Source organism: Nomascus leucogenys, chromosome 17 (genome assembly GCF_006542625.1).
Source record: "Nomascus leucogenys isolate Asia chromosome 17, Asia_NLE_v1, whole genome shotgun sequence".
NCBI lineage: Eukaryota > Metazoa > Chordata > Mammalia > Primates > Hylobatidae > Nomascus > Nomascus leucogenys.
The window spans coordinates 39,659,742-39,781,637 of record NC_044397.1 but is presented as its reverse complement, the minus strand read 5'-3'; the positions used below and the strand labels follow the sequence as shown (position 1 = coordinate 39,781,637).

Below are 121,896 nucleotides of genomic sequence, written 5' to 3'. Positions count from 1 at the left end.
GCCTCCCAAAGTGCTGGGATTACAGTCGTGCACTACTGCGCCTGGCCTCAAAGGGGAAATGCTACTGAGCTGCTCTCACACACTAATGCAGGTATGTGAACTGAATGGTGGCAGATTTTCTTTTTTTTTTTTTTGAGACGGAATTTCACTTTTGTTGCCCAGGCTGGAGTGCAATGGCACTATCTCAGCTCACTGCAACCTCTCCCTCCCGGGTTCAAGTGATTCTCCTGCCTCAGCCTCCTGAGTAGCTGGGATTACAGGCATGCACCACCACATCCGGCTGATTTTTTTGTATTTTTAGCAGAGACGGGGTTTCTCCACGTTGGTCAGGCTAGCCTTGAACTCCCGATCTCAGGTGATCCACCTGCCTCGGTCTCCCAAAGTGCTGGGATTACAGGCGTGAGCCACTGCACCCAGCAGATTTTCTCATTTTTTGAGATTAGAAATCTGTTTTTATCGGGGCGGTGGCTCATGCCTATAATCTCAGCAGTTTTGGAGGCCGAGGAGGGTGGATCACTTGAGGTCAGGAGTTTGAGAACAGCCTGGCCAACACGGCGAAACCCTGTCTCTACTAAAAATTCAAAAATTAACCAGGCGTAGTGGCATGTGCCTGTAATCTCAGCTACTTGGGAGGCTGAGGCAGGAGAATCACTTGAACCTAGGAGGTGGAGGTTGCAGTGAGCTGAGATTGTGCCACTGCACTCCAGCCTGGGGGGACAGAGCGAGACTCCACCTCAGAAAAAAAAAAAAAGAAATCAGTTCTTATGCCCAAATTTTGAATGTTGGATAAAGTTGTTTTAGGACACTGTGCCAGCCAAGACTGTGGCCTGTGAACCCCAAATCCCAGTCTGCTCTTCGTACTCCTCAAACAGGCCTTCCCCGCCATTTTTTTTTCTGAGATGGAGTCTCACTCTGTCACCCAGGCTGGAGTGCAGCGTCATGATCTTGGCTCACTGCAACCTCCGTCTCCTGGGTTCAAGCTATCCTCCCACCTTGGCCTCCTGAGTAGCTAGGATTATAGGTGTGCGCAACCACGCCTGGCTAATTTTTTTTTTTTTTTGAGATGGAGTCTCGCTCTGTCGCCAGACTGGAGTGCGGTGGCGCAATCTCGGCTCACTGCAACCTCCGTCTCCCGGGTTCAAACAATTCTCCTGCCTCAGCCTCCTGAGTAGCTGGGACTACAGGCGCGTGCCACCACGCCCAGCTAATTTTTTGTATTTTTAGTAGAGATGGGGTTTCACCATGTTGGCCAGGATGGTCTTGATCTCTTGACCTCGTGATCTGCCCACCTCGGCCTCCCAAAGTGCTGGGATTACAGGCGTGAGCCACCGCGCCCAGCCAATGTTTTTTTGTTTTGTTTTGTTTTGTTTTTTGAGATGGAGTCTTGCTCTGTCGCCCAGGCTGGAGTGCAGTGGCGCAATCTTGGCTCACTACAACCTCCGCCTCCCAGGTTCAAGCGATTCTCCTGCCTCAGCTCCTGAGTAGCTAGGATTATAGGCACCCACCATCATGCCCGGCTAATTTTTATATTTTTGTAGAGACAGGGTTTCACCATGTTGGCCAGACTGGTCTTGAACTCCTGACCTCAAGTGATCTGCCCACCTCGGCCTCCCAAAGTGCTGAGATTGCAGGCGTGAGCCGGCCATTTTTTGTGTGTTTATAGTAGAGACAGGGTTTCACCATGTTAGCCAAGCTGGTCTTGAACTCCTGACCTCAAGTGATCTGCCCGCCTCGGCCTCCCAAAGTGCTGGGATTATAGGCAAGAGCCACTGTGCCAGGCCCTGAAACATGCCTTCTTTTGTCTAAAGTGGCTGTTCCCTCTCAGGGCTGAGGATGTGAATGTTAAAGGGACAAGGGCAGGATGGGAGAGCCAACCCACCACAAGACGAGTGACAGGACCCTAGCCTTAAGAGACACTGGTGAGGTGGCTAGATCCATAGCAACGCTGTGACTTCAGGACAGATAGTGAGAGACGAGCTCTCTGCATGCATTGAGCATGTTTGGCCTACACAAGGTCTTGAGATCCAGGCTCAGCTCTCACCATGGTTTGCACACATTAACAGAGGGACACTCAGCTGCTTTGCACAAAACCAGGACGGCTGCAAGCTGGACCTCAGAGCTGAGCTGCTGAGGGCAGGCAAGGTAGGTCTTCTCCCATGATGTTGTTTTTCTTTTTTTTTTTGAGACGGAGTTTCGCTCTTGTTGCCCAGGCTGGAGTGCAATGGCGCAATCTCGGCTCGCCACAGTCTCTGCTTCTCAGGTTCAAGTGATTCTCCTGCCTCAGCCTCCTGAGTAGCTGGGATTACAGGCATGCGCCACCATGCCCAGGTAATTTTGTAGTTTTTAAAAGTAGAGACGGGGTTTCTCCATGTTCGTCAGGCTGGTCTCGAACTCCTGACCTCAGGTGATCTGCCCGCCTTGGCCTCCCAAAGTGCTGGGATTACAGAGGTGAGCCACCGCGCCCGGCCTGTTTTTCTTTTTAGAGACGAGGTCTTGCTGTGTTGCCCAGGCTACAGTGCAGTAGCTATTCATAGGCGAGATCTTTGTACACTAGTCTTGGACTCCTGGGCTCAAGCGATCCTCCTGCCTCAGCCTCCCAAGTAACTGGGACCACAGGTGCACGCCATTGTGCCAGGCCTTCCCTCATGATCTTCCCCATGGGCAGGTGGCAGCGTGTGACTTCATCATGGCGCTGAGGAACTGAGAAGAGGCAAAGGCCAGGACAGGGCCCGCTTTTCTAGTGCACTGAATTCCAGAGTGTGGACTGAGGTAGCACCACCGCTTATCAGCCGTCCCTCTCTCAGCCTGTTTGCACGGGGTCTGGCGACCTTCCAGGAAGCCCAACGGTTTAAAACACAGACCTCTTCCATTTCCAGAAAAGGGAGTGTTGGTGGCCACTCCAAGTCAATTGTGACCCAGTAGGACAGCTCTGTGGCCCTAAGGTAAGCTATTCCTAATCAATTTGGCTCATACAGAGGTGCACTCAATGAATGAAATGCCGGAACCTCAGAAGGAAGAGGGAGAAAGCCTACTTCCTCAACGCTGGGTTCTGTAAAGGGTCATCTCACCCAGCAATAAATAAAGGGCAACAGAAGGGAAAAAGCAGTTTGGCTCAGGAGAAATAAAGTCCCATTCAAGCCCAAAGACACCACCACAATTACGTAGACCTGTGAGCCTTTGGTTCCTGTCTTGAGGCCTCTGTCTCCCCATTTAGGAACCACGCCTGCTGCTCACTCGGCCTCATGCTATATACCCCCCTCTCCACCCCACTGGGCACAGCCTGGGCCAGGCTGGGCCTCTTTACCCTACTCTCCCATCCTAGGTCCAAACTTCTAGGGAGTTTTGTTTCAGTTTGTGAAAAAGAAAAAGGATTAAGGCTGGGCATGTCTGAGCCATCCTCCACAACCAGGAATTATGGAATAGCCCTTAGAAGGCAGGGGCTAAGGTCATGGCCGAGTTCAGCTTCCACTTGCCAGGTAGCAGCAGAGAAAGAAAAGACTCAAGCCCAGTGGGTAGGGGAAAAATGTGACCATGGGAACCTTTTGGGGGTCCTTCAAAAAGTCTCCCATTTTCCTTTCCATGAAGAGCACAGGCTCAGTTTCAGGGCAGGCAGGGAGTGGGGCCCCTCAGAGGTTAGCTCTGGCCTACAAAACCCTGAGGCATAAAGGGATGACACTACGGAGTAGGCCTTGTGCTGGGCCAGGGGAGAGGCTTAGGATTGGATGATGGTTAGTAAACCTTATAGAATACTTTGCTTAGAGTTTCATGGAATGTCCCAGAAGTTTACCTTAGTCTGGACCCACTCCCAGTCTGAACCTTCTGGAACTTTCTATGTACCCCAGGTTTGGGGGCTCACGGGGAACGTTCCTGGCTGGGATCTTGACTGAGAAAACAAACTTCAGAGGTCTATCTCAAGGAGCCCATGCTATTAGACCACTAGTGCTTTACAAACCCACACCGAAAGGCGGCCACGTGTTTCGCTAGAACAAAAAGCCCTTGCCTCACTGTTTCTGTCGTGCCTGCTTTATTGGTTGAGAAGCACTAGTTTCAGAACATTTTGCTAAACTTCACTTCGTGCAGTTTGTTTTTCCAGAAAAAAGAAACTCCACTTCCTGCAGTTTTGTTTTTCCAGAAAAAAGTCTCTGTCCTGTTTTCTAAATATGAAACATAGTAACAATAAATGTTCTTTTAAAAAGTACATATCCCCTCCCCCCAAGTCCAGGCTCACTGAGCCAAACAGGTCTGAACCAGATTGGGCTCAAACCTTTTTTTTTTTTTCGAGATAGGGTCTAGCTTTGTAGCCCAGGCTGGAATGCAGTGGCAGGATCGCAGCTCACTGCAACCACGACCTCTCAGGCTCAAGCGATTCTCCCACCTTAGCCTCCTGAGTAGCTGGGACTACAGGCACTTGCCACACCCGGCTAATTTTTGTGATTTTTGTAGAGATGGGGTTTTGCTGTGTTGCCCAGGCTGGTCTCCAACTCCTGAGGTCAAGTGATCCACCCGCCTTGGGTGGATCCCAAAGTGTTGTGCCAGGTCCCAGATCTTCACTACTGCATCATATGGTCACTGCAAAGCCTTGAGTAGGGGCATACCCCCAACCTCCAAGGCAACAGACAATCAATGGTTTTCTTTTTTTTTTATTATTATTTTCAGGCTAGATTGGCACAATGATGGAATGGTTTTCAAGAGGCCAAGTAGGACCAGCTGTGGGTTTATCCTATTTTACCTAAGGATTTTACACAATACATTGAGTGAGGGAATTGCACGCAATGATTGCACTCAGTAATATACCAAACCACTCCTGGCTTTGTTTAGACCCTAGACTTGGGCCCTCATCCTTCTCGTAGACCTCTTTTGAGGATTTTCCCCTTTTACAGATTACACTCAGTCCTGAGCATAAACACTTGAGCACCTACAATCTCACAGCCAACTCACTGCTGAGTCCAGTGACTCACAGTTAAAAGAGCTACGGCAGCAGCTCTGACCAAAGTGATGACCAACTACTTAACATGAATTAGAAACAGAGCAGAAAAAACAGGCGTTTAGCCAGCTCTGCGTAAAGAACCAAGTCTCCACCTTGAACACCAAGCTCCCCCTGTCCCTCAGTAGTCCTGTGTACTCCCAAAGCCCCCAAATTTATCCCAGCCTCAAGCAGCCCTGTTTAAAAAATTAAGGAAGGGCCTGTGATAAGCACTGCAGTGAAACAGGAATAGGGGACTTAAGCACGGAGTTTGTCACTCTATTTCTGGGAGGGGATGGGCTGCACAGTGTGCAATGGGGCTGGCTGGTAAAGGGAGGACCAGGTGACAGCCACACTGTCCCAAGGATGAACCTAGCCCTGCTAGCGTCATGCTGTAATCCCTGTGGATTAGAACTATGCATAATAGGCTGGGCGCGGTGGCTCATGCCTGCAATCCCAGCACTTTGGGAGGCCGGGCGGGCGGACAGCCTGAGGTCGGCAGTTTGAGACCTCAGTCTGGCCAACATGGTGAAACCCTGTATCTACTAAAAATACAAAAAACTAGCCAGGTGTGGTAGCGGGAGCCTGTAATCCCAGTTACACAGTCAGGAGGCTGAGGCAGGAGAATCGCTTGAACCCGGGAGGTGGAGGTTGCAGTGAACTAAGATCGCACCACTGCACTCCAGCCTGGGCAACAGTGCGCAAGACTCCATCTCAAAAACAAAACAAAACAAAAAATCCCCCCAAAACTATGGATAATAAAGCATGACAGACCTCAAGATGCCAAATGATTTTCTCCTCTGCTGTCAGGCCCACCGAGTAACTTCTCCAAGGTCACACATTAAATATGGGCACAGGAACACTCATTCCTATGCTCAATGACTTTTTCTCACTCCCACATGCTATCAACAGAAGGGGGAGTGCCCCAGGGGGCTGACCTTAGCGGGAGGAATGGCAGGCTCTCCACCGATCCCATTCTTACCCTGGACCAGGTCTCACCTTCGGCTTGGGGAAGTCACAGAAAGACAAGTTTCGTACAACCCCGGACCTTTTCTTTTGGCAGCCAACAATTGGTCACATTGCACATTTCAAGGTTACAGAGGAGGCCCACCGTACACGCGCGGGGCAGGAACAGATAAATCTTGCTCGGGGCTTTACAATAAAGCTACAGCGAGTGTTCCAGAAGTTGACCACATCTGGAAGCAGGAAGACAGAGTCTGGAAGAAGCACCCTAGAGACTCCAGAAACTCCTTCACTCCTGGGCTTTCGGGACTCTTCAGCGTGGGGCCTCTTTCTCAGACATCGAAAGGCCTCCTTTTCTGGACCATAGTGGAGCGATGTGCAGGTCATCAGCTAAGCTGGGCGAGTCGGGGAGGGCAGGGGGAGTACAGTTCCTTCGGATTCCAGCAGAGGTAGACTATCAATGGCCAAGGGTTCAGAGGCAGGAAAAAAGGCCGTTTTGGGGGGGTTGGCTGGAGACACTCCCCTTTCCTCCTCTCTCCGATTAAATATAAAAGCCGATGATGATGAAGACTGAGAAGATGAGGAAAATGGCAGCGGTGTCTCGGGTATCCTCCCAGCGGAGGCCTCTCAGGGACCGATACTCCTGCCGTTTGCGAAGGGCCTCCCGCCGGGCCCTCAGGCGCCGTTCCCGCTCCAGTTGTTCCCCGTAGTGGGCCTGGTAGAAGGCGTCAAAGTTGAACATCGTGCGGTTGGCGCCGGGGGCGGCCCGAGAACCGTCGTGGGTCCGAGAGGTGGGCGGCGGGGTACGCGGCGAGCTGGGGTCGGGTGCGGGCGTCCTGGAGGGCCGGACGCCAGGTCCGCGCAGGTCCTCGTCGCTGAGCAGGCCGCGATCATACTTGCGACGGAGGGTGGCACTGCCCAGCACCACGTAGGCCTGGGAGATGCGCGTGAAGCGCTCGGCGGCCTCCGCGCTCCCGGAGTTGCGGTCCGGGTGGTAGAGAAAGCACTGACGGTAGTAAGCCGCCTTGATTTGAGCCTGCGTGGCTGTGGAGGGGACGCCGAGCAGATCATACAGCGCCGTGCGCGAATACGAGCAGTCGCCCTGGGAGTAAGTCCTCACTCCTAGGCTCAGGCTGGGTGCAGAATTTTGTGGAAAGCCACAGGTCTGCAGCAACCTCCACGGTAACAGCCGCGGGCACCATCGCCAGTGCATAGCTGCCATCTTGAATTGATTCGGCGGGCGGTGCAAGAGAAACCGGCCAATGAGAGGCGCCGGTTGGTCGCCCTGTAGCCAGTCAAGTAAAGGGGGGGCGGGGCGGGCGTGGGGGTGGAGCATGCGTATTACTAAGCGGTCGCCTGGCTGATGACATAAAAGCCGAGTTCCGGGAGCCACCAGTCGCAGGCGTGCAGCTGAGGCGTCGAAATGGCGTTCACCGGCCGGCGTCCGGAGCACGGCGGACCCCCGGAGTTGGTAAGTCCCGGGGCCCGCGGACACTCCTCTCCCCACTTCTGCGGCCACCGCGTCTGAATCATTCCTCTACCTGCCATTTATTTTTCTCTTTTTCGCAGTTTTATGACGAGAAAGAAGCCCGGAAATACGTTCGCAAGTGAGGGGAGCCCGAGTACTGCGGGGCGTCCGGGGGTCGGGAAGCAGCAAGTTGCCCCGGTTGCTGGCGTTTCCCGGAAAGCCCGTAGAATTTGGGGGTGCGGGGAGGGAAGGACCCGGGTGGGTGCCATTTCTGTCTCTGGTAAATCAGCTTTAAATTGCCGACCTCTCTGGGCCTCGGTACCTCAGCGTTGAGGTAGGGGTGCTCGCGCTTGCTTTCTGTGGGTGGTTTTCAAAGTCGAATGTGACAACTTGTTCTAAGCATGTGGTAAAAGAGGCGCTGGGCGGTGGGTATGGGCGAGGGGTCAGTCCTGGTGGGGGGAAGGAAGTAATGGCCGTAGGATGCTTATCGTGGCGCCTTGTTGCCAATAAATCTCCAAGACAGCCGTTGGTGTGTTATTGTCTGAATTTCATAGAGGGTAGTTTGTATAACTACTGAATTGTAGCCAGGTGGGGGTGGCTCACGCTTGTAATCTTAGCAATCCCAGCACTTTGGGAGGCTGAGGCGGGAGAATCGCTTGAGCTCAGGGGTTCGAGACCAGCCTGGGCAACGTAGCGAGCCTCCCCCCCCCCCGCCACGTCTCCGTAAAAAATAAAAAAATTAGCCGGGTGTGGTGGCTCCCCTCGGCCTCTCCAGTAGCTGGGGCGCCGCCACCACGCCTGGCTTATTTTTTTTATTTTTTGTAGCGATGGGGTCTCGCTGTGTTGCCCAAGGTGGTCCAAGCCCAGGGCTCAAGCGATCCTCCCGCCTTCGTCTCCCGAACTGTTGGGATTGCAGGCGTGAGCCACTGCACCTAGTGTCTTAAAAGAAAGCGGGAGGGGGCGGGGGGAGGCTGGCGCGGTGTCTCACGCCTGTAATCCCAACACTTTGGGAGGCCGAGGCGGGCGGATCACCTGAGTTCAGGAGTTCGAGACCAGCCTGGCCAACATGGCGAAACCCCGGCTCTACTGAAAATAGAAAAAATGAGCTGGGCGCGATGGTGGGTTTCTGTAATCCCAGCTACTTGGGAGGCTGAGGCAGGAGAATAGCTTGAACCCGGGAGGGGGAGGTTGCAGTGAGCCGACATCACGGCACTGCACTCCACCCTGGGTGACAGAGCAAGACTTTGTTTCAAAAAAAAAAAAAAAAAGATACTTTGTGGTTTTTCCATGCTCTCTCACGGAGAGACTAGCCCTATTTCAGTAAATGGTTACTGGCCGGGCGCGATGGCTCATGCCAGTAATCCCAGCCCTGTGGGAGGCCGATGTGGACGGATCACCTGAGGTCAGGAATTCCGAGACCAATCTGGCCAACATGGTGAAATCCCGTCTCTGCTGAAAATACAAATATTAGCCGGGCCTACGGGAGGCTGAGGCCGGAGAATCGCTTGAACCTGAGAGGCAGAGGTTGCAGTGAGCTGCGATCGCACCACTGCACTCCAGCCTTGGCGACAGAGTGAGACCCTGACTCAATAAATAAATAAATAAATAAATAAATAGCTATTGGATACTGTTTCTTTTTTTTAGGGGCAGGGTCTCTCTGTTGCCCAGGCTGGAGTGCCATGGCATGATCCCTGCCGACTGCAGCCTTAAGCCATCCTCCCCAGTAGCCGGAACTAGAGGCACTCGCCACCACACAGACTGAAATAGCTTGATAATTTTTTGTGCGTGTGAGACAGGGTCTCATTCTATCGCCCAGGCCGAAGTGCTGCAGTGGCTGCAACCTCGCCTCCCGGTTAGTTGGAACTACAGGCGTGCCTTCTCGCGCCCGGCTAGTTTGTGTAATTTTTTTGTAGAGAGGGAGTTTTGCTATGTTGCCCAGGGATCTGGTAAGTTGCTCACGGAATCCACCCGCCTTGGCCTCTCAAAGTACTGGGATTATAGGCGTAAGCCACCAGGCCCGGTCCTTGCTGATGACTTTTTATGTCGATTATATGTTGAAGTGATATTTTGAACATATTAAGTTAAAGGAAATATGTTATTAAATATATGGGGTTAAAAATATGACTCCAGAGGCCGGGCGCGGTGGCTCACGGCTGTAATCCTAGCACTTTGGGAGGCCGAGGCGGGCGGATCGTAAGGTCAGGAGATCGAGAAATCCTGGCTAACATGGTTAAACCCCATCTCTACTAAAAATGCAAAAAAAATTAGCCGGGCGTGCCGGCGGGCGCCCGCAGTCCCAGCTGCTGGGGAAGCTGAGGCAGGAGAATGGCATTAACCCGGGAGGCGGAGCTTGCAGTGAGCCGAGATCATGCCACTGCACTCCAGCCTGGGCGACAACAGAGCAAGACTCCGTCTCAAAAAAAAAAAAAAATGACTCCAGTTTCTTTTACCTGTTTCTTTAAATTTCTTCTTGACTGGCTATTGGGAAGCCATATGTGGCTCATATTCTGTTTCTCATGGACAGTGCTGCTGTAGGTTTTTGTGCATTGTTGATCCTTCTAGATGAGAGAAACTATGGAGAATAATTCTTGCAGAAAATGTTTTCAACAAGTGCTAGAGCAGTCCAGCCTAATAGAGTTGCAGATCCCAGTGGTTGTTTATTACTAGCTAAGTGATTTGCTTTTACACATCCGCTTGGCAGCTGGTGCAGTGATAATTTGTTACCACAAAATAACATGGTCCTGAATTAAATGGAATTTTTGGGGTCACTTTCAAATGGTTGAATTTGTTGATCCCAACTTAGAAGGGGTCAGAAAAGAGTACCTCGGGATGATTGATCCTTTTTTTTTGTTTTTAACTTGGCTTTTTTTTGTTTTTTGTTTTTTGTTTTTTTTTTGGTCTGGGGGAAGTACTCACCCAGAACTCCTTTACCATGTCCACTTGTGTTTCTGCCTTCCCAGCTCACGGATGATTGATATCCAGACCAGGATGGCTGGGCGAGCATTGGAGCTTCTTTATCTGCCAGAGAATAAGCCCTGTTACCTGCTGGATATTGGGTGAGATTCTGGGGCCTGGTTCAGATTGTCTAAGGTGGTGAAGTGTCCTTGCAAACTGACCCTGAGTGTCTGGTCGTGTCTTCCAGCTGTGGCACTGGGCTGAGTGGAGGTTATCTGTCAGATGAAGGGCACTATTGGGTGGGCCTGGATATCAGCCCTGCCATGCTGGGTAAGTATGTCCTGTCTGGCACCAGGGTGGATTACCTTGATGGGTGTGGAGAAGCCACAGGTATTGTCTCTTTCTCTGACTGCCTTTTCTCTAATGTAGATGAGGCCGTGGACCGAGAAATAGAGGGAGACCTGCTGTTGGGGGATATGGGCCAGGGCATCCCATTCAAGCCAGGCACGTTTGATGGTTGCATCAGGTGAGGGTCTTCAATTCCTGCTTCTATTTAGAGACAGGGTCTCACTGTGTCACTTAGGCTCTAGTGCAGTGTCTGTGATTATGGCTCACACTGCAGCCTCCACCTCCTGGGTTCAGGTGATCTGCCCACCTCAGCCTCCTGAGTAGCTGGGACTACAGGCCCACACCACCATACCTAGCTAATTTTTTTTTTTTTTTGAGATGGAGTGTTGCTGTGTCATCAGGCTGGAGTGCAGTGGTGCGATCTTGGCTCACTGCAACCTCCGCCTCCCAGGCTCAAGCGATTCTCCTGCCTCAGCCTCCCAAGTAGCTGAGATTACAGGAGCGCACCACCACACCCAACTAATTTTTGTATTTTTAGTGGAGGTGAGGTTTCACCATGTTGGCTGGGATGGTTTCAATCTCTTGACCTTGTGATCCACCCTCCTCGGCCTCCCAAAGTGCTGGGATTACAGGTGTGAGCCACCGTGCACAGCCTAACTTTTTTTTGTATTTGTCGTAGAGATGGGTTTTTGCCGTGTTGCGCAGGCGAACCACCCACCTGGGCCTCCCAAAATGCTGGGATTACAGGTGTGAGCCACCCTGGCCTTTTTCTTCCTGCTTTTAGTCCTGCAGGCCAGTGCCTCCCAAACCTGGCTGTGCAGCAGAGTCATGCAGATATTTACAAATACACATCCCGTGGGATTTTCAGATTTACAAGGTTAGAGCAAGGCCCAAGAGTGTATTTTTTTGGATTCTAAAACTTTGCAGTCTGGCCAACACGGTGAAACCCAGCCTCTACTAAAAAGCCAGACATGGTTTTTTTTTTTTTTTGAGATGGAGGCTCTCTCTGTTGCCCAGGCTGGAGTGCAGTGGTGCCATCTCGGCTCACTGCAAGCTCCGCCTCCTGGGTTCACGCCATTCTCCTGCCTCAGCCTCCCTAGTAGCTGGGACTACAGGCGCCCACCACTGTGCCCGGCTAATTTTTTTGTATTTTTAGTAGAGACAGAGTTTCACCATGTTAGCTAGGATGGTCTCGATCTCCTGACCTCATGATCCTCCCACTTCGGCCTCCCAAAGTGCTGGGATTACAAGCGTGAGCCACTGCACCCAGCCTAAAAAGCCAGACATGGTGGTGGGCACCTCTAGTCCCAGCTAGCTACTCAGGAAGCTGAGGCAGGAGAATTGCTTGAACTTGGGAGGTGGAGGTTGCAGTGAGCCGAGACCACGCTACTGCACTTCCAGTCTGGGCGACACAGCAAGACTTCATCTCAAAAATAAAACTTGTCTACTATTGTGATTATTTTGCATTGCCGGGTTCAGGCACCACTGGTACAGATTCTGTGTCAGCTTTGTGTGTCTGGTGGGGGAGGGGAGGTGGTCTTTTAGCTTCTAGCAGCCATTTTATGGGCCCCAGCCATCTTGTGGGCCCCAGCAGCCATTTTTTTTTTTTTTTTTTTTTTTTTTTGAGACGGAGTCTCGCTCTGTCGCCCAGGCTAGAGTGCAGTGGCGCAATCTCGGCTCACTGCAAGCTCCGCCTCCCGGGTTCACGCCATTCTCCTGCCTCAGCCTCTCCGAGTAGCTGGGACTACAGGCGCCCGCCACCACGCCCGGCTCATTTTTTTGTATTTTTAGTAGAGACGGGGTTTCACCGTGGTTTCGATTTCCTGATCTCGTGATCCGCCCGCCTCGGCCTCCCAAAGTGCTGGGATTACAGGCGTGAGCCACCGCGCCCGGCCCCCAGCAGCCATCTTAGTTTATTTGCCAACAGATAACTGGTGGAGAGCGTCTGGGCTTGCTCTAATCTCTTCAGTGCTTCACAGTCCTTTCTCTGTAATCAGAGTCGGGTTAAACATTCTCATAGCACTTCGATAACAGATCTTAGAACGTTAAAATTGATTAAGTTTTTCTTAGGCTGCTGTGATCAGTTTTGTTTAGTTTTTGGTGTGGTGTGGTGTGGGAGTAAAGGTGAGAAAATAGAGGAGGAAGTTACAAATCATTACTTGCAGGGGAGACTTCCTTTGGTTACCCTAAGTTGAGTGGTGGGGATGTGAAGTGGGGAGCCAGGTGAGAGGTAAAAATTCGGATTAGAAGATTTTCCTTTTACATCTGGGAACAAGACCCAGGGGTTGGGGAATAATTTCAGGGGTAGCAGATGCTTTTTGGTAGTGGTCAGATGAGGTGTTTTAAGCTGTGAAAAACCGAAGGCCAGCAGTATGGTCTGTATGTTTTGGAAGGGCACGGTCAGTTTTGTCTGTCTTCGGGGAGAGGTGAGGTGGTATAGCAAACATTTTTTTGGAGACGGAGTCTTACTGTATTGCCCAGACTGGATTGCAGTGGCACGATCTTGGCTCACTGCAACCTCCGCCTCCTGGGTTCAAGCGATTCTCCTGCCTTAGCCTCCCGAGTAGCTGGGATTACAGGTGCTCACCACCATGCTTGGCTAATTTTTATATTTTAGTAGAGATCGGATTTCACCATGTTGGCCAGGCTGGTCTTGAACTCCTGACTTCGTGAACTGCCTACCTCAGCCTTCCAAAGTGTTGGGATTACAGGCGTGAGCCACCGCACATGGCCCAGACTTTGTTTTTTTTTTAAACATTTGCTACATGTAAGGCGTACAAGGTGCTGTGGAGTACGGGGAAATGAAACAGTCTCTGCGTGTAAGACTCTCGATGGTTTATTAGGTGCTTTAGGACATGGACCAGGCAACTGAATATAAGGGCATGAGTGGTGTGTGCCCTAGGGAGTCGTGGGGCTGCCAGAGCACAGGAAAGCCTTGGGTGGAGGGGCTGTGCCTTGAAGGCTGGGAGGAATTTGGATAGTCAAGGAGAGGGTTTCTGAGTGAGGGAACAGTGGGCAGAGGCACAGACGACAGTGGGAAAGGGGTCTGAGATGAGAGGGATGAACGAGAGATTCCACAGAAGATGGGGTTGAGTGTGGTTGGTTCCTAGAAGGTGCTTAAATGTGTCCTAAGAAGTTTGGGCTTGATGGAATAGATGATGGGGAGTTGGCAGGTGACGGGATCAGATGTGTGTTTAAGGAAGGTGATTTTCAGGTGGAAGAGGAGAGGGAGTTAGGTGGAAGCATTTGAGTTGGTAGCACTGAGCATTGGGCGGGGAGTGAAAGTTGGGAGAGGCTGTGGGACAAGCCAGTGGGGTGGAGGTAGGGCTCTGTGTGTGTACAGCAGGGCGGAGGGGAAGGACAGGAAGGAAGACATAGTGACTGCTTGAGGTTTTATTTATTTATTTTTTGAGATGGAGTCTTGCTCTGTTGTCCAGGCTGGAGTGCAGTGGCACAAGGCTCACTGCAACCTCTGCCTCCCAGGTTCAAGTGATTCTTCTGCCTCAGCCACCTGAGCAGCTGGTATTAAAGGCACATGCCACCAAGCCCAGCTAATTTTTGTATTTTTAGTAGAGACGAGGTTTCACCGTGTTGGTCAGGATGATCTCGAACTCCTGACCTCCAGTGATCCACCCGTCTCAGCCTCCCAAAATGCTGGGATTACAGGTGTGAGCCACTGCGCCCGGCCGCTTGAGGTTTTAAATCTGGGGGTTGTGAAGACACTTAACAGGTAGAGTGGAAGGGAGTGATTTAGGAGAAGGGTGATGGGATGGCTGTGTGTGTGTGAGTAGTCTAAAGCCTGTTTCCTTGGATTGGAGGAAGGGAACAAGGAGGGGTGTGTGGGCAGACAGCCTTGACACGGAGGAATTTTCAACTCGAGATGCAGATGGAAACAAGGTGGAGGAAAGGTTTCTTGGGACTAAGGGCCATGAATGCTGTCTTTCTGTATGTCCTATTTTTCTAGTGTTGTAGAGTCATGACCTGCAGTGGACCTGCACTTTTTTTGTCTTTAAATTTTTAAATTTAAAAATACTTTAAGTAGAGATGGGGTCTTGCTATGTTATCCAGGCTGGTTTTGAACTCCTGGCCTCAGGCAATTCTGTCTTGGCCTCAGAAAGTGCTGGGATTACAGGGCGTGAACCACTGTAGGTGGCCTCAACCTGCACTTTCTAAGAAGGGAAGCTGTGGGAGGAGGGGTTTCTCTTGGAGATCCAGGACGGATGATGTCAAGAGGCTTGAAGTGGTTGGGGGAGCAATGTGGATTGCTCCGTTACCTGACTAGGTCCCTTCCTTTTTAGCATTTCTGCTGTGCAGTGGCTCTGTAATGCTAACAAGAAGTCTGAAAACCCTGCCAAGCGCCTGTACTGCTTTTTTGCTTCTCTGTTTTCTGTTCTCGTGAGTATAAGATCTTCTCCCCATCTGGGTTAGCTGCCTGTCCCTCCCTAGCCCTGCAGGTAGAGTGAGGAAATTGAGGTGTCCCATGATGGGTAAGCTACTCATATGGGACCGCATGGGGTGGCAGGACCTTACTGTGGTTACTTCTGTCCAGGTCCTCAGCCTAAGTGGAAGTTCAAGCTCAGTGGACTGATACACTCCCATCAAACCCAGAAGTCACTGAGAGCAAAATTGGAGACCAATTTATTAACTTGTAATAGGGCCTACTTCTGTTGATAGGTATTCCTATGTCTATTATGCTGAGTTTTAATCAGAAGTTGGTTTGGGGGCATGGACTGAGCAGAGCGAGGACAGAGATGTTGTGTCCAGACCATCCAGAGGGGTACCTTCCAAAGTGCCCACATCCTTCTGACTCCTCACTTCTCCCTCCTCCTAGTGCTAATCCTTTTCCTCGGATGGGGAACAGGATAGTGATTTACTGCAGAGAGAGCCTTTATTAGCTTTGTCTTCTAATTAGTGATGTTAATTTCAGTTGTTCACTAGGATTAGATGATAGTCTGAGATTTTAAGTCCTAAAAATGAGTTCTTTTTAAATTTTGTTTTTTGAGACAGACTTTTGCTCTGTTGCCTGGGATGGAGTGCGATGGTGTGATTGTAGCTCACTGCGCCCTCGAACTCCTGGGCTCAAGTGATCCTCCTGCCTCAGCTTCTCAAGTAGTTTGGACTACAGGCACACACCACCATGCCAGGCTAATTTTTTACTTCTTTTTTTTTTTTTTAAAGAGATGGGGTCTACCTATGTTGCCCAGGCTGGTGTTAAACTCCTGGCTTCAAGCAGTCGTCCTGCATCAGCCTCCCAAAGTGATGGGATTATAGGCGTAAGCCACTGTGCCCAGCTTAAAAATGAGTCCGTTTTGAAGGATCTGAGTGGTTTTTGCCTCCTTAGCCTGGTCTAGCCCACCCCTAGTTTTCCTGGGGTGGACTGCCCCTGCCGATCTGGCAGCTGGTCTTTCCTGGGGTGGACTGCCCCTGCCGATCTGGCCGCTGGTCTTGTGTGTCACATGAGTTGTCCTCCTGGCACACTGGATTAGTATTTTAGTTCTGAGGGCCTTTGTTTTATCTTCTCCCTGCTGGAAGGCTCTTCCCCTATACGTTTAAATAGCCAGCTCCTCACTCCATTCAAATCTCTGCTCAAGTATCCATCTGAAACAGGCCTTTTTGGAACCAAAAGTAAACTGAACTGAAAGGAAACTCTGTCACTTTGTCTAATTCCTCTTTTTGGAACAAAGAAAAAATTTGCTACTGTGAATTAGTTGCCTCCCCTACTAAAACATGAGCTCCAAAGTTGAGGGTGATCTCTTTTGTTCATGACTATCCCCAGCCCTAACAGTGCCTCACACATAATGGAAATTCAGGAAATACTCGGTGAATGAAGGAAGAGAGGGGTGTCCAGGCCCTAAGCTCATGTGGTCATTTGTAAGACAGTGATGTTCCTGTTTCTTTCAGGTCCGGGGATCCCGAGCTGTCCTGCAGCTGTACCCTGAGAACTCAGAGCAGGTGAGTCCCTCGGCTACTGGGTGTGCAGGGGAGTGGGGGGACTCGACAAGTAAGCTGTCCTGGGGAAGCGACAACCTTTTGCAGATTGGCGGGAAAAGGAGGAAACATGCACCCTAGTGTGGCCCCTGATGGCACATTTGATGACCTGATATCCTAAGGGGGTGGCATCTGCGGAGGTGGGGTGGGATGCCTTCTCTTGGCAGATGACATGGTATTACAGATAAGGTGATGCGACTGATAAATAAGTAAATGCCATTTAGGAAGGGTGAGAGGGCACCGACAGTTGTCTGTTGTGTGATGTATAATTAAGGAATGGCGGAGTAGGATGTAGATGTTGAAAGATAAGTGAAGAGCCGTCCCTGACTAACAACATGAATGAGTCTGGATTCCAATTGGTGGCCATCTCCTTCCTAAACTTGAGTGGGGAGCTGGGTCCCTCACTGGAAAGTGAGAATGAGGGGAGTTGCTTTGTTCTGTAATTCTCCTGAGGGAGGTGTGGGCCATGCCAGATTCTAGCCTGTACTTTTCGCTGTGTGGCTTACAACGACCTTAAGTTCTCCCAGGCAGGATTCGTCCTGGAGCAGACTGGCTTCTGCGGGAGGGGAGGGAGGTGAAGCTGTCTGCTCCTCTCAACCTCCGCTGCCTGACCCACTGCCTTTCTTTCCTCAGTTGGAGCTGATCACAACCCAGGCCACAAAGGCAGGCTTCTCCGGTGGCATGGTGGTAGACTACCCTAACAGTGCCAAAGCAAAGAAGTGAGCGCTGGGGGCCGGTGTGCTGCCTGGGCTGCAGGAGGGCGGGTAGTGGCATAGCCCTTTCAGGCCACTCAGTGGTGCAGAGGAGTGCTGGGGTGTGGGTCACCAGGGTCCAGGCAGGCAAGGGGGAGTGCAGGTGGAGGGGGTGAGGGCTTGTCTCCCTGTGGGGCTTTTTCTACCCAGCCCTCACTTTGCATTTTCTCCTTTCAGATTCTACCTCTGCTTGTTTTCTGGGCCTTCGACCTTTATACCAGAGGTGAGGGACACTGGGTTTGCAGGCAGGCCTGTGTCTTTTGACTTCCAGGCAGTGGGGCTCAGCCTGCAGAGCCTGCTGGGAGAACACTGATGGGGAAGGAGGGCCCAGCCCCAGAGTGCAGAGCCTGGAGTGCTCACATCCTCTGGAATTTGGAGGCAGAGACCTCTGCTCTTCAGGTCCCAGAAAGGCATGTCAGTTCTTCTCGTGGGACTGGACCTTGTCCCGGTCGGAAGGGTCAGGCCTGGGTGCCCTGGCTTCTGGAGTGGGGCAGATGGTTTGAGAACTCTCCAGGGCGACCTAAGTGCACTTTGGGTCTTGCAGGGGCTGAGTGAAAATCAGGATGAAGCAGAACCCAGGGAGTCTGTGTTCACCAATGAGAGGTAAAGCAACTGCTGAACTCTGCCCCAGCTGCAGCCGTGTTTGTTAGACGTGGACTTTCTCTCTGCTCTCACCCAAGCCTCTCAGGTCACATGCAGCAGGGACACCAAGGTGGCGGTAGAAACATCAGGCCCCATTTGGACTGTGCCTGTTTGGGGCTAGGGGTTTGGGGTCTTGGATGTCTGCGTGCAGCCATGCAGCCTGGACTCCCTTTGTGAGCCCACACGTGCCCCTTCCCCTTGCCATGCCTGGCAGGCTGTCTCCTTCCTTCCTGATGCTGCCCTCCACCTGCATCCGGGACCTTCTCCCTTGGGTGCTGTGGCTCTCCCTTACTTCCTGCATCCTCATCTTGACTCTCGTGGGTCACTCCTGCCGGCACACAGACATGCTGCACAATTTCTCCTATTCTAGAAAAGTTCCTCCCTTAATCCCATAACAACAACTAACCACCCGGTTGTTGCTTCCCTTCATAGCAGAACTCAGACCTGCCTCTTCTTCCATTCCTGCCATTCTCTCAATCCACTTCTTAGGCTGACAGTTCTGTCTCATCAAAAATTGTTCTTGTCGGCCGGGCGCGGTGGCTCACGCTTGTAATCCCAGCACTTTGGGAGGCCGAGGTGGGCGGATCACGAGGTCAGGAGATCGAGACCACGGTGAAACCCCGTCTCTACTAAAAAATACAAAAAATTAGCCAGGCGTGGTGGCGGGCGCCTGTAGTCCTAGCTACTCAGAGAGGCTGAAGCAGGAGAATGGCGTGAACCCAGGAGGCGAAGCTTGCAGTGAGCCGAGATTGCGCCACTGCACTCCAGCTTGGGCGACAGAGCGAGACTCCGTCTCAAAAAAAAAAAAAAAAAATTGTTCTTGTCAAGTCCACCACCAATTTCTGTCAAGCTACATCTGGTCACTTCCGACTTTTTCATGTCCTTAACGTGCCTGCTTGGTAGGGTCAAAGACAGCAGTGCGCTCCTTCCTTGACGCTTCCTTCACTTGGCCTTCCACCCACCGTCGTGGTTTCCTCAGCCTTCCTGGCTGCTCCTCACTCCACTGCTGCTTCCTCCTCGAGTGCTGGGCCCAGCCTGGATTGGATCCCTTCTCTATCTGTGGTGCTGTAAATGCCAGCCGGAAGGTCCTAACTCCCAAATGTGTATCTTCAGTCTCTTGCCACCGGGGGTTTCCCAGTGCCTCCTCAGTGTCTATACCTGGAGTTTCTACAGGTAGTCTCGCTCTGTTACCCAGGCTAGAGTGCAGTGGTGGAATCTTAGCTCACTGCAGCCTCGAACTTCTGGGCTCAAACGATCCTGCTGCCTCAGCCTCCCAAGTCCCAAGTAGCTGAGACTACAGGTGCATGCCACCGTGCCTGGTTAATTTTTAAAGTTTTTGGTAGAGATGAGGTCTTGCCATGTTCAGGCTGATCTTGAACTCCAGGCCTCAAGCGATCCCCCTGTCTCAGCCTCCCAAAGTTCTGGGATGACTGATGTGAGCCACCATGCCTGGCTATCTTCCAATCTTTTTTTTTTTTTTGAGATGGAGTCTCACTCTTTCCCCCCGGGCTGGAGTGCGGTGGCTTGATCTCGGCTCACTACAACCTCTGCCTCCCGGGTTCCAGCGATTCTCCTGCGTCAGCCTCCCGAGTAGCTGGGATTGCAGGCGCCCGCCCAACTAATTTTTTGTGTTTTTAGTAGAGACAGGGTTTCACCATGTTGGCCAGGCTGTTCTGAAACTCCTGACCTCGTGAGTCGCCCGCCTCGGCCTCCCAAAGTGCTGGGATTACAGGTATGAGCCACTGCGCCCAGCCTCATCCTCCATTCTTTACCATTCTTGATCATTCCTGTCTTTCCCTACATTTCACATCTTGTCAGCCTGTCATTGAGCCCTGCTGTCCGTCCCTCACTGTGTGTCCCCGTGCTGCCCCTCCCTGCTTCCAACGAGCCTAATCCAGCACTGCCCCTAGCCTGGATTGCTGAACAGCTGCCTGTGTTGTCTCCCTGCCTTTGCAGTCTTTGCCTCTTTCAGATTATTTTCCGCATAGCAGCAAGACTGGTCTTTTTCTTTTTTTCTAAAATGTAAGTTGTATCTTGTCATTGCTCTTTCAGTGTCTTCATTGCAGTTCCGCTCCTCGCTCATGTTGATTTTCCTTAACACCCTTCACTGCTCTTAAGTCATACATACCAGTTGACTTGGTTATTATTTGTATCTCCAGCTAGAGTGAAAACTTGGTGAGGACTGGTATTATATCCCTGACATTAAAAATAGTGTCTTGTTAGTAAAAAGTGCTCAGTATTTTTCTGAATGAATAATTGATTATAAGGTAGTGAAGAGGGAGGTTATTTCTGAGTTCCGGTTGACATGAGGGAAAGGTCTTAAGACCTTTAAGACATTTAGGAGGAAAAATGAGCCCAAAATGCATGTGTTTGGAAGGCTTACAGCTGGGCACAGCCATGCATGTTCCTCGCGTCCACCATAGGTTTATGCTGCCTGACCCTTTGGGTCTTTGCTCATTTCCCTTAGTTTCCCCAGTCCATTCCCCATGGGGAGCTGGGACCCTTCTGGATGACCTCTTCTCTGAGATGCCCATCTCGTGCTCCCAGGGAGCACTCCCATCTCCTCCCTCCCAGGGGAAGTACACATTGCCTTATCTCCATGCGTCTTAGGATCCCTCTTGTCCTTACACTGGTGTCTTCAAACGACATGTTCTAAAAGTAAACATGGGTAAGTTGAATGACCTGAGCATCCATTCCTCAGCTATTTGAAAAGCAGGGGTAGTGCCACCCATCTTGGCAGTGTGTTGAGGGTGCCCAGCACGTACCTTGCCATCCCTTGTTCTGTAGGCTCGCACTTCCAGTTTCTCAGATGAGGTAGAGGGCAGGGAGGAGCTTCTCCCGTTACTGTCACCTCAGTCTAAGCACATTCAGGACACTCGTTTATTTTAAATAACAGGTAAATTAAGAAAAAGTCTTTTAAGCCTTTACCTAATCAGTCTCCAGGCTCTGTTTTTGGCCTGTTCCTCACTTCCTCCTGGCCTCCCCCCTCCCATGCCTCTCATGTGCCTCCTGCAGGGCTGGGCCCCCACTTCTCTTGGGACCTGTGCTTTGGGGCACTCCCTGTCTTCCCCACCTTCCTTTAGCTCTGTTGATGACTTTCCCCCTTGCTGCTTCTCCCATGGCTCACCTCTTGCCCCCTGGTTCGCCAGTCTATCCTCACTTTGTACTCCTTGTAGAATCTTGAGATGACTCCTCCTGTGTCCCCAGCCCCGCTCTGCAGCTGCTCCTGCTTTGTGCTGGCCCATCAGGCTCAGGCATCCGAATGGCAGCTCCTTGGCTTGCCCTGTCTCTGGTTTCTACGGATGGGTCACGGGTCTTCGGGGTTACCCCGCCCTCTTTCCTTCCCTCATACCCCTCAGTCCTTCCTTTTCAGCCCCTCCTTTCCATCCCTGTCTTCCTGCCCCCAAGCTGTGGGATCCTAAGCTCCTGCCGTGAACTGTCGACTGTGCTCTTGAAGTCTAGGTGATGATGTGTCATTGCATTGGTAGAAAGCGGCCTGCTTACTGCTGCTTAGCTGCTTCCCGAAGAGGGAACAGACTGCTCGCTGGCGTTTAGGTCTGCATGCCCGGCCCAGCCCTCTCCTCCTCTGCCCACCCAACAACCTCTGTGGCCCGGGTGGATGTTATCGGGAAGGAGGGTGTCCAGAGTGGGGACTTGTGTTATAGAGAAGGTGGAGCATTTGAGAGAAGGGGCATCTGAGGCCACCAGACTCAGAGGTAAGCTTGCCATGGATTCACGTGGGGGCCAGCCGGGCAGCCCCATCTATCAGCTGTCCATCAGCTCATAGCTGTGTCTCCACCACAGGTTCCCATTCAGGATGTCGAGGCGGGGAATGGTGAGGAAGAGTCGGGCATGGGTGCTGGAGAAGAAGGAGCGGCACAGGCGCCAGGGCAGGTGAGTGCCAGCCTGGGAGCTGGCAGGGTGGGTGGGGGGTGGATGACTATTGCCATGAAGAGCTTGCCTGCATTTGAAGGGTCCAGGGCTGCTTTGATCTTTTTTTCTGAGACTGTCCTATTCCTTTTCTGCACAGGGAAGTCAGACCTGACACCCAGTACACTGGCCGCAAGCGCAAGCCCCGCTTCTAAGTCACGACGTGGTTCTGGAAAGGCACTTGCCTCTGCACTTTCATATATCGTTCAGCTGACAAAGTAGTATTTTAGAAAAGCTCTAAAGTTCTAAAAATGTTTTCTGCAGTAAAAAAAAGTTCTCTGGGCCGGGCGTGGTGGCTCACGCTTGTAATCCCAGCACCTTGGGAGTCTGAGGTGGGAGGATCATTTGAGGCCAGGAGTTTGAGACCTGCCTGGGCAACATAATGAAACTTCCTTTCTAGGGAGAAAAAAAAAAAAAAGCTCTGAGAGCATCTTATTTTGTTTAAAGGCAAGAAATAAAATTTCCTTTTGTGGAGCTCCGGCATCTCCCAGCTCTGTGATTCTCACCAAAGTCCAGTTCCTCCTGGTGGGCTACTGCTCGCCTACCCAGGCAGGAATCAGGTTTGAAAAAATTAGATGAAGGCATTCTTTCCATTTGCAAGGAACACAGAGTCCTTTAATTTGAGGCTTATATATAACTGTATCATAATCACACCAAGCAAAGTTGGGTAGAGGGTCTGCATGAAATGTGTTCGTGGTGCCTGCTGGCCAGTCCGTTTTCCCTTCCTGTGAAGGCCTTGCTAGTCCAGCGGCCTCAGCCTGAACTGTGGCACTGAGCTGCACGGTCAGCTGCCCATCAGCCCAGTGCTTGGATGTCTTGGGCTGATCTCTTGTCCCGTCACTAGTGGTTGGAAAGGGCGGGTCCTGCTCTGGGGTAGTGTGGGACTGTCCAGCAGGCTGTGATAGGAGAGGAGGGGTAATGGTTGCTTGAGCCTTTTGGTCTATGTGGGAAGAGGGGCAAGATCCTGGGCATTGCAGTACAGAGCTGGATTAGGTGTTCAGCAGCTAGGGAATGGGTGCAGGGGCCAGAGGGGCTGGGTGTCTGGGAGTGGGGTGAGGCTTGGGGTCTGAGGATCTAAGCCCTGCAGTGGGGTCTCCTGCAGGTGTCAGATTCCAGGCCTTGAGCATGGCCTCTGGGCCTGTTCTCAGGGAATAAGGTCTGGATGTTCTCCACTGTGTGGCCAGAGACAGGTCTGAGGAAGTTGAAGGCCCAGGGTGGGGTTGAGGCTGAGTTGGGATCCTCGCCTCTGAGCCCTTCCTCTTAGTGCCACATTCATTCATCCTCAGGTTCTAAGACTGCGACACTGCAGATGGCAAGAAGTCTAGAGCAGCCAGGCCAGGCACAACCTGTGGTCCCAGCTCTGTGGGAGGCTGAGGTGGGAGGCCAGCTTGGGCAATAGTGAGAACCTCCTAAGGTTTTCCCCCAGGAGACCTGGGGAAGAAATCTAGAACAGAGGCCTGGTACAGATACAAATGTTTATTCTACATAAAAATTTCACAAAATGGGCAGCTGGTTGTACCAAGACCTTTGGTGAAGGGGTTGGGGGGAATCGCTGTTCAAGAAGGCAACACGGACAGTGGTCACAGTCACTGGGCAGGAGTAAAGCCGAGGGAGGGTGGGGCACACGGACACGGCCCCATCCCCTGCTGCATGCACTCGCATGCATCTCCCTGCCTGTCCACGAGGGAGAGGGTCCTGGGGCAGGGTCACATTTCCCATGAGAAGCCCCAAGGTGTTGAGGAGGAGGTAGCCCTCCCCGGCTGGCTGCCAAATACTGCATCCGGGACACCTGACACCCACATGGCACATCGATGGGGGGATGGCAAGGGCAGGATGAGACTGCAGGCCTGAAATGACATCTGACTTCCCAGAGCGCAAGACAACAGGAGCCACCATCCCAAACATGCAACACTGGCTCGAGGGCCTGACTGCAGCCTGCTTTGCCTCCCTAGCTGCTGAGGTGGCTGGAGATGGGGCACCAGCCAGCCCCTTCCAGAGGGACACCTGGGGTCAGACCTAGCCCAAGGGGTTGCTCCTGGGGCTGGAGGAATGTGGGAAGGGAAGCTGAGGCCCAGGACCCGATGGACTTTGCCCCTAAGCAGGGGAGGGAGCCTGGAGCCATGGCAGCCTGAGCCTCCCTGGCAGTGATCAGTGATTGAGACTCAGCTGGGCTGTCCCTCAGGGCCACCTCTCCCCTAACCTGAAAAGCAGCACCATGTGGCCAGCTGGTCCCCACCCCTCAGGGCTCTGCTTGTGGGGACAGCTGGAGAGGCCAGAGGACGGGGCAGGTCAGTTGGAGGCGAGGTTAGGGTCCCCAGGGAAGAGCAGAACCCAGGCCCACTGAGTTACTGAAGGCAAGGAAGCGTGGCCTGTGTCACCCTGGCGGCCCTGCCTGGGTCTGCCCCTTGCTGCGTACACTGCATCACGCCCCGCTGGCTGCCTCCCTCTGCCTCTTCCGTACAGACGCACACTCACAGAGATCATGCACACGACACGGGGCAGGGACGGAGGGCCCATGGCAGAGGAGGGAGCATGGGAGCCGGGAGGGAGGGTGCTCTGAGCCAGAGGCGGGGGTTGGGAGGGCAGCCCAGCCAGGTGGCAGCAGCCAGGGCCTCCTTGGAGTGGCCCACCTGGAGTGGAGTGGCAGTTTGGGTGGCTTCTAGGCGAAGATGCCCCCAACAGTGGAGGCGATGACGATGCCCAGGATCACACAGCAGATGATGATCATGATTTTCTTCTGCATGGGAAGCGGGCAGGAGAGGCCTCAGACAGTGGTGGCGGCAGGTGGGGTGGGACTATGGCAAAGGCTGAGGGCTGGACAGTCGGGGATCCAAGCAGGGGAAGGTGACGGCCTGGGAGGGGGCTGTCATGGGGAGCTCCTGAGAGCAGGGGGAGAGGTGGGATGGGGAGGGATGTGGGATGGTTGGGGGTCCCTAATGGGTGCTGGGGCATGGGCTTGGGCAGGGCTGGGCTACTGACCCGGCGTGCCTTGCTCTGGTACTTGACAGCCTTCTTGGTGTCAGACACGGCCCTCTCCACATAGTCTACCGCGTGTTCCACATTGTACTCGATCCTGTCAATCATCTCTCCCTGCGGGGCCGGGGGCACCCGAGCTCCAGAGGGCCCTCTCCTCAGGGTTGTGTTGGGGCTCGGGGCAGGACTTCAGGAAAGCACCCTGAGGCTACAGAGAAAAAGGGGGCGTGAGGAGGTTGGGGTACGGCTTCTCACCTGGGCCAGGTACCCTGGGTGGGGTGTAGAGGGCCAGGCAGGCTCCCCAAGGCAGCTCCCACGTTTCCCCGCAGAGCAGCCTGGGGGTGGAGCTGGCCATGCAGTCTCAGCTGAGGGTTGGGGACCATGCAGAGAACACTGTCAGAAAGGTGGGAGTGCCAGGCAGAGGAAGGTGGGAGCAGGAGTGGGTATGCTGGAGTCTGGGCCTGCCCTGGCCATAGCTCCTGAGGTGGCCACGGGTGAGCCTCCCCACACCCCCATCCTCAGGCATGACAGCTCCATCCAGCTCTGTCTGCTGTCTGGAGTCTTCACTCTTTAAAAACTTGAGGTCAGGAGTTTGAGACCATCGTGGCCAACATGGTGAAACCCCATCTCTACTAAAAATACAAAAATTAGCTGGGCGTGGTGGCAAGCACCTGTAGTCTGAGCTACTCGGGAGGCTGAGGCAGGAGAATTGGTTGAACCTGGGAGGCAGAGGTTGCAGTGAGCTGAAATCCTGCCACTGCACTCCAGCCTGGCGACAGAGCGAGACTCCGTCTCAAAGGAAAAAAAAAAAAAAGAACCCCCTGCCCAGCCCACAGCCCTTTTGAGCCCTGTGATCTGGTCCCATGCTGCCCCCAGAGGCCAGTCTGACCATGACACTGCCCCACAAGACTCCTAGGGCGTGTCTCCCTCTCCAAGTCCATCGGTTGCCTTCACTGGCGTCCACGTCACCATGGCCTGTTTCTCACCAGATGGCAGCAGCAACAGCCTCCTGACGGCCTCCGTACTTCCTAACCAAGGTCACATCACTCCCATACTTAAAACATTCCAACCTGGCTGGGTGCTGTGGCTCACATCTATGATCCCAGCACTTTAGGAGGCTGAGGTGGGAGGATCACTTGAGCCCAGGAGTTCTGAGACCAGCCTGGGCAACACAGCAAGATCCCATCTTTTGCTAAAACAAAACAAACAACCCAAACCCCCTCCGATCTAGAAGAGACCGAAAATTCCCCAGCACACTGCCTGCCAAGGCCCCGGCCACCTCGTCTCTCCAGCTTCATCTCAGCTCCGACCACTCCTTGTGCCCCAGCAGCAAGGACCTTTTTCTGTTCCCGAAATAAGTCTGGGTCTTGCTGGGCTTGGGACCTTAGTGTTGCTGGGGCCAGCTCTTCATCTCTGCTGCGAAGTCTTCACAGCTGGCTCCTTTTCACCCTTTTTTGGCATCAGCTCAAATGCCCCCTCCTGAGAGGCCTTCCTTGACCACTCCAACAAAGGCAGCCGCCCCGTCGTGGTCACGGTGTTACTCCGTGTAATTTTGGAACCATAGTTGTGGCAGCACCACTCTTGAGCTTGTCAGAGAGGTACCTTCCTGGACCTTCACCTGCCAGTCTCTGGGACGGGGACCTGGAAACTTATAAGTCCTCCAGGTGACTCATTCAAGTTTGAGCCCCACTGGAGAACCTTCCATTTGTTCTTAGGCAACTCTTTTGCCCAACAGCCATTCACTCCAGGAAGCAGGTCCCTGAGCTGTCCTGGTCAGTGCTATGCCTTCAGTCTCTGGGGAAATGCATGGCCCACAGTGGCCCCATGAGGAAACAGTAGAGGAATGAGAGATGGCGGGGTATAGGGGGTGGGGCCATGCAGGGCCTGGGGTTCTTGAAGCTCAAGCGGAGCCATGCAGAGGACAGGGACCTTCGGGTGGGCAGGGCCCTGGTGGCAGTTTCAACAGCAGGTAATTGGTTACCTGAGAACTTGGTCCCTCCCCGGCAGGGCAGCGTGTCAGGCAGAAAGGGCGAGGTTAGTGCAGCCCTGGGTGCTGGTGTGGGCTGGATTGGAGGGCATGGGGGCCCGGTGCTCACCTGGCTCTCCACGAGCATGGCCATGTCCATGAACATGTCGTGTAGCTCACGAATGCTGTTCTCCAGCTTGATGATCTCACTGTGCCGCGTCTCAATCTCGCTCAGAGCCTGCTTCGAGATGCTGGAGTCCATGATGATCTGGGGGTGGGAGCAGGGGGCTGGGACCCAGAGGCTTGCTGAGGGGCAGGGCAGAGGGCCAAGGGGGAGGGCGTTTGGGGTGGGCAGAGCTGCTCTGGAAGGGGGCCCGAGGCTTCCTCCCAAGCCGCAGCCTTCCCCACCTTGCTACCTGGCTCTGCCACATGCTAGCTGTTACCTAATTTCTCTGCAAGCCAATCTCCTACCTGTAACCTGGGGCTAGTGACACCTTCCACCTGTGCTGGCCACAGAGCGAGTGCTCAGTGACAGTCCTTATCACCAGCATTTTGCAGAGCCGAAGTTGACTGCCCCGTGGACCCAGGCCTGGAACTGCCTTTCTCTCGTCCCTTCCCCCACATTGAATGTGACTGCTCCTCCCCTCTCTCCTGGAACTCACAGCCCCAAGCCTGCCTCAAACACCTGTGTGCCATGTCCTTCAGGGAGCACCCCTGCCCGGCTTCACGTGAACACAGAGATGGCCAAATGTCCTCCACGAGAGGAAAAGGGCCCACGGATAAGAGGAGGAGCCGCTGGCCGCCGGCGAAAGTGGGTCCAATTGGGAGGCATCAGGAGACAGGGGTCTTGAGTCCACCTTTGCCGCCGACATTTATGTGACCTCAGCCTGGTGTTTTCCCCTCTCTGGGACTCTTCCTTCCCTAAAACCTGCCTTACAAGGGGTCTGTGTCCAAATACTGTCCAGACCCAGCACTAGGGGTCATGGACGCGGGGAACATGGTAAGGGGGTCATGGCCGGAGGGATGGGGCCTACACTCACCCCGGAGGCAAAGATGGCGGGGTTCCCACTCTCCAGCATGTCCTCCAGCTCCTCACTGGTCGTGGTCCTGCCGGCTGCAAGCGAGCGGGGTCACACTGAGCCCAGCCCTCTCCGGGGAGTTCAGGAGCAGCATTGGGCCCCGCCCCCTCCAGTCCCAGGCCCGGGCTCCCCCCAGCCCCAAGCTCAGCGGCAGCCTCAGGCCCCGCCCCCGCCGGCCCTTAACACAGCAGCCGCCTCAGGCCCCCGCCCCTCCAGCCCCTAACTCAACGGCTGCCTCGGGCCCCGCCCCTCCGGTCCCTAACTCAGCAGCAGCCTCAGGCCCCGCCCCTCCGGCCCCTAACTCAGCAGCTGCCTCGAGCCACGCCCCTCGGGCCCCTAACTAAGCAGCAGCCTCGGGCCCCGCCCCCCGCCCCAAGCCCCACCCCCAGCTCACTGATCTCCAGCTGCCTCTGGATGCGGCCCTTGCAGCGCTCGCGGTAGTCGGACTGCGTGGCGTTGTACTCCGACATGACCTCCACAAACTTTCTGGACAGCGTGGAGTGCTGGGGGCCCGAGATGGAGGTGCAGGGGTCAGGCCCCGTGGGGACCGACCCAGAGACTCAGGTGCCCGCCCGCCCTAGACTCCGTGGCCACACCTGTGTCTTCCGGATCCTCAGGTCAGCGGAGGAGCGGTTCAGGCCTTCCTCTTGCTCAATGGACTGCTCGATGCCTGGGGGCACAGGTGGCTGCTGAGTCATAACCAGCCCCCTTCAACTCCGTCCCCTACCCGCACACCCGGCATCTATCCACCTCCCCACATCCCCTAGGGTATGTGTGTGGCCTGTGGCTGGTGGGGTCAGTGCCAGGCACCGATGGGGCAGGGGCCTACAGAGGCTCTTCCAGCTGTGACGCTGTGTGGCGTGTGCACGTGTGTAAATGCACACCTACTCCAAGCTCTGCGTGTGTGTGAGGTCTGGTAGCTCTGGCCACCCTATGCCTGGGTACCGCTCCTTTTCTGCTCAGAGAGGCTGTGTACGAGGGACCATGCCCACAGCGGGGACAGCCAGGTGGCCCCTCCTGCAGGGCATGTGGCCCCGAGGCCTTGGCACTCATGGGGTGTACGTGTCTGTTCACCCAGCATACAGGGCTTCTGCACGAGACCAGGAAGTACTGGCCACTTCTTCAACCCTCTTTAGCAGAGATGAGGGGCAGTGCCCATCCAGAGTGGAGCCCGCCCTCAACAAAGCCTCGGGCGGGTGTGTACCTGGGCCCAGCCCAGAGTCTGGCACCAATGGGCCTTGCCAAGTAGCTGTTGAGTGAATGGGCACATGATGCCACCCTCAGAAAGGAAAGCAAGATCCGGCGCACCCCCTCAGGGTGAGCAAAACCCCATGGGCTCCCCAGAGGAAGTAGGCCTAGAATGCCCCCCACCCACCCCCAGACAAGCCTGACTCACTCTTTAACTTGGAACGAACTTTGTTTGCTGTCTTCTTTATGTCGGACATGAGTTCTTCCAGCTCCTCCTTCGTCTCTGGGGAAGTAGAAAGGGTGGGGGGTAGGCCCCCTAGGCTCCGCCGGGACTGACGTGCAGGCTCAGCCTCCAGCACAGGGGGCCAGTGGGAGGCTCTGGGAAGATCCCGGTTCTCCCCTGTTCCCCTGGCTAAGGCTCTGCCTTCCCGCCCCCCTCCCCCAATTCTGGGCCAGGGCTGCACCAGCTGCAGCTTCACCCCCTCTTGTGCTGTCTTCAGAGGAGCCTCCCTTCCTCCTTTGCCGGCACCCCCACCCCCTGGAGATAACAGATGGGTCTAAATTTAAGGCAGAAGTAATTGTGGAGCAGCTGGCGATGCTGGAGTTGGCGCCGGGAACAGTGACTTGATACTTGCTGGAGTTGAAGGTGGTGGGGGGGGGCGGTGCGGGCTCACCTGGTGTTACCTGGTGGCTCAGGAGGGTACGCAGCCAGCCAGGGGGCTGACAGGGGACCACCCCACACTCCCTGAGTCGTATGCTCAAACACTCTGGGTGGGGCAGACTTTGCTGTTCCCACAAAGCTGCGCCTCCCTGGGTGCTAAGTACCTGGCGGGCAGAAGGGGGCAAGAGGTGGATGGCCTGGGTGGGCGCTGATGTGGGCCCTGAGGTCAAAAGAGGTGGGCACAGTTGGCCCTGGCCGTAGCAGGTAGCTGGGGCCCTGGTTAAATTGGATGAAGGTGGTGGCATAGTGTTTTGCGGCCCTTGTTCCAACTAGAACCATCTCCCTAAAGCTGGCAGAGGTCATGGGGGTGCCCAGCTTGCCCCCCTGCCTGAGAGGAGCTGGATGGAAAAGTGGGACAAGACAGCTGCCTCCCCTGGGGGTGCTCCTGGCAACACCCCAGTCTCAGGACACCCCCAGGACTCTGCCCCGGGAGAAGCTGGGACTGAGCTCTGGCTATCACCTTCCCACCCGCCCCTCTGCTTGCCCCTGGGGCTGGGGTTTGTCCTAGAGGGGACAGGGAGGGGTGTTGAGAGTGGGCTATCAGGAAGGCCCCGGATGGGGTCACCTCCCAAGTGGAATGCAGTGAGGTGGAGCGGGGAAGGGGGGGTTCCAAGGCGCGGAGGAGGGCGCCTCATCCGTAGGAACAAAGGAAAAGTCGGTTACCAGCTGCTCTGACGTCTCAGCCTCTTTTGCTCAGACCCAAAATAGCCCAGGCCGGATGGCAGCCCCCAGAGGAGGCAGAGCCTGCCTTGCCCGGGAGAGCCCCCCACTCATTGCCATCTTTCCTTGAGACTTCTCCTTAACTCTGTGCCGCTTGTGCCCTAGAACCCCCAACATGAGCCCCCTCCTCTTAGCGAGAGCCTGGGACTCCGCCAGGTCTCGACTGCTCAGCTCATGGGTGGTGACTCAGAACCGGTCCCTATGACTGTGCATGACACCGCAGCAGGAGATGGTGCCGGAGGTGGCCTGTAGGAGCCCAAGGTGTGGAGCAGACAGCTCTGCTGTCCCATGCCCGCCCCACCTGCCAGCAGTGAGAGACCCACTCCCCTGCTCTTTAGAGCCCTCCGTCCCCACCCCACAATCAGCCACCTCCTGACCCTGAGCAGGAACAGCCCACAGAGGGACACACAGTGACCCAGATACCTCTGGGCACACAGACATCCGTCTCATGCTGCCATCCAACAAATCTCTCAGGCGAGGAGCGCAGCGTGGTGAGCCCTGGGCGTCCCTCTCTCCCTCCTGCCCTTCCTGAGGCAGTCCACCCTGCTCCCACCTGACCCATTTTGCCTTCTGAGGGCTGGGCACTGGCTTAGTTGCTGTGGCACTGACCTGGGTTCATGCACACTTTGGGGCTGTGGAAAGATTTACTCTGGGTTCTTGAAGATGCCAGTGGGCTTGGGGGTGAGGGGTCATAGACCGGGAGGCTGTGCTGGAGGTGAGAAGAAAATCTGACTCCAGGCACCTGGGTGGCCAGGGCTTGCCTCCCTCAAACACCTGACGGCTGCATCCCTGGGGCTCAGGGTGAGCCCCCCTCCAGGGGAGGGCACCTATCCCATCAGCCTGGCATCTCTCAGTGTAGTAACCAACATCTCAACAGGAACGTGAGGACCAGGTCAGGGGGACCTGTCTGGGGACGGAGTGCGAGCCTGACATACACGCTCTCAGTGTGGAGGGAGAGGGGTGACTTCCTGGAGCCCTGAGAATGCCCGCCCCGGGGTGCCACATGGCCAGGTGCCAGGGCTGCCAGCTCCTTCCGGAAGCTCTGCCTGCTTGGCCAGCTTGCCCTCCCACAGCGCTGACGCCTCAGAGCTGCCATCTGCTCCCCTGGGAGGCGAGGGGAGGGGCGGGGCTGGACTAAGGGGCCTTCCTATTGATCACAGACAGCTTCCTCCTTCCCTCCTTCCTTCCCTCGCTCCCAGAAGCCCAGGGCTGCAGCCAGCCCAGTTGCCTTAGAAAAAAGCCAGTTTGAAATGAAAAAAAAGAACACCTTCTTGGAGCTGGGCGCGGGGGCTCACGCCTGTAATCCCAGCACTTTGGGAGGCCGAGGGGGGCGGATCACCTGGGGTTGGGAGTTCGAGACCAGCCTGACCAACATGGAGAAACCCCGTCTCTACTAAAAATACCAAATATTAGCCGGGCGTTGTGGCGCATGCCTGTAATCCCAGCTACTCGGGAGGCTGAGGTAGGTGAAGTGCTTGAACCTGGGAGGCAGAGGTTGCAGTGGGCCAAAATGGCGCCACTGCACTCCAGCCTGGGTAACAGAGCAAGACTCCGTCTCGAAAAAAAAAAAAAAAAGAAAAAAGCCAGTTCGGCCGGGCGCGGTGGCTCATGCCTCTAATCCCAGCACTTTGGGAGGCCAAAGCAGGTGGATCACGAGGTCAGGAGATCAAGACCGTCTTGGCCAACATGGTGAAACCCCATCTCTACTAAAATACAAAAAATTAGCCGGGCATGGTGGCGTGTGCTTGTAATGCCAGCTACTTGGGAGGCTGAGGCAGGGGAATCACTTAAACCTGGAAGGCAGAGGTGGCAGTGAGCTGAGATTGTGCCATTGCACCCCAACCTGGCGACAGAGCAAGACTCTATCTCAAAAAAAAAAAAAAAAGCCAGTTCACCTGGGAAGGGGCTGATCGCCTCTCCCATCACCCAAGTCTTCATGGAGACCTGGTCTGGCCGGCCTGGGATGCTGGGTACTGACCCCCCAATTCCAAGCCGGGGACAGCTGCATTTCCCAAGGCTTCTCGTGAAACCCTCCCGACCCTGGCCCGCCCAGGCACACCTAAGCCCACCAGCCATGAAGGCTGCAGAGGTCCCGTGAGGCCTCCCTGGCAGCAGCCCCTTCCGGAGGCTTGTGGGGCCTGAAACCTGTCCCCCACCCCACACACTCACTCTCATCGGGGTTGGGGGATGCCAGGATGGCACTGTGCTTCCGCTTCACCTCCTCCACGTTCTCTGCAATCTTGTCAATGAAGCCTCGAATCTCCTCCACCTGCGGACCAAGGCCGGGTGGTCAGGAGGAGGAAATCGGGGGAGGAGGCTTCTGGGGCCCAGGGATGGCCCAGAGTAGGGCTGCGGTCAGGGCTCAGGGGGAGGATGGGCCAGGCTTTGGGTGCTGGGGTGCAGTGGGGGTGCATCCTTCCAGACCCAGATGGGGAGGAGTGCGATCCCAGATTTAGCTCCGCTCTGAGCTTCCATCTATTCACCCTCAAAACGGTTCATTCGTTGGCGCCCCGGAGCTGCTGAGCCAGGTGCAGGTGTGAAAGAGCCCTGAACCTGGCTCAGAGGCGAGAGTGGCCCCCCCAAGGTCTGCCAGTGTGTGGGAAGGGTGGGGTGTGCTGGCTCCCACCTGCTCAAAGAACTCATCCATGAAGCGGTCTCGGTCCACGGTGACAGTGACATCATCATCATCATCGCTGTCCTTGGCCTGTGCAGGGTTGTGCACACATGAGCGGATGTATGTACAGGACACACCTGTACACATGCAGGTGCCCAGGGTACAGCACCAGGGCCCTGCCCCTCCCCCTCTCCCTGGGGGCCTCTGGGCAGGCACAAGAATAGGCCTGGCTGTGCCCTCCGCTCCCAGCCACAGTAAGATCTGGAGGACCACTGGGGGCCCGGCACAGAGAGAGGAACCTTGCCTGATACACTGGTGTCAAGGCCAAGTCTCAACCTCTGGGCCAGGGACTTCCTCCCTCGCCTATCTGCCTGCCCCCTCCCTGCAGCTGGGGAGGCAAGCGAGCCTGGGGCCAGCCGCTCTGTCTGGGCCCTCTGGGTCCCCTAGGCCCCTAGGACAGCTGCCTGGAAAGTGCATTTTCTACTGTCCTGGCCCTGTGGTTTACACACACACACGCAAACACATACACACATTTGTAGAGTTGAGGTCTTGCTGTGTCACCCAGGCTGGAGTGCAGGGGTGCAATCACAGCTCACTGCAGCCTTGAACACCTGGGCTCAAGTGATCCTCCTAACTCAGCCTCCCGAGTAGCTGGAATTATAGGTTTCCACAACCATGCCTGGCTCCAGTGGTTTTAATTCAGGTGGAGCCCAGAGGTCCCAAGCTCCCTTTCCAGAGTGGGCCCTGTAAGGGGAGACCTGCCCGCTGTGTCCCAGGCCTGGGCACCACTAAACCCCAGCCCCGAGGTGGCATGGATCAGATCTCTTAGGAATCTCCTGTCAGTCTTTTTTAAAAACAGTTTTTAAATTTAAGTTTTATTTTTGTAGAGACGGGGTCTCACTGTGTTGCCCAGGCTGGTCTTGAACTCCTGGCCTCAAGCGATCCTCCTGCCTCAGCCTTCCAAAGCGCTGGGATTGTAGGTGTGAGCCACTGCACTTGGTCTCCCTGTCGGTCTTGCCAGTGGAACTCGGTCTGCCTCCTGCCAGTCTCCAGACCTGGACCCAGCAGGCACGAGGGGACAGTCATGTTGCCACTTGGCTCGGGTCCTGCCTTAGGCCTCAGCCACAGGTGCAGGCCCCACTCTACTGTCCCAGGAGCAGCTGTACAAAAGCCACCCCCATCGTGGGGCAGGGGTAATTATACTTCTGACTTCCCGGCATGCTGCACACAATCATTACTGTCTGCCTCATACCGTGAGTTGGCCAGGGTCAGCCCACACTGCTGGCAAGGCCAGGTCTCTCTCTGCAGCCAAGGCAAGGATATCCAGGGTGGCCACCCTGGAGCAGGGACTGACGTCTCTGGGGCTCGGAGCTTGTTCCCACCTCTTTTATTTTTTATTTTTAGTTTTATTTTTTGAGAGAGTCTCGCACTTTCACCTAGGCTGGAGTGCAGTGGTGTGATCTTGGCTCACTGCAACCTCCACTTCCTAGGTTCAAGCAATTCTCTTGCCTCAGCCTCCCGAGTAGCTGGGATTACAGGTGCACGCCACTATGCCCAGCTAATTTTTGTATTTTTAGTAGAGACGGGTTTCACTATGTTGGCCAGGCTGGTCTCGAACTCCTAACCTCAGGTGATCCGCCTGCCTCGGCCTCCCAAAGTGCTGAGATTACAGGCATGAATCACTGCATCTAGTCTTGTTCCCACCTCATTTCTGAGTGCCTCACGGGAGCGGCACTGCCTGGCTCAGCACTGACCCCACCTCGGTGCTCTCTCGTTAGGACGGAGGCAGGTGGAGGTTGAGGGGCTGAGAGAACTGATGGGACTAATCAGGCTGGGCCTTGACCCCTCTGGCTCTGTTTACTCTTCTGTGAAATGGGGACAGTGACACCTGGCTGCATGGAGGGAGGGCTGAGAAAAAGTGGGGAAGCAGGGCACGTATGTTTGTTTGATTGATGGATGGACTGATTGAGACTGATTGATTGATTGAGACAGGGTCTTGCTCTGTCACCCAGGCTGGAGTGCAGTGGCACAATCATAACTCACTGTAGCCTCGACCTCCCAGGCTCAAGCCATCCTTTCACTTCAGCCTCCCAAGAAGCTGGGACTACAGATGCATGCCACCACACCTAGCTACTTTTTGACTTTTTTTTTTTGTAGAGACAGGGTCAAACTATGTTGCCCAGTCTGGTCTCAAACTCTTGGGCTCAAGTGATCTTCCCACCTTGGCTTCCCAAAGTGCTGGGAGTACAGGTGTGAGCCACCACGCCCGGCCTGAGCATGTTCTGTGAGGGGCTCACATTACCCCATCAAAGTGGGGACTCATCGGGAGAGGGGGTAGTTAGGAGCTTTGATAGAGGCGGCTCAGAGGGGCCTCCTCTCTTTAAGATATCACACCACCTCCCCAGCAGCTAAAATAAATTCTCTTTCCCACTCCCCACCGAGTGCCTGTGGCTGTCACCAGGTGGTACCCCCTCCCCCACCAAGCTCCCCACAGATACAGAAAATCCAGGAGCTGTTTTCACGCTTTTAGACCGTGACAAGCCTAGGAGTTGAGTCAGAGGAGCCCTCCCTAGGGAAACTGAGGCAGAGCACTGCCAGTAGGAGCCCAGTTCCTCCTCCTGGGCAGGCTGCCAGGTTGGGAAGTGGCCCCAGGAGCTCCTGCCATTCAGTGCCCTGCCCTCTCTGCCCTGGTGCTCAGAGGATCAGGGTAGATGACAAAGGGTGGATGGAGAGTTCTCCAGCTCCTTTCCCGTGGCCAGAGACAAGAGTCACTGCCAGCCCCACCGAACCCCTGTCCTGCCCTCAGAGACCCCTGGCACCTGTCTGTTGCCTCTCTTGACCTCAGCTTGCCCATCTGTGTAATGGGGGCAGATCTTCTCCCGGCATCCGGCCAGCTCTGACCTGCTACCTTCCCAAAAGGCTGAAGGCTGGACCAGGAAGCTTCTCTAACAGAAGGGCTGGGAGGAGAGATGCCCGCATCCTCCTCTGGACCCTCCGTCTATGAGGGTAGGGCTGGGGAAAGGGAGATCAGGGCCAGGGTCTGATGGGGGCACCCAGGTCAAGTCTACCCTGGAGGTGGCATTGAGATTGGCCCCAAAGCCAGTCGGGGGGCTGAGGGCCTGACCTCTGAGGCATGGTGAAACCAGCCACAGCTCCAAGCAAAACCTAGAGGGGATGGGCCAAGGGGGCCTTTCCTCCCACGTCCTCCTACTTCTTCATTCTTGGGAATTTTCACCCCCAGCTCTGCTCTTTATCCTGCTGCCCTCCCCTGGGATCAGACCCCACTCCACCATACCTACAACCCGTTCCTGGCCCTACAATCCACCCTCTGCCCCCACGTTTCCCCCAGACATCCCTCTACCCAGGATGCTGATTCCATGAAGGTGACATTCCCTTCTTCCTCGATGCCACCTCCTTCCAGAAGCCTCCCTTCCCCCCCAGATCAGTATCTTGCACCTCGTTCTTCCACACACCATTCACATTCCTATTGGAGCCATGGCTGAAAACTCTCAGGCCCTAAGGGACCTGAAAAGTCCCCCTGGCTTCAGCTTCCATCCTCAGCTTGCATACCTCCTGTGATGGTGAGCTCACTAGCTTCCCCAAACAGCTCTGCCCATCTCGGGCAGCCCCAACTGTTAGAGTCCTTCTCTTTCCTGTGGTTTGGTTCCAGGCCATAAAGAACCTGTGGGTGCCCTCTCCCTGGGGTACCCCTGCTATAGACCTGAAGGCGGCATCCACATCCTCCCTAGATTTTTCTTCTCAAGTATTCCTTCCCTTTCAGATCCTTCCCAGGGACCCCAAATTACAGCCCCTGCCCAAGAGTTGTTCCACTGTGCCTCTGTCTCCTGTCATACAGCACACAAATTGAATCTGCTGCTGACTGTGGTCTGGGCAATGCCAAAGATCTGGCCCATTCCCTCCCTCTTTCTATATGATCTACCTCTATTAATACAGCCAGGAATCAGATAAGTGATCATGTAGCATTTCCTGTCAAGAAAAGCCCCAAGCCCTTCCCAACCACTGTCTGTGGAGTGGATTTGGGGTTCGAGTGAAGGACCTTTTTCCGTTTCATTTCTTCATTTGTTCCGATGCTTATTTCAGTTTGTGGGATTCTGATGGCTCCTGACTCTGTTGCCCCCTGCACCCTCATCCACATCCAAGCCAGAGCCTGGTGGCAACATTCTAGAGATGTCCTCCAGATTAACTCAGACACGTAATCAGTTCTCATTGGACACGGAATAAACTGATAAGGACGTGGGATGGCAGAGCCCCATTGCCACCCTTACCTCCTCTGTTTCCCAGCCCAGACACGCTCTTGACCAAAATGTAACTAGGTGATGTGGCTACCCTGGCATGCTGTCTTCCTGGTGTCTTGGGCTGGCCAGGGTGGGCACTGTATACATAAAGTGGCCAGGCACGATGGCTCACGCCGGTAATCTCAGCACTTTGGGAGGCTGAGGTGGGAGGATTACTTGAGTCCAGGAGTTTGAGACCAGCCAGGGCAACATAGTAAGACCCCATCTCTACCGAAAACAACAAAAATTAGCTGGGCATGGTGCCATGCATCTGTAATCACAGCTACTCAGGAGGCTGAGATGGGAGGATTGCTTGAGCCCTGGAAGTCGAGGCTGCAGTGAGCTATGATCGTGCCATTGCACTCCTTAGGTGTGCAGAACAAGATCCTGTCTCAAAAAAACAAAAGTGGACACACAGATTTCTGTGGAATAATTAGGGCCCAGCTCCCTTGGGGATCTACCAATGCTTTCTGAGTGGCAGTCACAGCTCTGGAGAGGGGGCTGGATTGGAGTTGGGGACTTGGAACCCTTCGCTGTGCAGGTGGCAGCTGGAACTGTGGGGCACAAACTCAAAGGCCCAAGTGTCTTATGGACGGATGTGCCCAGATATCATACGGGCACCTTGCCTGCCTCCTGGCCAAAACCAGGCTCCACCTGTTTTGCCAGAGCCCCCTCCTCTGAACTGCCTAGCACAGAACCCCAAGCCGGAAACCTAGGACATCTGCCATCTTCCTCCTCTTCTCCCATCCAACCAACATCCAATTTGTCCTGGCACTTTTTTTTTTTTTTGAGGCAGAGTCTCGCTCTGCTGCCCAGGCTGGAGCGCAGTGGCGCAATCTCAGCTCACTGCAAGCTCCACCTCCCAGGTTCAAGCGATTCTCCTGCCTCAGCCTCCCGAGTACCTGGGATTACAGGCACCCGCATCATACTCGGCTAGTTTTTATATTTTTAGTAGAGACGGGGTTTCACCATGTTACAGGCCAGGCTGGTCTTGAATTCCTGACCTCAGGTGATCCGCCTGCCTCAGCCTCCCAAAGTGCTAGGATTACAGGCATGAGCCAGTGCGCCTAGCTCTTATTTATTTTTTTTGAAACAGAATCTCACTTTGTTGTCCAGACTGGAGTGTAGTGGCAAGATCATAGCTCACTGCAGCCTTGATCTCCCAGGCTCATGCAATCCTCCAGCCTCAGCCTCCAGAGTAGCTGGGACTACAGGCGCCTGCCACCACACCTGGCTAATTTTAAATTTTTGTAGAGATGGTGGTCTCACTATGTTGCTCAGGCTGGTCTCAAACTCCTGAGCTCAAGCAGTCTTCCCACCTCAGCCTCCCAAGTAGTTGGTACTGCAGGTGTGAGCCCTCAAGCCTCGCTAACATCCCGGTGTTTTTTTTATTCTGCATTCAGTGGTTCTCAAAGCTGGGCGAGCACCAGAATCCTTTGGGGGGATTAAAAAAAAAAAAAAAACGGCTTCCAGGGATCCACCCCAAAGAGACTGAATCAGAATTTATAGGGGTAGCCGGGTGCAGTGGCTCATGCCTTAATCCCAGCACTTTGGGAGGCCAAGGTGGGTGGATCACCTGAGGTTAGCAGTTCAAGACCAGCCTGGTCAACATGGCAAAACCCCATCTCTACTAAAAATACAAAAATTAGCCGGTGTGGTGGTGCATGCCTGTAATCCCAGCTACTCGGGAGGGTGAGGCAGGAGAATCACTTGAACCTGGGAGGTGGAGGTTGCAGTGAGCCGAGATTGTGCCACTGCACTCCAGCCTGGGTGACAGAACGAGACTCCGTCTAAAAAAAAAAAAATTGGCTGGGTGTGGTGGCTTACACTTGTAATCCCAGCACTTTGGGAGGCTGAGGCAGGCAGATCAGGAGGTCAAGAGATCGAGGCCATCCTGGCCAACATGGTGAAACCCCGTCGCTACTAAAAATACAAAAGTTAGCCAGGCGTGGTGATGCGCACCTGTAGTCTCAGCTACTCAGGAGGCTGAGGAAGGAGAATCACTTGAACCCAGGAGGTGGAGGCTGCAGTGAGCCAAGATGGCACCACTGCACTCCAGCCTGGCGACAGTGCGAGACTCCGTCTAAAAAAAAAAACCAACAAAAAACACCACCTCCAACCAGGAAGGCTGGGAGGGAGTGCTTCCTTACCTCCCTAGCATGGAGACTGCTAGAAAGACCAGACCCTGCTGGAACCATGGGGGGCTAGATGCCCTGAGCTTCCCCTGGCAGAGGTGGGGCAGCCCTGGTGGTCTCTCCTAGCAGAGACTCCAGGATTCCAGGACACCTTCCTGGAGGTAATAGTCTCACTCCTCCAAGAGGCGCAGAGGCCAGGCAGCCTCCAGGCCTGTCCCAGGGGAAGCCATCAGGCCGGCAAGGTTGATTCATCACTGCTGAGCACAGTGGCTGTTGTCTGCCTCGAGGGCTATTTTTTTCCCTTCTTCTTTTAAATGACTAATCAAAGTCAATATCACTAGTGCAGAGAGGCCCGGAGCTGAGTCAGGGGTGTGCGAGAGGCCAAGCTGGGTCTGCAGGAAAGACGGCTGTGCAATCTGAGCCTCCTCACCCTGTCCCCAGCCTCCAGCTCTGTGTATACCAGGTCCCCGCCCTGCAGAGCCTGCCCCTTCACAGGGCCCCAGAGTGGCTCAGGGAGACAGCTTCAGGCCATGGAAGGGGCCAGGCTCTGCCCCCACAGGCTGCGTGACCTCAGACAAACACCCAGCCCTTTCTGGACCTGTTTTCTGATCTGTAAGATAGGAGGTTGAACTAGATGGTCCTGGGAGGCCATTCCATCTGCACCCCAGATGAAAATGTACCCAAATGCATCGTTCATGCTGGGAAACCTCTGGGAGGTGATGGGAGGAAGGATCGGGTGAGCCCTGTCCGGCTCCTGTTCTTACACCCTTTGTGCCTGCCACTCTGCAAGGCAGGTAACACTGGCTCCATTTTGCAGATGAGGAAGTGAGCAGAGGGAGATTAAGGATGAACCTGCCCGGCGTTGCCACCCAACCGCCAGACTCTTCCCAGCAACGAAAGAGAGAAGGGGAAACTGGTGGGCAAAGCAGGGCCCTGGGCCTTCCCATCCAGGCCTGCCTGGACTGCTCTGGTGAGTTGGACCCCAGTCTAGACCTCAAGGCACTTCAGGGGGCCACAGACACCAGCTGTCAGGACCACCTGCTATTCTCTCCTGGTTGAGCATTCCAATCTCTCTGCCTTCACTAAGCTGTCCCCTCCTTTGGATCACCCTCTCTCCTATTCAAATCCAGCTCCTGCTCCTGGGCTATCCCAGGGTCTCTTCTTCCAGGGAGCCTTCCAGGATTGTGCTGCTCCAACTCTCCCTCCTTGCTACGTCTTCAGCCTCCTGCAACAGGTCCCATGTGTCTGTCCCACATGACCTGGCACATAGGCAAACACCGTTCTGGGCCCAGGGAGAAAGGTCAGCTCTGCAAAGTCCCCAGGAAGAAAATCAGGGAGTCTCTGAGTTGAGGGGAGGAGGCAGCTACAGCCCGAGTGGGGCTCCCTGGAGATGCTCTAACCCAAAAGTCTTTCCCTGGCTGTGTGACCCTGGCCCTGTCTTCGGTCTCTCTTTGTTACCTGTAACCTGCAAGTGGCCTTTCTGATCTCTGAGGGCCTGCGACAGTGTTGAGGCCCCCTGGCTAGTCCCCAGTGACCCCCTTCACTCCCCATCTGCAGAGGGAGAGTTGGCAGCTGGAGAAGGCTGGAGGGCTGGGCCGGGCCTGCAGAGTGAGGAAATGCGCCAGCTCCTTCCCCAAGTGTGACTTTTATAAATAAGCTCCCTTCGCCTCCTTCCAAATGTGGTGGCGTTGGGTGGGGGAGAAGGAGAAAGAAGAGGGAGGAGGAGGAGGAAGAGGGAGGGAGGGAGGGCTGGGAGCTGTGCACAGCCGCTGTCCCCAGCACCATCTCTGTTCAGCCCAGCCCAGCCCAGCCCGCTCCAGTCCAGCCCAGTCTAGCCCAGTGCAGCCCAGTCCAGCTCAGCCAATACTGGCCTCTTCCTTCCTGGGGATTCTGGGCTGAAAATTCTGACTCCTGGGGCTTCAGGCCTCCTACAAATGTGGAGCTGGAGTCAGGAGACCTGTGGCCCCGCTTCTCGCCCCAAGAAACTGAATTCTAGGCTTTCTCATCCCCACTTCACAGATGGGAACCCCAGGTCTAGAGGGAAAGCAGCCTGTGGGAATGGCGGCCCCACCAAGACTGTCTCACCCCACCCCGTGTGGGCTCCTGCCTGCCAGCTGTCCTCCTGTCTGCTAGAAAGCCCTCCCTGGGCATGGCCACCCAGCAATGGGTACAGCCTCCCTGGGCTCTGAATGCCTTGTGTGGGGAGGGTGGAGGCGTCTGGAGCGGAAGCCTCAGACCATTCAAAGCAAAGCCTGGCTTCACCATCTAATCAGGGGGCGAGGAGGTAGTAACAGAGACAGACATCACAGCAAAAAGATCTGGGTTCAAACGCTTCACAACCCCAGCTCCACTGGCTGTCCCCCAGTGTCAGCCAAACCTGAGTCTGACTATCTTCAGGGATGAGGCAAAGCCCTTTTCTACCACCCCTCCCTCTAGCAGGCAAGCCGCGTCTCCTTTGTGCCTCAGTTTCCCCTTCAGCCAGGGGGATGAAGGCTGGCATGCCAGAGGCTATTATCCTGTGTAAGGGCCCATGGTTCCCCTGACCACTTGGTTCCCACACATACCCTCAGGTAACCTACCAGGCGCCTAAACATCAGCACATTACACCACACAGCCATCCATCACCAGAAAAACACTCATTCTGACTCAATGGAGCTCAGGAAACTTGAGGGCAACCACAGGGGCCGCGGGGGAAGTGTTTTAGAGCCCATATGCGACTTGAGGGACCATCTTCTTCCTTTGAAACCTCATGGGGTTTACACCAGGGGCCGGGCGCTGGGCCAGGAATAACAGGTCTGGAGGCAAAGTGGAGGCCGTGGTGCCAGAGCAAGTGGGGGAGATGAAGGCAGGGGAGCCCAGGTCCCGATTCCAGGATGCCCAGGAGGCAACCATGACATAATGAGGCAGACAGGCCTCCAACTCAGGGAGCCTCTGGGTCGAGAAGACAAGCCATGGGGTCAAACGCCCAAAGGACACTTGACATTTTCCATAGGAGGGGACCTTAGGGTTCTAGATCCTAGCCGAGGGCGCGGGGTTGGGGTTACTCTCAGGGATCAGCAGGCAGGGCTGCCAGCCAGGTGGCCAGCCAGGGGACCAGATGACCAGATGAGACTCAATCTAGTCTTCAGCCTTGATCCCCACCCCCCCGACACACCCAGGGAGGCTTCATTTCCGTCACTGTCCTCCACTCCCGGTCACCATCCTCCTGGGCTCCTCATCCTTAAGGGCAGAGGCCAGGGGAAGGGGACCCATACAGGCTGCAGGGGTCTCTGGGCTGGGAGAGGGTGGGCTCTGACTCAGAACGTTTGTGCATCCTCCTACTCCCCCCAAACCCCGCCCCAGGAGCCACACCCCAGGGGTTTCCCAGATACAGGTGGAAAAATAGATCCAAGTCGCAAGGAACCCTGAAGGGTCTGGAAACGCCAGCCAGGGCTGCCAGGAAGCCCGAAGGTGGACAGGTGGACCGGGGGCGGGTGTGACGCCCCCCCCCCACCCCAGACCTGGGGCGGGCAGTGGATCCCTACTGCGACCGAGCAGAGGGGGAGCCACAGGTGATGGGAGCCACAGGTGACCAGGGCGGCCCGAGGAGGCCGCCCCCACCCGACGGCCAGTTTTCCGCAGCGCGCCCCGCAGCGGGGCCCCGCGCAGGGGACCGGCACCGGCCCACCGCGGTCCCCTCATCTGTCTACACCAAGGAGGTTCCCACCGCGGTCCCCTCGTCTGTCTACACCGAGGGGGGACGGGAGGTCAGAGATGAGGGACAGTGGGGGGGCCAGAGACAGGGCCTGCTCTGCGGGAGGGGGAAGAGGTCCCGCCACCGAAACCCCATCATACCCTCCGAACCCCCCAAATCAAGGGGGCCCCGAAAAGTTTATCCAGGACCCTGGACTCCAGCCGAGCGTCCACGTATCAGCGCGGCCGAGCTCACGCGAGCCCGTGACCCCGAGTGGGTCCGAGGGGCGGAACCCGGAGGGGGGTCGAGGTCCCTGGCTCGCCCCGCTCCCTTCAGCCACGGCTGGGGGCGCAGGAGCGGCCGCCCTCCTGGCCGCGGGAGCCGGGCGGGAAGTGTCCGGCGCGTTGGCGCGGGCGGCCGGCGGTGGGCGGCCGCGCGCTGGGGCCGGACTCACCGTGCGGAGCTCCTGGGTTCGGTCCTTCATGCTCCCGGGAGTGGCAGCAGCGCCGGCTGCAGCCGTGTGAGCCCCGCATGCGCGACGGCCGCCCCGCGGCTGCGCAGCGCCAGCCCGGCCCCGCCCCGGCCCCCGGGACCCCAGCCCCGCCCCACCCCTCCCGGGCCCCGCCCAGACCCCGCCCAGACCCCGCCCCACCCTGCACGAGCGGCCCCGTGGAGGTCGAAGCCCTGGGGTCTCGTCCTGGACGTTCCGCACGCGTGATCGCTCCCGGGGATGGGTCCCCAGAGATCCTGCTGCCTCCTCTGCCCCAGCCCTGTCTCGTTTTTTATTTATTATTTTTGGAGACAAAGTCTCGCTCTGTCGCCCAGGCTGGAGTGCAGTGGTGCAATCATAGCTCACTGCAGCCTTGAGCTCCTGGGCTCAGGCAATCCTCCCTCCTCAGTCTCCTGGGTGGCTGGGACTACAGTTGCTCACCACTACTCCTGAATACTTTTCAAATATTTCGTAGAGACAGGGTCTTGCTATGTTACTCAGGCTGCTCTCGAACTCCTGGCCTCAAGCGATCCTCCCTCCTCCCAAAGCTCTGCGATTACAGGCGTGAGCCACCGTGCCCGGCTTCCAGCGTCTTCCCGACTTAGCCGCTCAGCATCCCTGTCCCAGAATCTGGTCCTCATCCTCAGATCCCTTCACTTCCCCAGAATTTGCTAGAGTTTGTAACTCCCTCCTTCATTTCATTACTTGGGGACCTCCTGCTCTCCCTTCTGTTCCCCAGCCAAAAACCTCCCGGAGAGTTCCAGCCTGGGAGCCTCCACCCTTCCCCCTTGCTCCCATCATCCAGTAAGGACTCAGGCACTGGCCCCTTCTTTCCCTAGGATTTCTCAGTTCACAGCTCTGATGCTGCATGACCCACCCCTTTTTCCTGCAGGATGAAGGAACTCCTCTATCTTTTTATGTTTTTATGTTTGTTTGTTTGTTTATTTATGAGATAGAGTTTCACTCTTGTCACCCAGGCTGGAGTGCAGTGGTGCTATCTCAGCTCACTGCAACCTCCGCCTCCTGGGTTCAAGCGATTCTCCTGCCTCATCCTCCCAAGTAGCTGGGATTACAGGTGTCCGCCACCACGCCCGGCTAATTTTTTGTATTTTTAGTAGAGACAGGGTTTCGCCATGTTGAGCAGGCTGGTCTCAAACTCCTGACCTCTTGATCCGCCCGCCTTGGCCTCCCAAAGTGCTGGGATTACAGGCATGAGCCACCGCGCCCAGCCTATTTTTTTTTTTTTTTTGAGACAGAGTCTCACTCTGTTGCCCGGGCTGGAGTGCAGTAGCACTATCTTGGCTCACTGCAACCTCCACCTCCCGAGTTCAAGCAATTCTCCTGCCTCAGCTTCCCGAGTAGCTGAGATTACAGGCACCCACAACCACGCCTGGCTAAATTTTTTGTATTTTTAGTAGAGACGGAGTTTTACCATGTTGGCCAGCCTGGTTTCGAACTCCTGACCTCAAGTGATCTGCCCGCCTCAGCCTCCCAAAGTGCTGGGATTACAGGTGTGAGCCGCTGCACCCAGCCAGGAAATCCTCTATCTTTGAGAAAGAGATTTGAGTTATAGCCCCCCTCTCCTTCTCTTCTCCCTGCCTCCCCAATCCTGAGCTCTGGCTCTAGGCCTGAGGTTCTATTTTCTCTTTTTTCCTTTTTGTAGAGATGGGGTCTTCTCATGTTGCCCAGGCTGGTCTCGAAGTCCTGGCCTCAAGTGATCCTCCTGGCTTGGCCTTCCAAAGCACTGAGATTATGCTTGGCCAATGTAGGTTCTATTTTCTATCTAGAAGCCTGGGGCCTGGCTTCCTCTAGGACTCATGGGAAAACCTGTGGAGGAGTGGGAGTATGGAGGCCAGTCAACAGCAGATGTTCTTTTGAAGGTCCCTGCCAGCGTCTTGTTGCAACAGTGGTCTCGCACACACCCCCATAAGCCCGCTGTGCCCTCCACCACCCCCAGCTGTCGCTTCTGTGGCCCACACCCTCTTGACCTGAAGCCAAGCACATCCCTTCCCTTCCCCAGGACTGCCAAAGCATTGGAGCTCTGGAGCCAATCCAGCCCCCTGCTGCCCAGTGTGTCTGGGCCTGGCACCTCTCCCAGACTATGGGCACAGGTTAGCTGGCTGCCAGGCAAGCTAGGGACACTGTTCCAGCTTTCCCTTCTTCCCTGGAAAATCTGGCTGAAGATGGTCCGATGTGGCCTGGCAGAGGGAACAGCCACACCCCGTTCCAGTTGTCCCGGCTTCAACTTTGGGTGCCCTGCAGAATGGGCATTGATGGTGCCCCACTTGACAGAGGAAAAGTAAGGACGTAAGTGCTAGAGGAACTTGCCCAGAGATGACAAGTGACAGGGGGAGTCTTCCTGACTCCTGGTCTAGCCTGCAGGGTGAGTCAGTGGGGTGGGTCACGGGTATGCCCCCAGAGCCCAGTGTCTGGCCCCGTGGGGAGAGGGCAGGAAAGGGAGGCTCAGCTCCTGCCCTCTGAGAGCCCTGGTGTCACGCCAAGCATCACTCATTGAGACGCATATTAAATAGTAGCATGAAAAATGAATAAAGAAATAAATGTGGCCAGGCACAGTGGCTCATGCTTGTAATCCAGCACTTTGGGAGGCTGAGGAGGGAGGATTGCTTGAGGCCAGGAGTTTAACACCAGCCTGGACTCCATCTCTAAAAAAAAAAAAAAAAAAAAAAGAAAAGAAAAGAAAAGAAAGAATGTGTGCCTTTAACCTTTAACTTCTTTTTTTTTTTTGGAGGCTGAGTCCCTTTCTGTCACCCAGTGCAGTGGTGCAATCCAGGCTTACTACAACCTCCAACTCCCATGGTCAAGTGATTTTCCTGCCTCAGCTTCTTGAGTAGCTGGGATTACAGGCACCAGCCACCACGCCCAGCTAATTTTTGTATTTGTAGTAGAGATGGGGTGTCACCATGTTGGCCAGGCTGGTCTTGAACTCCTGACCTCAAATGATCTACCTGCCTTGGCCTCCCAAAGTGCTGGGATTACAGGTGTGAGCCACTGTACCCGGCTTTTATTATTATTATTTTGAGATGGGGTCTCACTCTGTTGTCCAGGCTGGAGTCCAGTGGCACAAATCTCAGCTCTCTGCAACCTCTGCCTCCCAGGTTCAAGCAATCCTCCCTCCTCAGCCTCCTGAGTAGCTGGGACTACAGGCATGAGCCACCACTCCTGGCTAATTTCTGTATTTTGGTAGAGATGGGGTTTCGTCATGTTGCCCAGGCTGGTCTCGAACTCCTGGACTCAAGCGATTTACTCGCCTCCTGATGTGCTGGGATTACAGGCATGAGCCACTGCACCCGGCCTTGCCCTTCACTTTAAACTCTGTTTTTCTGCTAAGTCTTTTCCTCATTTAATCATTCATTCATTCATTCATCAAACATTAAATGGGAAGCCATGCTCCGCGGCCACTGTTCTGCACTCAAGATGTTCCCACTGCAGTAGGGGAGACAGACATCGTTTTAGTAGGTGAAGGAACCAGGGTGGCTTCCCAGAGGTGGTGACATTCGAACAGGATGTTGCAGTGGGATTGCAGCAGGGAGTGGATAAAGGAAGGATGCTGGGGCAGGGGTGGGGGTGGGGAGCTCTCTAAAATGGAGCACTCTACCGGGAGCACCTCAGGAGCCTGCTGTGGCACTCGGGTGGGCATGGGTGGACATAGGTGGAGGATAAGTCCAAGGAGGGAGGAGGCCTTGGATGCTAAACTATTGTGCAGACAAGGGAAGCCCATTGAGGGCCAGATTATCATTCCATTTATTTAGAGACCGAGTTTCACTCTTGTCACCCAGGCTGGAGTAAAATGGCACAATCTTGGCTCACTGCAACTTCCGTCTCCCGGGTTCAAGCAATTCTCCTGCCTCAGCCTCCCAGATAGCTGGGATTACAGGCATGTGCCACCATACCCGGCTAATTTTTTGTATTTTTAGTAGAGATGGGGTTTCTCCACCTTGGCCAGGCTGGTCTCGAACTCCTAACCTCAGGTGATCCACCCACCTCGGCCTCCCAAAATTCTGGGATTGCAGGCATGAGCTACCATACCCAGCCTTCATTCCTTTATTTAAAAAGTATTGGCCGGGCACGGTGGCTCATGCCTGTAATCCCAGCACTTTGGGAGGCGGAGGCGGGCGGATCACGAGATCGAGACCATCCTGGCTAACACGGTGAAACCCCGTCTCTACTAAAAATACAAAAAAAAAAAAAAAAAAAAAAAAAGAAAATTAGCCGGGCGTGGTGGCAGGCTGAGGCAGGAGAATGTCGTGAACCCGGGAGGCAGAGCTTGCAGTGAGCGGAGATCACGCCACTGCACTCCAGCCTGGGCGAAAGAGCGAGACTCCATCTCAAAAAAAAAAAAAAAAAGCATTTATTAGGCTGAATGTGGTGGTGGCTCACGCCAGTAATCCCAGTACTTTGGGAGGCTGAGGCAGGAGGATTGCTTGAGGCCAGAAGTTCAAGATCAACCTGGGCAACACAGGGAGACCCTGTCTCTAAAGAAAAATATTTTTCTAAAAATTAGCTGAGCATCGTGGTGCACACCTGTACTCCCAGCTACTTAGGAGGCTGAGGTGGGAGGATTGCTTGAGCCCAGGAGTTTGAGCCTTCAGTGAGCCATGATTGTGCCACTCTACTCCAGCCTGGGCAACAGAGTGAGACCCTGTCCAAAAATATATACGAATAAAAAAGTATTTATTGAGCAACTACTATATGCCCGCTATTCTAGATGTTGGGAATATGGCAGAAAACACGATGGACAAGCCTTTGCCCCCATGGAGTCTGTGGTCTAGTAAAGATGCCAAACACACAAATAAATAACATATATAATGGTGATGATATGCTACAAGGAAAGACGGGGTAGGAACTACTTACTGGGTTTGAGTGAGGAATTCCAGTTTTATTGGTACAGTTCAAGTTTTTTCTTCTTCTACTTTTTTTTTTTTTTTTTTTTGAGATGGAGTTTTGCTCTTGTTGCCCAGGGTGGAGTGAAATGGCACGATCTCGGCTCACTGCAACCTCCGCCTCCAGAGTTCAAGCGATTCTCCTGCCTCTGCCTCCCTAGTAGCTGGGATTACAGGCATGTGCCACCATGCCCAGCTGATTTTGTATTTTTGGTAGAGATGGGGTTTCTCCATGTTGGTCAGGCTGGTCTCGAATTCCCGACCTCAGGTGATCCACCCGCCTCGACCTCCCAAAGTGCTAGAATGAGCCACTGCGCCTGGCCTTTTTCTTCTTTTTTTAAAAGACAGGGTCTTGCTGTGTTGCCCAGCCTGGAGTGCAGTGGCATGATCATGGCTCACTGCAGCCTGGAACTCCTGGGCTCAAGTGATCCTCTTGCCTCAGCCTCCCAAGTAGCTGGGACTACAGGTGCACACTACCACACCTGGCTAATTTTTATTATTTTTTGCAGAGACAGGGTCTTGATATGTTCCCAGGCTGGTCTTGAATGCCTGGGCTCAAGTGATCCATCTGCCTCAGCCCCCTGAGTAGTTGAGACTCCAGGCAAGTGCCGCTGCACCCAGCTTCAATTCTAGATGATTTGGTCAGGGAGGCCCTTGCTGAGAAGGTGGTATTTGAGTAAATCTCTGAAGGAGGTGAGGGAGTGAGCCATGTAGGTATCTGGGGAAGAGCATTCTGGGCAGAGGGAACAGCAAGTGCAACAACCATGAGGAGGGAGCCTGCCTGGCGTGAATGACAAACAGCAAGGAGGCGAGGAGGCCTGGAGTAGAGGAGGTAAGAGAATGCACTCGAAGGAAGTGAGGCCAGGCCAGGCACAGTGGCTCACACCTGTAATCCCAGCACCTGGGGAGGCCCCAGTGGACGGATCACTTGCGGCCAGGAGTTCGAGTTCCAGACCAGCAACATGGCAAAACTCTGTCTCTACTAAAAATACAAAAATTAGCCAGGTGTGGTGGTGTGTGCCTGTAATCCCAGCTACTTGGGAGGCTGAGGTAGGAGAATCGCTTGAACCCGGGAGGCGGAGGTTGCAGTGAGCCGAGATCCTGCCACTGCACTACTCCAGCCTGGTGACAGAGTGAGACTCCATCTCAAAAAAAAAAAAAAAAAAAAAAAGCTGGGGAGATGGCTTACACCTGTAATCCCAGCACTTTGGGAGGCTGAGGTGGGCGGATCACTTGAGGTCAGGAGTTCGAGATCAGCCTGGCCAACATGGTGAAACCCCATCTCTATTAAAAATACAAAAAACTAGCCGGGTGTGATGGCAGGTTCCTGTAATCCCAGCTACTTGGGAAGCTGAGGCAGGAGAATCGCTTGAACTGGGAGGCGGAGGTTGCACTGAGCCAAAATCGTGACACTGCACTACAGCCTAGGAGACACAGCGAGCCTCCGTCTCAAAACAAGCAAGCAAGCAAACAAACAAACAAACAAACAAACAAGCAAGCAAGCAAGCACAAGGCAAAGGCTGGGCATTTGGGAACTCCCAGAGCTCCCGGCCACAGTTTGGTGTTTCCATCCCACAGGCTGGGAGGGTTGGGGTGAGCCCAGGCTCACTGCATCCCTGATGTTGAGCGCTGCTGCCACCTTCTGGGCAGGGCCGGTATTGCCTTGCCTTGCCTTGTACCTGTGTGGGTAGTTGGCACGAAGACAGTCACCACCTGTCCTCCAGAACCTCCGGGACTTGTAGGAGAGGCGCAGTGACAGTGACAGGATAACAATGAGGAGGCCCAGGGGCTGCTGGGGTCTGGAGGAGGAAGCTTTTGTAGGATTCAGGAACAGACTTGTTCCTGGAGCATGGTTGTGGGGGCTGGGGAAAGGGAAGGGTGGCTGACCCAGGCTGCATGGCTGTGTATGTATGTGTGTGTGTCTGTGTATCTGTGTGTGTGTCTGTGTCTGTGTATCTGTGTATGTGTGTGTATCTGTGTGTCTGTGTACCTGTGTGTGTCTGTGTCTGTGTATCTTTGTGTGTGTCTGTGTATCTTGTGTATATCTGTGTGTGTGTGTGTGTCTGTGTATCTGTGTATGTCTGTGTGTGTGTGTATCTGTGTGTGACTGTGTGTGTGTTCTGTTTGTGTATCTGTGTGTGTGTCTGTGTCTGTGTATCTGTGTGTGTGTCTGTGTGTGTTTGTGTGTATGTCTGTGTATCTGTGTGTGTGTCTGTGTGTCTGTGTGTGTGTGTCTGTGTGTGTGTGTAGTTGAGATTCTCTTGTTGTTGCTTTCTTGGGTCTGGCAGGCTTATTCCCTTTTTCTCCTCTTCTGGGAAGCCTGGCCCTGGTCCATTTTTTTTTCTTTTTGTAATTTAATTTTAAAAAATTACAGGGTCCAAAAAAAAAGAAAGAAAAAAAATTACAGGGTCTTGCTATGTTGCCTAGGCTTGTCTTGAACTCCTGGGCTCAAGCCATCCTCCTGCCTCAGCCTCCCAAAGGGCTGGGATTACTGCGTTTGGTGCCCTGGCCTGTGCTTTGTACAAAGCACTGGCCACGGAGTGAGTTGCCTGCCTCCTTTAACCCTTACTGTGACTCTGTTAGGGAGGCCCTCTACTAGCTCCATTTCACAGATGAGGACACTGAGGCTCCTAGAGGTGCATATAAAGTCAAAAGGCTTGGGTGGCAGTGCTTAAATTGCCCAGCCCTGCCAATCCCTGGTGTTTTGATCACCATGCCCAGCCCCGCAGCCCACGTGGTAGCTCTCTCTCCCCATCCCAGTTCACCATTAGCTGGGAACCATCTCCTGGCTCAACCCCAGGCCTGGGCTCAGCCATCCTGGGGGAGCAGGAGAGGAGGAGGATGTGGGCGGCAAGGGAAGGAGTCCTGGTACTTAGCGTGTGACATTTGCATAGTGCTTTGGGTTGAAATTCACTATATGCCTGAATGTAAATTTCTTTCCTCTTTTTCTCAATGAGATTAAAAAAAATTTTGTCCCAAATTCTAATTTAAACTTTTAGAGATACAGATGAATAATAAACTCCCTACTTATAATATTTAGTTAAATATTTAAAATTTAGACTTTAAAAATCCCATATTTTATTTAATTTTCATTTTTTTTTTTTTTTTTTTTTTTGAGATGGAGTCTCGCTCTTGTCACCCAGGCTGGAGTGCAATGGCACAATCTCGGCTCACTGCAACCTCTGCCCCCCGGATTCAAGCGATTCTCCTGCCTCAGCCTCCTGAGTAGTTGGGATTACAGGCATGCACCACCATGCCCGGCTAATTTTGTATTTTTTTAGTAGAGACAGGGTTTCTCCATGTTGGTCAGGCTGGTCTCGAACTCCTGACCTCAGGTGATCTGCCCGCCTCGGCCTCCCAAAGTGCTGGGATTACAGGTGTGAGCCACTGTGCCTGGCGTTATTTTAATTTTTTTGTTTTGAGATGGAGTCTTGCTCTGTCTCCCAGGCTGGAGTGAAGTGGTGCGATCTTGGCTCACTGTAACCTCTGCCTCCCAGGTTCAAGTGACCCTCTCACCTCAGCCTCCAGAGTACCTGGGATTACAGGCGTGCACCGCTGCTTCCGGCTAATTTTTTGTATTTTTAGTAGAGATGGGGTTTCACCATGTTGGTCAGGCAGATATCAAACTCCTGACCTCAACTGATCTGCCCACCTCGGCCTCCCGAAGTGCTGGGATTACAGGTGTGAGCCACCGCGCCTGGCCTAAAATCTTGTATTTTAAAGAATAATTATATTCAGAAATATTGCTTTTCCACTCTTGTGGTTTGTGAAAGTTTATGCAAACTCTTTATTTGCATTTCTGCCTGCCATGATCATTGTCATTGTTAGGTGTCATCCCCTAGTGCCTCTTTCAAGTTCCCTAGTTTTCTCAAACACATCATCTTCACTTTTGCCTGGAAACACAGCACTTTTTAATTTTTCTATTTTTTTTTTTTGTTTTGCTAACTCCTACTTGCGTGATACAGCACTTTTTGAGCCCTTAATTGATGCTGTCACTGAAAATATCACTCCAAGTCATGAGAGTGATTAGGTTGGTTGTTTTTCATCTAAATGGTAGGTGAATATTTGTAATCTCCTTAGGGTAACCAGAGAATTATGTAAAATAGAAATTGGGCTGGGTGCAGTGGCTCACACCTGTAATCCCAGAACTTTGGGAGGCCAAGGCAGGCGAATCACTTGGGGTCAGGAGTTCAAGACCAGCCTGGCCAACGTGGTGAAACCGTGTCTCTACCAAAAATACAAAAAATTAGTCAGGTATGCTGGCGGGAGCCTGTAGTCCCAGTTACTTCGGAGGCTGAGGCGGGAGAATCGCTTGAACCTGGGAGGTGGAGGTTGCAGTGAGCTGAGATGGAACCACTGCACACCAGCCTGGGAAACAGAGTAAGACTCCGTCTCTAACATCACATCACATCACATCACATCACATCACATCGCATCGCATCACATCACATCACATCATCACATCACATCATCACATCACAACACAACACAACATAACATAACATATAAAATAAAATAAAAATAAAATAAAATAAAGGAAAAAAGTAAAATAAAATAGCAATCGCCTGTTCCCTCCTCATTTCCTCTCTCTGCTTAATTCTTCTCCACAGTACTTTTTACCATCTGATACGCTTGTTAATTTGTTTACGGTCTATGTCCCCTCACTGGAATGTGAGCTCCATGAGCTCTAGGAACTTTGTCTGTCTTGATTTACGTCTGCCACTTGGAAACATACTTTGAACACAGTAGGTGCTCAGTAAATATTTGTGGGCTGAATGAATGACTGTAAAGCTCTTAGAAAGATCTGCTAGTCTGACTGGGAGCCATGGTGCACGCCTGTCATCCCAGCACTTTGGGAGGCCAAGGCAGCAGATCACCTGAGCTCAGGAGTTCGTGACCAACCTGGACAACATGGTGAAAAGTTGTCTCTACTAAAAATACAAAAATTAGCTGGGCGTGGTGGTGCCTGCCTGTAATCCCAGCTACTTGGGAGGCTAAGGGATTAGAATCGCTTGAACCCAGGAGGCGGAGGTTGCAGTGAGCCGAGATTGTGCCACTGCACTCCTGCCTGGGCAATAGAGTGAGACCCTGTGTCAAAAAAAAAAAAAAAAAAAAAGGAAAGGGACCTGGGCATGGTAGCTTTCACCTGTAATCCCAGCACTTTGGGAGGCAAAGGCAGGAGGATCGCTTGAACCCAGGAGTTTGAGACCAGCCTGGGCAATATAGCAAGACCCTGTCTCTACAAAAAAAAAAAAAAAATTAGATCAGGCTTGGTGGCTCATGCCTGTAATCTTAAAACACTTTTGAAGGCCGAGGTGGGCAGATCACCTGAGGTTGGGAGTTCAAGACCAGCCTGGCCAACATGGCAAAATGCCATCTCTACTAAAAATACAAAAAGTAGCCAGGACTGGTGGTGCGTGCCTATAATCCCAGCTACTCGGGAGGCTGAGGCACGAGAATCGCTTGAACCTGGAGGCAGAGGTTGCAGTGAGCTGAGCTCTTGCCACTGATCTGGCCTGGGTGACAGAGTAAGATTCTGTCTCAAAAAAAAAAAAAAAAAAATTGGTATGGTGGTGAGTGCCTGTAGTCCCAGCTACTCAGGAGGCTGAGGTGGGAGGATGGCTTGAGTCCAGGAGATTGAGGCTACAGTGAGCCATGATTACACCACCACACTCCAGCCTGGGAAACAGAGTGAGACCCTGTCTTAAAAAAAAATATATATATAGGCCGGGCACGGTGGCTCACACCTGTAATCCCAGCACTTTGGGAGGCCAAGGTGGGAGGATCACGAGGTCAGGAGGTCGAGACCATCCTGGCTAACAAGGTGAAACCTCGTCTCTACTAAAAATACAAAAATTAGCCAGGCGTGGTGGCGGGCGCCTGTAGTCCCAGCTACTTGGGAGGCTGAGGCAGGAGAATGGTGTGAACCCGGGAGGCGGAGCTTGCAGTGAGCCGTGATTGCACCACTGCGCTCCAGCCTGGGCAACGGAGTGAGACTCCATCTCAAAAAAAAAAAAAAAATATATATATATATATATATATATATATATATATATATAGGGTATGAGGTCAGGAGTTCGAGACCAGCCTGACCAACATGGTGAAACCCCATCTCTACTAAAAATACAAAAATTAGCCGGGTGTGGTGGCGCATGCCTGTAATCCCAGCTACTGAGGAGGCTGAGGCAGGAGAATCACTTGAACCCAGGAAACGAAGGTGGCAGTGAGCTGAGATTGCACCATTGTACTCCAGCCTGGGCAAAAGAGCAAGACTCCATCTCAAAAAAAAAAAAAAAAAAAAAAAAAAAAGAGAAGAAAAAAAAAGGGAAGGATGAAACTTGTGCTTTCAGACTGGAATTTAAGGTGTAAATATAAACTCTTTTTCCCCAGTTTATGTAGACAGATAAAATAAACAGATGTAAATATGTATGTTTATGTGTGTGTATAAATGTGTGTCTACTGAGTGGACCCCGGTGTAGAATGACCCTAATTGCATTGAATGTGCCTGCCACGGAGATCCTGGTTTCTAAATACTATTCCTCCTTACAAAGAAACCAAGTATTCTTGAAGAAATGGAGAATTCAGGGCCGGGACAGGGAGAAACAAGATGAGCCTGAAATATCTTGTTGAGCCAGGAAGAAACGAAGTGATTAAAGAATGACGGGGTCTGGGAAGCGAGGAGCGCCTCTGCCAGGCCGCCCCTTCTGGGATGTGAGGAGCGCCTCTGCCCGGCCGCCCCTTCTGGGAAGTGAGGAGCGCCTCTGCCTGGCCACCCCGTCTGGGAAGAAGTGAGGAGCGCCTCTGCCCGGCCGCCCCAGGGAAGTGAGGAGCGCCTCTGCCCGGCCGCCCCGTCTGGGATGTGAGGAGCGCCTCTGCCCGGCCGCCCTTCTGGGAAGTGAGGAGCGCCTCTGCCTGGCCACCCCGTCTGGGAAGAAGTGAGGAGCGCCTCTGCCCGGCCGCCCCAGGGAAGTGAGGAGCGCCTCTGCCCGGCCGCCCCGTCTGGGATGTGAGGAGCACCTCTGCTCGGCCGCCTCGTCAGGGAGGTCTACCACAGAGGCCAGAAGCAATGTGGGGGCTGGACATGGTGGCTCACGCCTGTAGTCCCAGTACTCTGGAAGGCCGAGGCGGGTTGATCACTTGAGGCTAGGAGCTCGAGACCAGCTAGGCCAACATGGCGAAACATATGAAAAATACAACTGACAAACCAACCAACCAACCAACCAAGCGACAACAAAACAGGTCTACCCTGGAGTCATACTCTAATTTTTTCTATTTTCCTCCGTTTCTGATCCTTTATCCCACTTTCTTTTTCTCCCTCTTCCTTCTCCTTCTTTTTTGTCAAATAGAGGATTGAGTTATTATCATTGATCCACACAAAGTCCCTCTCTCATTTTCTTTAATTCCCACCCCCCATTTCTATTCCTCGCCTTCCCATGTGCAACTTTCCTAATATGTTTGATATGCATCTTTTTGTTTGTATGTACTTTTAGAAAATGTTTATTGTTTTCTGTGCAAAAAAAAATTAAAAAAAATGAAAAAAAAAAAAAAAAATGACGGGGCTTGCCAAAATGACAAGAGGTCAGCAAGGGGCATCCAGTGATCAAATCTGGGACAATTTGAGTATCAAAATAAATGACAGGAAAAAGCCGGTCATGGTGGCTCATGACTGTAGTCCCAACTACTTGGGATGCTGAGGAGGGAGGATCGCTTGAGCCTGGGAGGTCGAGGCTGCTGTGAGCTACGATTGTGCCACTTCACTCCAGCCTGGGTGACAGAGTGAGACCCTGTCTCAAAAAAAGAAAAAAAAAAAGCATGGTTTGGTCTTGCTTTGTTTTTGTTTGTTTTTTGAGCTAGAGTCTCTCTCTGTCGCCCAGGCTGGAGTGCAGTGGTGCAATCTCAGCTCACTGCAACCTCTGCCTCCTGTGTTCAAGTGATTCTCCTGCCTCGGCCTCCTGTGTAGCTGGGATTACAGGCACCCACCACTATGCCCGACTAATTTTTTGTATTTATCTTTTTTTTTTTGAGACAGTCTCACTCTATTGCCCAGGCTGGAGTGCAGTGGTGGCGCAATCTCTGCTCACTGCAACCTCCGCCTCCTGGGTTCAAGCGATTTTCTTGCCTCAGGCACCCGAGTAGCTGGGATTAAAGGCACGTGCCACCATGCCCGGCTACTTTTTTAAATCTGTAGTAGAGATGGGGTTTTACTGTGTTGGCCAGGCTGGTCTCGGACTCTTGGCCTGAAGTGATCCACCCGTCTCAGCCTCCCAAAGTGCTGGGATTACAGGTGTGAGCCACCACGCCAGGCCAATTTTTTGTATTTTTAGTAGATGGGGTTTCACTATGTTGGCCAGGCTGGTCTCGAACTCCTGACCTCATGATCTGCCTGCCTTGGCCTCCCAGTTTTGGGATTACAGGCGTGAACCACTGCGCCTGGCCAAAAAAAGCATCTTAATGAAGTGATGCACATTGGTACTACCATTCATGGCTCCGACGGATATTTAGCTACAGTGAGAACAAAGCATCATTTTTGTGGTATTTCTGTCCAAAATGTGTCATGGTGGTCTCATCATCAGGAAGGAGTGGACAAATCGAAATGGAAGGACAGTCTACAAAATAACTTCCCTGTAATCTCCGAAAGTATCAAGGTCATGAAACTCAAAGGCTGCAAATTGTTCTAGATTGAGGGAGAATAGAGGCGTCACAACTAGGTACAGGGTTTCGCAACTTATCAGTTTTTTTTTTTTTTTTTTTTTTGAGATGGAGTCTCACTCTGTCACCCAGGCTGGAGTGCAGTGGTGCAATCTCGGCTCACTGCAATCTCCACCTCCTGGGTCCTGGGTTCAAGTGATTCTCCTGCCTCAGCCTACCGAGTAGCTGGGATTACAGACCCGCACCATCACGCCCAGCTAATTTTTGTATTTTTTGTAGAGACGGGGTTTCACCATGTTGGTCATGGCTGGTCTTGAACTCCCGACCTTGTGATCTGCCCACTGCGGCCTCCCAAAGTGCTGGGATTACAGGTGTGAGCCACAGCGCCCAGCCAGTTTTTTTTTTTTTCACCTTAAAGGTTAAAATTTTTTGGACATTGGAGAGCAGTTTTAAATTTGTTTTTGTTGTTGTTCTTGCTCTGTCACCCAGGCTGGAGTGCAGTGGCATGATCTCAGCTCACTGCAACCTCCACCTCCCGGGTTCAAGTGATTCTTCTGCCTCAGCTTCCTCAGTAGCTGCGATTGCAGGCACCCACCACCATGCCTGGCTAATTTTTTTTGTATTTTTAGTAGAGACAGGTTTCACTATGTTGGCCAGGCTGGTCTGAGACTCCTGACCTCATGATTACCCACCTCAGCCTCCCCAAAAGCGCTGGGATTACAAGTGTGAGTCACTATTTATGTATTTTAGAGATAGGGTCTTGCTATGTTGCCCAGGCTGAAGCGCAGTGGCTATTCACAGGCGAGATCCCACTACTGCTCAGCAAAGGAGTTTTGAGCCCTCTGTTTCTGAGCTGGGCTGGTGCACCTCTCTTTAGGCAACTTGGTAGTCCCCTGCTCCTGGGAGGTCACCAAATTGGTGGTGAACTTAGTGCAAGTACAGCTACCTGCACTACAGGCATACTGCACTACAACCCGGAACTCCTGGGCTCCAGCGACCCTCCTGCCTCAGCCTCCCAAGTAGCTGGGACTACAGACAACACACCCGGTGACATTTACTGTTTGGAGCTGGGTTGAAGACCTAATTCCTAATATGTAATTTTGCTGACAAGGCCTCTGCTGAAATGGAGATTTCTTTTTACACATTTATTAATATGTTGCTGGTATACTCCAGGTACTTGTGGAGGTGGTGGTCACCTCAAGGGAGGTGGGGGGGTACTGAGACCCCTGGGGGCACAGCAGACCTACTCATGCTCTTGGATCAGAACGCTGGGAATATTAGAGGTAGTACCGAAGATGTTAGCAGGGCGGGGGTGCGTTGGGAGGCTGACACTGGAAGTCAGGAGTTCAAGACCAGCCTGGGCCCCACAGAGAGATCCCATGTCTACAAACATTTTAAAAACATTTGCTGGGCATGGTGGTGAATGACTTTAGTACCAGCTAACTCGGAAGACTGAGGAGGGAGGATCCACTGAGCCCAGGAGTTTTGAGGCTGCAGTGAGCTATGACTGTGCCACTGCACTCCAGCCTGGGCGACACACTGAGTCTAAGAACAAAAAATGTGGGCTGGGCATGTGGGTCACACTTGTAATCCCAGCAATTTGGGAGTTCGAGGCAGGCAGATCACTTGAGGTCAGGAGTTTGAGACCAGCCTGGCCAACATGGCGAAACCCCATCTCTACTAAAAAAAATACCAAAATTACCCTGGTGTGGTGGCAGGCACCTGTAATCCCAGCTATTTGGGAGGCTGAGGCAGAAGAATCGTTTGAACTAGGAGGTGGAGGTTGCAAGGAGCTGAGATCTCACCACTGCACTCCAGCCTGGGTGACAGAGCAAGAGTCCAACTCAAAAAAAAAAAAAAAAATGTGGCTGGGTGCGGTGGCTCATGCCTGTAATCCCAGCACTTTGGGAGGCCAAGGCAGGCGGATCACGAGGTCAGGATATCGAGACCATCCTGGCTAACACGGTGAAACCCCGTCTCTACTAAAAATGCAAAAAATTAGCCGGCGTGGTGGCGGGTGCCTGTAGTCCCAGCTACTCGGGAGGCTGAGGCAGGAGAATGGCGTGAACCCAGGAGGCAGAGCTTGCAGTGAGCTGTAATCGTGCCACTGCACTCTAGCCTGGACGACAGAGACTCCATTTAAAAAAAAAAAAAAAAATTTGAGTTGGGTGCTGTGGCTCACGCCACCGGCTCATGTCACTGGCTACTCGGGAGGCTGAGGCAGGGGAATCGCTTGAACCTGGGAAGCAGAGGTTGCAGTGAGCCAAGACTGCGCCACTGCAGCCACTGCACTCCAGCCTGGCAAGAGAGTGAAACTCCATCTCAAAAAAATCATAAATAAAAAAAATAAAAAATGGCCAGGCACGGTGGCTCACGCTTGTAATCCCAGCACTTTGGGAGGCCAAGGCAGGCGGATCACAAGGTCAGGAGATTGAGACCATCCTGGCTAACATGGTGAAACCCCGTCTCTACTAAAAGTACAAAAAATTAGCCTGGCGTGGTGGCGGGCGCCTGTAGTCCCAGCTACTCAGGAGGCTGAGGCAGGAAAATGGTGTGAAACCTGGGAGGTGGAGCTTGCAGTGAGCTGAGATTGCACCACTGCACTCCAGCCTGGGCGACAGAGCGAGACTCTGTCTCAAAAAAAAATAATAATAATAAAGTGTGAGGAGGAATTTGCCAGGGATACACTTTTTTCCTTATGTTTTTCTGCGGAGGTAAGGTTATATTTATATGTGTGGATGATGCCATTCAAGGTACCAAGCTAACCCTTCAGGATGGGGGCTGGGGTACCTTATGTCTCTCAGCATTGGAGACATAATGCCTTCTTCCCTCCTCTCCTTACCTCTCCCTCTCTTTTTGAGACAAGGTCTTGCTCTGCTACTTAGGCTGGAGTGCAGTGGTGTGATCCTATGGTTCACTGCAGCCTTGAAGTGGGCTCAATAGATCCTCCTGCCTCAGCCTCCCTGAGTGCTGGGATGACAGGCATGAGCCACCGTGCCCAGCTCCGCCCTTCCTTTCACAAGACATGGGTAGAGCACCCTCTTGTGGTGAAGGCAGGAAGGGGGCTGAGTGTGCTCTGGGCCTGGCCGGAGGTTTCTAGGGTGCAGCAGGGCTTCCTCCTTGGCCTGACGGAGGTGGGGCCTGCCAGGGAGTGCCTTGCTGGGAAGGGAGGGCAAAGGGCCATGTCTTTTGCTTGCCCCACCCAGCTGCCAAGAGTCCCAGTCACCTGGCCACCCTGAGTCCCAGCCCTTGACGGTAAGTGTTCTTCTGAACACAGCTGCCTCGTCCTTCCCTGATGACTGGGTGAGAATTCTCTGCTCTCTGGGGGTCCAAATACCCTGCCCACGCTGCTTGCATTGAGGCCAGGCAGTGACCACACCAGCCACCTCCTCTTCCTTTCCATAGGTCCACGAGACTGGGGCAGCAGCAGGGGCAGGTACAGAGCACCTCAGCCGCCTCCCTACCTGACAGCAACATCAAAGCCGAGGCCAAGGCAGGAGGGCCCAGAGTGAGACACCTCTTCCAGACAAGCCTTGGTCGCCGCCTCCTCCTCTGTCACCCTGTGACATAGCCCAGAGTACCAGGCGGCTGGAGCACTGGGGGACACCCGGACAGAACCCTCCCTGGACCAAGTCCTCCAGGAGCGGGATGAAGCCATTGCCAAGTAAGGGGAAGCTGCTTTTGGGGGCAGGGAGGGGAGTTGGGGGCATCCCTGCAGGGCCTGTCCTGCTAATGGAGGAGCGGGGGGCTAGTCAGGCATTCTGGAAGGAAAGCCACACAACCAGCCGCCCTGTCACTGAGGTGGGGGCTGTGGCCACACTCATCCACCCCCTGGACCTCATAACCAGACCCACAGGGTCCAAGCCTCAGCTACTCTCTCTGCCACCCACAGGAAGCAGGCAGTGGAGGCGGAGCTGCAGAAGTGCAAAGCCAGGCTACACGCCGTGGAGGCCCAGCTGCTGGAGGTCCTGGAGGAGAAACTGAGGCTGAGGCGAGAGCTGGAGGCCTGGGAGGTAGGGGGAATGCCGTCAGGGCCTGGGAGGTGTGGGGAAAGAGGGCACAGGCTCAGCTTTGAACTTGCTCTCCTGTCCACAGGAGGACGTGCAGCAGCTGGTGTGGCAGCAGGTCCAGAATCAGCTGCAGAGAGAGGCCGAGGGTATTCCGGGAGCCCACGTGGACCCTGGAGCTGCCAGGACCCCCCGGTCCAGATTCTCCCTGGGTCGGGGACGTTGGTGGTGACACAGACCTCAGCCCAGGACTTTGGGAGTAGTGCCTTTATTCATTAAAGCCTGAGGTCTGACCACCCCTGTAAAACTTTGTGCCCACTCAGTGCCCATCTGAGTCCTTCTGTGCCCAAATGTGGAGCAGGCTGCAGGGACTTGAAGGCTGGGGTTTTGTGCCTCCTCTGTTTTTTTTTTGTTTTTTTTGGAGACAGAGTCTCGCTCTGTTGCCTAGGCTGGAGTGTAGTGGTGTGATCTCGGCTCATTGCAACCTCTGCCACCGGGTTCAGGTGATTCCCCTGCCTCAGCCTCCTGAGAAGCTGGGATTACAGGTGTGCACCACCACGCCAGGCTTATTTTTGTATTTTTAGTAGAGATGGGGTTTCACCATGTTGGCCAGGCTGGTCTCAAACTCCTGGTCTCAAGTGATCCTCCCGCCTCAGCCTCCCAAAGTGCTGGAATTACAGGCATGAGCTACCACACCCGGCCACCTTCTTGCCAGCAACTCTTAGACCAGGAAGCCTCGGATGGCAGCTATGAAGTCCTGTGGGCGGTCAGCGTGGATCCAGTGGCCAGTGTTCGGCACCGTCTGCATCTGGGCCCGAGGGAAGAGCCGCATAATCTCAGGGTGGTGGCTGGGACTGTGCATCGCAGTGACGGCCATCGAAAAGGGGTGAAAGTAGGATGAGGAGGAGTGAAAGAGACACGCGGAAGCAGAATGGGGAGAAATGGAGAGATCTGTTTGAGCCCATATGCCCAGTGGTATTTCTGGCCTCTCAGCCTCCCCCCTTCCACACCCAAGGCCTCCCCTGGTAGGGTCCCCAGGCCGGGGCCTGGGCGAGTAAAGCATGCCCCTCCTACTACCCAGGCTGGCTTACTGCACGAACTGGGAGTTTCCACCAAGGAGAAAGAGTGTTGGCCCGAGGTAGGACTCCTGCCTCTGTGGGAAAGCCAAGATCTTGTCTAGGTGCTGGGTCAGGGCATCTAAGTTCACCTTCCACACGATGCGCCCGTCTACCTCTACGAGGTTGGTGAGCAGGAACTGCCGCACGACCATGTCCTATGGGGGTGCAGCAGTAGGGGGGGTTTCCTTGTGCGGTCTGGGGGTGCCACTCTTCCCTTGACAGGTTCCGGTCTACAATACTATCTGGGGGGGCCTTGGGTGTATCACCTGGACAACAGAACTGAGCTGTTCATCCGCCAGTTTTCGGGCATGGGAGCGGGGCAGCTCATCTGGGATGTTGATGGCCCTCATGGCTGCCACGTAGGTTGCAAAGTGGGAGACACCTGTGCTTTCCACTGGGCTGATATCTACAGCAATGAGACGTTCCACCAGCTCTGGCTGTGGGAGAGAACCGAACTGGGACCAGTCTTAGGCAGACATAGGGAGTCTCAGGCACAGCTCCTGGAGCCTGAACTTGGTCATCCAAGGATCGTTTGAGTCCCAGGTTGCCTGCGGGGCACTCAGGGTATATACTGAATGGGAGGAGGCCCCAGACATGGGCGGCTCACCCTCTGTAGTGCCAGCAGCATGGCTGTCTTCCCTCCCATGCTGTGGCCAACGACGGCGCAGGGCACCAGGCCCAGCTGAGGCAGAAGTTCCTGCAGGTCCTGGCTCATGATCTCGTAGCTCATGTCTGGGCTGTGGGGGCTGTCACCGTGGTTACGAGCATCCACCGTCAGCACCTGGGGAGTGGGGTGAGACGGGGCTGCACTGATATCCCCGTTCTGGGGGTAGACAGCCAAAGGCCTTGTAGGGACAGCAGGTCAAGGGTGTAGAGAGCCTGGGGATACACCCTGCAGAGAAGGGCCCAGTTTCCAGACCTAGGAGGCCCAGATGAAGAACCTGGGGCCACTCTGCCAGAGAAGAGCAGGCCCCAGGGTTGTGACCACGTCTCTGAAGGGCTGGCCTGGTTGGGTGGCAATTTTGGAGAATGCCAGGAACGAGACTCCAAGAATTTCCAACCGTAGGAGCACAGAAGAATGGGCTGCCATGAGGTGGTGAGCTCCCGGTCATCCCTAGTGAAAAAGCAGGCCCCTTCATGGAAAGGGTGCAGGCGCCTAGGCATCGGCCAGCACCGATGGAGATCTACAACATGAATTAATGAAGATGGCAACGTGAGGGAATAAATGGAGTTGCCGTTCAGGGTCCATATTCAGAGTGAGGGATCTGGAAGTGAGCGTGAGAAGCGGGACCCCCTGCCCTGCCTCCTCCCAGGCCCCGCCCACTCCCGCCCAGCCCCAAAGGAGCCCCGCCCACTCGGAAGCTCACCCTACGGCCTGTCTGCTGGGCCAAGATCTTGGCGATGGAGCTGAAGTTAGTTTTGCTGCCGAAGAGCCCGTGCAAAAAGACGACGGCCGGGAGGGCTGCCTCCCCGTCCAGAAGCCTGTAGGAAAGCGGAAGCGGCCTGGCAGGGGAAGGATCGGGGTCAGGGTCTGAGCCGGCGGAGACGGGGAAAGGGGTAGGGGGAAAGGGCTTTGGGGGAGAGGCCTGGGGGGTAACGGGCCCAAGGGGAGGAGATGGGGCCGTCGGGGCCCGGCAGGGAAAGGAGGACAGAGGATGGCCTCCCGCCCGGTGCCCTTGACTGACCTCGGCTCGGCGCCCCCTCGGCCGCCGCTGCTGCTGCTGGGTGCGACAGGCACCCTCGCGAAGCTAGGGCCGTGGGGGCCAAGCCCCTCATGCGGGAGTCTCCAGGCTCGGGTCCAGCGGAGCATGCTTGCAAGCTGTTGTCCCGCTCGCATCTCACAAGGTACGTCCTGCCCGCGCTCCTTCTCCCGCCCTCGCTAGGAGCCCCGCCCATTTCCGTCTTCAGCCCCGCCCAGTTCCGACATGAGCCCCGCCCTCTCCCCGCCCCCATCGCGGGATTCTCCGCCCTCGGTCCCGTTTCCTTACGTATCCCCGAGAACAGTCCGGCCCCGCCTCCATCCCCGCCCCTTACGCCATTACGTAATCCCCGCAGGCCTTGCGCCAGTCGCGGTGAGCGCTGCACCTGGCCTCGCCCTAGGCTGGGCAACCCGAGGTGCTTGCCCCTCCCCTCGCGAAGCGCCGCTGTGCGTAGAATCTGGGAATTCGGTGTTCGCCGCTCTGTGCGTGCTCGGTTCTGGGTTGCAGCTTAGGGCTCGGTTCCCGCCCCGCACCTGCCATCGCTCACTGACCTGGGTGGCTGCCATCGTTTCTGTGCCGCCAGCGGGAGCGAGCGGCGCCAGGGTGGCTCTGGGCGGCGGAGCGCCAGTGTGGTGGCGCCGTGCTCCACTGCCGGGGGCCCGGGCAGGTTGGGCGGAGCACGGGCACCCACCCATCCTGGAGTCTTCGATCTAGAAGGAGCTCGGGGGCACTCTAGAACTCTTCCCCAAGCCCCTTCGTCCCTTTTACATTTGGGGAAGCCTCCCCGAGTCTGATCCCACCTGCTTTTCCGCCCATACTCCCCATTCTCATACTCCCCTTTCAGGCACCCTGCCTTTCAAGGTCTTCTCCACACCCCACCTCCTCCTGCTGGGGTGCTGTCTGTCTTCCAGATGGCCAGTTGCCCGAGTCCTATACTTTTTTTTTGGTGGGGGGTTCTTACCCTCGCCCAGGCCGGAGTGCAGTGATGCGACCGCAGCTCACTACAGCCTCGACCTCCTGGGCTCAAGCGAGCCTCTCGCCTTTGCCTCCCGAGAATCTGGGACTACAGGCGCAGACTAATTTTAACTTTTTTTTTTTTTTTTTTTTTTTTTACAGAATCATGGTTACAATTTTTTTTTTAGGCCGGACACGGTGGCTCACGCCTGTAATCCCGGCACTTTGGGAGGCTGAGGCGGGCAGATCACCTGAGGCCAGGAGTTCGAGACCACCCTGGCCAACATGGTGAAACCCCGTCTTTACTAAAAATTCAAAAATTAGCTGGGCGTGGTGGCGGGTGCCTGTAATCCCAGCTACTCGGGAGGCTAAGGCAGGAGAATCGCTTGAACTCAGGAGGCGGAGGTTGCAGTGGGCGGAAATCATGCCACTGCACACCAGCCTCCTGGATGGAGACAGACTCTGTTTCAAAAAAACAAAAAATTGCCATGGGTGGTGGCACAGCCCTGTAATCCCAGCTACTGGGGAGGCTGAGGCAGGAGAATCGTGTGAACTTGGGAGATGGAGGTTGCAGTGAGCCGAGATCTTGCCACTGCATTCCAGCCTCAGTAACAGAGCAAGACTCCATCTCAAAAAAAAAAAAAATTTTTTTTTTAAATTGAAGCAGGTGCTTGCTATGTTGCCCAGGCTGGTCTCGAACTCCTGGGCTCAAAGTGCTGAGATTACAGGCATGAGCCACCACACCTGGCCCAACAAAATTTTTTTTAAAGAAGGGGTCTTGCTACCTTGCTCAAGCTGGTTTCCAGCTCCTGGCGTCAAGCGACCCTCCCGTCTCAGGTATATGGCTTTTATTTTATTTTTTCTGAGACAGGGTTTCACTGCGTCACCCAGGCTGGAGTGCAGTGGCACAATCACGGCTCACTGCAACCTCTTTCCCCCGGGCCCAAGCAATCTTCCTGCCTCAGCCTCCCGAGTAGCTGGGACCACAGATGTGCACCACCATGTCTGGCTAATTTTTTTCTGTTTTGTAGAGATAGGGTTTTACTATGTTCTAGGCATAGCAAGGGGACAGTTTCAGGCTGGTCTGGAACTCCCAGACTCAACTGATCCTCCCACCTCAACCCCCTGAGTAGCTGGAACTACAGGTGTGCGCCACCATGCCTGGCCTCAGCTATAGGCCTTTTAAGGCCTTGTATAACTAACTGCTGCCTCTTCCTCAAGCTTTCCCAGACTTTCAGAGTTAAAACTAATCTCTTTGATCGAATGTTCTCGAAGCATTTCTCAGAGGCTACTGTGTAGTATCATAGCAGCGGCCTTCCCTGTGTGTGTCCACAGCGGGAGCTATGTCTTGTTCATCTGGTGCAAAGTGGTAATAGTCATCGAGAGCTTCAGAGTGCTGGTAAATGCTTATGTGAAAGTTCTGTGGGTGGCTAGGTTAGTGGCCCTCCCGGATATGACATCTGGGCCAGCTAGTTTTACCCTGGCCCCTACCCCACCTCCTTAGGGCGGTCCACGACCTACAGGATGAGTCCTCTTTTTTAAAAAAATTAATTAATTGTTATTAATATTATTTTTTGAGATGGAGTTTTGCTCTTGTTGCCCAGGCTGGAGTGCAATGGTGCGATCTTGGCTCACCACAACCTCCACCTCCTGGGTTCAAGCGAGTCTCCTGCCTCAGCCTCCCAAGTAGCTAGGATTACAGGCATGCGCCACTATGCCCAGCTAATTTTGTATTTTTAGTAGAGACGGGGTTTCTCCATGTTGGTCAGGCTGGTTCAAACTCCCGACCTCAGGTGATCCGCCTGCCTCGGCCTTCCAAAATGCTGGAATTACAGGTGTGAGCCACTGCGCCTGGCCATTAATTTTTTTTTTTTTTTTGAGACAGGGTCTGGCTCTGTCACCCAGGCTGGAACCTGGCTCACTGCAACCTCTGCCTCCCGGGTTCAAGCAGTTCTCATGCCTTAGCCTCCCGAGTAGCTGGGACTACAGGCGCGCACCACCACACCTGGCTGATTTTTTTCTGTTTTTGGCAGAGACAGGGTTTCACCATGCTGGCCAAGCTGAGGATGTGTCCTAACTCTGTGAAGCTCCATCTCCTGCTTAATGAGACCCTGAGGTGTTTGGTTCTAATCTGAGGAGGGCTGAGGTCACCGAGGACTCTAAGCACACCAGGTGGTGTGATCATGTTTCCCCGCATAGTAATTAGGGGAGTGATGAGGACATCTGAGCCCTGGATGGGGGCTGGTCCCAGGCCTGGGAGGGGTCCTTGGAGGGTGTTTTTCTAGAGTTGGTGGGTGAAGGGCGTGGGGGTTGAAGATTCAGAACAATAGTATTTCAAAGGTGCTTTTTTTTGTTTGTTCGTTTTGAGACAATGTCTCTCTGTTGCCTATGCTGGAGCGTAGTGGGACAATCTCAGCTCACTGCAACCTCTACCTCCCGGGTTCAAGCGATTCTCTTTTGCAGCCTCCCAAGTAGCTGGGATTACATGTATGCGCCACCATGCCCGGCTAATTTTTGTATTTTTAGTAGAGACTGGGTTTCACCGTGTTGGGCAGGCTGGTCTCGAACTCTTGACCTCAGGTGATCCTCCTGCCTTGACCTCCCAAAGTGCTGGGATTACAGGCATGAGCCACTGTGCCTGGCCTCAAAGGTGCTTTCAAATTGATCCCTGCCACACACCCCACCCTCCACCAGCTAATCTCAGCCTGGCCCAAGAGCCCCACATCTAGGGGCAGAAGCAGCCTTGAGATATTTACTCAGAGTCCTGGGCCCCAGCCCTGATCAGGTGGCTGGTGAAGGCAAGCAGAAAAACCAGTTGGTTTGATATTTCCACTTGAACATTCCATAGAAAGTGGTGGGGGCAGGGGAGGGGTCGTTGCTACCTGGGAAGGGATCTGGGGGTGGTGTCATCTTGGGGGCTGCCCAGCCCTCTCAGCTTGTTAGGAACGGGCCAGGAAGCGTGCTGTTGGTTGGCGAAGGCCTCCTTCTAGGGGAGGCCAGAGGGGAGGCCTTCCGGAGCCCCTGACATGCGGAGGTGAAGGTGGGTGGTGAAATGGACTATCGCTCTTTGTAGGTCGAGTGTACACTGCCCCATCCGTGTAACCAGCCTTCCTGTGAAGTGGGAGGGTGCCGTCCTTATTCTGCTGATGAGGAAAGAGAGGCTTGGACGGCGAAGTAACCCAGCTCCAGGTCACTCAGCCAGTGCACGGCCCAGATTCTTTCCTTCACTGACTCCTAACGCAGTGCTCTGTGTATTTTGTCACCACCCTTCAGGCTGTGGGGACCAAGGGCCGAAGGGGTGCGGCCTGAGGCTGCCGGGACACTGTTCCTAGGTGGCGCGGTGGCATTGAATGGGTTAATGAGGGGAGGTGGCGGGTGTCCCTTAACCGCACCTGGCCCAGTATCGGTCACGTGGCCAGGGTTTCACCTGCCCCGCTGAGCAGGGACAATCGGGCTGCTTGTTTTGTGGCCGGTCGCCATGGTGACAGCAGCGTGCCAGGGGAGGTCATGGGGCAAATTCCTGCTGGCTGGCCAGGTGGGGCAGGAGTGTCAGCTGTGCTGGCACCAGTCGGGGCTTCCCGGAAGACCCCTGGAGTTTTCCCGTGGGGCTGTCCCTAGGGGGCCCCTATGTGACTCCCCTCAAAAACTCCTCCCATCTCAACCCCCACATCAGCCCAGCTTCTCTCCTCCCAGATTTTGAACCTGAGTTGATGTATTAAGCAGCCGGGATTTTCATATACATTATTTTGTTTAATCCGCCCAGCAACCTTTCCCACGTGGGAATGGTAATCCCTGCAGGTCGGCTGAAGGCTGCGCCTCCCCTACGACTCACCCAACACTTTGAGAACAGTGGCTCCTTCCTGCCCTGCTTCAACAAGCCCATATCCATTAGAGCCTCTCACTGTGCGCCAAGCACCTTCCTAGACGCAGCCATGAACAAAACAACAAATTAATCAATCTCACAACAAAGGATTCTGTCCGAGTATTTATTTTCTTCGGAACAGGTTAGGTTGGCCCCAGTCATCCAGAGAAGGTGGGGATGGCACAGGATCAGGCCAGGACTCTGGTATCCAGAACATCTCCACGAGCTCTCTCTGCCACCTCCCTGCCTCACCCACACCTGCTGCCCACCAAGCCTTCCCACGGATTGTCCACAGATTCCCACCAGCTGCACAGATTCTCCTGCTTCCAGTCACGCCTCCCTCTGCTCCCTAATCTCCAACAGGCCCTGCTGACAGTAACAGTTGTCAATTTTTTTTTTTTTTTTTGAGATGGAATCTTGCTCTGTTGCCCAGGCTGGAGTGCAGTGGCACGATCTTGGCTCACTGCAACCTCCACCTCCCAGGTTCAAGCGATTCTCCTGCCTTAGCCTTCAGAGTAGCTGGGATTACCGGCACACACCACTACGCCTGGCTAATTTTTGTATTTTTGGTAGAGACGGGGTTTCACTGTGTTGGCCAGGCTGGTCTCAAACTCCTGACCTCAGGTGATCCACCCGCCTCGTCCTCCCAAAGTGCTGGGATTACAGGCGTGAGCCATTGTGCCACACTGGTTGTCAACTATTTTTTTCTGCCTCCTGATTCTGTGGAAGACCCAGTGTCTCCCAGGAACAGTCTCATCACATGTACAGATTCTTTCTTTTTTGTTTTTTATTAAGACCGGGTCTGGCTATTGTTGCCCAGGCTGGTCTCAAACTCCTGGGCTCAAATGATCCTCCTGCCTCGGCCTTCCTAAGTGCTGGGATTACAGGTGTGATTCTTAAAGTGGCAGGGTGAGGACACCTTCCTTTTTGGAATGAATGGAGGATGGTGAGAGAGTCTGTGTATTTTGACACCCAGCAACCTCTACCCCACTTGCCTGCAGGATACAGCTCAGTCTCCTCTGTCTGCATTTTGGTGTCTTTATTTTTTTTACTTGTTTGTTTATTTATTTATTTTTATTATTATTTTTATGAGGCAGAGTCTCGCTCTGTCCCCCAGGCTGGAGTGCAGTGGCGTGATCTCGGCTCACTGCAAGCTCCACCTCCTGGGTTCACGCCATTCTCCTGCCTCAACCTCTCGAGTAGCTGGGACTACAGGTGCTCGCCACCACGCCTGGCTAATTTTTTTGTATTTTTAGTAGAGATGGGGTTTCACCATGTTAGCCAGGATGGTTTCGATCTCCTGACCTCGTGATCCACCCGCCTCGGCCTCCTGAAGTGCTGGGATTACAGGCGTGAGCCACTGCGCCCGGCCTTTATTTATTTATTTTGAGACGAAGTTTCACTCTGTCGCCCAAGCTGGAGTGCAATGGCACGATCTCAGCTCACTGCAACTTCTGCCTCCTGGGTTCCAGTGATTCTCCTGCCTCAGTCTCCTGAGTAGCTGGGACTACAGGCATGCGCCACCATGCCTGGCTAATTTTTGTATTTTTAGTAGAGATGGGGTTTCACTATGTTGGCCAGCCTGGTCTCGAACTCCTGACCTCGTGATCCATCTGCCTTGGCCTTCCAAAGTGCTGGGATTATAGGAGTAAGCCACTGCGCCTGGCCCTGGTGTCTTTATTTTTTTGAGACGGAGTCTCGCTCTGTTGCCCAGGCTGGAATGCAGTGGTGCAATCTCAGCTCAGTGCAATCTCTGCCTCTCAGATTAAAATGATGCTCTTGCCTCAGCCTCCTGAGTAGCTGGGACCACAGGCATGCGCCACCACACCCAGCTAATTTTTTTGTATTTTTAGTAGAGATGAGGTTTCACCATGTTGGCCAGGATGGTCTCCATCTCTTGACCTCGTGATCCGCCCACCTCGGCCTCCCGCCCGAAGTGCTGGGATTACAGGCGTGAACCACAGCGCCCCACAGGTTCTGTTTATTTTTATCCCTTAAATAGCTCTGATTGCTTTTTAAATTTTATTTATTTATTTATTTAGAGATAGAGTCTCACTCTGTTGTCCAGGCTGGAGTGCAGTGGTGAAATCTTGGCTCACTGCAACCTCTGCCTCCTGGGTTCAAATGATTATCTCGTGCCTCAGCCTCCCAAGTAACTGGGATTACAGGTGTGTGCCACCACACCTGGCTTATTTTAGTATTTTTAGTAGAGCTGGGGTTTCACCATGTTGGCCAGGCTGGTCTCGAACTCCTGACCTCAGATAATCTGCCTGCCTCCGCTTCCCAAAGTGCTGGGATTACAGGTGTGAGCCACCACGCCTGGCCTAATTTTTAATTTAATTTTAATTTTATTATTACTTTTTGAGACAGGGTCTCTGTTGCCCATTTTTATTTTTTTATTATTTTTTTGAGACAGAGTCTCACTCTGTTGCCGAGGCTGGAGTGCAGTGGTGCAGTATTAGCCACTGCAACCTCAACTTCCTTGGCTCAGGTGATCCTTCCACCACAGTCTCCCCAGTAGCTGGGACCAGAGGCACGTGCCACCTTGCCCGGCTAATTTTTGTATTTTTGGTAGAGATGGGGTTTCGCCATGTATCCTAGGCTGGTCTCAAACTCCTGGGCTCAACTGAGCCTCTGGCCTCAGCCTCCTGAAGTGCTGGGATTACAGTCCTGAGCCACCGGGCCCGGCCAAGCCCTGATTTCTCTCCAGCACCCTCCATCTCTAGGGCCCTATCTCTCCTCTGCCTTGCCGCCTCCTCCTGGACTTGTCCATTTTGGCCCCTCCAGACATTTCCCTCCCTGGTCATCAGCATGATCTTTTAACAACATAAAATATGCTTCTATGTTAATCTATTTTCTTCTTTTGTACATTTTCCTATTTTTCTGGGTTGTGGGTTCTGGGCTCATTGCCCCGGGGGATGCATACAGCTGGATCTAAGAGTGGAAAAGCTGGTTTATGTGTTTCAAAAGCTGAAGCCCTTAAGGGAAGGGAATGCCTCAGCAGAGACAGTATCTTGGCCAAGAATGGAAGGAAGGTCTGCCACCTGCTTCTTGGCAGGGTCCCCAGAGAAGAATGGCTCATGAGTCTGCCAGGCCGGCAGGACCATAAGCAGCTTGCAAAATATTCCTCTGTTTCCCAGGTTCAGAGCAGACACAGTGCAGCCTGCAGAACTGGAGGGGCTGTTGACACAGGATGATGGATGTCTTGTCATTGCTGCTTGAGGGCTGGATGCTGTACAACTCCCTGCAGCCTCCCTCTTCTCTAAGCAAATCTGGCCCTGTTGAGTATCCAGAAATTGTGGCCCAGTCTCAGGAGGACTGAGGTTAAACTTGTTTCCAGGCCGGCTGTGATGGTCATGTCTGTAATCCTAGCACTTTGGGAGGCTGAGGCAGGCGGATCACTTGAGGTCAGGAGTTTGAGACCAGCCTGCCCAACATGGTGAAACCCCGTCTCTACTAAAAATACAAAAATTAGCCAGTGTGGTGGCACACACCTGTAATCCTAGCTACTTGGGAGGCTAAGGCAGGAGAATTGCTTGAATCTGAGACATGGAGGTTGCAGTGAGCCGAGATTGAGTCACTGCACTCCAGCCTGGGTGACAGAGCAAGATTCCATCTCAGAAAAAAAAAAAAATTGTTTCCAGCTGCTTCTGTAGAATAGAGCATTGAGGATGGACACTAAGATGAATTACAGAAAATAATGTCATTGCATATTTAAGTTTGTTATTGACATTCCGTAACTGCTAGAATGCCATACATATTGGCCTACAACCAACTGACTTTCCTTTTCTTTCTTTCTTTCTTTTTTTTTTTTTTTTTTTTGAGACAGGGTCTGGCTCTGTTGCCCAGGCTGGAGTGCAGTGGCAGAATCTCGGCTCACTGCAACCTCTGCCTCCCAGACTCAAGAGGTCCTCCCACCTCAGCCTCCTAAGTAGCTGGACTACAGGCACATGCCACTACACCTGGCTAATTTTTTTTGTTTGGGAGCCCAGAAAAACAGGAAAGCGTACAAAAAAACAAAATAGATTAACATAGAAGCATATTTTATGTTGTTAAAAGATCATGCTGATGACCAGGGAGGGAAATGTCTGGAGGGGCCAAAATGGACACATCCAGGAGGAGGCAACAATACTCACTCTATCACCCAGGCTGGAATGCAATGGTGCGATCTCGGCTCACTGCACCTTCTGCCTCCCGAGTTCAAGCAATTCTCCTGCCTCAGCCTCCCAAGTAGCTGGGATTACAGGTGTGTGCCACCACGCCCAGCCTAATTTTTGTATTTTTTTGTGGAGACGGGGTTTCACCACATTACCCAGGTTGGTCTCAAACTTCTGAGCTCAAGTGATCCTCCTGCCTCAGCCTCCCAAAGTGTTTACAGGTATGAGCCACCGAACCCAGTCTCTTTTTTTTCCTTTTCCTTTTTCTTTTTCTTTTTCTTTTCTTTCTTTCTTTTTTTTTTTTTTTTTTAAAGAGACGGGGTCTTGCACTGTCATATCCAGGCTGGAATGTGAAGTGCATTAAAACAGTCATAGCTCATTATAGCCTCCAACTTCCTGGCTCAAGTGTTTCTCCTGCCTTAGCCTCCTGAATAGCTGGGACTACAGGTGTGTACCACCACACTGGCTAATTTTACATATTTATTTATTTTAGTTTTAGAGATGGGGGTCTCACTATGTTGCCCAGTCTGGCCTTGAATTCCTGGGCTCAAACAATCTTCTCTCCTTAGCCTCTGGACTAGATGGGACTACAGGTGTGCACCACTGTGATTTACATTTTTATTTATTTTCATTTTTATTTTTGAGATGGAGTTTTTCTCTTGGTACCCAGGCTGGAGTGCAATGGTGCAATTTCGGCTCACTGCAATCTCCACTTCCTAGGTTCAAGTGATTCTCCTGCCTCAGCCTCCTGAGTAGCTGGGACTACAGGTGTGAGCCACCACACCTAGCTAATTTTTTGTATTTTTGGTAGAAATGGGGTTTCACCATGTTGGCCAGGCTGGTCTCAAACTCCTGACCTCAAGTGATCTGCCTGCCTTGGCCTCCCAAAGTGCTGGGATTACAGGCATGAGCCACCGTGCCCAGCCGATTTACTTTTTTTGTTTTTTTTTTTTGAGATGGAGCCTCACTCTGTCTCCCAGGCTGGAGTGCACTGGTGCCATCTCAGCTCACTGCAACCTCCACCTCCCGGGTTCAAGCAGTTCTCTGCCTCAGTCTTCCGAGTAGCTGGGATTACAGGCTCCCGGCTAATTTTTGTACTTTTAGTAGAGACGAGATTTCACCATCTTGGCCAGGCTGGTCTTGAACTCCTGACCTCATGTGATCTGCATGCCTCAGCCTCCCAAAGTATTGGGATTACAGGCGTGAGCCACCATGCCTTGCCCGGTTTACTTTTTTTTTTTTTTTTTTTTTTTGAGGTGGAGTCTCGCTCTGTCGCCCAGGCTGGGGTGCAGTGGTGCGATCTCGGCTCACTGCAAGCTCCGCCTCCTGGATTCACGCCATTCTCCTGCCTCAGCCTCCCGAGTAGCTGGGACTACAGGTGCCCACCACCATGCCTGGCTAATTTTTTGTAGTTTTGGTAGAGATGGGGTTTCACCATGTTAGCCAGGATGACCTCGATCTCCTGACCTCGTGATCCGCCCACCTTGGCCTCCCAAAGTGCTGGGATTACAGGCGTGAGCCACCACGCCCGGCCCCGATTTACAGTTTTAAAGGACTATTTGGCTGTGTAGAAGAAGGTGTGAGGCAGATTAGAGGGGAAGCGGAGGAGAGGCGGCAAAATCAGGAAGCTATTGCAGACATTCAACTGAGGCACGATGGCCACATGACTGAAAGGTGGCTGTGGAAGTAGGGAAAGAAGGATATATTTGGGATGTATTTTGGAGTTGGAATCAACAGGATTTGATGAGGAATGGGATGGGGAGGGGGGAAGATGGTGGTGAGGGAGAGGAAAACACCGAGGACAACTCCCAGGTTTCTGGATTGAATATGTAGGTGGCGAGTAGTTGTGCTATTTACCGAGATGGGGAAGGTGGGTTTTGTTTGTTCGTTTTTGTCCACTCTGTAGGGTGCAAGTAAGGAGACTCTAGAGTGTCCACTTGGGACATTCTAGCAGTTACCGAATGTCAATGACAAACTTAGATGTGCAATGAAATTTTCTGTAATTCTTAATTCTGTAATCTTAGCTTTCACCCTAGTGCTGTAGGGGGCCTGCCCCTCCACACCTGTGGGTATTTCTCATCAGGTGGGACGAGAGACTGAGAAAAGAAATAAGACAGAGACAAAGTAGAGAGAAAGAACAGTGGGTCCAGGGGACCAGCGCTCAGCATACGGAGGACCCGCACCGGCACTGGTCTCTGAGTTCCCTCAGTATTTATTGATTACTATTTTCACTGTCTCGGCAAGGGGAATGCAGCAGGAGAACAGGGTGATAGTGGGGAGAAGGTCAGCAGGAAAACATGTGAGCAAAGGAATCTATGTCACAAATAAGTTCAAGGGAAGGTACTGTGCCTGGATGTGCACATAGGCCAGATTTATGCTTCTCTCCACCCAAACAGCTCAGTGTAGTAAAAAATAACAGAGCAGCATTGCCGCCAGCATATCTTGCCTCCAGCCACAGGGCGGTTTTCTCCTATCTCAGAATAGAACAAATGTACGATCGGGTTTTACACCGAGACATTCCGTTTCCAGGGACAAGCAAGAGACAGGCCTTCCTCTTATCTCAACCACAAGAGGCCTTCCTCTTTTACTAATCCTCCTCAGCATAGACCCTTTAGGGATGTTGGGCTGGGGGACAGTCAGGTCTTTCCCTTCCCACGAGGCCGTATCTCAGGCCGTCTCAGTGGAGGGAAACCTTGGACAATACCCAGGCTTTCTCGGGCAGAGGTCCCTGCGGCTTTCCGCAGCGCATTGTGCCCTTGGTTAATCGAGACTGGAGAATGGTGATGACTTTTACCAAGCATACTGCCTGTAAACATATTGTTAACAAGGCACATCCTGCACAGCCCTAGATCCCTTAAACCTTGATGCCATACAGCACATGTTTCTGTGAGCACAGGGTCGGGGCTAAAGTTACGGATTAACAGCATCTCAAGGCAAAACAGTTTTCTTAGTACAGATCAAAATGGAGTTTCTTACGTCTTCCTTTTCTACATAGACACAGTAACAGTCGGATCTCTCTTTCTTTTCCCTATACAAGGCTCTATATGTTTGAGATGCCCCTGAGATATTAGAACAGTTAACACTTATGGAATGCTTAACAAATGCCAAGTACTCTTCTTGTTACCAAAACAGCAGGGGTTCAGGCGAGGTCCTGCTGCTTGCCGCACAGAAAGCCAATCACTGCGACGATTGTTGCCAAGGAAGAAGGCTTTAATTGGGTACTGTGGCTGAGATGGGAGATTGGTCTCAAATCCATCTCCCTGATCCACTGAAGTTAGGGTCTTATATAGCAGGGAACAAATGTAACCATGTATAGGAAAACAGGAACTCGGGGGAAGGGTAAGGAAGCAATCATGATGAATAAGGGGCCTGGCAGTTCATTGTCTAGATGCCATGATCTGGTGAGTTTCAGTTCTTTCATACTTTTTGAGAGGCCTGACGGTCATTTCCTGAAGAAACTCAGATCAAGTAAACGTAAGTTTCAAGCTTTAAGACCAGAAGGGTTGACCGGCACCATGGCTCATGCCTGTAATCCCAGCACTTTGGGAGGCTGAGGCCAGTGGATCGCATGAGGTCAGGAGTTTAAGACCAGCCTGGCCGACATGGTGAAACCCCGTCTCTACTAAAAATACAAAAATTAGTTGGGTGTGGTGGTGGGTGCCTGAAATCCCAGCTACTCAGGAGGCTGAGATGGGAGAATCGCTTGAACCCGGGAGGTGGAGGTTGCAGTCAGCCAAGATCGTGCCATTGCACTCCAGCCTGGGCGACAAGAGTGAAACTCCGTATCAAACAAACGAACAAGCAAGAAGACAAAGTACTAGGATTATAGGCATGAGCCAACACTGTGTCCGGCTTATCTAAGATTTTCATAGCTAGAGAGAAGTTAATGCCTGGCTTCGAAGCTTCAAAGGACAGGCTGACTCTTATTCGGGGTAATGCAGCTGGTGACTTGAAGTTAAAGCCAATGCTCCTTTGCCATTCTGAAAATCCCAGGGCCCTTAAGAATTACATTAAATCGGCCAGGTGCGGTGGCTCACCCACTTTGGGAGGCTGAGGTGGGCAGATCACCTGAGGTCAGGAGTTTGAGACCAGCCTGACCAATATGATGAAACCCCGTCTCTACTAAAAATACAAAAATTAGCCAGGTGTGGTGGCGGGCACCTGTAATCCAAGCTACCAGGGAGGCTGGAACGGGAGAATCGCTTGAACCCGGGAAGCAGAGGTTGCAGTGAGCCGAGATCACGCCACTGCACCCCAGCCTGGGCAACAAGAACGAAACTGTCTCAAAAAAAAAAAAAAGAAAGAAAAAAAAGAATTACATTAAATCGACTCTGCCTGTGCTCTAGAAATGGAACAACAAAGCTTAGGTGACTGCACGTCTGTTTACAAAACAGTTTGCTGAATATTTCCACTGTTGACACCTCCTGCTCAGAAAAAAGAAAAGATTCTGTTCAAAATATTATTGCTCATTGACAATGCACCTGGTCACCCAAGAGCTCTGCTGAAGATGTACAAAGAGATTAATGTTGTTTTCATGGCTGCTAATAAAACATCCATTCTGCTGTTCATGGATCAAGTAGTAATTTAGACTTTTAAGTCTTATTATTTAAGAAATACATTTTGTGAGGCTGTAGCTGCCATAGATAGTGATTCCTCTGATGGATATGGGCAAGGTAAATTGAAAACCTTCTGGAAAGAATTCGCCATTCTGGATGCCATTAAGAACATTCAGGGTTCATGGGAGGAGGTGAAAATATCCACATTAGCAGGAGTTTAGAAGAAGTGAATTCCACCCTCATGGATAACTTTGAGGAGTTCAAGACTTCAGTGGAGGAAGGAATTGCCGATGTGGTGGAAATAACAAAAGAACTAGAATTAGAAGCGGAGTGTGAAGATGGGACTGAATTGCTACAATCTCATGATCAAACTTGAACAGATGACGAGTTGCTTCTTTGTTATGTCTTGGTTTTTTTTTGAGACAGAGTCTCGCTCTGTCGCCCAGGCTGGAGTGCAGTGGTGTGATCTTGGCTCACTGCAACCTCTGCCTCGTGGGTTCAAGAGACCCTCATGCTCCAGCCTGTTGAGTAGCTGGGATCACAGCTGTGTACCACCACGCCCTGCTACTTTTTGTATATATATATATTTTTTTTTAGAGAGGGGGCTTCGCCTTGTTGGCTAGCCTGGTCTTGAACTCCTGGTCTCAAGTGATCCGCCCGCCTTGGCCTCCCAAAGTGCTGGGATTACAGGCGTGAGCCACTGTGCCTGGAAGGAGTTGCTTCTTATGATGAGAAAAGAAAGTGGTTTCTTTTTTTTTTTTTTTTTTGAGACAGAGTCTTGCTCTTTCACCCAGGCTGGAGTGCAATGGTGCCGTCTGGGCTCATTGCAACCTCTGCCTCCCGGGTTCAAGCAATTCTCCTGCCTCAGCCTCACAAGTAGCTGGGACTACAGGCACGTGCCACCACACCCAGCTGATTTTTGTATTTTTAGTAGAGATGGGGTTTCACCATGTTGGCCAGGGTGCTCTCAAACTCCTGACCTCAAGTGATCCGCCTGCCTCAGCCTCCCAAATTGCTGGGATTACAGGTGTGAGCCACTGCGCCCGGCCAGAAAGTGGTTTCTTGAGATGGAAAGTACTCCTGGTGAAGATCGTGTGAACACTGTTGAAATGACAACAAAGGATTTATAATATCCCATAAACTTGTTTGATCAGCCATCTAAGTTTTATAGTTTTAGATCTTCAGGTCTTTGATCCATTTTGAGTAAATTTTTTTATATGGTGTTAAGGATCCAACTTCATTTTTTTGCATGCGAATATCCAGTTTTCCCAGCATTATCTGTGAAAAGATTGCCCTTTCCTCACTGAATGGTTTTGATATCCTTATTGAAAATTATTTGACCTCATATACGAGTGTTTGTTTCTGAGCTTTTTATTCTATTCCATTGGTCTGTATGTCTGTCTTCATGCCAGTACCACTGTTTTGATTACCGTAGCTTTGTAGTAAGTTTTGAAAGCAGAAAGTATGAGTCCTCCAACTTTGTTCTTTTTTTTTTTTTTTGAGACAGAGTCTCACTGTCACCCAGGCTGGAGTGCAGTGGCACGATCTCAGCTCACTGCAACCTCCACCTCCCAAGTTCAAACGATTCTTGTTCCTCAGCCTTCTCAGCAGCTGGGATTACAGGCTCGCACCACCATGCCTGTCTAATTTTTGTATTTTTAGTAGAGACAGTGTTTCACCATGTTGGCCGGGCTGGTCTTGAGCTCCTGACCTCAGGTGATCCGCCCGCCTCGACCTCCCAAAGTGCTGGGATTACAGGCGTGAGCCACCGTGCGTGGCCTCTTACTGTTTCTGGATATGAATTTCCTGCTTCAACCAGGTCAACCTTTGGTCACTGTTGTGCATATCATTTTTCTGCCCACCTCCTTGCTCTTGCACATCAGTGAATCCTGCCTGGGAAGGCTTCCCCTCTTAGCTCTGCCCATCTCAAACTTACTTATTTAAGACTCAGAAGCCTACTTATAGGTTGGGCATGGTGGCTCACGCTTGTAATTCCAGCATTTTGGGAAGCTGAGATGGGCGGATCACTTGAGCCCAGGAGTTCCAGACCAGCCTGGGCAATATGACAAAACCCTGTCTCTATTTAAAAAAAGAAATTTAGGCCAGGAGCAGTGGCTCACGCCTGTAATCCCAGCACTTTGGGAGGCCGAGATGGGTGGATCACAAGGTCAGGAGACTGAGACCATCCTGGCTAACACGGTGAAACCCCATCTTTACTAAAAATACAAAAAAATTTAGCCGGGTGTGGTGGCGGGCACCTGTAGTCCCAGCTACTCGGGAGGCTGAGGCAGGAGGATGGCGTGAACCCGGGAGGCAGAGCTTGCAGTGAGCCGAGATCACGCCACTGCACTCCAGCCTGGGAGACAGAGCGACACACCGTCTCAAAAAAAAAAAAAAAAAAAAAGGAAGTTTAATTAAAAAACAGCCCTGCAGCACTATTTACAATAGCAAAGGCGTGGAATCAACCTAAATGCCCATCAGTGATAGACTGGATAAAGAAAATGTGGTACATATACACCATGGAGTACTATGCAGCCATAAAAAAGAATGAGATAATGTCTTTTTCAGGAACGTGGATGGAGTTTGAGGCTACTATCCTTTGCAAACTAACACAGGAACAGAAAACCAAATAGCATATGTTCTTGCTTATAAGTGGGAGCTAAATGATAAGAACTTATGAACACAAAGAGGGAAACAACAGACACTGGGGTCTACTTGAGGGTGAGGGTGGGAGGAGGGAGAGGAGCAGAAAAGATAACTATTGGGTACTGGGCTTACTTGGGTGATGAAATAATCTGTTCAACAAACTCCTGTGACACGTGTTTACCTATGTAACAAACCTTCATATGTATCCCCAAACCTAAAATAAAAGTTAATTAAAAAACCCAACCAAAAACTGGCCAGGTGTGGTGGCTCATGGCTGTAATCCCAGCACTTTGGGAGGCCGAGGTGGGCAGATCACTTGAGGTTAGGAGTTTGAGAGTAGATGGGCCAACATGGTGATACACCATCTCTACTAAAAATACAAAAAGTTTGGCTGGGGATGGTGGCTCACGCCTCTAATCCCAGCACTTTGGGAGGCTGAGGCAGGAGGATCACCTGAGGTCAGGAATTTGAGACCGGCCTGGCCAACATGGCAAAACGCCGTCTCTACTAAAATTACAAAAATTAGTCAGGTGTGCTGGTGGGTGCCTGTAATCATAGCTACTTGGGAGGCTGAGGCAACAGAGTTGCTTGAATCTGGGAGGTGGAGGTTGCAGTGAACCGAGATTGTGCCATTGCACTCCAGCCTGGGTGACAAGAGGTAAACTCCATCTCAAAAAAACAAAAACAAAAAAACCCCCCAAAATTAGCTGGGCATGGGGGTGGGCACCTGTAATCCCAGCTACTTGAGAGGCTGAGGCAGAAGAATTCCTTGAATATGGGAGGCAGAGATTGCAGTGAGCCGAGATCACACCACTGCATCCTAGCCTGGGCCAGAGAGTGAGACTCCGTCTCAAATAAAACAACAACAACAAAAAACAACTAAAAAAGCCAAAACCAAAACAAAAAACCCTTACTTACTCAAGGCTCAGTCTGTGAAGTCTTTTAGACTGTTACAGCCCTCTATGACCTTTGAACTCTTCTGGAACCAATCTGCTATTCCTTGATTGCACATAAGACATAATTAATTTATTTTCCAAACTGCATGATGGGCGTGGGCCTTCTCTTCCCTTTACAGAGCATCAGCTCTGAGCAGAGCATTCTGCTAGGCTCAGGGCATACTGAGGATGACAAGATGGTTAGGGGCTGCTCCCTGACAGAGCTGATGGTCTGGGGGTAGAGGAAAGATAAGCTAAGAGGTGATTCTGGACCAGTGTAACAAATAGCATCGTATGGTCATGGATACAGGATGCACAGGAGTCAGGGAACCTTTCTCAACTGAGATGTGAAATGACCTCTTTTTTTTTTTTTCTTTTTTGAGACTGAGTCTCACTCTGTCACCCAGGCAGTGCAGTGGTGCAATCTCAGCTCACTGCAACCTCCGCCTCCTGGGTTCAAGCAGTTCTCCTCCTCAGCCTCCTGAGTAGCTGGGATTACGGGCGCAAGCCACCATGCCTGGCTAATTTTTTTGTATGTTTAGTAGAGATAGGGTTTCACCATGTTGGCCAGGCTGGTATGGAACCCCTGGCCTCAAGTGATCCACCTGCCTTGGCCTTCCAAAGTGCAGGGATTACAGGCGTGAGCCACCGTACCCGGCTGAATGATTTCTTTCTTTCTTTTTTTTTTCCTGAGCAATCTTGCTCTCGCCTGGCTAGAGAGCAGTGGCGTGAGTATAGCTCGCTGCAGTCTTGACCTTATATGCTTAAGCAATCCTCTCACTTCAGCCTCCCAAGTAGCTAGGACTATAGGCATGTGCCACCATGCCCAGTTAATTTTTAACATTTTTTGTAGAGATGGGGGTCTCGCTGTGTTGCCCTGGCTGGTCTCAAGTGATCAACTTCTGGGCTCAAAGTGATCCTCCCGCCTTGGCCCCCCAAAGCGCTTGTATTACAGGCATGAACCACCAGGCCTAGCCTATAAAGTGATCTCTAAGCTTGGCAAGGAGAGTGGGGTGAGGTTGGATAAACTGCCAAGAAGAGAGAACTTGTGGCCAGGCGCGATGGCTCGTGCCTGTAATCCCAGCACTTTGGGAGGCCGAGGCGGGAGGATCATCTGAGGTCAGGAGTTTGAGACCAGCCTGGCCAATATGGTGAAACCCCACTTCTACTAAAAATACAAAATTTAGCCGGACGCAGTGGCACGTGCCTATAATCCCAGCTACTCAGGAGGCTGAGGCTGGAGAATTGCTTGAACCCAGGAGGCGAAGGTTGCAGTGAGCTGAGATTGTGCCACTGCACTCCAGCCTAGGTGACAGAGCAAGACTCCGTCTCAAAAAAAAGAAGAGAGGGCCGGGCATGGTGGCTCACGCCTGTAATCCCAGCACTTTGGGAGGCTGAGACGGGCAGATCATCTGAGGTCAGGTGTTTGAGACCAGCCTGGCCAACATGGCGAAACCCCTGTCTCTACTAAAAAAATACAAAAATTAGCCAGGCGTGGTGGCATGTGCCTGTAATCCCAGCTACTCAGGAGGCTGAGGCTGGAAAATCACTTGAACCTGGGAGGCAGAGGTTGCAGTGAGCTGAGATCGCACCACTGCACTCCAGCCTGGGCGACAGAGCAAGACTCTTTTTTTTCTTTTTTTTTCTAGAGACGAAGAGAGAACTTGTGCTGAAGCCTACGGTCCAGAGAGTGCAGGGAGAGTGCAGGGTTTTTGAGGAGAGAAAGGATGTCGAGTGGGGTTGGACTTGGTGGCTGGGATGTGGAAGGGCAGTTTGGGGAACACAGGTGGAAACGCATGGCCTGTGCTCACAGGGGCTCCTAAGGCATGGCATGAAGTCTGAGTGGGATCTGGAGGGCCATCTGGGGGTAGAGGGCCTGAAGGATTTTAAGTAGGGGAATGACATGGTCAGACTCAGGATTGCACTGTGACTAATGGCTTGGAAAGGGGCATAGCTGGGTTGGGAGTGTAGGGAGGGAGCCTGGGGACCAGAAACCCTCTCCAGGCTGTTACAGAAAGAGGGTGGTGTCCTGGCTGGAGTTGCGGTGGTGCGAGTGGAGAATAGAGGTCGATGCATCCAGACATAAAGAGAAGGTTGACAGTTTAGGGACTGGTTATTGTATTGTATTGTATTGTATTATATTGTATTTTTTTATTTTATTTTATTTTATTTTATTTTATTTTATTTTATTTTATTTTATTTTATTTGAGACTGAGTCTTGCTCTGTTGCCCAGGCTGGAGTGCAGTGGCGTTATCTTGGCTCACTGCAATCTCTGCCTCCTGGGTTCAAGCGATTCTCCTGCCTCAGCCTCCCAAGTAGTTGGAATTATAGGTGCGTGCCACCACACCCAGCTAATTTTTTTATTTTTAGTAGAGACAGGGTTTCACTATGTTGGTCAGGCTGGTCTCGAACTCCCGACCTCAGGTGATCCACCCGCCTCGGCCTCCCAAAGTGCTGGGATTACAGGGGTGAGCCACCGCGCCCGGCACCACCTCTTTTTTTTTTTTTTTTTTTTTTAATTTTGGAGACAGGGTCTTGCTCTGTCGCCCAAGCTGGAGTTCAATGGCGTGATCACGGCTTACTGCAGCCTTGACCTCCTGTGCTCAAACAATCCTCCCACCTCAGCCTCCTGAGTAGCTGGAACTACAGGCGTGCACCACAATGCCTGGCTAATTTTTGTATTTTTTTTTTTTTTTTTTTTTTGTATTTTTAGTAGAGACGGGGTTTCACCGTGGTCTTGATCTCCTGACCTCGTGATCCGCCTGCCTCGGCCTCCCAAAGTGCTGGGATTACAAGCGTGAGCCACCGCGCCTGGCCAATTTTTGTATTTTTTATAGAGACAGGGTGTCGCTTTGTTGCCCAGGCTAGTCTTGAACTCCTGGCCTCAAGTGATCCTCCCACCTCTGCCTCCCAAAGTGCCAGGATTACAAGCGTGAACCACTGCACCTGGCCAATACCCCTTCTTTTATAGTTATGAGCTGGAGGCAGCAAGTGACTTGGTCAAGGTCCTGCAGTGGGCACCGGGCGCCCATGCTCTCGCGCTCTCCTGGCTCTGCAGAGCATTCTTGTCTCAGCATAGGTGACCTTCTGGGCAAGTTCTTGTCTCAGCAAAGGTGACCTTTCGGGCAATCCTGGTATGGGAGAGGGAAGGAAGGTACTATCTGTTCTTCCAGGCCAGCCACAGACCTTGAGGGAGCCACAATAAACGCTGTGTTTGTTTGATAAAGCAGTTGGCTTTTGGTCTGGCAGGAGGAAAAGCTGGAACAGGTGTGGCAAGAGAGGGCAGCCTGCAGCACCTCTGTGGGAGATGGGTGAGACAGCCCCAGGGCCTGGCAGGGGGCTCCAGGGCTGTGAGTTTTGAAGAAACCTAGGGACTTTCTCAACCATCTCTGTCATGTGGCACCACCCCAGGGCCTGGCAGGGGGCTTCGGGGGTGTGGAGTTTGAAGAAACCTAGGGACTTTCTCACGACCTAGCCATCTCCCACGCGTGGCCATCTCTCTCATGTGGCACCACCCCAGGGCCTGGCAGTGCGCTCCAGGGCTGTGGAGTTTGAAAATCCCAGGGACAGCCGGGCACGGTGGCTCACGCCTGTAATCCCAGCACTTTGGGAGGCCGAGGTGGGCAGATCGCCTGAGGTCAGGAGTTCGAGACCATCCTGGCAAACATGGTGAAACCCTGTCCCTACTAAAAATACAAAAATTAGCCGGGCGCAGTGGCAGGCGCCTGTAATCCCAGCTACTTGGGGGGCTGAGGCAGGAGAATCGCTTGAACCCGCGAGGTGGAGGTTGCAGTGAATGGAGATCGCGCCATTGCACTCCAGTCTGGGTGACAGAGCGAGATTCTGTCTCGAAAAAAGAAAAAAAAGGCCGGGCGCAGTGGCTCACGCCTGTAATCCCAGCACTTTGGGAGGCCAAGGTGAGCAGATCATGAGGTCAGGAGATCGAGACTATCCTGGCTAACATGGTGAAACCCCGTCTCTACTAAAAAAATACAAAAAATTAGCCGGGCGTGGTGGCGGGCGCCTGTAGAACCAGCTACTTGGGAGGCTGAGGCAGGAGAGTGGCATGAACCTGTGAGGCGGAGCTTGCAGTGAGCCGAGATTGCGTCACTGCACTCCAGCCTGGGCGACAGAGCAAGACTCCATCTAAAAAATAAATAAAATAAAAAGCAAAAACAAAACCAAAACAGAAAATCCCAGGGACTTTCTCATGATCCACCCAACACTCTCATGTTCGCAGGCCCCTGCCTGATGGAATACACCAAAATCTTTTTTTTTTTTTTTTTTTCCTGAGATAGAGTCTTGCTCCCTCATCCAGCGAGGAGTGCAGTGGTGTGATCTCGGCTCACTGCAACCTCTGCCTTCTGGGTTCAAGAAATTCTCCTGCCTCAGTCTCCCAAGTAGCTGAGATTACAGTCGCAAGCCACCACACCTGGCCGTGAGCTGCCACGCCCGGCCCAAAATCTTAACAATACAAACTCACATTAATTGAACTCCTACTGTATACATAGCACTATGCCATGTGCTTTTCATGCAGACAGGCATGTCTTCATTCCACAGATATTTTTGACCAGCCTCCCTGTGCCAGCCCTCTCTGGGTGCTACAGACAGAGAGAAACAGCTCAAGACACTGTCTGTGACCCTGGGAGATGACTTTCTGGTAGAGAAGTCTAACAAGAAACAAAACAACAATTGGCCAGGCTTAGTGGCTCACATCTGTAGTCCCAGCACTTTGGGAGGCTGACGCAGGCAGATCACTTGAGGCCAGCAGTTCGAGACCAGCCTGGCTAACATACTGAAATCCCATCTCTACTAAAAATACAAATTATTATCTGGGCACGGTGGCTCACACCTGTAATCCCAGCTACTTGGAAGGCTGAGGCAGAATGGCAGAATTGCTTGAACCTGGGAGGTGGAGGTTGCAGAGTGAGACTCTGTCTCAAAAAAAAAAAAAAGAAAGGGCCGAGCACGGTGGCTCATGTCTGTAATCCCAGCACTTTGGGAGGCAGAGGTGGGCGGATCACAAGGTCAGGAGTTTTAGACCAGCCTGGCCAATATGGTGAAACCCCGTCTCTGCTAAAAATACAATTAGCCAGGTGTGGTGGCACGTACCTATAGTCCCAGCTACTCAGGAGGCTAAGGCAGAAGAATCGCTCGAACCCTGGAGCTGGAGGTTGCAGTGAGCTGAGATCGTGCCACTGCACTCCAGCCTGGGCAACAGAGTGAGACTCTGTCTAAAAAAAAAAAAAAAAGATACAAAACAACAATATACAGTGGCATAGTAGGTGCTGTGACAAGGCGACAGTAGGCTACATGGGAACCCAAAGGATGGCTCAGTTAAGCCTCAACACAGCCCAGTGTTATTATCATACCCATTTTGTAGATGAGGAAACAGGTTCAAAGGAGTAAATGCCACTGTTTATCTGGTCAGTTTGGTTTTGGCCAATTTTCCTCTGCAGGGGGTAAGGATAAAGATGGGGATGGAAAAGACAAGTTAGAGGGGCTCTCATGGATCAGCCAGTTTCAGCCTCTTTGTTGAAATGATGGGGAAACTGCTGGGTGTGGTGGCTCATGCCTGTAATCCCAGCACTTTGGGAGGCAGAGGCGGGAGGATAACTTGAGGCCAGGAGTTTAAGATCAGCCTGGGCAACATAGTGAGACCTCATCTCTATTGAAAAAACAAAAAAATTAGCCGGGTGTGGTGCCACCTGCCTGTGGTCCCAGCTACTTGGAAGGCTGAGGTGGGAGGATCCCCTGAGCCCAGGAGGTAGAGGCTGTAGTGAGCCGTAATGATGTCATTGTGCTCCAGCCTGGGCAATGGAGTGAGACCCTGTCTCAAAAACAACAGCAACAACGACAAAAAAGAAATGATGGGAGCCTGGGTGCGGTGGCTCACAGCTGTAATCCCAGCAATTTGGGAGGCCGTGGTGGGAGGATCACTTGAGGTCAGGAATTTGAGACCAGCCTGGCCAACATGATGAAACCCTGTCTCTATTAAAAATACAAAAATTAGCTGGGCGCGGTGGTGCGTGCCTGTAATCCCAGCTACTTGGGAGGCTGAGGCACGAGAATCGCTTGGACCTGGGAGGTGGACGTTGCAGTGAGCCGAGATCGTGCCACAGCACTCCAGCCTGAGCGACAGAGTGAGATTCTGTCTCAAAAAAAAAAAAAAAAAAGATGGGGAAACAGACCTGGAAGGGGAAGGGATTTTCTTTTCTTGGAGCCACACAGGAAAGCAGTGGCCAGGCTGAACCTAGAGTGATCAGGTTTCCTGACTCCCGCCTGGGGTGTATTTCCTGATGCCAAATGCCTTTCTCTTCTCTGGCTGTTGAAAGATTTCCTGGAATCCCTTACCTGGGACCCTGCTCAGCTGTGGTCTGTGTGTTACCAGCTCCACCACTTCTGCTTAGGCCTTAGACTCCAGAAAGGATAAAAAAAAGAAGTTAGGATGGACCTGAAGCCAGACACAGGTGCGTGTGCACATGGGGGAGGCTGTAGGATGGAGTAGGATACCTCCCTTCCCCCATCCTTCCCCCAGGAGGCCCCAGGGGTGCCCAGGTGTTGGGAGAGACCAGGGGAGACTCTGAGGCCTGGGAGCCCTGCCATTGGGGATTGGATCTGTCTCCCTTCTCTGCCACATCCCCCGGCTTGGGGGTGCTGGGGTGGGCTAAGGAGGCAGGCGAGACCTGGGCCTCACAGTGTAGCCAGGAGGGATGGCATCCAGGCTGCTGTCTTGAAGCTGATGGTAAATGAATAACCGTGCCCCTGCCTCTATGGCTCCCCGGCTTTCCTGGCCACGGACTGCTGGGGGTGGAGGCAGATGCAACCCCTTGGTCCTCTGCCCATGCCTGCAAATCCCATCCCAGACAGGCCCAGAGAAACCTCCTCTCGGTTCCTTCCCCTTCATCTCCTATCCCTAAGCCCTTTCGTTGTCTAAGGTGACCTCCTTCTCCCATCCTTCCCTCTCACTAAGCCCTGGCCCCTTCACTGAGCCCCCTCCCATCTCTAAGCCCCCTTCCCTCTTGGAGCCCTTCCCCTTGCTGAGCCCCACCCCTTTTCCAGTCCCATCCTTTCATCCTCATTCCCTCCCTCTCTCTCTTTCCCTCTCTTTCCCTCCCTTCTACCCTCTCTCCCTCTCTCTCTTTCCCTTTCTTTCTTTCTCTTTCTTTCTTTCTTCTTTTTCTCTTTCTTTCCTTCCTTCCCTCCTTTTTCTCTTTTTCTTTTTTCTCTGTCTTTTCCTCCCTTTCTTTCTTTCCCCTTTCTCTTCCTTCCTTTCTTCCTTCCTCCCTGCCTGCCTGCCTGCCTGCCTTCCTTCCTTCCTTTCTCTTTCTTTCTTTCCTCTTTCTCTCTCTTTCTTTCTCTGTCTTTTCCTCCCTCCCTTTCTCCTTTCCTTTCTCCCTTCCTCTCTTTCTCTTCCTCTCCCTCCCACATCTTTCTTTCTTTCCTCTTTCTCTCTCTTTCTTTCTCTGTCTTTTCCTCCCTCCCTTTCTCCTTTCCTTTCTCCCTTCCTCTCTTTCTCTTCCTCTCCCTCCCCCATCTTTCTTTTTCTCTCTCTTTTTCTTTTCCTTTCCTTCCTTCCTCTCTCTCTCACTTTCACTCTCTTCTCTCTCACCACCCCCCTCCCTCTCCTCTCTCTCACCTTCTCTCTCCTCTCTCTCACCTTCTCTCTCCTCTCTCTCTCCCATCCTTCTCTCTTTCTCCTTTTTCTTTTTGAGATGGAATTTTGCTCTTGTGGCCAGGCTAGAGTGCAATGGCGTGGTCTCGGCTCACTGCAACCTCCGCCTCCCAGATTCAAGCAATTCTCCTGCCTCAGCCTTCCAAGTAGCTGGGATTACAGGTGCCCACCACCACGCCCGGCTAATTTTTGTATTTTTAGTAGGACGGGGTTTCACCATGTTTGCCAGGCTGGTCTCGAACTCCTGACCTCAGGTGATCCGCCCACCTCGGCCTTCCAAAGTGCTGGGATTACAGGCGTGAGCCACAGTACCGACCGTCCCCTCCCTTCCCCTCCTCTCCCCTTTCCTTTCTTTGTCTTGCTGTGCTGCCCGCCTCGGCCTCCCAAAGTGCTGGGATTATAGGTGTGAGCCACCATTCGCCCGGCCTTTTTTTTTTTTTTTTTTTTTTTTTCTGAGCCAGAGTTTCTCTCTTGTCGCCCAGGCTGGAGTGCAGTGGTTCGATCTTGGCTCACTGCAACCTCTGCCTCCTGGATTCAAGCGATTCTCTTGCCTCAGCTTCTGGAGTAGCTGAGATTATAGGTGCCAGCCACCACACCTGGCTAATTTTTTTTTTTTTTTTTTTTTGAGACGGAGTCTTGCTCTGTCGCCCAGGCTGGAGTGCAGTGGTGCGATGTCGGCTCACTGCAAGCGCTGCCTCCTGGGTTCACGCCATTCTCCTGCCTCAGCCTCCCGAGTAGCTGGGACTACAGGCACCTGCCACCACGCCTGGCTAATTTTTTGTATTTTTAGTAGAGACGGGGTTTCACCGTGTTAGCCAGGATGGTCTCGATCTCCTGACCTCGTGATCTGCCTGCCTCCGCCTCCCAAAGTGCTGGGATTACAAGCATGAGCCACCGTGCCCGGCCAATTTTTTGTATTTTTAGTAGAGACGGCGTTTCACCATGTTGGCCAGGCTGGTCTCGAACTCCTGACCTCAGGTGATCCACCTGCATTGGCATCTCAAAGTGTTGGGATTACATGCATGAGCCACCTCACCCAGCCTTCCTTGCTATTAATAGTGACCCCTTCCTCTTCCTTGGGTCATTAGGGGTGACTACACGTTGGTGTTTTTTAACTGGAGGGGAATTTTTCTGGAGTTAAGTGGAACGTTCTACCATGAAATCTAGGCTGTGCGCGGTGGCTCATGCCTGTTATCCCAGTACTTTCAGAGGCTGAAGCTGGAGGATCACTTGAGCCCAGGGATTTGAAAGGGGCCTGGGCGAGATGGTGAGACCCCATCTCTACAAAAAATACAAAAAATTAGCCAGGTGTGGTGGCTCATGCCTGTAATCCCAGCACTTTGGGAGGCCGAGGCAGGTGGATGACCTGAGGTCAGGAGTTCAAGACCAGCCTGGCCAACATGGTGAAACCCCGTCTCTACTAAAAATACAAAAAAATTAGCCAGGCGTGGTGGTGGGCGCCTGTAATGCCAGCTATTCAGGAGGCTGAGGTAAGAGAATTGCTTGAACCCGGGAGGTGGAGGTTGCAGTGAGCCAAGATCCCGACGTTGTACTCCAGCCTGGGTGACAAGAGCGAGACTGTCTCATTAAAAAAAAAAAAAGAAAATTAGATGGACATGGTGGTGTGTGCCTGTAGTCCCAGCTGGCTGCCACAGGGATCTTTTGCCTTTTTTGTTTTAGCTTTGCTGCAGCCAAAAACATTTTTTTTGGTATTTTTAAAAATTATTTGTTTATTTATTTATTTTTTTTTTGAGGCAGAGTTTTGCTCTGTCACCCAGGCTGGATGGAGTGCAGTGGCGTGATCATGTCTCACTGCAGCCTCGACCTCTCTAGGCTGAAGTGATCCTCTGATGTCAGCCTCCAGAGTAGCTGGAACTGTAGGCGTATGCCACCACACTCAGCTGATCTTTTTTTCTTTTTTTTTTTTGAGATGGAGTCTCACTCTGTCTCCCAAGCTGGAGTGCAGTGGTGCGATCTTGGCTCACTGCAACCTCTGCATCCCAGGTTCTAGTGATTCTCCTGCCTCAGCCTCCCGATTAGTTGAGACTGCAGGTGCCTGCCACCATGCCCAGCTAATTTTTGTATGCTTTGTAGAGATGGAGTTTCGCCTTGTTGCTCAGGCTGTGTTTGTGTTTGTGTTTGTGTTTTTAGAGACAGCTTGTCACTCAGGCTGGAATGCAGTGGTGAAATCATAGCTTGCTGTAGCCTTGAACTCCTTGGCTCAAGTGATCCTCCCATCTCAGCCTCCCGAGTAACTGGGACTACAGGCATGCACCACCATGCCTGGCTAACTTTTAAATTTTTTGTAGAGATGGGGTCCTTGCTATATTGTCCAGGCTAGTCTCAATCTCTTGGCCTCAAATGATCCTCCCACCTTGGCCTCCCAAGGTGCTAGGATTACAGACATGAGCCATCATGCCCAGTATCCAAAACATTTGAGATACAATAATTCAGGAAAAAAAAAAAAAAAAAAAAAAGGCCAGCTGGGCGTGGTGGCTCACACCTGTAATCCCAGCACTTTGGGAGGCTGAGACAGGCAGATCACCTGAGGTCGGGAGTTTGAGACCAGCCTGACCAACATGGAGAAACCCTGTATCTACTAAAAATACAAAATTAGTCAGGCATGGTGGCATATGCCTGTAATTCCAGCTACTTGGGAGGCTGAGGCAGGAGAATCGCTTGAACCTGGGAGGCAGAGGTTGCGATGAGCCGAGATTTTGCCATTGCACTCCAGCCTGCACTCTGTCTCAAAAAAAAAAAAAAAAAAAAAAAAAGAAAAAGAAAAGAAAAAAGGTCAGGCGCAGTAGCTCACGCCTGTACTATAATCCCAGCACTTTGGGAGGCCAAGGCAGGCAGATCACCTGAGATCAGGAGTTTGATGCCAGCCTGGCCAACATGGTGAAACCCCATCTCTACTACAAATACAAAAAATGAGCCAGGTGTGGTGGCATGCGCCTATAATCCCAGCTACTTGGGAGGCTGAGGCAGGAGAATTGCTTGAACCCAGGAGGTGGAGGTTGCAGTGAGCCGAGATCACACCACTGCACTCCAGCCTGGGTGATAGAGTGAGACTCTGTCTAAAAAAAGAAAAAAATTCAAGTATCCCCAGTGCCCAAATACATGTGCAACCCTCGTTTCCCTTCAAGTTGCTGGCTCAACCTACAAGTCCCTTTCTTTTCTTTTTTTTGAGACAGAGTCTCGCTCTGCTGACCAGGTTGGAGTGCAGCGGTGAGATCTCAGCTCACTGCAACCAGTTCATCATGTTGGCCAGGCTCGTCTTGAACTCCTGACATCAGGTGATCCTCCCGCCTTGGCCTCCCAAAGTGCAGGGATTACAAGCGTGAACCAGTGCCCCCAGCCACAATACCCCCCTACTTTTTTTTTTTTTTAAGACAGAGTCTCTCTCCGTCACCCAGGCTAGAGTGCAGTGATGTGATCTTGGCTTGCGGCAACCTCTGCCTCCCTGTGATTTTCCTGGCTTAGCCTCCCTTGTAGCTGGGATTACAGGCGTGTGCCACCACACCCGACTAATTTTTAATATTTTTGGTAGAGATGGGGTTTCACCATGTTGGCCAGGCTGGTCTCGAACTCCTGACCTCAAGTGATCCTCCCAAAGTGCTGGGACTACAGTGCCCACCACCATGCCCGGCTAATTTTTGTATTTTTAGTAGAGCTGGGGTTTCACCATGTTGGCCAGGCGTGTCTTGAACTCCTGGGCTCAAGCTATCCCCCCTCCCCAAACCCTGCCGTGCCTCGGCCTCCCAAAGTGCTGGGGTTACAGGCGTGAGCCACTGCTCCCAGCCACAGTTCCCTTTCTATGCAAATCTCTTGCATGCATTGTCTACAGCTCCTGGTTTCAACTCTCACCTCCCACTCCCTTTTCCATCTAGTGTTTCCGTTTCCACGCCTCTCGCTAAGGCCACCAATGACCACCTGGCTACTGTGAATTCTGTGGCTATTCCTCAGGTCTCATCTTGCCTGACCACTCCTGCAGCCTCAGACACTGTTGCCCACACCCACTTCCTTGAAACTCTTTTTGTTCTGTGGGTTTCTAGACTGACTTCTTCCCCTACCCTGGTTTCGGTTGCCATCCCTCTGCTAACGACTTCCAGGTTTATGAGATCTCTAGACGTCATCCTACTTCCTGGACGTCTCTGCCAGGACATTCTCCAGACTTGCCAAACTCTACATTTATTTTATTTTTATTTATTTATTTTTTGAGACAAGATCTCACTCTGTCGCCCAGGCTGGATTGCAGTGGTGCAGTCTCTACTCGCTGCAGCCTCAATCTCCTGGGCTCAAGTAAACCTCCCACCTCAGCCTCCCATGTAGCTGGGATAGCAGGCATATACCACCACACCTAGCTAACTTTTTTTTTTTTTTTTTTTTTGAGACAGAGTCTCGCTGTCGCCCAGGCTGGAGTGCAGTGGAGCGATCTCGGCTCACTGCAGGCTCCGCCCCCCGGGGTTCACGCCATTCTCCTGCCTCAGCCTCCCGAGTAGCTGGGACTACAGGTGCCCGCCACCTCGCCTGGCTAATTTTTTGTATTTTTAGTAGAGATGGGGTTTCACTGTGTTAGCCAGGATGGTCTCGATCTCCTGACCTTGTGATCCGCCCGCCTCAGCCTCCCAAAGTGCTGGGATTACAGGCGTGAGCCACCACGCCCGGCCCACACCTAACTAATTTTTAAATTTTTTGTAGCGATGGGGTCTCACTATGCTACCCAGGCTGGTCTCGGACTCCCAGCCTCAAGATACCCTCCAGCCTTGGCCTCCCAAAGTGCTGGGATTACAGGCATGAGCCACCATGCCCCGGCCTCACCAAACTCTGTATGCTCAAAATGGAACCCATTATCTTCCTGTCTCCTGTTTTGGTAAATGGTACCACTATCCAATCAGTGACCTAACGTGGAAACTCCCAGATTCCAGCCCTCTTTTCTAGATTCTCGCCTTTCTCACCCTGCACATCCAAATGGCTCCCGGGTCCTGCCCACTTTAACAGCCCCTGTCAGGTTCTGCCCCCCTCCCCGCCCCTGCCTAATTTCTGGCCACCATCATTTCACTCCAAGATGGCGGCATACCCTGTTAGGTGGTTCCCCTCCCTTATCTTTCTCCTTGAATCCCACTTCCACAGGGGCTGCTGGAGAGGTTAAAAGTATCTGACCAGGTACTTCCCCTTTCATGACTCCCTACACCCAGAGTAAGGTTCAAAGTTCGTAATTCCACATACGGACTCTCCATGACTTGGCCTTTGCTTGCTGGAGTCCTGGGCTTCATTGACACTTCCTGTCTCCCTTTGTGTTCCATCCAGTCATTTGAATCTCTTGCCCCCACGAAGTCGCCCTGTGCCTGGGTTCAGGCCCCTTTTCCCGCCTGAATCTCCTGTGTTTTCTCCAAGGCACCAGTACCTCTCCACACTGTTCACCTCAACCACTCCTCTGGTGTGTGTGTGTGTGTGTGTATATGTTTTGTCGTTGTTGTGTTTTTGAGACAGGGTCTCACTCTCTTGCCCCAGCTGGAGTGCAGTGGCACAATCACAGCTCACGGTAGCCTTGACCTCCTGGGCTCAAGCCATCCTCCTGCTTCAGCCTCCCGAGTAGCTGGGACCACAGGTGTATGCCATCATACTCAGCTAATTTTTTTTTTTTTGGTAGAGATGGGGTCTTGCTACGTAGCCCAGGTTGGTCTCGAACTCCTGGGCTCAAGCGAGCCACCCACCTCGTCCTCTAGGACTGAGCCAGTGAGATCCGGCCTCAAGCCCCTCTGAGATGCCCCTTCTAAGTGCTCCCTCTTTCCCTCCCTTGAGGATCCCAGGAAGGAAATGGGGCCCCTTTTTTCGTGTCTCCCCCAGGTGAGAAGATTTGGCCCGGTTTTACTTTTGGTGGCGTGTTTTATCCAAACAATAGGTCTTTTTGTTTTCTTTTTTCCAATAGGAAATTGCAGTACGGAATGCGCTCTTTCAGAAGGCGCACAAGAGATTCCGAATGTGTCGGGTATTGTGCGGGGTCCGCGCTCCCAGCACAGACCCAGGGGCTCATCTCTGCCACCTTCCCCTCCCATCCCCAACCACGGCGTGCGGGAAGTGCTCATGCCTGCTTCCTAGATTGGGCCTTGGCTTTGGCCTCACAGGCTGTCTTCCGAATCCCCAGGGAGTGGGCGAGTGACCACCCCGCCATCACCAAGCTCAGCTTACAACCCCCCTTCCCTCTAAGCTCCATCCGGGAGAGCGAGATCCAGCCAAGGCCGTCCCGAGGGGGAGCTCTGCAGGGAGGTGGAGGCGCTCAGAACAAGGAGGCTCCAGCGAGTGCAAAACGAAAGGCTTTTATTGAAAAATATCAAGTGCCGCCTTTCAGGGCTGCCGGTCCCTGCCCAGCGCGAGCATGGGGACAGCGGCCCGATGGGGCTCGACGGGGCGGTCAAGTATTGGCGGGCACCCAGGCCCCGTGCTCCAGAAGGGTGATGTTTCACAGTCCATGCAGGTTGGTCCCTGGGCCCCGAAGTCTACTCCCGGGCCCGCAAAGCGGTGGCTGCTGGGGAGGTCGCCCCAGTCTAGCGCGGGGGCTTCCTGGCATCTGGGGGTGGGCTGGCCTCCGAGGCAAGGCTGCACGCTGGATGGCCTGGTTCACGCTCCAGCTCGCGGTGGTGGTGGTGGTGGTGTTGGTGGTGGGGTCTCCCTGCGTCTGTGCCTTAGACGTAGTCCTTGCGGTCGTAGGCTGTGCCTATGCTGGCTCCCGGGCCGGTGGAGCGCGGTGCGGAGTAGACGACCTTGGTGGCCGTGTACTTCTTCTCGCGCGGGGGACACGAGCAGCAGAGCAGCGCGCCCCCCAGCAGCTGCAGCGCCGCGGCCGCCCAGCCCACGTACAGGCCCGCGCCCATCTCGCGCTTCTGCGCCTCGGGCACCACGGGGTTGTAGAAGTCCTGGATAATGGTGTTGGCCGACCAGGACACCGGCACGAGGGTGAGCAGGGCGGCGAGAAGGAACAGCACGCCCGCCACGATTGTGATCTTGGCCTTGGCCGTGTCGTCCTGCACGCAGTTGGTGCACTGGGCGCCCACCAGCGCCACTAGCAGCCCGAAGGCGGCCAGCAGGATGGCCACCACGATGAGGGCGCGGGCCGCCTGCAGGTCCTGCGGCAGTGCCAGCAGCGAGTCGTACACCTTGCACTGCATCTGGCCAGTGCTCTGCACCACGCAGTTCATCCACAGGCCCTCCCAGATGTTCTGCGACGTGATGATGTTGCTGCCGATGAAGGCCGACACGCGCCACATGGGCAGCGCGCAGCACACGATGGTGCCCAGCCAGCCCAGCACGGCCAGCGCGGTGCCCGTGATCTCCAGGCCCATGGACATGGCTGCCGCGGCAAGGCCCGCTCCACCGGGTGGCTCCGGGCGCGGGGAGACGAGGGGCCGGGGCCGCTGGGCCTGGAGGGAGCTGTGGCGCCCCGACGGATGGACGGACGGGCGGACGGACGGACGGACTGACTCACCGACGGCGCGCGCTAACGGCTCGGCTCCACACGCTCGCGCCGCGGCTGCGCCTGCACCTGCCTGTGGTTTTGTGGGCGGGCGGCGGCGACTGGGCTGTCCCTGGGCTGGGGCCGGTGCGTCTTAGCTAAGCGCTCAGCGCTCCGGTGGGGGCGGGAGGGGCGGAGCCGCGCTCTCCAGGGCCTGGGGACAGTGACGTGGCCCCTGACTCCCACCTTCACCGAGCGTCCTGGGAGGAAGGACTTGGCCCTGCGCGGCCCACAACGCCGGGGTAGGGGGGTTGCCAAGGAAGGGCGGGACCTGCCCCAGCCCCCGCCCCTCGGTCCTTGTCCCTCTCTGCTCGGGAATGAATTCTCCGGGGCAAAACCCAGGACGGGATGCGTCAGGGGCTTGGGGTGCAAATCCCAAAGAATTTGACACGGCTTCTCTCTCGTCACCACTTTGGGCGCTTTTGGCACGGGCCGCGTGGGGATGGGGGCGCTGCCAATTACCCCGGAACGGCGGGGCGGGGAGGACCAGGGTGGGTGTGGCCGCGGCTGTTTGCAGGAGCCGCGCACCTGCTGCTCGGCCCCTCCCGCACACACGTCGCACAGGCTCAGCCTGAGTCCGGGCGGTGGGGTTGTTCAGCCCAGGAGTTGCTGGGCCCAGAAGCCAGGGATTGCCTGCAAAGGTACCCAAAAGATGCCCTTAAGCCTAACCAAGCTCAAATTCCTCTCCAGCTCTCCCTCCAGTTCTCTTCGCTGGCCGTGAGCCTGCATGCCTTTAACTAAGCTGCTTTCCCCTCCCAGAAGTCCCCTCTCCTCCCATTGAGTCGCCTCCCCTCTCCGAGCCCTGTCCTCCCTCCCTTTGAGCCTGAGTCAGGGCTGAGGTCCACCTTAATGAAATGGTGGTGAAAGAAGTTCAATCTCCGCAAAACTGGGAAATCAGGCGGGACCGAGCACCGTGGTGGCTGACTCCTGTAATCCCCGCACTTTGGGAGGCTGAGAACGGAGGATTGCTTGAGACCAGGAGTTCGACACCAGCCTGGGCAACATAGTGAGACCCGGTCTCTACAAAAAATTAAAAAACTAGCCAGGTGTGGTGGCGTGTGTCTGTAGTCCCAGCTACTACTCCAGAGGCTCAGGCAGGAGGATTACTTGAGCCCAGGAGTTCGAGGCTGCAGTGAGCTATGATTGCACCACTGCACTCCAGCCTGGGCATCAGAGCAGACCCTGTCTTAAAAAAAAAAAAAAAAAAAGGTTGGTAAGTCAGAAATGCTACCCCTCAAAGCCCTGGCTGTCACACCTTGACAATCGTTCCCCCTTCTTCACCAAGCTCAGAGCCTTTCAGATTTGGCCTTGGAGGTTCAGCCTGGGCCGTTCCTAACCCCATCCCCTCTCTTCCCCTCAGAGCAGCCCTTGCATACCACATGCCCCTGCCTCAGAGTCCCTGCACTTGCTGTCCCCTGTACATGGAACATGCCTGCAGACATCCACATGGCTTACTCCTAACTGCCTTCAGCTTTTTGCTCTCAGTGAGTCTTTCCCTGACCACCCTATTTAAAACTGCAGCTTCTGGCTGGGCACGGTGGCTCACGCCTATAATCTCAGCACTTTGGGAGGCTGAGGTGGGTGGATCACTTGAGGTCAGGAGTTCCAGACCAGCCTGGCCAACGTGGCGAAATCCCGTCTCTACTAAAAATACAAAAATTAGCCAGGCGTGGTGGTACACGCTTGTAATCCCAGCTACTAGGGAGGCTGAGGCAAGGGAATCGCTTGAACCCAGGAGGTGGAGGTTGCAGTGAGCTGAGATCACACCCCTGCACTCCGGCCTGGGTGACAAAGCGAGACTCTGTCTCAAAATTAAATAAATAAAATAAAATAAAATTGCAGTTTCTTACCCCACAATGGCCTGCCCCCCTTTAATACTTTATATTCTGCTTAGCATTTAACACCATCGTACAATATTCTATATTTTTCTTATGTTTCATTGTACTTAAAATAATTTAAATTGGCAATGATTGTACCTATGCATGGCACACACAGTGATGTTTTAATACATAGAATGTATAGTAATCAGATCAGGGTAATTGGCATAGTCATCATCTCAAACTTTTCTTTCTTTGTGCTGGGAACGTTCAATAACTTATTCATTTATTTATTTTAGAGACAGTGTCTTGCTCTGTCACCCAGGCTGGAGTGCAGTGGTACTATCATAGCCCACTGCAGCCTTGAATTCTTGGGCTTAAGCAATCCTCCAGCTTTAGCCTCCCAAGTAGCTGGGACTACAGGCACACACCACCAAGCCCACCTAATTGTTTCATTTTTTTATAGAGATGGGGTCTCACTGTGTTGCCTAGGCTGGTCTTGAACTTCTGGTTTCAAGCAATCCCCCCCGCTTGGCATCCGGAAGTGCTAGGATTACAGGTGTGAGCCACAGCGCCCAGCCTATTTTTTTTTTTTTTTTTTTTGAATCTCACTCTGTCGACCAGGCTGGAGTGCAGTGGTGCAATCTCGGCTCACTGCAACCTCCACCTCCCGGGTTCAAGCAATTCTTCTGCCTCAGCCTCCTGAGTAGCTGGGACTACGGGCGTGCCACCACTCCCAGCTAATTTTTGTCTTTTTAGTAAAGACAGGGTTTCACCATATTGGCTAAGTGGTCTCAAACTCCTGACCTCATGATCTGCCTGCCTCAGCCTCCCAAAGTGCTGGAATTACAGGTGTGAGCCATGGCGCCCAGCCTGTTTTTAAATTGTTTCTTTCTGTTCCAGTATGTCAACTCCATTGGGACATCTGTAATGTCCCAGAATAGGCAAGAATTTTGCTGGTTTTATTCACTGCTGCATTCCTATTGCCTAGAATGGTGTTGGGTACTCAAGAGAGAGTCGATTTAGTGACTTGAATGAAGGGAAGACTTTCTCATGTTCCTTCAACCTTGCCTACCCAAGCTTTCCTACTGGCATAAATGACTGATAAAGGGATACTGCAGTGCTGAGTCAAGGGGGCTTGGTCATCTTGTAGGAGTCAAGGGCTCTTCCAGAGAGAAGAGAGACACCATTGAGCTGGGCCTTGGGGTTTTTCGGGGTTGCCTCCATATCTCAAATCACAGGCATGCAGCCTGTGCCCTCTTCTGTAAATGCCTAAGCCTCGGAGTGATAGACGAGCAAGAAACATGGCTGGGTGCGGTGGCTCACGCCTGTAATCCCAGCACTTTGGGAGGCTGATGTGGGTGGATCACCTGAGGTCAGGAGTTCGAGACCAGCCTGGCCAGCATGGTGAAACCCCGTCTCTACTAAAAATACAAAAATTAGCCGGGCATGGTGGCATGCGCCTGTAATGCCAGCTATTCGGGAGGCTGAGGCATGAGAATCACTTGAACCCAGCAGGCGGTGGTTGCAGTGAGCTGAGATCGCAACACTGCACTCCAGCCTGGGCGACAGGGCAAGACTCCATCTCAAAAAAATTAAAAAAAAGAAGAAGAAGTGTAAGAAACAGTATCAGGGGCTTATGGAAACCAGGGTCCTACTTCTTTCAGGAGCAAAGGTCTTGGGCTGCGCCTGTTGGGCAGGGCCTGGGCAGATCTGGGAGTGCCAGTCCAGAGGGCCCATCTGGTGCCGGGTGGAGCTGTTCTAGAGGAAGTTCATATAGCCCAGGTCCTCCAATGGACTACTGGCTGCTACAGTTTCCTGGTGAGTGGGGGTGGCTCTGGGCCAGAAGAAAAGCAGACCCTCCAGGTGGTGTGGCTGGGCTTAGACTGGGGGCTGAGGCCCAGAGTGGTCCCCACCGCACTGCCAGTTGTGCCTGGACTGGGCACCGTGAGCCCTATGCCTGCTGGCCTTGAGGCTGGTGAAAGTCACGTCGCCTCTCTTAGCCTCAGTTTCCTCCTCTATAAAATGAGGGAAATGGTGTCTGCATGACTCACTTCCAGGGTTATGGTGAGAATAGAGGCGATGTTAAGTGTGCTATAAAAGCAGAAAACAGCCAGGCAGGGCATGTATACGTGCAGAGAAATTGTGTAGAGAAAGGGTAGATCTGAACTTGAGCCTGGCTTTGCTCTCCTGGGTCACGAGCGCTTGAGCCTGTCCTTTTACCACCTTGAGCCTCAGTTTCCCCATCTGTGAGACAAGAGTTGTCCTGAGTTGCTTGGGTTTGGGGCTTGTGCCTGAGCCTGGGGGAGGTGGACCTGCTGGGCAGGGCTGCACTGAGATGAGGCCAGCAGGACAGAGCTTCATGCCCAGAGGCCAAACTTCAGGGACTTTGCAAATAAGACTTTGCCTCTGGGCAAACACAGCTCCAATCAGCTTTTTGCTCAATACCTACCATGATTCCTACAACTCAATAATAAAAAGACAAATAAACCAATTAAAAAATGGCCAAAGAAACTGAGCGGACATTTAGAATAGAGAAAGAAGATATAAAAATGGCCAGTAAATGTGACTAGGGGGCGGTATCTCACGGCTGTGATCTCAGCACTTTGTGAGGCCAAGGCAGGAGGATCGCTTGAGGCCAGGAGTTTAAGACCAGCTTGGGCAACATAGCGAGACCTTGTCTCTACTTAAAAAAAAAAAAAAAAATTAGCCAGGGATGGTGGTGTACACCTGTAGTCCCAGCTACTTGGGAGGCTGAAGTGGGAGAATTGCTTGAGCCCAGGAGTTTGAGGCTGCAGTGAGCTATGACTGTGTTACTGCACTCCAGTCTGGGCAAGGGAGCAAGACTGTGTCTCAAAACAAAAAAAAAAAGTCCAATAAATACATGAAAAGATGCTCAACATCATTGGTCATTAGAGAAATGCAAATCAAAGCCACAAAGAGATACCACTTTGCACCCACTAGGGAGGCAGTAATCAAATAACAAATGTTGGTGAGGATGTGGAGAAACTGACCCCCTGATACATTGCTGGTGGCAATGTAAGTGGGGCATCTGCTGTGGAAAACAATCTGGTGGTTCTTCAGAAGATTACGTTGCTGACTCATGTTACCATATGACTCAGCAATTTTCCTCTAGGAATACCCAAGAGACACAAAAGCATATGAGCAGGTCAGACAAAAAAAATTTGTACCTGAATGTTTGTAGCAACATTATGCATAATAGCCAAAAAGTGGAAACATCCTAAATGTTCATCAACTGATGAATGGGTAAATAAAATGTGGTCTAGCCATACAAAGGAATATTATGCAGCCATTAAAAAGGAATAGAGTACTGATACATGTTGCAACATGAATGAACCTTGAAAACATTACAGTAAGTGAAAGAGGCAGGACCATCTATTGTATGATTTCATTTATTTATTTATTTATTTATTTTTATTTATTTATTTTTTGAGACAGAGTCTCACTCTGTCAGCCAGGCTGGAGTGCAGTGGCACGATCTCGGCTCACTGAAACCTTCTCCTCCTGGACTCAAGTGATTCTCCTGCCTCAGCCTCCCGAGTAGCTGGGATTACAGGCATGTGCCACCACGCCTGGGTAATTTCTGTATTTTTAGTAGAGATGGGGTTTCACCATATTGGCCAGGCTGGTCTCGAACCCCTGACCTCAGGTAATCTGCCCGCCTCAGCCTCCCAAACTGCTGGGATTACAGGTGTGAGCTACTGTGCCTGGCCCTGATTCCATTTATTAAAACATATTCAGGGCTAGGTGCGGTGGCTCATACCTGTAATCCTTTGGGAGGCTGAGGTGGGTGAATTACAAGGTCAGGAGATTGAAACCATCCTGGCCAACATGGTGAAACCCCGTCTCTACTAAAAATACAAAAACTAGCCGGGCGCGGTGGCATGTGCCTGTAGTCCCAGCTACTCGGGAGGCTGAGGTAGGAGAATCACTTGAACCCAGGAGGTAGAGGTTGCAGTGAGCTGAGATCGCGCCACTGCACTCCAGCCTGGCAACGGAGACAGACTCTGTCAAAAAAAGAAAAAAAATTCTGAATAGGGAAATCTACTGAGACAAAGATTATATGAGTGATTGTCAGGGGCTGGGGTGAGGATGTTGGGAGAAAATAGGTACAGGGTTTCTTTTTGGGGGTGGTGAAAATGTTCTACAGTTGATTGTGGTAATGATGGTTGTATAACTCTGTGAATATACTAAAAATCATTGACTTGTATAATTTTTTTTTTTTTTGAGATGGAGTCTCACTCTGTCCCCCAGGCTGGAGTGCAGTGGCATGATCTCTGCTCACTGCAACTTCTGCTTCCTGGGTTCAAGCAATTCTCCTGTCTCAGCCTCCCGAGTAGCTGGGAATATAGGAGCACGCCACCATGCCCAGCTAATTTTTGTATTTTTCACTATATTGGTCAGGCTGGTCTCGAACTCCTGACCTCAAGTGATCCACCCGCCTCGGCCTCCCAAAGTGCTGGAATTACAGGCATGAGCCACCGCGCGTGCCTTGCCAACTTGTTTTCTGCTTTATAGCACACTTAACCATCGCCTCTATTCTCACCATAACCCTGGAAGTGAGTCATGCAGACACCATTTCCCTCATTTTACAGAGGAGGAAACTGAGGCTAAGAGAGGCTACCTACGTGACTTTCACCAGCCTCAAAGCCAGCAGGAGTAGAGCTTGCAGTGCCCAATCCAGGCACAACTGGCAGTGCAGTGGGGGGCCACTCCAGGCCTCAGCCCCCAGTCTAAGCCCAGCCACACCACCCGGAGGGTCCACTTTTCGAATGGATTACCATTTGAATTGGTGAGTTGTATGGTATGGAAATGGTATTTCAATAAATCTGTTAAAATAAAAGCCAGTGTGGTGTTCGGGCCTGTAGTGTATGTCTGAGTGTGTCACCTGAGTGTGTGGGTGCCTAGAGAGTGCAATGCAGGCGTCTTTTCTTCTTCTTCTTCTTCATTTTTTTTTCTGAGACAGTCTTGCTCTGTTGCCCAGGCTGGAATGCAGTGGCATGATCATAGCTCATCACTGCAGGTTCAAACTCCTAGGCTCAGGCAATCCTCCCACCTCAGCCTCTTGAATAGCTAGGACTACAGGTGAGTGCCACCATGCCCACCCAATTATTTTTATGTTTTGTGGAGATGGAGATCTTGCTATGTTGCCCAGGCTGGTCTTGAACTCCTGGACTCAAGAGATCCTCCTGCCTTAGCCTCTCAAAGTGCTGGGATTATAGGTGTGGGCCACCATGCCCAGCCTGCAGGTGCTTTTTTTTTTTTTTTTGAGATGGAGTTTCATTCTTGTTGCCCAGGCTGGAGTGCAATGGCGCGATCTCCACCCACTGCAACCCCCGCCTCCCTGGTTCAAGGGATTCTCCTGCCTCAGCCTCCTGAGTAGCTGGGATTACAGGCAGCTGCCACCACACCCAGCTAATTTTTTTGTATTTTTAGTAGAGATGGGGTTTCACCATGTTGGCCAGGCTGGTCTTGAACTCCTGACCTCAAATGATCTGCCTGCCTCGGCCTCCCAAAGTGCTGGGATTACAGGCATGGCCACAGTGCCCGGCTGCTTTTTAATGGGAAGTGGTATGAAGGGGTGGAGTGGGAGTGAGGCTTGGAGTCTCCAGGCATAATGGACGCCCCTCCTCCACTCCTGAACCTTGTGTCCAGAAGCAACAGCATGACCTGGCAGTGGGATTAGCTGCTCCAGGAGTGAAGCCCTGCAGTAAATACTGAGTGTCCACAGGGAAGGGGAGCTCTGCACCTGCTCTGGTCCAGGAGGGCTTCCTATAGGAGGCTGAGCAGGAGCTGGTGGAGGTGATGAGGTGTTTGCACAGAAGGGTGTGTGTGTGGAAGAGAGATTCCAAGGAGCAAAGGGCTAGAAAAAGAGGAATTGAGAGAGCAGCACCCACAGCTGGGAGATTAGCCTGTTCTCTGTCTCCCACCTGGTATCCATCCCCCAAGGATGTCCCCAGCGCACCATGCCTCTCCCCTACTGCAACTACTGCATTCTTTTCCTCCTGTACCAGCCAGTCCCTCTCCTCTCCCCAGTCGGCAATATCTACGAGGGTCAGGATCCTGCAATCTCTAGCATCAGAAGAGGTGAGCATTGGCTGGGCGTGGCAGCTCACGCCTGTAATCCCAGCACTTTGGGAGGCCAAGGTGGGTGGATCACCTGAGGTCAGGAGTTTGAGACCAGCCTGACCAACATGACAAAACCCCATCTCTACTAAAAATACAAAAACTTAGCAGGGTGTGGTGGTGGGCGCCTGTAATCCCAGGTACTCTGGAGGCTAAGGCAGGAGAATCGCTTGAACCCGGGAGGCGGAGGCTGCAGTGAGCCAACATCGAGCCATTGCACTCCAGCCTGGGCAACAAGAGAGAAACTCCAACTGAAAAAAAAAAAGAGAGATGAAATTGTGTGCCGAACTGTGGAGGAGAGGAGCCTAGTGTCTGTGGGGCTTTGGGTCCTCCATCGCTCTGGCTGGGGGACTCATGGTGCAAAGCCCATGGAGAAAGGGGGCACTGGAAGTCTGTGCATGCATACTGAGACCTTGAAGAAACATCACCGCTTATCTGGCCGCAGAGTGTGGGTGTCATTGTGGTGGTGCTGTATGTGTATCTGTGTGTGCACGTGAGTGTGCATGACTGTAGGTGTGTGTGCGGCATGTGATCAAATCCAGGTAACTGAACATGACATTTGTGTGCCTGAGCATGATTGTGTGCCTGTGTGCGTATCAGTGGGCGTGCAGTATTTGTGTGTGGTGTGTCTGGGTGTGTAGGGATGAGAAATGAACAGTAACGATAATGCACGTCACCAAATGTGTTTTAGGCCGGGCTCGGTGACTCACGCCTGTAATTCCAGCACTTTGGGAGGCTGAAGAGAGCGGATTACTTGAGGTCAGGAGTTCGAGCCTAGTCTGGCCAACATGGTGAAACCCCGTCTCTACTATAAGTACAAAAACTAGCTGGGCGTGGTGGCCCACACCTGTAGTTCCAGCTACTAGGGAGGTTGAGGCAGGAGGGTCACTTGAACCTGGAAGGCACAGGTTGTAGTGAGCTGAGATCTCGCCACTGCACTCCAGGATGGGCGAAAGAGCGAGACCCAAAAAACAAAACAAAACAAAAACAAAACTAAATATATGTTTTAAGCCTTCTTGTCAGTTTCATTTGCTCTGAACTATGTTCCCAGGTCTTGGTCAGAGGTTGCAAACTGCAGCCCAGGGGCAGAATTTTATCTGGAAATAATTTTGTTAGGCCAGTACAAAGTTTTTCTCAAAATAGAATGCCTCTAGGTGGGGTATGCATACTTCACTTACTACTGGCATTCCATACCTATTCTCTCTTTTTTTCCCTCCCTCTGTCCCTCCCTCCCTCCCTCCCTCCTTCCTTCCTTCCTTCCCTTTCTCTCTCTTTCTTTTTTTTTTTTTTTTTTTTTTTTTTTTTTTAAACAGAGTCTCTGTCGCCCAGGCTGGAGTGTAGTGGCGCGATCTCGGCTCACTGCAACCTCTGCCTCCCGGGTTCAAGAGATTCTCCTGCCTCAGCCTCCCGAGTAGCTGGAACTACAGGCATGTACCACCAGGCCTGCCTAATTTTTGTATTTTTAGTAGAGACGGGGTTTCGTCATGTTGGGCAGGCTGGTCTTGAACTCCTGCTCACTTTGGCCTCCCAAAGTGTTGGGATTACAGGCATGAACCACTATACCCGCTCTCTCTTTTCTTAAAAAAAAAAAAAAAAGGTTCTGGACTGAGATAAAACACACCTATTCTCTTTTGTGTTTTAATTAAATTCTTAATTTTGAGAGATTTGTAAATTCACCAGCAATTGTTAAAAAAAAAAAAAAGAAACAGATCCTGTAACCTTTACCTAGTTTCCCCAATGATAACATCTTGGAAAATTATAGTATAATATTACCAGCCAGGTAATTGTATTGTCAGGATACTGACAATAGTAAGATATAGAATTTTCCTTCTCCATAAGGATCCCTCCTGTTCCTCTTTTATAGCTATACCTACTTCCCTCCTAACTCAACCCCACTTGGGAGGTGGAGGTTGCAGTGAGCCAAGATGGCAGGAGATCGAGACCATCCTGGCTAACATGGTGAAACCCCATCTCTACTAAAAATGCAAAAAATTAGCCAGGCGTGGTGGTGGGCACCTGTAGTCTCAGCTACTCGGGAGGCTGAGGCAGGAGAATGGTGTGAACCCGGGAGGCAGAGGTTGCAGTAAGCCGAGATCTCACCACTGCGCTCCAGCCTGGGTGACAGAGCAAGACTCTGTCTTATTGGATTGTTTGTAACACAAAGGATAAATGCTTGAGGTGGATCCCTCTTTTACTTTGATGTGACTATTGCACATTGAAGCCTGTACCAAAATATCCCACATACCTCATAAATATATACACTTACTATGTACCCACAAAAATTAAAAATAAAACAAAATTGTTAGTGTAAATGGTCACAGTATGCCAATTAAAAGAGACTGAGGCCAAGTGCAGTGGCTCACGCCTATAATCCCAGCACTTTAGGAGGCCAGGCTGGTCTTGAACTTCTGGCCTCAAATGATCTGCCTGCCTCAGCCTCCCAAAGTCCTGGGATTATAGGTGTGAGCCACCATGCCTGGCCTCTACTCTTAGTTTTTGGAGGGATTAAACAAAAAATAACGAATGGGGTTGAAATTTGTCAAATGCTTTTCTATGTCAATTGAAATGATGTGATTTTTCTTCTTTAGCTTGTTAATCGCATTGACTTTTGGATATTGAGCCAGCCTTGTATGCCTGGAGCAAACTCACTTGGTCGTGGTGTGTACTTCTTTTTGTCTATTGCTGAATTCTATTTGAAAACATTTTGTTAAGGATTTCTGAGCCTATATTCATGAGAGAATTAGTCTGAAGTTTTTTTTTTTTTGTACTGTCTTTGTCTAATTTTGATACAGGGTAATACTAAATAAAATGAACTGGGAAATGTTCTCCTTTCTTCTGTGTTCTGGAAGAGACTGCATAGAAATGGTGTATTAGGCCATTCTTGCATTGCTATAAAGATATACCTGAGACTGGGTAATTTATAAGAAAAGAGGTTTAATTGGTTCATGGTTCAGCAGGCTTTACAGGAAGCATGGTGCTGACATCTGCTCGACTTCTGGGGAGGCCTCAGAAAGCTTCCAATCATAGCAAAGGCAAAGAGGGAGCAAGCACGTCACATAGCAAAAGCAGGAAAAAGAGAGAGAGTGCAGGGTTATCTCACACACTTTTTTTTTTTTTTTGAGTTTTGCTCTTGTCGCCCAGGCTGGAGTGCAATGGCATGATCTCGGCTCACTGCAACCTCTGCCTCCGAGGTTCAAGCGATTCTCCTGCCTCACCTCCTAAGTAGCTGGGATTACAGGTGTGCACCACCACACCCAGCTAATTTTTGTATTATTAGTAGAGACAGGGTTTCACCATGTTGCCCAAGCTGGTCTCAAACTCCTGATCTCAAGTGATCCACCCACCTCAGCCTCCCAAAGTGCTGGGATTACAGGTGTGAGCCACTGTGCCCAGCTGCCACACACTTTTAAATGACCAGATCTGATGTGAACCCAGAGCAAGAACTCATTCATTACCAAAAGGATGGCCCAAGCCATTGATGAGGAATCCATCTCCATGATCCATACACCTCCCATTAGGCCCCACCTCCAACACTGGGGATTACATCTCAACATGAGAGTTGAGTGGGGACAAGCATCCTAACTATATCAAATGGTATTAATTCTTCTTTAAACATTTGGTAGCATTTTCCAAAGAAAATTTGTCCTGATGATTCTTTTCTGAGAGTTTTAAAATTGCAAATTTAATTTCCTCAATAGATATAAGGCCATTCAAATTATCTATTTCACAATGGATGGGTTGTTGTAGTTTGTGTTTTTGGGGGAACTGGGCTATTTTAACTAAGTTGTTGAATTTATGCGTTCCCTTATTCATACAGTTGTTCATAGTGTTCTCTTATTATCCTTTACATGTCTGTAGGATCTGTCATAATAGCCTGTGTTTCATTTTTTTTTTTTTTTTGAGATGGAGTCTCCCTCTGTCACCCAGGCTGGAGTGCAATGGCGTGATCTCGGCTCACTGCAACATTCGCCTCCACGTTCAAGCGATTCTCCTGCCTCAGCCTCCTGAGTAACTGGGATTACAGGCGCCTGCCACTATGCCCGGCTAATTTTTGTATTTTTAGTGGAGACGGGGTTTCACTATGTTAGTCAGGCTTGTCTTGAACTCCTGACCTCAGATGATCTGCCCGCCTCAGCCTCCCAAAGTGCTGAGATTACAGGTGTGAGCCACCACGCCCAGCCCCATGTTTCATTTCTATTGGTAAATTGTGTCTTCTATTTTTGTTGGTCTTGCTAGAAGTTTGTCAATTTTACTGATTTTTTCAGAGTTACTTTTTTGTTTCATTGTTATTTTTCTCTGCAAAAAAATTTCTGTTTTCAATTTCACTAGTTTTTGCTCTTATCTTTATATTTCCTTCCTTCTACTTGCTTTGTATTTATTTGGCTCTTGTTTTCTAGGTTCTTCTATTCTTTATTTAGATTTTTTATAAAGATGGAGTCTTGTCTTGCTCTGTCACCAAGGCTGGAGTACAAAGGTGTGATCATAGCTTATTACAGCCTTGGACTTCTGGGCTCAGGCAACTTCTTTTTTTTTGAGACAGAGTTTTGATCTTGTTGCCCAGGCTAGAGTGCAGTGGTGTGATCTTGGCTCACTGCAACCTCCCCCTCCTGGGATCAAGTGATTCTCCTGCCTCAGCCTCCTGAGTAGCTGGGATTACAGGCGTATGCCACCACGCCCAGCTAATTTTTTGTATTTTTAGTACAGACGGGGGTTTCATCATGTTGGCAATGGATTTTAGGCGTAAGCCACTGAGCCCGGCCAAAGGCTCAGGCAACTTTTGCCTTGAACTTCTGCCTCAGCCTCCCAAGTGACTGGGACTACAGGCATGCATCACCACACCTGGCTTTTTTTCTAGGTTCTTGATGTGACAGATTAGATTATTGATTTGGGACTTTCCCTCTTTTCTGATGTATGCATCTAATGCTATAAATTTCCTTATCAGCATTGCTTTATGTGTGTGCCACCATTTGGATATGTTGTATTTTAATTTTCATTTACTTAAGTGTATTTTTTGAAAATACACAAGAGGAAACCTATCATTTCCTCTTGAGCTATGGATTATTTAGAAGTATGTTGTTTGGTTCACAAGTGTTTGCAGATCTTCCTGTTATTTTTCTTTTTTCTTTTTTTTTTTTGAAATGGAGTCTCACTCTGTCGCCCAGGCTGGAGTGCAGTGGCACGATCTCGGCTCACTGCAAGCTCCGCCTCCTGTGTTCACACCATTCTCCTGCCTCAGCCTCCCAAGTAGCTGGGACTATAGGCGCCTGCCACCACGCCCGGCTAATTATTGTATTTTTACTAAAGAGGGGTTTCGTCACTTTGGCCAGGATGGTCTTGATCTCCTGACCTCGTGATCCGCCAGCCTCAGCCTCCCAAAGTGCTGGGATTACAGGCGTGAGCCACCACGCCCGGCCCTCTTTTTCTGTTATTGATTTCTAGTTTGGTTCCAGTGTGTGACAGAATACGCTCTATATGATTTCAATTCTTTTACATTTGTTGAAATGTGTTTTTTGGCCCAAGATGTGGTCTATCTTGGTATATGTTCCATGGGCTCTTGAAAAGAATGTGTATTCTGCTGTTGTTGGGTGGAATGTTCTATAAAGGTCGATTAGATCCTATTGGTTGACAGTATTGAGTTCTATACCTTTGCTCTATTCTGTCTAGTTGTTCTATCAACTGTTGAAAAAGTGTTGAGGTCAGGCGCGGTGGCTGACACCTGTAATCCTAGCACTTTGGGAGGCCGAGGCAGGCAGATCACCTGAGATTGGGAGTTCGAGACCAGCCTGGCCAACATGGCGCAACCCCGTCTCTACTAAAACTACAAAATTAGCTGGGCATGGTGGCACATGCCTATAATCCCAGCTACTCTGGAGGCTGAGGCAGGAGAATCGCTGGAACCTGGGAGGCGGAAGTTGCAGTGAGCCAAGATCAGGCCATTGCACTCCAGCCTGGGCAAAAAGAGCAAAACTCCATCTCAAAAACAAAAACAAAACAAAACAAAACAAGAGAAAAAGAGAAAAAAAGTGTTGAAGTCTCCAGCTCTAATTGTGGTTTTTTCTATGTGTCTTTTCAGTTATGTCAATTTTTGCTTCACGTATTTTCAGCTCTATTATTTGATGTAAACACACAAAGATTGCTATGTTTTCTTGGTAGATTTGCTTTGTAATCATTATATTATGTCCTTCTCTGTCTCTGATAATTTTCTTTGCTCTAAAGCCTACTTTATCTTATACTAATATAGCTACTCCCACTTTCCTTGGATTAATGTTTGCATACTATTTCTTTTTCCAGTTAACCTACATATATTGTTACATTTGAAGTGAATTTCTTCTGGACAGAATATAGTTGGGTGCTGTTTTTAATTCACTCTTTCAAACTCATTTATTTATTTATTTATATATTTTTGAGACAGGGTCTCACTCCGTCACCCAGGCTGGAGTGCAGTGGTGTGATCCTGGCTCACTGCAACCTCCGCCTCCCGGGTTCAAGTGATTCTCCTGCCTCAGCTTCCTGAGTAGCTGCCCAGTTAACTTTTGTATTTTTAGTAGAGACAGGGTTTCACCACGTTGGCCATGCTGGTCTCAAACTCCTGACATCAGGTGATCCGTCTGCCTTGGCCTCCCAAAGTGCTGGGATTACAGGCGTGAGCCACTGCACTTGGCCTCAATCTCTTTTAATTGGCATACTGAGACCATTTACACTAACAATTTTGTTTTATTTTTAATTTTTGTGGGTACATAGTAAGTGTATATATTTATAAGGTATGTGGGATATTTTGGTACAGGCTTCAATGTGTAATAATCACATCAAAGTAAAAGAGGGATCCACCTCAAGCATTTATCCTTTGTGTTACAAACAATCCAATTATAGCCTTTATTTTTATTTATTTATTTATTTTTTGAGACACAGTCTCGCTCTGTCACCCAGGCTGGAGTGCAGTGGTGCGATTTCGGCTCACTGCAATCTCCGCCTCCCGGGTTCACGCCATTCTCCTGTCTCAGCCTCCCGAGTAGCTGGGACTACAGGTGCCTGCCATCACGCCTGGCTAACTTTTTGCATTTTTAGTAGAGACGGGGGTTTCACCGTGTTAGCCAGGATGGTCTTGATCTCCTGACCTCGTGATCTGCCTGCCTCGGCCTCCCAAAATGCTGGGATTACAAATGTGAGCCACTGTGCCTGGCACTTTTAGTTATTTTTAAATGTACAATTAAATTACTATTGATGAGGCTGAACATGGTGGCTCACTCCTGTAATCCCAACACTTTGGGAGGCCGAGGCTGGTGGATGACCTGAGGTCAGGAGTAGAGGTTTCAGGTTTCTACAGAGCCTAGCCAACATGGTGAAACTCCATCTCTACAAAAACACAAAAATCAGCCAGGCATGGTGGCGCATGCCTGTAATCCCAGCTACTTGGGAGGCTGAGGCAAGAGAGTTGCTCTCACTCAGGAGGTGGAGGTTGCAGTGAGCCGAGATGGCATCATTGCACTTCAGCCTGGGTGACATGAGCGAAACTCTATCTTAACAATAACAACAACAAAAACAACATAAAATTTACCATCGTAACTAATTTTAGATGTACAGTTCAGTGGAATTAATATATTTGTAATGTTGTACAATCATCCCCAACATCCATTTCTATAACTTTTTTCATCTTGTAAAACTGAAACTCTATTTCTACTAAACAATGAAGCCCCCTTATCTGTGCCCGTCAATCCCTGGCAGCTAACATTCCACTTTTTTTTTTTTTTTTTTTTGCATTTGAGGGCATTAGTCTGTCAACACCATTCCACTCTCTGTCTCCACGATTAAAATAATTTTTTTTTTGTTTTACTCGTTTTAATTTTAAAAAATTTTTTTAATAGAGATGGGGTCTTGTTATGTTGCTTAGGCTGGTCTGGAACTCCTGGGCTGAAGCGATCCTCCCAACTTGGCCTCCCAAAATACTGGGATAACAGGCATGAGTCACCGTACCTGGCCTCTGCCTCTAGGATTTTGACTACTCTAAATAACTTATATAAGCGAAATCATATAGTGTCTTTTTTTCTGACTAGCTCATTTCACCTAGCATAATGTCCTCAAAATTAATCCATGTTGTAGCATATGTCAGAATCTCCTTTATCTTCTATTTATTTTATTTTATTTTTTCAGACACGGTCTGACTCTGTCACCCAGACTGGAGTGCAGTGGCTTGATCTCAGCTCACTGCAACCTGGACGGCCCGGGCTCAAGCAATCCTCCCACCTCAGCTTCCTCAGTAGCTGAGATTACAGGCACATGCCACTGTGCTTGGCTAATTTATTTATTTGTTTTTTTACTTTTTGAAGATACAGGATTTCGCCACATTGGCCAGGCTGGTCTTGAACTCCTCAGATGATCCACCTGCCTCGGCCTCTCAAAGTGCTGGGATTACAGGCGTGAGCCGCCGCACCTGGCCTCAAACTGTTTCTTTAACTTTTGAAAATTGTCCAATTTACCTACCTTAAAGCCATTAGATTCTAGGTAAGGCCTGGGGACATGTGGAGTTAGCCACACCCCCTAGCTATGCTGGAGAGTCAGCCCTTATCTGCACTTCTGCCTGGTGTGTCCCAGGCAGGCTCCACACCCAGTACATAATTAAAATCCCTTACTTGCCAAGGTTTTCACCAAAAATAAAAGTTGCTAAGAGTTAACATTGTAACATATAATTAAGACTACTGAAGAGGCCGGGTGTGGTGGCTCATGCCTGTAATCCCAGCACTTTGGGAGGCCGGGCGGGGGGGGGCAGATCACCTGAGGTCAGGAGTTCAAGACCAGCCTGGCCAACATGACAAAACCCTTTCTCTACTAAAAATACAAAAATTAGCTGGATGCGGTGATGCGTGCCTGTAATCCCAGCTACTCAGGAGGCTGAGGCAGGAGAATCCCCTTGAACCTGGGAGGCAGAGGTTGCAGTGAGCCGAGATTGTGCCATTGCACTCCAGCCTGGGCAACAGAGCCAGACTCTGTCTCAAAACAAAACAAAACAAAAAACAAAAAGACTACTGAAGAAACAGTTTTACATGCAAGATGTGTAAGAAAAGTAAAATGTGTTTTTGGTAAAAAAAATAAGCTCATAAGAAGGCATGGGAATGTGCATTTTTTTTCTGCCTAAAGTGTTAAAGGATTCTTTTAAGTAAGAAAAAATCTAAAGGTTTAAACAAGTTTTGGAAGATTTACAAAAATTAATTGTAAGAGATTTTGTGTGTAACATATTGGCTAAAGTTAAAAGGGTATTATTCAGTTTTTCCAGAAACTAAACATTGGAATAGAAGCACAGCAGGGTTTTCTTAGCGCACTCATCTGCTCTTTCACAAAAAAATGTAAAGGGTTATAAAAGGTTTATAAGAATCTTACCTTATAGTTAAACATTAAAATTGGGCCAGGTAAGGTGGCTCATGCCTGTAATCCCAGCACTTTGGGAAGCTGAGGTGGGCGGGATCACTGAGGTTGGGGGATGGAGATCAGCCTGGCCAACATGGTGAAACCCCATCTCTACTAAAAATACGAAAAATTAGCCAGGTGTGCTGGCGGGCGCCTGTAGTCCCAGCTACGTGCCTGTAGTCCCAGCTGCTTGGGAAGCTGAGGCAGGGGAAGCTCTTCAACCTGGGAGACAGAGGTTGCAGTGAGCCGAGATCACGCCACTGCACTCCAGCCTGGGTGACAGAGCAAGACCCCGTCTGAAAACAACAACAACAACAAACCCAAACATTAAAATTGGGTAAATATGTCCATAAAGTTTTATTAAAAATTGGGTTTAACATTAATAGTACATTAATATAAAGGTGAAATTTGGCTAATTTGGTACAAAAATCATACAGGAAACATTGTCAAATATAAAATAGTGTTTTGCTTTATTTGGACTATATTTGCATAAATGTGTTATTGGTATATGTTCCAAAGTTATGGGAAACTCCTATAATTCTAATATGACAGTGTATGTTATTAATAATTATAATTGTTATGTAAAATTTTGTGTGCCACAGAAGTAACCAAATTTCCTTATCATTTGTGGCTTTAATAGTGGCTGTCCTAAGACTTTTTATCATCCACAGACAATTGTTGTCTTATTTTAATCCTCTTTAGAAGGTGGTTTATAATCAAGTATAGAACTCTAGCAGGTGTTCTTAAATGCATCTTTCTAATAACTTTGGAAATTGTAACATTAGAATAGAGGAAACAACTTTCAAAATGCTCATGAAGAGCTGGAATGTTCATAAATAGCAAACAGAAGTTAACTGAATTAACTGAACCAATAGAAAACTGAAGTAATCTTTTTAACTTTGCTTAAAATGTTGCTGATCCTTTGTTTTGTTTTTCAGAGTCAAGGAAAATTTTCTTCTAAGCTATTTACAGCTTGTAACAATTGAGTAAAGTATACTGCTATGAACAAAATTTGGAATGCATTTGTATCTCTCTACCTAATTTCTCCAAAATTTAAAAACTAGTTGCGAGTATTCTTAACTTATGGCCATATAGTTATTGCATAAGTGCAATAAGAATCTGTTTTCTTTTGTAACAGGACACAGTTGAAAAAATTGGTTATTAAACCAAGGCTTTGACTGGAATGGTGTGTTTTCCTTTAAGGAATTATTATTATTATTATTATTATTATTATTATTATTATTTTGAGATGGAGTCTCACTCTGTGAGACTGGAGGCTGGAGTGCAGTGGTGCAATATTGGCTCACTGAAAGCTCCGCCTCTCGGGTTCACGCCATTCTCCTGCCTCAGCCTCCCAAGTAGCTGGGACTACAGGTGCCTGCCACCACGCCTGGCTAATTTTTTGTATTTTTAGTAGAGATGAGGTTTCACAGTGTTAGCCAGGATGGTCTCCATCTCCTGACCTAGTGATCTGCCTGCCTTGGCCTCCCAAAATGCTGGGATTACAGGCGTGAGCCACCACGCCCAGCCCCTTTAAGGAATTAAACTTGACTTATAAAGCCAATAAAAGCCCCATGGGGAGCCGGCCTCATACCTTGCCTATAACAGTCCATGTACAGGGCTACTGACCTGTGGTAAGTAAAGAATGTCACTTTCTAATAGGTCCAGAAGCTGCAAGTTATCTTGGGACCTGAAGAGGAAAGAAATGTACCCAACTCATAGGTATTTGAGAGTACAAACCCATGGCTGGGCTGAGCTTTAAAAAAGTCTAATCTAAAATTTCTTCTATGGAACAGAGTTCCATCAAAGCCAATTTAAAAAGACCCTATGTGAAAAATAATTATTCTTGCTGCAACTTATACAAATAATCAGGCCAAGTATAATAAAGCAAATCAGTCTTACCATGATTTGCCTTTAGTAAAAATAGGAAACTGGAGAGAGAAATATTATGTTTCAAGAACTATGGTACACTTGTTGTTAAATTCTAGTCTCACTAGTTGTTTTTAAGTTTGTTTCTGCAGTTTAGGATAACCCTGCCTATTCCTGTGAACCAACCAGTGATCTCAGTGTTGCTCAGAAAAAAAAAAGAGGGGTGGGTAATATAAAAATATGGATCAGTATTCTAATTTTGGGCAAATTAGAATTAGCTAACAACCCCATATCAGCTTAGTTCCAACAGTTGCCCACTTCATGAAGAGCCTTCTAATTTAGTTTACTTGGAATAACTTTACTTATTTTGTTTTACTCTTGTGGAATATATTGCTGTTATACTCTTTGTGTAGGAATACAGGACAAGCTTACTGAGCATTTTCTTAAATTAAACACTTTTGTTTTTTTCGAGTCAGAGTCTCACTCTTGACCCCCAGGCTGCAGTGCAATGGCGCGATCTCGGCTCACTGTAACCTCCGTCTCCCGGGTTCTAGCAATTCTCCTGCCTCAGCCTCCCGAGTAGCTGGGATTACAGGTGCTTGCCACCACATCTGGCTAATTTTTGTATTTTTAGTAGACACGGGGTTTCACCATGTTGGTCAGGCTGGTCTTGAACTCCTGACCTCAGGTGATCCACCAGCCTCAGACTCCCAAAGTGCTGGGATTACAGGCATGAGCCACTGCACCCTGCTTCATATTAAACACTATTTAATCTTCCAGATACCACCTTTTGTCAAAACTCAAGAGTTATGAATGGACCTTACCATACTGGTGCTTTCTGACTGAGCTCCTCTCTACTGTGAATGCAAGAGACCCTCATAGGTAGAGAGAAATATCACTGCCCCTATTCAGCCGGAAGAAGTTATAGAGGATGGATCTTCATCCCTCTGCAACCCTTAGAATTAAGGGTTCTCTTATAAAAGGGAGGGGGGAAAATGTTGGAGGTGTGTGAACCAGAGCTCCATCTTAAACAGGAGCTGGGTAAATTGAGGCTGAGACCTACCATGCAGCATTCCCAGACAGGAATCCTATGTCACAAGATGAGATGGGAGGTCAGCACAAGATACAGGTCATAAAGATCTTGCTGATAAAACAGGTTGCAGTGAAGGAGCTGGCTAAAACTCACCAAAACCAAGATGGTGACAAGAGTGACCTCTGGTCGTCTTCACTGCTACGCTCCCATCAGCGCCATGACAGTTTACAAATGCCATGGCAACGTCAGGAAGTTACCCTATATGGTCTGTAAAGGGGAGGCATGAATAAGCCACTCCTTGTTTAGCATATCATCAAGAAATAACCACAAAAATGGGCAACCAGCAGCCCTTGGGGCTGCTCTGTCCATGGAATAGCCATTCTTTTATTCCTTTACTTTCTTTTTTCTTTTTTTTTTTTTTTTGAGGCAGAGTCTTGCTCAGTCGCCCAGGCTGGAGTGCAGTGGCGCAATCTTGGCTCACTGCAAGCTCCTCTTCCCGGGTTCATGCCATTCTCCTGCCTCAGCCTCCCGAGTAGCTGGGACCACAGGTGCGTGCCACCACGCCCGGCTAATTTTTCTGTATTTTTAATAGAGACAGGGTTTCACTGTGTTAGCCAGAATGGTCTGGATTTCCTGACCTCATGATCCACCCGCCTCGGCCTCCCAAAGTGCTGGGATTACAGGCATGAGCCACTGTGCCCGGCCTATTCCTTTACTTTCTTAATAAACTTGCTTTCACTTTGCACTGCGGACTTGCCCTGAATTCTTTCTTGTGTGAGATCGAGAACCCTCTCTTGGGTTCTGGATTGGGGCCCCTTTCCTGTAACAAGACCACGCCCACTTCTGTGACACTTGCACATCCCAGGTTGTTACCTGTATTTCTGATCCACCAGCTATAAATCTGGGGTTCCCATGACCCCCTCCTTGGTTTCAAGTAATTTGTTAGAGTGACTCACAGAACTCAGGGAAACACTTTACTTACATTTACCCATTTATTATAAAAGAGATATTACAGACCAGGCACAGTGGCTCGTGCCTGTAATCCCAGTACTTTGGAAGGCTGAGTTGGGAAGATAGCTTGAGCCACGGAGTTTGAGACCAGCCTGGACAACATAGCCAGACCTCCTCTCTACAAATTAAAAAATATTTGTTTTCTACAAATAGAAAACACACCATTCCAGTGCATGGTGGTACACACCTGTAGTCTCAGCTACCGGAGAGGCTGAGGTAAGAGGATTGCTTGAGGCCAGGCGATTTAGGCTGCAGTGAGCCACGATCATGCCACTCCCACTGCTTTCCAGCCAGAGCAACAGAGCAAGACTCCATTTCAAAAAAAAAAAAAAGAGTATTACAAAGAATAGAGATGAAAGATGAACAGCCAGATGGAAGGGGTGCATATGGCGAAGTGTGGCCAGGGTGAGGAGGTTCCCTGCTCTTTCTGGTATGCCATCCTCCAAGCAGTTCCACAGGTTTTGCAACCCAGAAACTCCCAGAACCCTGTCCTTTGTGGAAATGGGGTGGGAGCTATGGAGGCTTCATTACATAGGCATGATTGATTGCATCACTGGCCAATGGCAATCAGCTCAGCCTTCAGCCTCTCTCCTCTCCCCAGAGGCTGAGGGGGTGGGACTGAGTGGTCCAACTCTCCAATCATAGCGTTGGTTCCCCTGGCAACCAGCCCCCATCCCGAGGCTATCCAGGAATCCACCAAGAGTCACCTCATCAGAACAAAAGATGATCCTACGACCCAGAAAATTCCCAGGGATTTAGGAGCTTCTGCGTCAGGAACCGCGGGGGCAGAGACCAAATATTAGAACTAAAGATTCTCCCAGCACCCCTATCGGTGAGGGTATCAGGAGCTCTGGCTCAGGAACTGGGGGCAGAGACCAAATCTATGTTGCTTCCATGTCACAATGTCACACCCATTGCCTTTTACCTGGCTCATTGTACACATTTCAGTTACCCGTTCAGTTCCTGTAACCATCTGGGTTTGAGATCATTTGCTGGGCCTTTGCAGTTTGGTGTTTTGGCTCTGGGTCCCTTACTAGCAAAGAAGATGAGACAAGGAAAAGAAAGGAATCCTGGCTGGGTGCGGTGGCTCATGTCTGTAATCCCAGCACTTTGGGAGGCCAAGGCAGGAGGATCGCTTGAGACCAGGAGTTTGAGACCAGCATGGGCAACATAGCAAGACTCCATCTCTACAAAAACATTTTTTTTTTTTTCAAAAAAAAAAAAAAAGAAATCCAAGGGAAGCTCAGTTTGGATTGGAGTGGGGGTGGGGACAGGGGTACTGCAGGTGAGAGGGGCTAAGAGACCTCCATCCCCAGGCTCTGTGGGGTCATATGTTCTCATCACTCTCTTAAGCCTCCTTCCCAGGGTAATAGACACTGTTGACTTATAAGTTTATTTAAACGTGTGGGCCTTATCATGTGCTTCATCCTAACAGCACAAAGTTAAACAAAGCAGCTTTCAAGGCCCAAGGAGAGAGAAGTTGATTTAAGATAGGGCCTGTCAGAGGTTACTCAACCGTTTCTGGCGCTGGCCTTATCACTGACAAAGGCCACGCTCCCTTGCCTGGGTGTGCCCTGAGCTCCAATGGAAAAGAGAATTTCCTTGACCAGCCCTGTGGGTGTCAAGCAGCTGCCTTCTTCCCCAGCCAGCCCAGTGCCTGCTCTATGGGCTGTGACCACAGTGGCCATGGTAGCAGTGGGGGAGGCCACGCAGGGCTTCCTCTCACTGTGGCTGATGCCAGAGCCCACTGGCAGCAAAACATTGTCAGTTTTTTTCTTTTGTTGTTGTTGTGAGATGGAGTCTTGCTCTGTCACCCAGGCTGGAGTGCAGCGGTGTGATCTCAGCTCACTGCAACCTCTGCCTCCCGAGTTCAAGCGATTCTCCTGCCTCAGCCTCCTGAATACCTGGGTCTACAGGCATGCACCACCATGCCAGGCTAATTTTTGTGTTATCTCTTTTTTTTTTTTTTTTTTAGTAGAGACAGGGTTTCACCATGTTGGCCAGGCTGGTCTCAAATTCCTGACCTCAGGCGATCCACCCACTTCGGTTTCCCAAAGTGCTGGGATTACAGGTATGAGCCACTGTGCCCGGCTGATCCGCCTCTTGATAAGCATCTAGATAGTTTCCAGTGGTTTTGCTGCGACAAATAAGGTGTGATGCACGTCCTTGCAAATACCTCCAGGTGCGCATGTGTTCTCCTAGAAGTAAAATTGCTGGGTCGTCAGGTAAACACACCTCCCACCTTCCCAGACACTGCCAAATGATTCTCTAAAATGGCTGTATCCATTGACACTCCCTCGACATGTCAGAGAGGTTTTTTTTTGTGTGTATCATTCTGTGGGTGTCCAGTGGCATCTGATTTTAACTTACATTTCTCTGATTACTAGTGGCATTGAGTATTGTTTCTATGTTTATTCATTTCAATGTTTTTTCTGTGGGCCATTTATTTATTTGTTTATGAGATGGAATCTCACTCTGTCACCCAGGCTGGAGTGCAATGGCAGGATCTCGGCTCACTGCAACCTCCACCTCCTGGGTTCAAGCAATTCTCTTGCCTCAGCCTCCCGAGTAGCTGGGATTACAGGCGCATGTCACCACGTCCAGCTAATTTTTTGTATTTTTAGTAGAGATGGGGTTTCGCCGTGTTGGCCAGGCTGGTCTTGAACTCCTGGCCTCAGGGGATCTGCCCACCCTTCCCAAAGTGCTGAGATTACAGGCATGAGCCACTGCTCCCGGCCAAGTTTGGGTGGCTTCCTATTGGGTTGTTTGTCCTTTTCTCATTGATTTGTATAATTTCTTTTTTTTTTTTTTCATTTTAGATTCAGGGAGTACATATGCAGATTTGTTACACGGATATATTGTGTGATGCTGAGGTTTGGGCTTTGAACCCGTCATTCAAACAGTGAAAGTGGTGATTTTTCAACCCTTGCTCTGTCTCTCCAACCCCAATCCCAGTAGTCCCCAGTGTCTCATCCCTGTGTTTATGTCCACATGTACCCAATGTTTAACTCCCTCTTGTAAGTGAGAACATGTGGTATTCTGAGAATCTGGTATTCTCAGATTAACAATCTTAACTTTCTGCTGAAGTCCCTGTTGTACCCCTTACCTAATATTTGTTTTTCTGTTTCTGTGTTAATTCACTTAGGATAATGGCCTCCAGCTGCATCCATGTTGCTGCAAAGGACATGGTTTTGTTCTTTTTCATGGCTGTGTAGTATTCCATGGTGTATATGAACCACATTTTCTTTATCCAGTCCACCATTGATGGGCACCTAGATTGATTCCATGTCTTTGCTACTGTGACTAGTGCTGTAATAAACATGCAAATGCATGTGTCTTCTTTTGCTTTTTTGGGATGTACTCTTGCTCTGTTGCCCAGGCTGGAGTATAATGGCGAGATCTCGGCTTACTGCAGCCTCTGCCTTTTGGGTTCAAGTGATTCTCCTGCTTCAGCTTCCCAAGTAGCTGGGATTACAGGCGTATGTTACCACGCCCAGCTGATTTTTTGTATTTTTAGTAGAGATGGGGTTTCACCGTGTTGGCCAGGCTGGTCTCGAACTCCTGACCTTAAGTGATCTGCCCACCTCGGCCTCCCAAAGTGTTGGGATTACAGGCGTGAGCCACAGTGCCCGGTCACATGTGTCTTTTTGGTAAAACAATTTATATACCTTTGGGTATATACCCAGTAATGGGCTTGCTGGGTGGAATGGTAGCTGTATTTTCAGTTCTTTGAGAAATGTCCACATTGCTTTTCACAGTAGCTGGACTAATTTACACTCCCACCAACGCTGTATGAGTGTTCCCTTTTCTCCCCAACCTTGCCAAAATCTGTTATTTTTTGACTTTTTAGTAATAGCTCCCTGACTGGTGTGAGACAGTAACTTACTTTGGTTTTGATTTGCATTTCTCTGATGATGAGTGATGTTGAGCAATTTGTAGAATTTCTCTGTATATTCTGAGTACTAATCATTTGTTGATTATAAGGGTTATACATATTTTCTCCCAGATGATAGCTTATCTTTGGCCATTTTGTTCTATGATTTTTTTTTTTTTTTTTTTGCCATGAAGTTTCCTTTTTGAGACATAAAATATATTTGGTAAGGTCCTTAAAATGCACAATTTTATTTTATTTTATTTTATTTT

The 121,896-nt window shown here is 51.6% G+C and overlaps 5 protein-coding genes and 1 long non-coding RNA gene across 12 annotated transcripts; 2 read left to right on the top strand and 4 right to left on the bottom strand.

The window, feature by feature from the left end:
- Positions 1 to 4,649: 4,649 nt before the first annotated feature.
- DNAJC30 (DnaJ heat shock protein family (Hsp40) member C30) lies at positions 4,650 to 7,174 on the bottom strand. The gene has a single exon (XM_004090915.2). It carries the CDS (start codon positions 7,146 to 7,148, stop codon positions 6,468 to 6,470), a length of 681 nt encoding a protein of 226 aa, XP_004090963.1. The 5' UTR covers positions 7,149 to 7,174; the 3' UTR covers positions 4,650 to 6,467.
- A 117-nt stretch (positions 7,175 to 7,291) lies between these two features.
- Positions 7,292 to 22,423, top strand: BUD23 (BUD23 rRNA methyltransferase and ribosome maturation factor). Of its 3 annotated transcripts, XR_004026348.1 has the most exons (13): positions 7,309 to 7,397; positions 7,496 to 7,533; positions 10,355 to 10,450; positions 10,537 to 10,619; positions 10,719 to 10,815; positions 14,936 to 15,032; positions 16,539 to 16,589; positions 17,259 to 17,344; positions 17,555 to 17,600; positions 17,922 to 17,980; positions 21,685 to 21,735; positions 21,824 to 21,913; positions 22,050 to 22,328. XR_004026348.1 is itself a non-coding variant. In XM_030795722.1 (12 exons), exons 1-12 carry the CDS (start codon positions 7,350 to 7,352, stop codon positions 22,102 to 22,104), a joined length of 846 nt encoding a protein of 281 aa, XP_030651582.1. In that variant the 5' UTR covers positions 7,292 to 7,349; the 3' UTR covers positions 22,105 to 22,423. The 3 variants fall into 3 exon arrangements, 2 of the variants coding, with proteins under 2 accessions (XP_030651582.1, XP_030651583.1); XM_030795722.1 differs by lacking the exon at positions 21,685 to 21,735 and having other exon boundaries at positions 7,292 to 7,397; positions 22,050 to 22,423; XM_030795723.1 differs by lacking the exon at positions 21,685 to 21,735 and having other exon boundaries at positions 7,321 to 7,397; positions 7,496 to 7,728; positions 22,050 to 22,354.
- Positions 22,424 to 23,405: 982 nt separating this feature from the next.
- STX1A (syntaxin 1A) lies at positions 23,406 to 43,875 on the bottom strand. Of its 2 annotated transcripts, none has more exons than XM_030795721.1 (10): positions 43,768 to 43,874; positions 33,223 to 33,300; positions 32,766 to 32,865; positions 29,364 to 29,438; positions 28,564 to 28,637; positions 28,362 to 28,470; positions 27,929 to 28,002; positions 27,019 to 27,156; positions 24,929 to 25,039; positions 23,406 to 24,686 (listed from the first exon to the last, which is right to left on the bottom strand). In XM_030795721.1, the coding sequence occupies exons 1-10, from the start codon at positions 43,795 to 43,797 to the stop codon at positions 24,609 to 24,611; spliced, it is 867 nt and encodes a 288-aa protein (XP_030651581.1). In that variant the 5' UTR covers positions 43,798 to 43,874; the 3' UTR covers positions 23,406 to 24,608. The 2 variants fall into 2 exon arrangements, 1 of the variants encoding a protein (XP_030651581.1); XR_004026347.1 differs by having other exon boundaries at positions 23,411 to 24,686; positions 24,929 to 25,130; positions 26,904 to 27,156; positions 43,768 to 43,875.
- Positions 43,876 to 60,586: 16,711 nt separating this feature from the next.
- Positions 60,587 to 61,543, top strand: LOC105737708. The gene is made up of 4 exons (XR_001113386.2): positions 60,587 to 60,608; positions 60,759 to 61,017; positions 61,246 to 61,366; positions 61,449 to 61,543. It is a non-coding gene; the product is annotated as an uncharacterized LOC105737708 (long non-coding RNA).
- A 69-nt stretch (positions 61,544 to 61,612) lies between these two features.
- Positions 61,613 to 64,541, bottom strand: ABHD11 (abhydrolase domain containing 11). Of its 4 annotated transcripts, none has more exons than XM_030796847.1 (6): positions 64,164 to 64,540; positions 63,846 to 63,981; positions 63,086 to 63,259; positions 62,745 to 62,915; positions 62,452 to 62,633; positions 61,613 to 62,214 (listed from the first exon to the last, which is right to left on the bottom strand). In XM_030796847.1, the coding sequence occupies exons 1-6, from the start codon at positions 64,313 to 64,315 to the stop codon at positions 62,082 to 62,084; spliced, it is 948 nt and encodes a 315-aa protein (XP_030652707.1). In that variant the 5' UTR covers positions 64,316 to 64,540; the 3' UTR covers positions 61,613 to 62,081. The 4 variants fall into 4 exon arrangements, with proteins under 4 accessions (XP_030652707.1, XP_030652708.1, XP_030652710.1 ...); XM_030796849.1 differs by having other exon boundaries at positions 61,921 to 62,214; positions 63,086 to 63,592; positions 64,164 to 64,537; XM_030796848.1 differs by lacking the exon at positions 62,745 to 62,915 and having other exon boundaries at positions 64,164 to 64,541.
- Positions 64,542 to 95,268: 30,727 nt separating this feature from the next.
- Positions 95,269 to 96,685, bottom strand: CLDN3 (claudin 3). Its single transcript, XM_003276592.4, has one exon. The coding sequence runs from the start codon at positions 96,311 to 96,313 to the stop codon at positions 95,651 to 95,653; it is 663 nt and encodes a 220-aa protein (XP_003276640.1). The 5' UTR covers positions 96,314 to 96,685; the 3' UTR covers positions 95,269 to 95,650.
- Positions 96,686 to 121,896: the final 25,211 nt, after the last annotated feature.

Excerpts from the sequence above, each read along its gene's own strand:
- STX1A (XM_030795721.1), bottom strand. The coding sequence starts at position 43,797 with ATGAAGGACCGAACCCAGGAGCTCCGCACG. Across the intron at positions 29,439-32,765 it reads ATCCCCCAACCCCGATGAGA|AGACGAAGGAGGAGCTGGAA; the intron begins GTGAGTGTGTGG and ends CTACTTCCCCAG. Across the intron at positions 27,157-27,928 it reads CCGCCATCTTTGCCTCCGGG|ATCATCATGGACTCCAGCAT; the intron begins GTGAGTGTAGGC and ends TCCCACCCCCAG.
- DNAJC30 (XM_004090915.2), bottom strand. The coding sequence starts at position 7,148 with ATGGCAGCTATGCACTGGCGATGGTGCCCGCGGCTGTTACCGTGGAGG.
- ABHD11 (XM_030796847.1), bottom strand. The coding sequence starts at position 64,315 with ATGCGAGCGGGACAACAGCTTGCAAGCATGCTCCGCTGGACCCGAGCC. Across the intron at positions 63,260-63,845 it reads CCCAGCAGACAGGCCGTAGG|GTGCTGACGGTGGATGCTCG; the intron begins GTGAGCTTCCGA and ends CCCACTCCCCAG. Across the intron at positions 62,916-63,085 it reads TGCTGCTGGCACTACAGAGG|CCAGAGCTGGTGGAACGTCT; the intron begins GTGAGCCGCCCA and ends TCTCTCCCACAG.
- BUD23 (XM_030795722.1), top strand. The coding sequence starts at position 7,350 with ATGGCGTTCACCGGCCGGCGTCCGGAGCACGGCGGACCCCCGGAGTTG. Across the intron at positions 16,590-17,258 it reads ACCCTGAGAACTCAGAGCAG|TTGGAGCTGATCACAACCCA; the intron begins GTGAGTCCCTCG and ends TTCTTTCCTCAG. Across the intron at positions 17,601-17,921 it reads CTTCGACCTTTATACCAGAG|GGGCTGAGTGAAAATCAGGA; the intron begins GTGAGGGACACT and ends TGGGTCTTGCAG.
- CLDN3 (XM_003276592.4), bottom strand. The coding sequence starts at position 96,313 with ATGTCCATGGGCCTGGAGATCACGGGCACCGCGCTGGCCGTGCTGGGC.